Genomic DNA, 144,179 nt, shown 5'->3' on the forward strand with positions numbered 1-144,179 from the left:
ACAGAACTTGTCCTCAGAATTTATGCAATCTGACACATAAACTGTCCATCTAAAATAACATAGATCACCACAGTAATTTTCATCATTCATATGGAGTGTTTAGTGTGTGCATTAAGCTAAATATCAGACAAAGAGTAAAGTCTGATTCACTTCAGTACATCTTAGAAATAAGGCATAACTAAAACTTTACTAAAAATCTGTCATTATTCTAAAGCCTACTATTGAATGAGTTCATGCTTGAGTCCACCTCAACTGTTTTGTGCTAATTTTGTGCATCTTTTTAAATTCCATTTTACAGTGGCTTCTCAATGTAAGTGAGTCACGACTGCTTATCAGAATTTATGCTATTATCTGAATATTTCTCCAGTAATCATAGAGTGTGAAAAGTCACCAAGAAAATATTTTGCTTTTCTGATGCATATTACTTAATACCAGCAATGCACTTGGATCGTCCCTTCCACATTTTTACTCTAGACCTCAAAGGAGTACCTGATTTTATTTCTTTTTCTTTTTTCTTTTTCTTTTGATAAGTGAGGTTTATCAGCACTTAGTACATTCAGTAGATTTACTAACACCAGAACTTAACAGATGAGAAGCATTATTCTAGTTTTTGACTTAGTAATAAGATAGACAGAGTAAACTTAACTAAGCTCAATATCAGAATTTGCTTATGTCAATGGATTTCCACATAAATAATTACTTCTAACATGGGATCTCTAGTGTATTGAAGACTACTAGGTCAGCATCTAGCACATATATCCTCATAGGATTGAATAGTTACAAAAACAGACATATCACTATCAGAGTTTAGAAAGTCACATCAGTCAACAGTCAGTACTTAAGCAATTTTCAATTAAGCACAGAATACACAAAGAGAGTAATTTCTGTAAATACTGATCAGAAAGTCTAATGCATCGGAACAAAACTAAGCATATTTAGAGAAAGAACCTGAAACCATTCCAAGTTCATTTACCCATCTTGTAAAAGTAGCTTCACACAGTGGTTTTGTGAAGATATCTGCTAGTTGTTGATCTGTTGAAACAAAGTGCAATTCCACTGTACCTTCATCCACATGTTCCCTTACGAAGTGGTACCTGATGCTGATGTGCTTTGTCATCGAGTGTTGAACTGGATTACCTGTCATAGCAATAGCACTTTGATTATCACAGTAAATACGGATTTTAAAATATGTTAACCCATAATCCAGTAACTGATTCTTCATCCAAAGAATCTGTGCAGAACAACTTCCTGCAGCAATGTACTCTGCTTCTGCAGTTGATGTGGAAATTGACTTTTGTTTCTTGCTAAACCAAGAAACCAATCTTCCTCCAAGAAATTGGCAGCTTCCACTTGTGCTTTTCCTGTCAATTTTGCAACCTGCAAAATCTGCATCTGACTAACCTATTAGTTTAAAATCTGTTTCTCTGGGATACCACAATCCCAGATCAGCTGTTCCCTTAAGATACTTGAAAATTCTTTTCACAGCTGTTAAGTGAGGTTATCTTGGATCTGCTTGAAATCTTGCACAAAGACAGGTAGCATACATGATATCAGGTCTACTAGCAGTTAGATAGAGTAGTGAGCCAATCATACCTCTGTAATCAGTAATATCTACTGATTTAGCAATATCCTTGTCCAGTTTTGTTGCAGTGGCCATGGGAGTGGATGCACTTGATCAATCTTACATTCCAAATTTCTTCCGCAAATTTCTGGTGTACTTAGTTTGACAAATAAAAGTGCCTTCTTCATTCTGCTTGACTTGAAGGCCCAGAAAATAGCTAAGTTCCCCCATCATACTCATTTGATACCTTGACTGCATCAGTTTGGCAAACTTCTTGCAAAGTCTGTCATTTGTAGAACCAACGATGATATAATCAACATAAATCTGGACCAGAAGTAAGTCCTTTCCATGGTTGAGGTAGAACAGTGTTTTGTCTATAGTTCCTCTGTTAAATCCACTTTCCAGAAGAAACTGAGCTAAAGTCTCATACCATGCTCTTGGAGCTTGCTTAAGTCCATAAAGTGCTTTATCAAGCCTGTAGACATAATCTGGATATTTGGAATCTACAAAGCCTGGAGGTTGTTCAACATATACTTCTTCCTCCAATTCTCCATTGAGAAAAGCACTTTTCACATCCATTTGAAAGACAATAAACTTTTTGTGAGCAGCATAAGCCAAAAATATCCTTATGGCTTCCAATCTAGCAACTGGTGCAAATGTTTCATCATAATCGATTCCCTCCTATTGAGAATATCCTTTTGCAACCAGCCTTGCCTTATTCCTTATAATTATGCCATCAGTATCCGTTTTATTTCTGAATACCCATTTTGTACCAACAACAGATCTGTTCTTTGGTCTTAGCACTAGGGTCCAGACTTTGTTTCTTTCAAATTCATTTAACTCTTCCTGCATTGCTTGCACCCAATCAGCATCTTGAAGAGCTTCTTCCACTTTCTTTGGCTCAGTCTGAGAAAGAAAAGAATTGTAAAGACATTCACTTGAAGTAGCTGTTCTAGTTTTGACACCTGCATCAGGATTTCCAATTATCAAATCAGGTGTATGTGATTTAGTCCACTTCCTTGCAGATGGAAGGTTTTCTCTAGAACTGGATGCTCCCCCATGATCCATGCTATCTTCATTAAGATTTTCTGATGCTCCCCCTGAAACTATGCTCTCTGAGTTGGATTCTTCAGAATTTAGATTTTCTGAACTATCAGAACTTGGCTTATCAGAACTTGACGAATCAGAACTTGAAGAGCCAGATGTATGTTCTGATGCTTCTTGAGATGTGGTTAGATCTTGAGTATGCTCCCCCTGCATAGGTGCATCTTCCTTTGGCGTAGTCACCACAGTTTCAATAACATCAGAGTTTGATCCATCAGAGTTTGCAGTATCAAGATTTAGATTGTCAGGATTTTCAGTATCAGAATTTGAGTCTTCATTTTCAAATCTCAGTTGATCATGATCAATAAAATCTTCAAGTCCAGTAATCTTCTTATCATCAAAAGAGATATTGATAGATTACATGACCACTCTTGTTCTCAAGTTATAGACTCTGAAGGCTTTTGTGGAAAGTGGATATCCAACAAAGATCCCTTCATCAGCTTTTAGATCAAACTTGGATAGCTGTTCAGGATGAGTCTTAAGAACAAAACACTTGCATCCAAATACATGAAAATACTTCAGATTTGGCTTCTTTTTCTTCACCATCTCATATGGTGTCTTTCCTTGCTTGTTGATGAGTGTTGCATTCTGAGTAAAACAAGCAGTCTGCACAGCTTCAGCCCAGAAATAGGTTGGAAGCTTTTCTTCATCAAGCATTGTACGTGCAGCTTCAATGAGAGTTCTATTCTTCCTTTCAACAACTCCATTTTGATGTGGAGTTCCAGTAGCAGAAAATTCCTACTTGATTCCATGGATTTTGCAGAACTCTTCCATTATCAAATTCTTGAACTCAGTACCATTATCACTTCTTATTATCTTCAATGAGTCCTTGACCAATTTATCCAGTTGCTTGACATGATCAATCAAGATAGATGCAGTTTCACTTTTTGTGTGCAAGAAATACACCCATGTGTATCTGGTGAACTCATCCACTATGACCATATCATATTTCTTCTTTGCAATAGATATGACATTTACTGGACCAAATAGATCAACATGTAGTAGGTGATAAGGCTCAAGAATTGACGATTCAGTCTTGCTCTTGAATGAAGATTTTCTTTGTCTAGCCTTCTGACAAGAATTACAAAGGCCATCAGGAGCAAATACTGACTTTGGCAGTCCTCTCACAAGATCTTTTTTGACCAACTCATTTATATTGTTGAAATTTTAATGAGAGAGTTTCTTGTGCCAATTCCAGCTTTCTTCAATTGATGCTCTACTCATCAGACAGATTGCAGAACCATCAATATTTGTTGAAAGCTTGGCTTCATAAATGTTACCACGCCTGTATCCTTTCAGAACAACTTTGCCTGTAGATTTACTTACAACTTCACAGTGTTCTTCAAAGAAATCCACATGATAACCTCTATCACAGATTTGACTGACACTCAGCAGATTGTGTTTAAGTCCTGAGACCAGAGCTACTTCTTTAATGATGACATTCCCAAGATGGATATTTCCATATCCTAATGTTTTTCTAATGTTGCCATCTCCATAAGAAACACTTGGACCAGCCTTCTCCACAAAGTCTGATAGCAGGGCTTTATTTCCAGTCATATGTCCTGAACATCCACTGTCCAGAACTAGGATGCTTTTCCTGTTGCCCTGCAATCACAAAGACCACTAATGATTAGTTTTAAGGACCCAGACTTGCTTAGATCCTTTGGCCTTATTAAGTTTGTTAACATTTACAGCGGATTTAGCATCAGAGTTTATGTTAACATTTTTCTTATCAGAATTTACACTATCAGACTTTGAATCAGAACTTACACTAGAAGGAACAATGCTAACTTTCTTTAAAGAAGGTTTTATTTGATAATAATCATAGTACAGACTATGATATTTCTTACAAGTATAAATGGAATGCCAAAAACTACCACAATGAAAACAAGGATTTTGTGGCTTATATCTAACAGACTGACTCTTAACTCCTGACTTTGAAGGTAAGGAGTTTATGTTCTTATTTTTCCTGCAAAAAGAAGCCAGATGGTTAAAACTTCTATAGTTATGACACATTTTCCTAGGAGCTTCAGGAACAGGCTTATAATCATTGCTTTTATTCACACCTTCCTTTCCATTCCTATTTTTCCTAGGTGATTTTACCTTGTTTGCATTCTTAACATCTTTCAGCTTATGCTTAAGATGCTTCTTAGTTATTAAGCCTACGTTTACTTCAGTTGTCTTTTCCTGTTTTAGTTTGTCAGAAGTTAATTCCTTTTTAACTTCTGATTTCTCATTATTAGACTTTACAGCTACAAACTTAACAGGTTTTAACTTTGGCTTTTGTTTAACAACTACAGGCTTAATATCTACAGTTCCTTTATCATTCTTATCCTCTCCATAACCTAAGCCCTCTTTCCAGTTTTCACTACTTAACAAATTCTGAGTTGTTCTGCCAGAGTTAGTCCAAGTCCTGATAATCTCTCCTTCCTTTTCTAACTCAGCTTTTAGAGATTTATTCATTTTAAGCACTTCATCCCTAACATAGAAAGCATCATCTCTATCTTTCTGAGTTTGATGGAACATGACTAACTCTTTTTCTAAATAATCATTCCTCTTTTTGTAAGCAAGATTTTCAGAAGTTCATCTTTCACATGTTAAAGTTTGATCTCTATAACTAATGAACATGGTTTTAAGATATCTTCTCAACTCATTAATATCATCAGTATGAAAAGCATAAGTAGTTTGAGGTACCTTTAATTCAGCAGCTTCAGAACTGCTTTCAGCACTTGCCTTATCAGCATTTGCCATCAAGGCATAATTCTCTTCATTTTCAGAATCTGAGGTGTCTGTCCAGCTTTTCTTCTTTGTGACAAGAGCCTTGCCTTTGTCACTCTTCACTTTCTTGTAATCAGGAGATATGTGGCCTTTCTCACCACAGTTGTAGCATTTGACATTTGTATAATCTCCTTTGTCAGACTTTCCTCCTCTTCCCTCAGATTTTCTGAAATTCTTCTTATCAGAACTTGTGCCTTTCCTGGAAAACTTCTTTCCCTTCCTAAACTTCCTGTATGCAATCTTTGTGATCCCTTTCACCATAAGAGCACACAGCTTCATCATCTCTTCACCAGCATCCGTCTCAGGCAAGCTTTCAGATTCTGAGTCATCATCACTTTCAGAACTTGATGACTCAATATCAGACTTTGTGAAGAGAGCTTTACCCTTGTCTTTCCTTGAGGTAGCTGCCTTGGGGGATTCTTCTTCAGCCTTAAGAGTAATTGTCCTTGACTTTCCTCCTTTCCTCTTGCTTCTTTGTTCCATCTCAAGTTCACGAGTCTTGAGCATTCCATAAAATTCATCAAAAGTTGTTTCATCAAGATTATAGTTGTGTCTTATTGTTGTTGCCTTCACATCCCAGCATTCAGGAAGAGCTAACAGAAATTTAAGGTTTGAATCTTCAAGATCATACTCCTTATTAACCAGTGACAAATCATTCAAGAGTTTGATAAATCTATGATATAAATTGGTCAATGACTCATTAGCCTTTGAGTCAAAGTGTTCATACTCTTGAGTGAGTATTGTCTTCCTGTTCTTCTTGATCGTATCCGTTCCCTGACATCTTCTTTCCAAAGCATCCCATATCTCCTTTGCAGTCTTGCAGTTTATTACCCTGTTTGACATTACATTATCAACAGCACTATGCAGTAAGTGTCATACCTTAGCATCCTTAGCAATTGATGCGATATCTTCAGCAGTGTAATCACTCTTCTCCTTTGGTACAGACTTTGCTGCTTCATCTGCAACTGCAACAGCGAGCTTGGTTGGTTTGTGAGGCCCTTCCTTGATTCTATCAAGATATTCTGGATATGTAGCTTCCAGAAACATGGTCATCCTCACCTTCCATATGGCATATTCAGATGGTCTCAATATGGGAACTCTAATAGTCTCATATCGGCTTTGAATTTGTGTCTTTGGAGGTTCTTCAGCTTTGGTGGGCTTAGTTGGAGTTTCTGCTTCAGACATGATTGTGTTTGGATCTTAAATTATTTGTGTGTTAACAGATAGGCTCTGATACCACTTGTTAGGTCACACACACATTGTAGAGGGGGGTGAATACAGTGTATAGTACAATCAAATCGAACTTTAATAACTCAAGTAACAGAAAACAAACTTTATTGGAACAATAAACTCTGTTACAGTATGGAACTGTTCTCTCTCAGTGATAAACAAATATCACGAGAGCTGCTAGGGTTATAATAAATAATCTTCTCGATTGAGATAACACTTATAGTGTAAACCCTATGTCTGTGTTTATATACTACACAGTTACAAGATAATCGCTAATTGATATGGAATATAATTCTGCTTCCTAAAATATATCAATCAGATATCTTTTCTTCCAAGTATTCTATTCTTCATAGAATTCCTTCTTCATGCATATCTCTTCTTATGTTTGTCTCGATCTTCTTTCCTTTAACCAGCTGCCTTCCTTATCTGAACGTCCTTCAGTACTTAAGTTCTGATATCCATCTTCTGATGATTATCTCCTGATAATATAAGTACTGATATCCTTAAGTCCTGACCTCCAGTAAGTACTGATTTATCCTGTTTAATTAAGATCTAAAAACTAAACATAAATCACATTAGCCATTACATTATCAAATATATCTAACAGCAATATTTAGAAACTTATGTACTCACAATACTGCACAGTAATGCCACATCACAGATTTTAAAATATCATAATATTTATAAACGTTACAGTTGTAATTAATAGTCTTATTAAACTCTTATTGCATTTGAACTTAAATGTTTTTGACATCATCAAATCTATTAACTTGTACATTCTTGCATAATTACAAGTTGGGGGAGATTGTTGGATATATTTGATATGTCATGTCTAATATGTTTCATGTTTAGTTTTCAGATCTTAACTAATAGGAAATATGAGTATTTACTGGAATCAGGACTTACTGGAAGTCAGGACTTAAGGATATTAGGACTTAGATTATCTGAAGATAATATCAGAAGATGGATATCAGAACTTAAGTACTGGAGGACTAACAGTTAAGAAAAGAAGCTGATTCACAGGAAAGAAGATCGAGACTAATACAAGAAGAAGATATGCATGGAAAGAGTTAGAGGACTGGAAGAATTATATAAGATATCTGGTTGATATATTTTAGGAAATAGAATTATATTCCATATTAACTAGAAGTTATCTTGTAACTGTGTGTCTATATAAACACAGACACAGGTTTACTCTATAAGAGTTACGATCATCGAGAAAATCATATATTGTAACCTAGCAGCTCTCGTGATATTTGTTCATCACTGAGAGAGAACAGGTCCATTGTAACAGAGTTTATTATATCGAATACATCTATTTTCTGTTACTTGTGCTTTAAATCGATTTGATTGTATTCTACACTGTATTCAACCCCCTTTTACAGTGTTGTGTGACCTAACAGCTACAACACGTGTTAAAATTCATGCAAGTATACGTGTTCGCAAGTAATATAGAATTCTTTCATTTAGCAAAAAAAAAAAAAAAAAAAAAAAAATATAGAATTCTTTCTAGTTCATTCCCACAGAGACTGGTTTAGGTTAACTTTATGGCTTATGCACTTATGCAACAATGATACGGCTATAATTCAATGCTAAGATGAATAACAAGTTTGTTTTGATTATAACTAAGATATTACTTAACATGCAAGAAAATAAGAGATATTATATTAGACAAACATGGGATTTTAACTTCATTAAATACTTCATTCAAAGTCCTCGTGTTCTTAACCTTAGCATGCAATGGTGATGACACTAATCAAATAACACGAAACTACTAAACGCCAACTTTCATTGCACGAATAACATACTACCAACACATCCACAAAAGAGATAGAAGTTGAATAAACACCAAATATGTTGAGACCCTATATATCTATAGAATTTGACAACACAAAGATTTAATGCACAAGTTATCTATATTGATTACATAGGGCAAGTAAGATGGTTAAAATTACCTACGTATCATGCAATACAATTACATGAACCTATGCTAACATGGCAAGTTCTAAACCTCTAAATTCATTATCGCTTCATTAGAGATTAACACACTATCTTATATGTTCGTGATGCACATAAGACGAATAAGCACAACCAATACTAGGTTATCATATAATCACCACACACTAAGATATCAAAATAAGATTAACTATTAAAATCCATAAATAAATCTGCTAGAACCCCACGATAACGATTAGCCCATAATCGGACTCATCATCAACGTGGGTTCCGATGAAAACATGGTATAATAAACGTAGTCTTTATACTGAATAAACAAACCAAATACGTGAACAAGAGTATATGATCAACAAATAAGAAAACTAACATCCAAAAGTATAATTTAAAATTAAGAATCACAAAAATAAACTAGATACTCTTCGCCTTCGTTGAATTGTGCTATATGGTCTTCTTACGCCTTCTCCTTAAGTTGTGGTACGTCTTGTTATGAAAAACAATCTTTATTTATGTATATATAGCAGCCCATGCAGAGTAGAAGTCCAACGAATCAAAATTCCATGAGAAATAGGATTTTATTTCCCCGACCTAGCGCGGCTGCGCGCTTGACCAGCGCGGCGCGCTGCACTTTTGCTTTTCTGGTGCGGGCGCGCGCTACTACAGCACGGGCACGCCGTCTCTCTGGAGAAAATTCTGATTTATTGTTTTCTTGTTGGTTTGAGCTTGTCTTTTCACGAGCATTATTCCCGATACATTCCTAGCACCATATTAGCATCAAAACAATGCCAATTCAACTGAATTCCTGATAAATGCCTAAAATGCAAAACACTACAAAAACACGTTAAAAACACTAACAACTTAAGTTTAAAATACCAATTTAAAGATTTACGGAGTGTTATAAGATGAAATAAAAGCCACTCAACATACCCCCAAACTTGAATTGATGCTTGTCCTCAAGCATAAACAGACTTAAAGAACAAGAAATAAAAATGCATGAATGCAAACTATTGAATGCTATGATCCCCATAGAATAACTTAACCAAACGACAAGAAACATCTCAATAAATGAAGTTATTCGTATAAGTTCAATCAAACCTCACAAATCAATTTACAAATAAGAAGCGTGCGTGTGTGCAATTTGCTTAACAGATATACTAACGCTACTAGATCAATAATCATGACTCGCTATTCATCAGGGCAATCACAAGGTTATAAATAGAATAAACTCTAAAATCAAAATGACTTATAACACCTCAATTTTATTATTGGAGTTATACATGGATCCATGCTTTTATTGCCAGCACATATAACACAAATATGGTTATTTGACCGTGCAATGAGTGAGGTCCACAAAAGACTTCTACAATAGTACCCATGTAGTGGGCGTTAGGTTAGCGGATTCAAGACTATAAAAGCCTTAGGTCACTAGGCACAAAGTCCCCTAAGAACTTAATAACTCGAGTACCAAAGAGCCCACTCGTGATCAATTATACATAACACTTTTTTTTCTTTTTTTCTTTTTCTCTTTATTTTTTATTTTCTTCTTATTTTTTTCAATTTCAAAATGAGTGCGTTTCGCTCCATCTCATTCAACCCTAGACAAATCATATAAATATGAGCCGGCTACTAGCCATTTGACACCTAGCCACAACTAGCATTGAAATCCTATGTTTTTCTGCAATTTTTAAATATCCATGTTTTATCACTAAGAGAATATCATACATTCTAACTATAAACATGTGATTAAACCTCGACAAATAAACAAACCATGATCATGATCTAGCATGCAAGCAATCTATAAGACTTAGTGAAATTATCTTGATTCTAGCATGCAAATCAACTCAATAAGACTTAACATTCTTATATACGACATCACCACACTTGCATCAATATCACAAATCAATCGGTAAATTAACTAAGGGATCATGTTATTATACAAATGCATGAACTATATGCAACATACTATAACAAAAATAAAAAAAACTACATGACAAATATGCAACTATATGAACTAAACTATCATGAATATGTAAACTATATGGACTCACACAAACATATTCCTTAAACTATCACCCCCAAACTTAAAATTTTCACTGTCCTCGGTGAATGTAATAGTAAAAAATCAGGCATACCTATTTGGAATCAGGATCCTCACCCTCAACTAGTGGAGTGTCAGGAGTGTCTGGAGGCGGCACAGAGTCCTCACCGAATACTGGCCACTGGATATCAACTCCGGTAGCTCTGAATGCAGTCCCTAACGCCTGGGTGAGATCATATGCAAACCGACTATGGATGTCACGCATCACATCCATCCTCCTAGCAAAACGCCTATACTGCGCGATGCTCATACCAACTCCAACATCTGCTTCCTCCTGATGTTGCTGCTGTGACTGGGACGGACCCACTTCTTCACCCAACTTAGCTCTCCATGCCGCCTTACGGGCCTGCGAAGAGCCACCAGCATATGTCTGATCAGTGGGCCTTCTGCTCGGAAGATGAGCATATGAATAACCAAGCCCCTTAGGATCGGGCTTACCACCGTACCACTCCACCATACTCAACCACGTCGAAATATCGATAGCAGAACTAGGAAGCTGAAGCTGGTCATGTGTGGGCCAATGAACACCAACTGCCACACACAACTTCATCACGATGGACGCATAGGGTATATAACTCGTAATGCTCCCATGCAAAAATCTCAGAATCCCTTGATAAATAACCATACCAAGATCCACATAGTCTCCCTGAAGAATGCCCCATAATAAACGTGCACGCTCCACAGTAGCATCATGCACATGAGAAGATGGCATGATGTTTGCACAAATAAAAGAATTACATGCACACACAAACTTGTTCATACACGAGGCAGGGAAAGTAGCATACTCATTCGTGCCCCTCTTGAACTTCCAATGAGTCTCGTGCACACACAAAGTAGCAATAATCAAATCTAAGTTGAACTCCTCCAGAGTCTTCTCATTCCAGTTATCCTGATCGGGCCTCCTCGTGGGCTGATCAATCACCCTCCTTATCTCCTCAGCACTGTACTCCACCGTCAATCCCCTTACCATAAAAAAGCCATTCTTCTCTGCCTTAGCATTCGCGTAGAACTCTGAACCACACTCATGGGCACAGCAGCGGCTGCCTTGTAAAAAGCAACTCAACCCATCTCCAAGATCATCTATAACAACTTACCATCTCTCCCCGATGGCAGAAACCTCGCTCCTTAGCTATGGGCTTCGAGAGAAGCCTCGTATACTCAGCCTCCGCCACGGGAGTTGCAAACCTAGGCCTCACACCCCCAGCACTCGAAGAATCGGTGGTGCTTCTGCTAACTTGAGTTTTTTGTCTTTTGGGTGCCATTGAGATTGAATAAGAGAGAATAAGAGATAAGTGTTTGAGAGAGATTTGTGATTGAGAATTTGAGAAGTGATGGACAAGTTTATGTATAGGTGTGTGTATATATAGGAATTTGGGAGAGAATTAGTTATGGAACAGAAGTGGGAATTGATTATGGGAATAATGGAAGTAATGGGGATGATTGAAATTGATTTGGAGAGGGAAATATGGAAGTGGAGGAGGGAAATTCGGGTAGGAATTGAAATTGCCTTCAAATTCCCGTTTTCTGTTTTTTTTTCCAGACCAGGGACCCAACGCGGCCGCGTGCTACCTCAGCACGAGCGCACCGTGTTTCTGCCAATTCAGCGCGGCCGCCACGCCAGGCAGCGCGGGCGTGCAGTTTTTGTCTGTTGGATATATTTGAGTTATCATGTCTAATATGTATCATGTTTAGTTTTCAGATCTTAACTAACAGGAAATATCAGTTCTTACTGGAATCAGGACTTACTGGAAGTCAAGACTTAAGGATATCAGGACTTAAATTATCAAAAGATAATATCAGAAGATGGATATCAGAACTTAAGTACTGGAGGACTAACAGTTAAGGAAGGAAGCTGATTTACAGGAAAGAAGATCGAGACTAATACAAAAAGAAGATATGCATGGAAAGAATTAGAGGACTAGAAGAATTATATAAGATATCTGATTGATATATTTTAGGAGACAGAATTATATTCCATATCAATTAGAAGTTATCTTGTAACTGTGTGTCTATATAAACACAAACATAGGTTTACTCTATAAGAGTTACAATCATCGAGAAGATCATACATTGTAACCTAGCAGCTCTCGTGATATTTTTTCATCACTGAGAGAGAACAGTTCCATTGTAACAGAGTTTATTATATCAAATACATCTGTTTTCTGTTACTTGTGCTTTAAATCGATTTGATTGTATTCTACACTGTATTCGACCCCCTTCTAAACTGTTGTGTGACCTAACACTGTCAAATCAGCGCGCCTGCCCGGCCTTCACAGCGCGGGCACACCGTGCTACTATATTTGGCACTATATTTTTTTGATTTTTTTGTGTTTTTCTCCTTTCTTTCTGCTTCCTCTATCTACTAATGTAAAATAAACTTAGGTTGCCTCCCAAGAAGCGCTTGCTTTATGTCATTAGCTTGACATAGAAATGCGAGATCAAACGGACAACAAAACGACACTAACCACCTCGCAGTTTCCCGTGTCACCATAATAATGATTCAACCTCTGACCATTTACCTTAAATGCTTGGCTCAGATCATTCTAAAAAATCTCCACCGCTCCAGGAAGAAACACAGTTTTGACAACAAACGACCCTGACCACCTCGACTTCAACTTTCCAGGAAAAAGACAGAGATAAGAGTAAAAAAAGAACTTGTTGCCCTGGCCCAAATGATTTGAGCACTAGACCCCTATCATGCCACCTCCTGACTTTCTCCTTATACATTTTGTTGTTCTCATACGCTTGAAGTGGAAACTTGTCGAGTTCATTCAATTGAAGAATCCTCTTCTTACCAGCTGCATCCAAGTCAAGATTATTTCATCAAAGCCCAATATGCTTTATGCTCTAGTTTCACCGGAAAATGATACCCCTTACCATAAACCAACTGATACGGTGACATTCTTAGCGGAGTCTTGTACGCTGTTCGATATGCCCAAACAGCCTCATCAAGCTTCAAAGACCAATTTTTCCTTGATGGACACACTACTTTCTCTAAAATGCGCTTGATCTCTCTGTTAAATACCTCAACTTGACCATTCGTCTTAGGATGATAAGTTGTGGCAATGTGATGATTCACATTATACCTTTGCATCATAGCAGTGAACTTGCTATTGCAGAAATGCGACCCTCGTCACTGATTATGACTCTTGGAGTTCCAAATCTTGTGAATATCTGCTTGTAAAGAAAATTAAGCACTAACTTCGCATTGTTTGTTGGCAAAGCCTTGACTTCCACCCATTTCGAGACATAATCAACCGCCAACAAGATATATTGATTGTTACAAGACGAGACAAATGGCCCCATGAAGTCAATTCCCCAAACATCGAAGGCTTCAACTTCGAGAAGCACATTAAGAGGCATCTCATCCCTCTTGGACATATTACCCACACGTTGACATCGATCACATTTCAAAATAAACTGATGAGCATCTTTAAATAAAGTTGGCCAAAAGAAACTTGCTTGAAGAATACGAGCTGCTGTCTTTTCTCCACCATAGTGTCCTCCATAAGCCGTTGAGTGGCAATCTCGCAAGATCCCCCCCCCCCGTTTAGCTGTAAGAAATACATCTCCTGATGATTTGGTCAGCTCCTTGCTGAAAAAGAAACGGCTCATCCGACATGTACCACTTCACTTCATGCATAAACTTCTTTCTTTGAGCATAGGTCAAATCCGGAGGCATAACGTTAGTCGCAAGGTAGTTCACAATATCGTTGAACCACGGTTCTTCTGCTTACACTCCAAATAATTGCTCATCGGAAAAGATTCGTTAATCAATGACTTATCTTGTGAAGTTGCACTTGGATCCTCTAAACGCGAGAGATGATCGGTGACTTGACTTTCATTCCCTTTTCTGTCCTTGATCTCTAATTCAAACTCCAGAAGTAAAAGAACTGTTAGTCCCTAATAATACAACAAGAATTACAGAAGGGGGGGGTTGAATGTAATTCTAGGAACTTTTTGAGATTTAAAAATAATGTTCTAACTCAATATATATGTAAGTGTTTTGATTTGCAAAGTGCGGAATAAGAAGTTAGGTGAATCAAACACAAAGTAATAAAAACACAAGTCTTTAAAAAATTCTAGTGGATTAGAAAGTATCCACCAGATATATATATATATATATATCAATTTGAGAACTCTGTGAAGCTCAACTTGGCTCACACCTGCTTTACAAGTGAACAAACAAACTATAGAGAAATTCTTAACAGATACAACTTTTTCTATTTCTCTTCTAAAAGTGTTTGCTTAGTTATTTGTTCCACTAGCTACACTTGGTTTATGTATCACCTAGTTTACATGGTAATAAGACATGATAATAAAACAAAAACTATCAAGTCTAACTCCATGCTGCTTCATTACTATATTCCAGGATCTTTGAAAATCTTCATAACTTGCATGGAAATGGTAATGCTTCTTTGTTCTCAATTTCCTATTAAACAGACTGCCACATTCCTTTTGCAAACACCCAACGCATGTGACTGTGTTGTCACTGTCAACAGATATTTGAATTGATCATCCGTCGGGTACATGCTTGTCATCCATCCGGTAGCTTTGTTGATCATCTGTCGGTAGCTTTGTTGATCATCCGTCAGGTAGCTATTTGACACTTGACTCCATTTCATTTATGCAGAATTATAAGACATCTCATATTTACAATTAATCAACCCATTCTGCATATCTAATAATAGTCAAAATGACTCATATGCTACTACAGAATCTATACAAAGTTGTTTGCAGAAATGTGCTACAATACTTATTATTACATAAGCTACTTACTTGATGAATGTCAAATCATCATCCGTCGGGACTATATTAAATCATCCGTCAGGACTATATTTGATCATCCGTCGAGTGCTACAAAATTCACTAAGTTAAATTTACTAAGGTGTTTTGTTAATGTAATCATCAAGTTCACAATAAATTCCCAATAATCTCCCATAATTTATGCTTACTAGAATTGTAGCCATAAATTAAGAGAAACTTGATGATAATAAAACACCCTAAAAATACAGATGTAAAAGGTAGTAGATAAAACTGAAAAGTGCTGCATTATTTACTGAAAAATGGACAAGACAAAGTGTACAAAGATTTGCTCACAATCATTATCAAGGTGCTCCTCTAGTCTGAGCAGATAAATCTATTTTCCTTGATTGTCTGGAATTCTTCCCAAGCTTCCTGTTATTCTCATCTATCTGATTTTGGAGTTGTCTGTGGAATTCAAATTCATCAGCTTCTGAGAGATCTAACATTTCTTGCATTTCCAATAAAGTTTCATTGCTAGAATTACTCAGCTGGTCTTCTAATATGAAGAATCTTCTTACTCCTTTATCATCCATGAATTCCATCAGCCAATAGGCCCTTAGATGTACTCTACTCCCTGTGTAAGAAATAGTTAATATTTTTGGGAGTGCATCTTTAGCTCTAATACTCCTCAGTTCTTCAATCTTCTTTAGAACTAGTCTTCTTGCTGTCACATTGAATCCAAAGTACTTCTTGAAGGATGAATAGGCCTTTATCAGTACAGACTGACTTTCTTGAAGAATCCTGTGAAGTAGCCATGATCTCTTTTCCTCCTGATAGGGATAAATAAATCCTGATTGTATAATTAAATATTGCAAGGTGTAGGGCTGCTAGGCCCAATAAGAAGATGTATGACATTCAGACCAAGAAGGTCAACACATTGATCAGGCCTGATGGACCAGATCAGGCCTGATGGAACAAAGAAGGCCCAAAAGCCCTGATTATTTATTAATTTCATAATTAATAAATAAAGGAGGAAAACAACTATTAAGATAAGTCCTAGTGGGGATATAAATCCTTGTAGATTGGCCTCAACGGGACCTAAAAGGATAAGGAATCAGTTTCCTACTATCTAGGACTCCAAAGTCCATTCTAATTATGAGACTTGCCCACCAAGTCTCCTATACCAAGTCCAATTCAAGGACTCTCAACATTTATATAAGGGGTCTCGCCCCACAAATCAGAACTACATTTTTTTGGCTTGATTCTCTAATTTACAGAGATACGTAGGCATCTCGTAAAGACAGAATTAAGCTACGAAACACGAGAGCAGCCATTAAAGGCCTTGAGCTCCCAAATCTTAGTAATAAATACAGCAAATAATAACCTTAGTTTTTTATCCATAACATTTGGCGCCGTCTGTGGGACCGTGAACAACAACCGTGGCGAGAACACGGAGAACAACTAGCGCTCTGGAGGAGGGAACACCATTAGGGACAACTCAGGTGATTTCGTCAACCGTGGAGATTCCTCCCCACGCAACTTATGCATCTACTCAAGCGGAAACCCAGATAGGGGCAACTCAACCTCAGCCACAAGGGACGACTCCCCCGACTATTCAAGGTACGAATCCTCAAGTTCAACAAGTACATATACCTGTCAATTCTCGACCCGTCGGGTATGAATATTCAACTGTTGTTATTGCTAACCCCCCTTATGGGATGCCCCTTAACCCCGAGGTTGGAGGAAGTGGATATGCTGGGCGAAGTGAAGCACGAGGGCAATCGCCCCCTTATATACGAGGTTTGGCTCCTATCCCCGAGGATTGGGAATTTTCTGGTCCTTACACTGAGAGAGATTCCGAATCTTCGGATGATGAAGTGGCCCCAAGAAGGAGACGTCCAGGCAAGGAGCCGATGGCCGATGGAAGGCAACGCCCTCGAAGCACCCAAGGGGTGAATCCCCAGGAAGTGCAGGAAAGGATAAGGGCTCATGAGGCTGAGATCCAAAGGCTGAGGCGTGACTTGGAAGCTCACCTGGCCACCAGACCCCAGATACCTCCTAGGGGGAGAAATCCTCCTCCTGTCATAGACCTGGATGGTCCGGTACGAAGAAGGGCTGTCTTCCCAAAAACTGATCCAAGCAATCTCCTTCCCCTTGGAGATCCTGATGATCCAACTCCACGCTTCACAGAAGAAATAATGAATGCCCATATCTCAAGGAAATTCAAGATGCCCACTATCAAAGCCTATGATGGCACCGGAGACCCTGCTAACCATGTCAGGACATTCTCTAATGCACTGCTGCTGCAACCCGTGAATGACGCTATTAAGTGTCGGGCCTTCCCTCAAACCCTGCCGGGTATGGCTCAAAGATTGTACAGTCGCTTACCCCCAAACTCTATTGGATCGTTCAGAGAGTTAAGTCAGGCTTTTATTATGCAATTCATCAGCGGGAGAGTCTATGAGAAAAGTTCAGCATCTCTTATGAGTATTGTGCAGGGAGCTAAGGAATCCTTGAGAGATTACCTGAATCGTTTCACAAAAGAGGCTTTAAAAGTCCCGGACCTTGATGATAAGGTAGCCATGATAGCACTGCAACAAGGAACTAGGGACGAGTTTTTCAAGATGTCCTTGGCCAAACGTCCCCCTGAAAGCATGTTGCAGCTCCAAGAGAGGGCAGGGAAGTATATCAAGGTTGAAGAAAGTATGAGGAAGACCGTAATAAGTAATGAGCCCACTGGAGGCAAGAAGCGGAAAACTGATCTAGAATATATTGCAAAGGACAAATATCCTAGAACCGAACAAAACCCTGATTCAACCCCCAAAAAGGGAGGGCCTGGGCAAAAGTTCACTGAATACGCTAAGCTGAATGCTCCTAGAAGTCAAATTTTGATGGAGATTGAGAAAGATAGAGATATTCGCTGGCCTAAGCCCTTGAAGGCTGATCCCGCCAAGCCAGATAAGAGCATGTATTACAGGTTTCACAAGGATGTTGGCCATGACACCGATGAGTGTAGAAAGATGAAATTGAGTTTTTGATTCAAAAAGGAAGATTGAACATGTATACTGGAGATGGAGGGGACAAAAATAATAGTGGAAGGAGGAATTTTGAAGATCGTAGGAGGGACCAAGACGATCAGGGGCGGAATCCCCAACCTAGAGGGCCGGTTATAAATGCAATTTTTGGAGGACCATGACGCCCTCGAGGACCTGTGATAAACACGATCTTTGGAGGTCCGACTGCTGCTGGATTGTCCAAAAATTCAAGAAAGGCATATACTAGAGAGGTTATGCATATTGTTGGAGAAGCCCTAAAGAGGGGCAGGACAGAAGTAACATTGGCTTTTGATGATTCTGACCTAGAGGGAGTAAAGTTTCCTCATGACGACCCGTTGGTCATAACACCAATAATAGGAAATAGCCCGGTTAAGAGGGTTCTTGTGGATAATGGTGCTTTTGTGGATATATTGCTCCACGATGCCTTTCTAAGGATGGGGTATATCGATTCCCAGTTGACACCAACCGACATGCCGACATATGGATTTGCTGGAGTAGAATGTCCTGTGGAAGGAATAATCAAACTGCCAACCACCATTGGTACGGAACCAAGACAAGCAACGCATATGTTGGATTTCATGGTAGTAAAGGCTAGTTCAACTTATAATGATATCATGAGGAGAATAGGGATACATGCCTTTAAGGCAGTCCCCTCTTCCTACCATTCAGTTATGAAGTTTCCCACCCGAAAGGGATTGGAGAAGAGAAAGGAGATCAAAAAATGGCTAGAAGCTGTTATGTGGCCTCTTTGAGGGCAGATGGAGTCGGGGGGCAGGTTCTTCCTATTGAAGATATGGATGTCCGAGAAAATGACGAGAAGAGAGGAAAGCCAGCAGAAGACTTGGTTTCGGTTCCTTTAGACCCCGAGAATCCTGAGAGGATGACTTTCATTGGAGCCACACTAGAGGAGCCCCTTAGAGGGAAGTTGGTGAAATTTTTGCAAGAAAATAGTGATGTATTTGCATGGTCAGCAGCTGATATGCCAGGCATAGACCCAGAGTTGATTACTCACAAGCTAAACGTGGATCCAAGCCGGAAGACAGTGAAACAAAAGAAAAGAAATTTTGCCCCAGAAAGATAAGAGGCTATAAAACAGGAAGTAGAGAAACTCCTAGAGGCTGGTTTCATTGAGGAGATTCAATTTCCGGAGTGGTTAGCAAACCCTGTAATGGTAAAGAAGGCTAATGGAAAGTGGAGGATGTGTATAGACTTCACTGATCTGAATGATGCATGCCCTAAAGACTGTTTTCCATTACCAAGGATTGATACTTTGATTGATGCCACTGCTGGGCATGAGATGCTGAGTTTTATGGATGGATTTAGCGGATATAATCAGATTAAGATGCACAAGGATGACATTCCAAAGGTATCATTTATCACTGACTTTGGTGTTTATTGTTATCTCGTTATGGCGTTTGGTCTTAAGAATGCGGGAGCCACCTATCAAAGGTTGTTAATAAAAATTTTAAGGATCTTATTGGTAAGACTATGGAAGTCTATGTTGATGACATGTTAGTCAAGAGTCTAGTAAAGACTGATCATATAACCCATTTGAGGGAAGCTTTTGAGATCCTGAGGTACCACAAGATGATGTTGAATCCTATGAAGTGCGCTTTCGGAGTAGGATCTGGAAAATTCTTGGGATTAATGGTCTCAAAGAGAGGAATTGAGGCTAACCCCGATAAAATAAAGGCAATCCTAGATATGGAACCACCAAAAACTGTCAAGGATGTTCAGAAGCTCACAGGAAGGGTCGCTGCGCTAGGACGATTCATCTCCAAGTCAGGAGACAAGTGCTTGTCATTCTTCAAGTCACTAAAGAATATCAAAGACTTTGTATGGAATGAGGAAAGCCAGAAGGCATTCGAAGAGTTAAAGAAGTATATGGCTCAGGCCCCGTTGTTGGCCAAACCATCTTTGAATGAAGTTTTATTCTTATACTTGGCCGTTTTAGAGAGCGCCTTGAGCGCGGTGTTGGTTAAGGAGGAGCTAAAAGTCCAGAAACCCGTATATTATGTCAGCAAAATTCTGCATGGTGCTGAATTGAATTATTCAACTATTGAGAAATTTGATCTAGCCTTGGTAATGGCTTCGAGAAAACTGCACCCTTACTTTCAGGCTCATCAGATTGAGGTGCTAACGAATCAGCCACTGAGAAATATCATTCACAGTCCCAAGGCAAGTGGGAGATTGATTAAGTGGGCAGTAGAGTTGGGAGAGTTCGATCTCAAGTATAAGCCACGTACGGCCATAAAAGCCCAGGCACTAGCTGACTTCGTGGTGGAATGTACTATACCCAACCAAGAAGTCGGGGGGCAGGAAGATACCATACCTCAAGACAAGGGAGTCGATAATGGGGACAGAGAGAAGGATGATAAGGAGAAAGAATATTGGGTTCTCTATTTTGATGGAGCATCAAAAACAAATTCCAGTGGAGCAGGGTTGGTTTTGCAAAGCCCTGATGGATTCTTAATTGAGTATGCTATGAAGCTAGACTTCCCAACCACAAAAAATGAGGCAGAGTATGAAGCCCTGATTGCTGGCCTTGGTCTAGCTGGGATACTTAGAGTCAAAAACTTAAAGGTCCGTGGAGACTCGAAGCTGATCATATCCCAGTTAAAGGGAGAATTTGAGGCAAGGGATGATACGATGGCTAAGTATGTCCGCCTAGTAAGGGCTGTGATGACCCAATTTAATGAATGCCATGTTGAACACATTCCAAGGGAAGAAAATGCTAAGGCAGATGCGCTATCAAAGTTTGCTTCATCTGAGATAGAAGAAAGTTTGGGAAGTGTGTACTTCTGTATTTTGAAGACACGAAGCATAGATGTTAAGCTTGTGGCTCCCATAGACCTGGGGACGTCATGGATTGATCCTATCAAGGCTCACATTCAAACCGGCCGGTTGCCGAGTGATGCAACTGAAGCACGGAAGTTAACTGTTCGAGCACTAAGGTACTCTTTGATAGATGGGATTCTTTACAAAAGATCTTTCGTGGTTCCCTACTTGAGGTGTCTCAGGCCCGATGAGGCACGCTTGGCTCTTGAAGAAGTGCATGAAGGTATTTGTGGATAACACTTGGGGGGCAGGGCCTTGGCTCATAAGATAACTCGTCTAGGCTTTTATTGGCCAGAAATGATGGCTGATGCCAAAGAATATGTGAAGAAGTGTGACCGCTGTCAGAAGCATGCACCTGTTGTTAGACAACCTCCCAAGATGCTAACATCTATCAACTCGCCTATTCCCTTTGCTATGTGGGGGATGGATATTCTAGGGCCTTTCCCTATGGCCACGGCACAAGGGAAGTTCCTGATTGTAGCCATTGATTATTTTACTAAGTGGATTGAAGCCAAACCCTTGGCCAAAATCACAACTAAACAAGTTGCACAATTCCTGTGGGAAAACATTATGTGCCGATATGGAATTCCCCGTGTCCTAGTCACGGACAATGGAACACAGTTTAACAACGAGGAATTCAAGAAGTATTGAAGAAAATGAAATTGAGTTACGATTCACCTCTGTGGCTCACCCACAAGCCAATGGGCAAGCAGAAGTAGCAAATCGAATAATCCTGGATGGACTAAAGAGGATCGGGAAGTCAAGAAATAATTGGGTGGATGAGATACTTCCCATATTGTGGGCCTATAGGACTACTTGTAGAGTCACGACAGGAGCAACTCCCTTCATGTTGGCGTATGGGGCAGAAGCAGTAGTTCCAGTGGAGATATCACATTCCTCTCCAAGGATTCAGGCTTTTAATGCTGAGGAAAATGAGGAAGGACAAAGGTTGGCTTTAGACTTAATCGATGAAGTGTGAGATGAAGCACATGCAAAGATAGTAGAGTATCAGAAGAAGGCTTCATTCTACTACAATTTAAGGGTTAAAGAAAGGTTCTTTAAACAAGGTGACCTAGTCTTGAGGAAGATAGAAGCTTCTGGGGTAGGACAGAAAGGGAAACTTTCCCCGAATTGGGAAGGGCCGTACAAAGTCAAGAGCGTTCAAGGTAGAGGAACCTACAAGCTGGAGACTATGGATGGTTTTGAAGTCCCGAGAACCTGGCATGCACAAAACCTGAAGGTTTACAACATGTAAGATAGTCGAAGTACGATTCTCACTTGTCATTGTGACAAGTAGGTTTAAAAGCACCTTGAAGCTTTGTTTGCGTAGGATTTTTATTATTGATCAGGGTCGAACCCATATTATGTAAGGTTTTGGAAAACCAGACTTGAAATTGAAGAGTTCGAAATTATTTCAACCTATGGATGTTTGAGTTGTGATAATACTTGTGTGGCCCATTAGGCCGAGTTTGAATATTAAAGTATCGGAAAAATAAAGGAGAGAGATGCGAATAAGGAAAGTAGCATATAAAATAACCCCGGAGGGTAATAAGTTTTAATACAAACAAAAGTCCAGACATAAGTTAAGGATAAAATTACAGAATAATAAAAACTACTCCTCCATGCAGGAGCCTTCATTCTCTTGCTCCTTATCAGCGCCTTCAGCATCCTTCGCAGGAGAAGCGGGAGGAGAAGCAGTGTTAGGATCCAAGATGCGATCATCTGGCTGAGGGGAGTTGAAGAGGGCATCTATGCTGTCCTTCGACTCAGCCTGCTCGGGACTTATAAAGTCCTTAAGGTCGACTAAGCCCGGGTGCTTCTCAGTAACCGCCTTTACGGCCGCATCCCATCCCTGAGTAAACTGTAGGGAATAAAGACCCTCATCATAAATCTCCATGAGATTCTTAAACTTGTCAGAATCCATGTAGTCATCAATGAGCTTATCCTTATCGCTCCTAAGTTTCACCAACTCCGAATGAGCCTTAGCCAGCTCCTCTTTCTTCGTGTCCAGCTTCTTCTCCAGGACCTTGGCTCTCTCCTCCCATTTCTTCATCTCCTTCTCAAACCCATCTGAGTTACCCTTCCAGGACCTAGCCTGGTGGAGGGCCACCTGGAAGTAGGTATTACTCTGCAAAGAAATATGTATGAGTTAGCACAAGTTCATTGAAATACGAGAAAGTTGGGATTCAAAGAAAAAGAGAAAAAAGAAAGTTACCGCAGCTTGGGCTTGAGAACCCAGAAGCTCAATAGTCTCGATACCACTCCCCGTAACAATGTTAGTAAAGTCATGGGGAGTGATGGAATGGTACGACCAATCCTTAGCATGTTTGGTGGATCCAACCACCGTATCGCTCCTCCTGAAGCCCCAGTTAGGCCTGAAGGAATGTGCCTTAAGTGAAGGATCCACATCGTCCCCCAACTCGACCACCGGGACGTGGGGCTTAAGAAAAGAAGGACCGTCAGGTTTGCTCCTGGGGTCCTTGTTTAGCTTGGCCCTCTTCTGGCGGCCTGACTCCCCTTCCTTGGGCCTGTTGACATTATTGATGGCCTCACAAGCTGAAAAAGAAAGATAAAAAGAATATTAAATTGCAGGAGAGATAAAACGTTACAATTAAAGGGAAGGAAAAATGGTTATCCAGTTATAAATTTACCCTTATCACTGGCCTGAGAGAGACCGACTTTCTTCAAGGAAAACTCCTCTAAGAGGGTCCAGGTGTCTGTTTTCCCATCATCTGAAATTAAGGCTTGGTAGGCCACCTCCTCCTCATCAGATAATCTGATGCTACCTGGACTCCCATCTGACACTTTGCAAAAGAGCCTACGAAAGAGTGTGGCCCAATCACCCCCAGCCCAGGTCATCCTCACAAACTCGTCCCTCCATTTGGGGTTGTTCTCAACTATGGAATTACTATCAAAGATATGAGGGATTTTGGGCCGTTGACGAATTAAAACCCAACCTGGTTGACTCATGGCGCTATTATAGAATTGGAAAACTTTCCTAAAGACAGCTACGGAAAGAGGAAAGTTATTTCTAAGACAAAGGACCATAAAATGGATAATGTTCCTCCAAACGTTAGGAGGGAGTTGACAAGGGTTAATTTGTACATCGGCAAGCAAGCGAGGAATAAATTCATGGAATGGGAACGTAAGACCCGCGGTCAGGGCTCCTCGATAGATAAACAAAGTATCCCCCTCCCAATTACAAGTCCTATCCCCAGGGGGCGGCTGGAGTGATCCTAAGGTAGGGTGGAAGTCTGTACAGGGTGTTCATGGACTCTATCCTACCATCTAACTCATGAAAGGTGTTACCATGGTTATACGAATCTAACTCAGATAGAGAGGGATATTCATCACCTCTCGAGTTAATCATATCAAGTAGGGAAGTATACGGAGATTGAATTTGAATGTTTGTACCTCTCTTAGAGACATTCATCTTCTGCAAATGAGCCAAGTCACGATCCGCCATTGATATGCTTCGATTGAAGGCTTGAAACCCAGAAAAACCTGAGAAAGGTGGAGCTACAGTGGCTGAGGACGCCGGAAAGCACCTTCTCAAAGGTAGAACTCTAGAGAGATTTATGAGAGAAGATGAGAAATGTGAAGTGAAGTGAGGATTCTCACTTCATACTACACTTATATAGGAGAAAAGCTCGGAATACGAGGCATTTCTAGGCCCATTTAGCCAGGCCCAACCTAAAAGCCCATATACCAGAAATATCAGGAATAATCTAGAAGCTACTGTGGAAAATGAAGGGTCAAAAATCAACCAGAATTTTAAAATGGTTCGATCAGAGTCCTAATCGACAAAGAAAAAAATCCTAATCGATACTTCAATCGATCAAAAGGGAAAAAACCTATTAAGTTCGATCAGAGTCCTGATCGATGCCAAACAGGATCCTGATCGATACTTTATTCGAACAGAAGGAAAGAAATCCCCTAAGTTCGATCAGAGTCCTGATCGACCCCAAAAAAGATCCTGATCGATATCTCATTCGAGCAAGAAGGAAGAAAAAGACTAAGATCGATCAGAGTCCTGATCGACACAGAAGAGAATTCAGATCGATATTTCATTCGATCAGAACGGTAGAAAGCCACCTAGTTCGATCAGAGTCCTGATCGAAATCGATCAGGAATTCTGGTCGATTAAGCCCATGTTTCAGTCGACTAGAGTGTCACTTTGAAGGCTAGTTCGATCAGAGTCCTGATTGAAATCGATCAGGAATTTTGGTCGATTAAGCCCATGTTTCAGTTGACTAGAGTGTCACTTTGAAGGCCAGTTCGATCAGAATGCTGATCGAAATCGATCAGGAATCCTGATCGATTCCGCATAGATCCTGATCGAAGATCACGTTGACCAGAATGTTAGTTCCTGAGCTAGTTCGATCAGGATCCTGATCGAAATCGGTCAGGAATCCTGATCGATTTTTTATACATCCTGATCGATTTTAAGGCAGAAATTAGGGAACAATCCAGAAATTAAGGATAAATCCCAGAAATTAAGGATAAATCCCAGAAAATTAGGGAAAATCCAGAAATTAAGGATAAATCCCAGAAAATTAGGGAAAATCCAGAAATTAAGGATAAATCCCAGAAAATTAGGGAAAAATCCAGAAATTAAGGATAAATCCCAGAAATTAAGGGAAAAATCCATAAAATTAGGGAAAAATTCCTGGAAATTAAGATAATTCCTGAATTAAAGGAAAATTCATTGTAAATGTGTAGGTCGCTCCACACTTTACGCAAAAATGAAACCCTGTAAGGGAATCAATAGACTTAACTTCTGCGAAACCTAATCAATGTTTCCCAAAAGTTTTGGGGCAAATGATAGGGATAAATAAATCCTGATTGTATAATTAAATATTGCAAGGTGTAGGGCTGCTAGGCCAAATAAGAAGATGTATGACATTCAGACCAAGAAGGTCAACACATTGATCAGGCCTGATGGACCAGATCAGGCCTGATGGAACAAAGAAGGCCCAAAAGCCCTGATTATTTATTAATTTCGTAATTAATAAATAAAGGAGGAAAACAGCTATTAAGATAAGTCCTAGTGGGGATATAAATCCTTGTAGATTGGCCTCAAGGGGACCTAAAAGGATAAGGAATTAGTTTCCTACTATCTAGGACTCCAAAGTCCATTCTAATTATGAGACTTGCCCACCAAGTCTCCTATACCAAGTCCAATTCAAGGACTCTCAACATCTATATAAGGGGTCTCGCCCCACAAATCAGAACTACGTTTTTTTGGCTTGATTCTCTAATTCACAGAGATACGTAGGCATCTCGTAAAGGCAGGATTAAGCTACGAAACACGAGAGCAGCCATTAAAGGCCTTGAGCTCCCGAATCTTAGTAATAAATACAACAAATAATAACCTTAGTTTTTTATCCATAACACCTCCCTTATATTTGAATACCAGCCTTTCAGGTAGATTTCTGTAGGCATCAATACCTCTTACTTCTTCCAGTTCATCCATATAGAGGTTTAGATCATAAAATTCCTTAATATAATAGATATACAAAAGATCTCCCTTCTTGACTTTCGGTTGAACTTTGGCCAGTGTCTTTGATCTGAGAGTTACAGGCTTCACTTTCTTGATTACTCTTGTCTTTTTTTCTTTGGCTTCTTGAACAGAGGAATATTTAACTCAGGAATTGGTAGACTATCCTAGTCTATTGGCTCATCCTTTGGAATGATAGGTTCACCATGAAAGTTCTTGAATGGATCTATCTTGAATTCCTCATGTGCCACAGAGGGCATGGATATCTGAGATGTAGTAGTAGATTGTTTGGTAATGTAGTCTTCCAATTCCTCATCACTGAAATCCAATTTTCTCCTTAGCAATTCCTCCTTAGCAATCTTACACTCAATTCTTAATTTCTCAAATTCAATGAACTGATACTCTAGCACATTGTTCCTCTCACTTAAAAACAAATTGTTTTCTTTAATTTTAGTATTTTCTTTGGTGAGAGACTTAAGAGTAACACGCAAGTGATATAATTCTATGGACATATCATTAATTGCATAATTACACTCATCTTTAGTTAAATATGCTAGGTTAGTGGTGATTACCTGATTACTTGAAGAACTTGTTTCTGTCTCATCAGACTTGGCCATCAGAGCTAGGTTGACATAGCTTGTTTCTTCATCTTCGTGTAGTCCAATAGTTACCCAGTCATTTTCTTGTGTTATGAAAGCCCCTTTCCTTTTGCTTAAGCAACTCAAAGTACTTCTGTTTGTAATCAACAGGCTCAAACCTTTTCTTAGAATCTGACTTTCTGCATTCATTTGTAAAATAACCAGCTAAGCCACATTTGAAATATTTGAATTTCGATTTATCCACCATGTTTCTATTTGGCTTAGTGGCTCCAAAGTTCTTTTTGAACTTGATCTTGGAAAACCTTCTGGATAAGAATGCTAAGTGTTCATCAATATCAACCATGTCATTTTGACTCAATTGATCTTCATCTTCGGCTACCGACCCTTTGCCCTTGCTTTCGCAGACCTTTGATGTAGTTTCAACAGCTTCTACTTTTACTTCTTTCTCTTTCTCCAACTCAGCAAATAGTGCTATGGACCCTCCTTTCTTCCTTCCTTTCTCTATTCTCTCATCTTACTCTATTTCAAGCTCATAAGTCTTCAGAATGCCATATAGTCTCTCTAGGGCAAACTCCTTGTATTCTTGTGAATTTCTCAAAGAGACTGTCATTGGTTTCCATTCCTTTCGAAGAGATCTAAGGAACTTGAGGTTAGAGTCTTTAGTTTGATAGACTCTTCCATGCAGCTTCAGAGCATTTAGTAGCTTTAGAAATCTACTAAAGATATCAGTGAGAGACTCACTTTCTTCACAGTGGAAATGCTTATATTGTTGAATCAATAACTGCATCTTATTTTCTCTTACTTGTTCAGTACCATCACAGATTATTTAAATTGTGTCCAAAACCTCCTTGGCTTTTTTGTAATATCTGGGATATACCGTGTAATTATTTTACTAATAAATAATTATTATGTATGTTTAGTATTTATTCTGTGAATTATTTGTTAAGTGTTAAATGTGTTTGGATGTTTAAAAATAATATTAATTGAGTATTTTAATTTTTATATGTCCAAAATAAAATATAAATAATTTTCATATCTTCATATTTATTTTTATGTTGATTTATGATTTTATAGGAAATATATAGATTTTATAAAATCTTTTTCCGATTATTTAAAAACTATTTTATACAATCGGGAACCAACCGACGTCATTCGTTTTTACATTTTTATAACCCGAAACTCTTCCGAGAACTCCTTCCTAACCTAATTGCAATATTCCGAGCATTTTCTATGTTTCGACTTTTTCGATCCGGAGTACGATTTGTCCTGTGCGGGTCTCGGCGCAACATTTTCGATACATTATTCGTTTCGGTAAATCAATAAAACTCGTATTTTTGATAAACGAGATCTTTTTATTAAACTATCACAATTATCACCTCGTAATACGTGTAACCAGCCGCTGAGACCAAGACCGCAGTACAAATTGTACTGATTTGGATAATTATCCCGAAAACCGGTACCGTTTGGATCAGTTTTTATAAATAAATGTACCATTTTATATCCGGAATAATCCAACGGGATACTAATTTTCCGTAATTATAAATAGCATTTACCGTATTTTATTTCTTACTGAAAATCATTTGCAAACAGTAATTATATAGTTTTTACAGAGAAAATTCACATATTCATAAACCTTTCTGAAAATTAAACCAACAAATCGAGGTGTTAGTGATCTCTGTTTGGAAAGCTCGAGTAACCAAATCGAAGGTCTTGAGGAGTACTTTCAGAATCTGTGATCCATACACCTGCAGAAATCAAAGTTATTTTTCTATAATATTTTTTATTTTTGAATTATTATAATTAAAAATATGAATTTTTATTCGGATGATTGTTTGAATGATTTGATGATTGCATGTTGTAGAGCTTATTTTCCTGATGATTTTGATATATTATATGACTGATTTGGAGTTCAATAACATGTTCAAAATTGAGTTTGATTTTCGGATTTTGAAATTAGGGTTTATAACCGGTATGAATGTTCTTAATTGAAATTTAGGGCTTTTTGATCTAGGGGTTATTAGCTGTTGATATATAGTGGGTTGTGTTCCTTATGAAATTTGCAATCGATTGGTATATAGCTCGTTAACAGAGGATTCGTGAATCGAAGGGAGTTGTGATTTTAATTTCACGTCGAGTTCGCCGGAAACTGGCGAACTTCTCGGCCAAATTCCGGCCAACTCAGGGATGGGTTGTGTGATTTAATGACATGGTTAGATTCTTGGTGTGGTGTAGATCATATCTGGAGGTGGTGGTGACCTGACCATCCCTGAATCGTCTTCTCCGGCGAGAGAGGGCATTTTCCGGCGACACCCCTGTAAAATTACAGTTTGATACCTAAACTTTTGGGGACGACCCCACTGTAAAATTCCTATTTTAAAAATGTTTAAAAATCAAATTTTCTATTTATTTTAATTATAAAAAAGTCATTTTTAATTTCTTAAAATTCCAAAAATTATTATTTTAATTCCAAAATTTATTTTTAATTCAAAAATAAATCTGAATTAATTAGTTAATTAATTTTAGTTAATAATTAATTGATTAATTGGTCAATTAATTCAAAAATTAATTGATTAATTGATTTAATTAATTATTAATTGATTTTAATTAATTATTTAAATAGATTTAATTATTTAAAAATAATTTAAAAATTCCAAAAAATAGTTTCGAGCTTTAAAATATTATTTTAAATTGTTTTCAAGGCTCGATAATTATTATAAAATTGTTTTGGAGCCAGATTTGGCCAACCGAACCCTGTTTATTGTTTTAAAATTTATCCAACGATCCGTTTTAATTCTAAAAAATATTTTAAAAATCATTTTAAATACCCGAAAGCCTGTTTACAACCCGAGACTCTTTTATAAATAATATATCATTGATTGTTTGACGTGTTACATGTTATATGTGACTTGTTGATTGATTATCGGTTTATATGTTCGGTGTTTACTTGTTTATTGTGTAACTTTCAATCCGTTAATCGGATTTGGGTAAAATGAAGGGTAGGTAGAAGTGTGTATCGAATAGAATCGTATGAGTTGAATACGATAGATGCTTATGATATGTGAGCAGAAGAGGCAAGGCGTAGGAAAGGGAAATAGATAGTCGAGGAATAGACAGTTGTAATTGGAAGTTAGTGCAGTATAGCAAGCTAGTACCAGGCAAGTGTTCTGAACTTTCTTGAAATATATTATAGTTGCTTGATAGTCCTGTCTTATATTGCAAGTGCTTTGAAGCACTGAACCCTAAATCCTGATTCCAGTTATTGATCTTGAGCCGTAAACCTTATTCTTTCTAAACCATTGATTATTGTATACCCAAATATGAACCATAAATGTACGATACTACTCCACAAATACATACAAACTAAATACCAAACACTGAACCAGATTACTTACATATTCAAACCATTGTACCTTATGCTTTGAGAGACCAAATCCTTGAAACCTTGAAACGTTGATTCCTTTGTTATCCAATTCTTTCATTACTTAACAGCCAAGCTTTGAAATTGCCACATTGATCATTTGTAAAGATTGAAACCATTTTATTATCAAACATCCATTGCTATATATGATTTTGTTTATTACTTTACATTGTTTATTATGTTATCATGTTAGAATTGGATTGTTTTTATAAAATTGTGTACCAGATTCGTGGTCAGACCATATTAATGGTCAAGTTAGGCCAATGTGTGCCTTGAATCCAGTAGTTAGAGCAGTGTTGTGTGCTTTGCTCGGGGTTAGTGCGTGACTGATCAGCAGCCTAACCTTGATTTTTAAAATAAAAATATAATATCCAATTCTAAATCATAATTCATTGTTCACTTGATATCATAACCCTTTCCACTTGATGATCATTATTCTCAGTCTTGTCATTGAGACTTGCTGAGCTAGTTAGCTCCTTTGTGCGATGTTGTTTATGTTCTTTTCCAGTTAAAAAGGAACCAGTTGGTAGCGAGGATCCCCAATCCAGTGCGAGAGCTAGGGGTCCAAGTTGATCGAGTTAAGCTAGCAGGCATCTTTTGAGATAATTTAAGTTTGTAAAAGTTTGTAATAATGTTTAATACTCAGTTCTGAGTTGGAATAGTTGGGATTTGGACGTTTGTAATATAAAGTGTGTGTGTGGCTTGTGTACAGACTTTAACCTGTTGCGGTCCGTGGTAGTTGGTAAGTAGGGTCACTGCATATTATTATTATCTTTATTATTGTTATAAGCAGGTTATAAATAAGGTGTGTGTGTGTGGACCCCAAACTTCTAACCGGGGTTTGGAGGGCACCACAAGTTTGGTATCAGAGCTACAGGTTATAAGTCACTGACACAAGCCTAGGTTGACGGGAATGGGTAGAGGGTTAGGATTAGAAGTAAGGAATAGAAAAATAGAACGTCGAGAGGTTGAGTGCTACGACATAATAGGTATTAGTATGATTCACGTTGTGGTTCGAGATTCTTATATTGCGATATGATTTCAGATAGCAGCGATGGTCGACTCTTTCATCCCCGTATCAGCTGATCACTCAGAGCCCTCAGTTGGAGTACCATCTTCAGATCCATGTCCTGTTGTTCCACCCGCGTTGGCTATTCTACCTCCACCTATGTTGCAGCCCGTACCACTACAGGCTATTCCACCCCCAGGCATGAGGCCACCTATCAGAGGACCCCCACCAGCTAATTCAGATTCCACTGGACATTCAGTTGCGAGTGCCCCATTCCAGTCTACATTGAATCCAGTTCCTTATTACCGGTATGAGGCTCTTTTATTGGAGCGTGATTCCTTGTTGGCCCAGATCCGAGAGCTGCAGCATATCATCAGGACTACAGATGTTGATCATGGTATGAGGGAGCTTCGAGAGGAGATCCATGTGACATGCATGATTCTTGAGGCTAGGCTACATGGAGCTACACTACCTGGCCGAGGCCCTGATGCACTTATGGGATGGGCTACTGAGGTGATGGAGGACTTTGAGAGGCTGGGAGGACCAGAGTTTCCTTGGAGTTGAGTTAGAGATCCGGAGATAGAGATGATGATCAGAGCTGTTATGATTGTGTAGTATGTACAGTAGTGTGTAGTATGTATCAGTAGACTTTTGAGTTGTATTTATAGACTAGATATGTTGACTAGTGAGTAGGTTTGTTGTATCCCTTTTTGCTTTTACCTCCGAAGCGTCTTTACGCTTGTACTACCTAAAACTTTTGATCTATATATATCAGTACATTTTCCTTTCCAGCATTGTCATATACTTTACTGCACCTGTTTTTCTTTACCTTATTTATTTATTGCACTAGTTATATCCCTGTGATACCATGTACCCTGTTCCCTTAACTGTTTATATTCTATAAAGAAGCATGCAATTTACTTAGTTCAACTGTTACAACTGTTTTAAAAAAAAGAGATATTTCTGTTTTACAAAACTTTTCTTCTATGCAAAAGATTTAATTTAAAAGCTAAATAAGTTGTTTGATTCTTTACAGAAAAATGCCTCCCAGAAGAAATACCCGCACCAACACCCAGAATGAAGAAACCAACAACAACAACAAAAACAACCAAGATGACACAAACCAGAATGTAAACCCAGGACCCATAGACCCAGCAATAGCCCAGATTCTTCAAATCTTGGCCCAACAAATAGTTCACCTGGCTTAACAACAACAGAGACAGACCAATCCCTAGGTAACTTTCAAAACTTTTCAGGCAGTAAACCCACCAGAATTCAAAGGTTCCTTAGATCCGATTGAAGCAAATGTTTGGTTAAAGGAAATAGAGAAGCCGTTTACTTTAGTGAAAGTGAAGGAAGAATAGAAGGTTGAGTTTGTGAGTTATTATTTGAAGAATGAGGCCACCTATTGGTGGGAGACTGTGAAGACATTGGAAGGTACATATGTTATTACTTGGGAGAGGTTTAAGGAATGGTTTTTAGAAAAATATTTTCCCCAGTTTGTTCAGGACCAGATGGAGCTGAAGTTTTTAGAGTTAAAGCAAGGAAATATGTCGGTGGCGGATTATGAGAGTAAGTTTGAAGAGTTGTCAAGGTATGTGCCGTCATATATGGATACTGACAAGAAGAAGGCTAAAAGATTCGAGCAAGGTCTAAAGCCATGGATCAGAGGGAAGGTAGCCATTTTTGAATTGGATACCTATGCAGGAGTTGTATAGAAGGCCATGATTGCAGAGACAGAGAGTGAGATGTCACATAAGGAAAAAGAAAATAAGAAAAGGAAATTTGAAGGGAATGAAGGTCAGTCACAACCAGAGAAGTTTCCAAATTTTAAGAAGGGCAAGTTTCAGCCAGGGAGAAATTTTAATTTCAGGAGGCAAAATGCAGGCGACGGAGGCCAGGGCAACCATCCAGTCAATATGAATCAGCCGAATCAGTTAAGGTTAACTTTTCCAGATTGTCAGGTATATGGGAAGAAACATGGAGGAGTTTGTAATAAGTTGAATGTAGTTTATTTCAAGTGTAATCAGAAAGGGCACTATTCGAGGGAGTGCCGAAATCAGCCAGCGAGAGAGCCAGCAAATAAGGATCAGCCTATCCGGAATCCAGTAGTTAAGGTTCCAGCTATTGGATTTACATGCTTTAAATGTGGAAAGCCAGGACATATAGCCAGGGATTGCAAGACACCAGCCCCAGTCAGTAATGCGTTGAGAATTATGGGATCTACCCCAGTAGTAAATGAGACTACAAGGGCTAGAGTTTTTTATATGTCTATGAAGGATGCTATCCAGGATACTGATGTCGTGGCAGGTACGCTTAATATGAATTCTTTATATGCCAAAGTTTTAATAGATTCGGGAGCAACTCGATCGTTTGTCTCACAATTTTTTGTTAGTAAGTTAAATTGTCCAGTTGAGTATTTAAATGAAATAATGACTGTAGAATTGGCAAATCAAGAACGTGTATCTGTTAATCAAGTTTGTGGAAATTGTGAGATTGAGATTTCTGGTAGTAAGTTTTGTGTAGATTTGATACCATTTAAGTAAGGGGAATATGACGTTATCTTAGGAATGGATTGGTTATCTAAGCACGATGCCCGGATAGATTGTCGAAATAAGAAGGTAATGGTGAAGACACCAGACGAGAGGATAGTAACGTTCAAGGGCCAGAAGCAAGCAAAGAAGTTCTCAACGATGATTCAAGCCAAGAAGTTACTACGACAAGGATGCGGGCATTTCATTGCATATGTGATTGATAGAAGTCAGGAGCAATCAAAACTTGAAGATATTCCGGTAGTTAATGAATTTCCAGACATGTTTCTCGATGAGTTACCAGGACTTCCTCCAGATAGAAAAATTGAATTTGCAATCGACTTAGCACCTGGAACGGAACCAGTATCCAAGGCCCCGTACAGAATGGCGCCCGTTGAGATGAAGGAACTAGCAAAACAATTGCAAGAGTTGCTAGAGAAAGGAGTAATCAGACCAAGTGTATCCCCGTGGGGTGCACCAGTATTATTTGTCAAGATGAAGGATGGAAGCATGAGACTGTGCATCGACTTCAACAAGCTTAAAATCAAGAACAAGTATCCGTTACCTAGAGTTGATGATTTGTTTGACCAATTGAAAGGAGCCAAGTACTTCTCCAAGATTGATTTGAGATCAGGATATCATCAACTAAAGATTAAGCCAGATGATATACCACAGATAGCTTTCATAACAAGGTATGGACATTATGAATTTTTAGTGATGTCTTTTGGATTGACCAATGCCCCGGCAGCGTTTATGGACCTGATGAACAGAATTTTCAAGGAATACTTGGACAAGTTTGTTATTGTGTTTATAGACGATATTTTGATTTATTCAAAGATAGGAGAGGATCATGCAGAACATTTAAGAACAGTTTTAGAGATTTTAAGGAGAAACAAGTTATATGCTAAATTCTCGAAGTGTGAGTTTTGGCTACAAGATGTTCAGTTCTTAGGATACATATTCATTAATGAAGGGATCAAAGTGGACCCAGCAAAGATTGAGGCAATTACAAATTGGGAAAGACCTAGAACACCAACAGAAGTAAGAAGTTTCTTGGGATTAGCGGGATATTATCGTCGATTCGTTCAAAATTTCTCAAGGATTGCAACACCATTAACGAAGCTTACACGAAAGAATGAAAAGTTTATATGGAACGATAAATGTGAAGAAATTTTTCAGGAATTGAAGCTTGCAAAATTAATCACGGCAACTGTTTGGTCACTTCCAGATGATCAAGGACATTTCGTAATCTATAACGATGCTTCCCATAAAGGACTCGGAAGCGTTCTGATACAGCACGATAAGGTGATTGCGTATGCGTCAAGGCAACTGAAACCATACGAACAAAACTATGCTACTCATGATTTGGAACTAGCAGCCATAGTTTTTGCTTTGAAAATTTGGAAACATTATCTATATGGAGAAAATGCGAGATTTACACGAATCATAAAAGCTTGAAGTACATATTCACACAGAAGGAGCTTAATATGAGACAGAGGAGGTGGTTAGAGTTGATTAAGGACTACGACTGCACGATTAACTATCATCCCGGTAAATCAAACATTGTAGCGGACACGTTAAGTCGGAAAGAAAAGTTAAATGTGTACCCGAAGAGATATATAAGGAATTTCAGAAATTTGAATTGGAAATTAGAATTTGCAAGCCTGATGAAGCAAAAGTGTATAGTATGACTTTCCAGCCGGAGTTGTTAGAGAAGATAAAGAAGTGTCAAGAAGAAGTAATGGATCAGGACATAAATCGTTTGGTAGGTGAAAAATTGTGCACGCAAAAGGACGATTAAGGTATTCTTAGGTTTTCTTCTAGAATTTGGATTCCACCAGTAACCGAGTTGAAGAATGAAATTTTACAGGAAGCTCATAGTTCAAGGTATTCAATCCATCCAGGGAGTACCAAGATGTACAGAGATTTAAAGGAAAATTATTGGTGGCCAGATATGAAGAGGGAAATTACGGAATGGGTTAGCAGATGTTATACATGTCAGAGAGTTAAAGCAGAGCATCAGAGACCAAGTGGATTATTACAACCATTGGAGATTCCAGAGTGGAGGTGGGAGCATATTGCCATGGATTTCATAGTTGGATTACCAAGGACAAAAGATAATCATGATGCCATCTGGGTTATAGTGGATAGACTTACTAAGTCAGCTCATTTTCTGCCTATAAATGAAAGATTTTCACTCGTCAAGTTAGTCCATATGTACTTGAAAGAAATTGTAATTCGTCATGGAGTTCCTGTGTCTATCGTATCCGATCGAGATCCGAGATTTAATTCAAGATTTTGGAAGAGTTTTCAAGAATATTTGAGAATGAGACTGAATATGAGTATAGCTTACCATCCACAGACGGACGGCCAGAGTGAAAGAACGATCCAGACAATCGTAGACATGTTACGTGTTTGTGCTATTGATTTCAAAGGAAGTTGGGACGAGCATTTACCCCTGGTAGAATTTGCTTACAATAACAGTTATCACGCCAGTATTGGGATGCCACCCTATGAAGCCCTTTATGGATGCAAATGTAGATCTCCTATATATTGGGACGAAGTAGGAGAACATAAAATACTTGGACCTGAATTAGTACAGCAGACGAAGGAAGTTGTTGAAGTTATCCAGAAGAGATTGATAGCAGCACAAGACCATCAAAGGAAGTATGCAGATCAATCAAAGAAAAATATGGAATTCGAAGAAGGAAATTTGGTATTACTGAAAGTATCACCGTGGAAGGGATTGACGAGATTTGGAAACAAAGGAAAACTGAGCCCAAGATATGTTGGACCTTTTGAGATTTTAAAGCGCGTTGGAAAAGTAGCTTATGAGTTGGCGTTACCTCCGTACATGGAGCACATTCAGAATGTTTTTCACGTATCGATGCTTAAGAAGTATAATCCAGACTCCAGGCATGTAATAGAATATGAGCCAATAAAGCTTCAGGTAGATTTGTCATATGTAGAGAGTCCGATAGAGATTCTAGAGGAAAGAGAGAAAGTATTAAGAAATAAAGTGGTAAAGTTAGTAAGAGTATTGTGGAGAAACCCAAAGGTTGAAGAGTCAACCTGGGAGTTAGAAAGTGATATGAAAGAAAAGTACCCTCATTTGTTTTCTTAGGAGATTCTGAGGACAGAATCCTTTTAAGGGGGAAGGATGTAATATATGTGATATACCGTGTAATTATTTTGCTAATAAATAATTATTATGTGTGTTTAGTATTTATTCTGTGAATTATTTGTTAAGTGTTAAATGTGTTTGGATGTTTAAAAATAATATAAATTGAGTATTTAATTTTTATATGTCCAAAATAAAATATAAATAATTGTCATATCTTCCTATTTATTTTTATGTTGATTTATGATTTTATAGGAAATATATGGATTTTATAAAATCTTTTTCCGAGTATTTAAAAACTATTTTATACAATCGGGAACCAACCGACGTCATCCGTTTTTACGTTTTTATAAACCGAAAATATTCCGAGAACTCCTTCCTAACCCAATTAAAATATTCCGAGCATTTTTCATGTTTCGACTTTTCGATCCGGAATACGGTTTGTCCTGTGCTGGTCCCGGCGCAATATTTTCGATACATTATTTATTTCCGTAAATCAATAAAACTCGTATTGATTTATAAATGTGGTCTTTTTATTAAACTATCACAATTATCACCTCGTAATACGTGTAACCAGGCGCTGAGACCAAGACTGTAGTACAAATTGTACTGATTTGGATAATTATCCCGAAAACTGGTACCGTTTGGATCAGTTTTTATAAATAAACGTACCATTTTATATCCAAAATGATCTAACGGGATACTAATTTTCCGTAATTATAAATAGCCTTTACCGTATTTTATTTCGTACCGAAAATCATTTGCAAACAGTAATTATATAGTTTTTACAGAGAAAATTCATATATTCATAAACCTTTCTGAAAATTAAACCAGCAAATCGAGGTGTTAGTGATCTCTCTTTGGAAAACCCGAGTAACCAAATCGAAGGTCTTGAGGAGTACTTTCAGAATCTGTGATCCATACACCTGCAGAAATCAAGGTTATTTTTCTATAATTTTTATTATTTTCGAATTATTTTAATTAAAAATATGAATTTTTGTTCGGATGATTGTTTGAATGATTTGATGATTGCAAGTTATAGAGCTTGTTTTCCTGATGATTTTGATATATATATGACTGATTTGGAGTTCAATAACATGTTCAAAATTGAGTTTAATTTTCGGATTTTGAAATTAGGGTTTATAACCGTAATGAATGTTCTTAATTGAAATTTAGGGCTTTTTGATCTAGGGGTTATTAGCTGTTGATATATAGTGGGTTGTGTTCCTTATGAAATTTGCAATCGATTGGTATATAGCTCGTTAACAGAGGATTCGTGAATCGAAGGGAGTTGTGATTTTAAGTTCACGTCGAGTTCGCCGGAAACCGGCGAACTTCTCGGCCAAATTCCGGCCAACTCAGGGATGGGTTGTATGATTTGATGACATGGTTAGATTCTTGGTGTGGTGTAGATCATATCTGGAGGTGGTGGTGGCCTGAGTATCCCTGAATCGTCTTCTCCGGCGAGACAGGGAATTTTCGAGCGACCTCCTATAAAATTACAGTTTGATACCTAAACTTTTGGGGACGATGCAGTTTGGTCCCTGAAGTTTCCAGATTTTGCAAAAATAGGATTTCTGTTTTAAAAATGTTTAAAAATCAAATTTTCTATTTATTTTAATTAAAAATATTCATTTTTAATTTCTGAAAATTCCAAAAATTATTATTTTAATTCCAAAATTTATTTTTAATTCAAAAATAAATCTGAATTAATTAGTTAATTAATTTTAGTTAATAATTAATTCATTAATTGGTCAATTAATTCGAAAATTAATTGATTAATTGATTTAATTAATTATTAATTGATTTTAATTAATTATTTAATTAGATTTAATTATTTAAAAATGATTTAAAAATTCTGAAAAATAGTTTCGAGCTTTAATGGCCTAAGGAGAAAGGCATTGTGATCAAAGAGAAGACAATTTCTGAGCCATCAAAGCCCAAAACAAGATCACAATCTGAGATTGATCTTAAATGGAAAGGAAAGGAAAAGGTTGATGAGCCTACAAAGTTTCAAAAAAGGAAAATACCTTCAGTTGTGATAGATCCTGTTATCCAACTACAATTCATGATGATGATACTATGACTGAAGAAGATGTTTAAACTCTAAAAAGAAAGAAGATTTCTGAAGAATTAAAGACAACCTCTGACAAAGCTCAAGTTGTTCAGAGTGAAGAACAACAAGCCAAAACAAAAGCAGCAAGTTATGATAAAGTCAAGAAGTTAACCTCTGACAATGCTCAAGTTGATTTATACAAAATGGAAGTAGCTGATAAAAAGAAACTTCTGTGGAAAAATGTCAAACCATCAGATCGAAAGAAAAGCCAATTGTTGTCTGATTTAATGTCTATTGGGTTAAATGCTAGAGAACTAAGAGACAAGGCTGGAATAGGTTCTGATGAAGCTAAAATCAAAACAGGACTTGAAGTTGCTACAAGAGATCCATTTTTACTAACTGATAAACCTCTTGAAGAAGATACTCAGAAACACCTTAACAAGGTTATCTCTGTTCAAGTGGTGCTGGATGCTCATGATAAGCACAATATCAAAGATAATCTGATTCTATTCTTGAAGATGGAAGGACATATCAGATGTCAGAATCAGATGTACTTAACAAAACTCTGAAAGAACTTCAATTATTTCATTACCTTTTAGAGGTAAAGTCTAATATTACCAAGAGATGGTCAAACTTCATATTGAAGACCTCAGAGATAAAGCAAGAATTTCTGGTTCAAGATTTACAGAATTCATTCCTAATATTGTTGAAGATGATGGAAGTGAAATTCCAATGAAGAAGAATTCTGCTAAGCTTGAGGTAATACTGAAAGAGAAATGTCTATGCTATAATGAAGACTCTTCTCATCCTAGGTTAATAAGACTGGAAAATGGTTTAGAAAGAAACCATATCTCTGCAATAAGGACCGCAATCTATCAGATTGGGAGTCAGATTGAAGAGATGAAGTAAGTCAAGACTACACTCTCTCAGGTCCTGAGGATTAAAGAAGAAAAGCTAATATCACACTTTGTTAAGAATCATTATGGATTCAGATTGACTCAGTGAGATTGGTAAAAGCTACAAGGACTATAAGTTGTAGTTAGATACTCAGTTAAATTCTCTATGCATTTGAACTTAAAATTTTTTGACATCATCAAATCTATTAACTTGTATATTTTGCATAATTTACAAGTTGGGGGAGATTGTTAGATATATTTGAGATGTCATGTCTAATATATTTCATGTTTAGTTTTCAGATCTTAATTAATAGGAAATATCAGGACTTACTGGAATCAGTACTTACTGGAAGTCGGAACATAAGATCAAGACTTAAGGTCATATCAGAACTTAAGTACGGGAGGACTTATAGTTAAGGAAGGAAGCTGATTAACAGTAGAAGATCGAGACTAAAACAAAAAAAGATATACATGGAAAGAATTAGAAGACTGGAAGACTTGTATAAGATATCTGATTGATATATTTTAGGAGACAGAATTATATTTCATATCAATTACAAGTTATCTTGTAACTGTGTAGTATATAAACACAGACATAGGTTTACACTATATGTGTTATCATTATCGAGATACATTATTCATTGTAACCTAGCAGCTCTTAGTGATATTTGTTCATCACTGAGAGAGAACAGTTCCATTATAACAGAGTTTATTATATTGAATATATCTGTTTACTGTGATTTGTGTTCAAGATCGATTTGATTGTAATAACATTGTATTCAACCCCCTTCTACAGTGTTGTGTAACCTAACAAAACAACAGCGATATCCCGCAGTCATACCGTAAATATAGGTACTACCCGTATCCCGCAGCCATACGATACCTATAGGGCGCCAGAAAAGGCATATATTCACCTTAAAAGATATTACAGCTGGACCGATATCTCGATCACCTACGCTGTAACATGGTTTCCATCCCAATCTTAAAACCTTTTTATTGAAAAGGAGCCGACTCAATCGACATCCTAAATAATTTTATTCCCCCATTCACTTGGGCAGGAATACTCGCAACAAAATCATCTTTCTCAAAATCCAAAACGTTTATAAATCCAGTAATTTGATAAGTAAAACATTGAACTATTCTGAACATAGAATAGCAGAGGGTACTTGCATGATAAGCATTTTAATTGAGCGATATGTAAAACATTTATCAATTCTGAACTGAGAATAGGGAAAGCAATATTTGCATAATAGGATTCAAAATATATATCACTTGAATAATAAGTGATGATAAAAAATACTTGCCTTTGGGTTTTTAGCAGTTAGTCACACTCACAAAAACACAATCCTTTATTCTGTCATCTCATGGCATCACTGTCTTTCCTTTCGACAATTCACTGATGTGTTGCTCCTGCGATTACTAGAAGCCAGATATCCGATACCATTCCATTTTACTCTTTATCCAACATCTGGTGTTGATCTTCTTGAAAGACTCGCATCTATAATTAGAAAATAACCTTTTAATCGTCTAAACGATAATTACTCGACGAACTACGCGTCAAAATCCTATCGTCTACCAATACGATAGCCCACACATAATTACAACAGATAACACAAGAATCTTGACTCATGTACGCACATAATTTATATAACACGTAAGCACATAATCCATGTATCACATAATTCATATCACATATGACTCGGTTCTCCAAAAGATTCGATTGGGTACTCTTAAAACTGATATCGGTCAAAAATATGATTTATCGATCAATAATCGACTCAGAATGACTCGTAAAACAAGCGACCTTTCGAAACAAAAGAATTTGGGTCTTGAAAGTATTTTTAATGAAAGCGAAATATTTTTCTGAGTCTATACACGTTTGTTTCGTATTAAACGGACGAACAGTTTATTTATTATAGATAAAATAAGAATAAATCAATTAATAATATTGTTAATTTATTTTTAAATACCAAAATATAAATTTGAAAAGCTCAAAATAATTTTTAAATCAATATTTAGGAAAAATCAGAATTAAAAATGAATTTTCCATAATTTTTGGAATTAAAATAAAACTAATACAAATTATCAAAATAAACTGATTAATTATCAAAATAATTAATTAATTTAAATGAATAAAATATTCAGATTTTTGAAAATAATAAAAGAAAATAATTTTCAGAATTTAAAATAATTAAGTATGTTAGGTCACACAACACTGTAGAAGGGGGTTGAATACATTGTTATTACAATCAAATCGATCTTGAACACAAGTAACAGTAAACATATATATTCAATATTGTAACGCCCTCCAGACTCGGGGTATAAGTCTGGGGGTTACTAGCTAATCACCAAACCTGTACAATCTGATTAACACATAAGAAAAAAATGATTATAAACCCCTTTAACACTAACCAGGATCTTTTTAGGTTGAAGTATGAAAACAAGAACCACTAACTACTTTATTACAAACCAAATTCAAAATCTTATAAACTCTCTTTATTACAAACCATTGTCTAACCAGTTTTAAACTAAGTTAATCTTTTATTCAAACACACACACTGTCTATCTACACTCTACCTGTTCGGCCAACTCAAAACTTTCTTCCCGGATTGGGATCAACACCTTGGGTATGAGAGGATCCCGAGGCTTGACCCGCTTCTTTACCACTCGAGTCCTGATGGGTTTCATATTCCTTCTTAACTGAAAACAATAAGGTGAATAACAACAAAAAGGGTGAGCCAAAAATTGCTCAACAAGTCCGTAAAATATAAACAGTGTTAGTGCAGTTTAAGTGAATCGATAATCTGGGCATATCTGCAAAGATATAACCCCACGAGAATAGAAAGAAGGCCATTACTGGCGAGTACAAATGACTAAACTGGACACAAGTTCGCATCTATACCTTGCTGATCAGCCAGGATACAGTGCATATCTATATCCCACTATATAGATCCAATCGGGCACCTAGGAACTACGGCCCATCTCAAGGATCCGGTTATGTCCCGGTCCTTAGGATTAAGTAAACTTAATCTCCAAAGTATCACTATCCAGTCAATGGAATAGCAACCAGAACAATCGGTATGCTTTGATATATTCTACTTACCAGAGTATATCAATATTTGTGAATAACAATTGGTATATGAACAAAATCAAGAATTGAAATGAAATATGAACAAGAGAATCAAAAGAGTGCAATCGTGATAAGAATCTGAAAAAATATCACTATTCTGAAAGTAGAATAGGGGAAAAAACTTTCCTTCTGCGCGACTCACTGCAAATATGTCACCTTCGTCTATCACCGACTCAACCTGCCTTGCTGGCTTAGCTTAAGTTAGAAAAATAGACTGGTTTAGTCATTTCGTACTTCAATTGCGTCTTGAATCAACTTCACATTGTTCTTATTACCTACCAATGCGCTTATGACTGACTCGTATATTATATATTAACAAATAGGACTCGACTAACCACATAATACACATAAGCACATAGGCACATAATCATTTTTATAGTTCAAATAGTTTTTAGAATCAAAATTGACTCGCTGATCGCTCAACTGATCATTATCTGACTCGTTTTCTATTTCTCGGAATTTTTCGGATTCGTCTCGGCACGTGATTCGACTGATAATCAAACAAATAACAAAGTTAACTAATTTCTAGAAGAAATTAGGTCTTAATATTATTTTTAATGAAAAGAATTCATTTTTCTGAGTCAAAGGGCTTTCGTTTCACTCAAATCGGACTAACGGTTTAATTACTACGAATTAAACAAGATTTAATTTAATTAATAATCAATTATAAATAATTGATTATAATTAAATAATCCTTAATTATATTTTTAAATAATTATTTAATAATTATTATATTTTAAAATAATTAATCCTTATTAATTATGATTAATTACAATTTATTATAATTATTCACAACTTATTATCAATTATTCGATCGGATCGATTATTTACAAATAAATAATCGGTACAACTAACTATTAAGTTATTCATCGAATAAATAATTATTATTCGAACCATAATCTAACTCAATGATCAACTACTCGTATACATACGAGCTACTCGCATTCCTCGTATAATTATCGAATTATTATTATTATTATTACAACTTATACGATTAATCAATTATCTGTATTTAATTATTCGATATGAATATTCATTACGATAATCTTCGAATAAATAACTATCGCTCGAATAGTAATTCTACTTATTGCATCACTACTCGTATAGGTACGAGTTACTCGTATTATTTAACTAATTATCAAATCTTTAATCATAATATTTGATTAATTTTAATCCTTAATTATTAATTATTAAATAATAAGTAAATAAATTAATTATTAAATAAATAATTAAATAATTAATGATTTTCGAATTTCTAAATAAATAAAATAATTCAGAAATTATTAATAATATTTTTCAGAATTTAAAACAAATTTTTTTAATTAATTTTCAGAATTAATAAAACTGATTTTAATTTTAATAAAATATAAATAATTAATTAATAAGTCAGAAACATAAACAGGGAATTGATTTCTGGGTTTAGAGGACCAAACCCGGGTCGAAACCGGGTCGACCACGGGTCGCAAAGAACAGCCGTCGTGGCTGCCCAGAAACCGGCAAAACTTCGACGCCGGCGGCCGGTTCCGGCGAAGTAACGACGAGACAAACGACGTGATTCCAAGCTCGTTTTTCAGCGATTGAACTTCAAGTACTCACAGCCTTGGACCTCCCTCCTCCCTGTCGAACACAACCGGAGAACAACGAACGGCGGCAGCGACGCCGCGTTTCCGGCGACCTCAAAACGGTGTCCGAAAATCACGAAATTAACACGATTTGACTGCAAAAACCATGATCGATACTCTTCCATTTACAGAATCAACAAACAATCATTCAAACTAAAAACCCGAATTCAAAAACGGGTTGAAAACTCAAAAACACAAATCACAATCCCGGGAATAAAAAAATCAATTAAAAATACGTATAATCTACACAACCTGGGCAATCTATTCATATAACTCTCAGCAACCAAAACACAACGATTCGTAAATACCCAAATTAGTTCAAGAACCCTAAAAATCGAATTCAAATTCGAAGCTATAAAACATGAAATTGATTACACGAATAGAGAGTAGAGATCAAGAGGATCGTTTTGGTTACTCACATAATTGATTTGGATAACAGCATCGCCTTCGAATCAAGGATTTAATTCTACAGTTGTTCTTCACCAACAAACCCTAATTCTTGATTTTCTGAATTTTTAAAAATAATTAACTAATTAATTAATAATAAAACAACTATTTATAGTACTGAAAATAATACCCCTAAATAAAATTAAGGGGCTAATTACACATCTAATAAAAATATTTGGCCCCAATTTTTATAATTTTTGAGTATCAAAATTTAAAATATTTTATATATGCAATATATATGCCAAAATTTTCCAAAAATTGTGAATAATACAAAAATATACAGAAATGGTATAAATAAAAGTCCTATAATTTTATAAAAATAAAAATGTAATTTTTGTGGGGTTTTTAACACCGAATGGGGCCCGGAAAAGTCATTTTTCGCAAAACGAGAAAATTTATAAAATGCCTACATATTCTGAATAATGCGATGGTAAAAGCCGTTTGATGAAAAATAAGCCCCATTATTTTATTTGAAATACCTGCTTTAAAATCATAGTTCGGGTCGTAAAACGTTTGAAATGAAAGCTATGAATGCAAAATAAAATATCTGAAAATATCTTAAAAATACGGAAACGACACAAAATGCACGTAACACATAGCAATTAGGGGTTGACAATTAATTCCACATAAATGACACATTAACACACATATTTATTATAAATTTGATATAATACAGACGTAAATTTTCCAGACATTACAAATATAATAAATTCTGTTACAATGGAACTGTTCTCTCTCAATGATGAACAAATATCACTAAGAACTGCTAGATTACAATGTATAATCTTCTCGATAATGATTACACATATAGTGTAAACCTATGTCTGTGTTTATATACTACACAGTTACAAGATAACTTCTAACTTATATGGAATATAACTCTGTCTCCTAAAATATATCAATCAGATATCTTATACAAGTCTTCCAGTCTTCTAACTCTTTCCATGCATATCTTCTTTTGTTTTAGTCTCGATCTTCTACTTTAAATCAGCTTCCTTCCTTAACTGTAAGTCCTCCCGTACTTAAGTTCTGACATGACCTTAAGTCCTAATATTATGTTCCGACTTCCAGTAACTGATTCCAGTAAATCCTGATATTTCCTGTTTATTAAGATCTGAAAATAAACAGGAAACATATTAGACATGACATCTCAAATATATCTAACAATCTCCCCCAACTTGTAAATTATGCAAAATATACAAGTTAATAGATTTGATGATGTCAAAAACATTAAAGTTCAAATGCATAAAGAATTTAACTGAATAACTAACTACAACTTATAGTCCTTGTAGCTTTTACCAATCTCACTGAGTGAATCTGAATCCATAATGATTCTTAACAAAATGTGATATCAGCTTTTCTTCTTTAATCCTCAGGACCTGAGAGAGTGTAGTCTTGACTTGCTTCATCTCTTCATTCTGACTCCCAATCTGATAGATTGCAGTCATTATTGCAGAGATATGGTTTCTTTCTAAAATATTGTCTAGTCTTATTACCCTATAATGAGAAGAATCTTCATTATAGCATAGATATTTCTCTTTCAATATTACCTCAAGTTTAACAGAATCCTTCTTTATAGGAATTTCACTTCCATTATCTTCAATAATACATGGAATGAATTCTATAAATCTTGAACCAGAAATTCTTGTTTTATCTCTGATGGTCTTCAATATGAAGTTTTACCATCTTCTGGTAATATTAGACTTTACCTCAAAAAGGTAATGAAAGAATTGAAGTTCTTTCAGAGTGTTGTTCAGTACATTTGATTCTGACATCTGATATGTCCTTCCATCTTCAAGAAATAGAATCAGATTTTATTTGATGTTGTGCTTATCATGAGCATCCAGTATCACTTGAACAGATAAAACCTTGTTAAGATGTTTCTGAGTAACTTCTTCCAGCGGTTTGACAGTTAGTAAAAATGGATCTCTTGTAACAACTTCAAGTCCTGTTTTGATTTTAGCTTTATCAGAACCTAGTCCAGCTGTAATATCCGGGATATATCGTGTAATTATTTTTGCTAATAAATAATTATTATATGTGTTCCGTATCTATTCTGTGAATTATTTGTTAAGTGTTAAATGTGTTTGGATGTTTAAAAATATTATTAACTGAGTATTTTAATTTTTATATGTCCAAAATAAAATATAAATAATTGTCATATCTTCCTAATTATTTTTATGCTGATTTATGAATTTATAGGGATCATATGAATTTTATAAAATCTTTTTCCGGGTATTAAAAATCTATTTTATAAAAACGGGAACCAACCGACGTCATCCGTTGTTACGTTTTTAGAACCCGAAACTCTTCCGAGAACTCCTTCCTGATCTAATTGTAATATTCCGAGCATTTTTCATGTTTTGATTTTTTCGATCCTGCGTACGGTTTGTCCTGCGCGGGTCCCGGCACAACATTTTCGATACAATATTCGTTTCGGTAAATCAATAAAACTCGTATTTTCGGTAAACAAGAGCTTTTTATTAAACTATCATAACTATCACCTCATAGTACGTGTAACCAGGCGCTGAGACCAAGACCGCAGTACAAATTGTACTAATTTGGATAATTATCCCGAAAACCGATACCGTTTGGATCAGTTTTTACAAATAAATGTACCGTTTTATATCCGGAATGATCCAACGGGTTACTAATTTTCCGTAATTATAAATAGCCTTTTACCGTATTTTATTTCGTATCAAAATCATTTGCAGTCAGCTAAATATATAATTTTTCAGAGAAAAACCTTATATTCATATAATCTTCTGAAAATCAAACCACAAATCGAAGGTGTTATTGATCTCTGTTTTCAAAGCTTGAGTAACCAAAACGAAGGATTTGAGGAGTACTATCAGATTCTGAGCTTCGTTTTACTGCAGAAATCAAGGTTATTTTTCTATATTTTTATTTAATTTCGAATTATTTTTATTAAAAATATGAATTTCTGTTCGGATGATTGTTTGTATGATTTGATGATTGTATGTTGTAGAGCTTGTTTTCCTGATGATTTTCATATGTCATACGTCTGATTTGGAGTTCAATAACATGTTCAAAATTGAGTTTAATTTTCGAATTTTGAAATTAGGGTTTATAACCCGTATGAATGTTTTCAATTGAAATTTGGGGCTTTTTAATTTAAGGGTTATTAGCTGTTGATTTATAGTGGGTTGTGTACCTTATGAAATTGGAAATCGATTGGTATATAGCTCGTTAATGGAGGATTAGTGAATTGAAGGGAGTTGTATTTTGAAGATTTACGATGTTCGCCGAAAACCGGCAATGTTCTTGGCCAATTTCCGGCTAAGTCTGGGGTTATTGATGTGTTTTGATTGCATGTATAGATTCCTGGTGATATGTAGTTTAATTCTGGAGCTTGTGGTGGTGTGACTATACCCGGATCGCCTTCTCCGGCGAGACAGGTTATTTTCCGGCGAAGTTCGATGGTGAACTTTGCAAAATTGCATTTCAGTCCTTGAGGTTTTGAAAACGAAACAATTAGGTCCTTGAGGTTTCCAGAACTTGCAAATTTTGGATTCCTGTTTTAAAAATATTCAAAAATCATATTCCCTATTTATTTTTATTATAAAATTCGATTTTAATTTCTGAAAATTCCAAAAATTATTATTTTAATTCCAAAAATTATTTTTAATTCAAAAATAAATCTAAATTAGTTAGTTAATTAATTTCAGTTAATTTTTAATTGATTAATTGGTCAATTAATTCGAAAATTAATTGATTTAATTAATTATTAATTGATTTTAATTAATTATTTAATTAGATTTAATTATTTAAAAATGATATAAAAATTCTGAAAAATAGTTTCGAGCTTTAAAATATTATTTTAAATTGTTTTCAAGGCTCGATAATTATTATAAAATTGTTTTGAAGCAAGAATTGGCCAGCCGAACCCTGTTTATTACTCCAAAATTGATCCAACGATCTGTTTTAATTCCGAAAAATGTTTTAAAAATCATTTTAAACATCAGAAAGCCTGTTTATGACCCGAGACTTTGTTATAAACGTTATATCATTGATTATGTGACGTGTTATGTGCTATATGTGACTTGTTGGTTAACTGTTGGTCTATATATTCGATGTTTACTTGTTTATTGCGTAACTTTCAATCCGTTAATCGGATTTGGGTGAAACGAAGGGTAGATAGAAGTATAATAAGCTAGTACCAGGAAAGTGTTCTGAACTTTCTCGAGATGTTGTATTGATTGATAGTCCTGTTTTATATTGCAAGTGCTTTGAAGCACTGAACCCTAAACCCTGATTCCGGTTATTGATCTTGAGCCGTAAACCTGGTTCTTTCTAGACCATTGATTGTTGCCATATTGATCCATATGCAGATTGAAACCATTTTCATTATAGAACGTCCAATGTTGTTAATGATTCTGTTTATTACTTATTACTGTTTATTCTGTTATTATGTTAGAATTGGATTGCTTTTATAAAATTGTGGACCAGATTCGTGGTCAGACCATATAATGGTCAAGTTAGGCCAATGTGTGCCTTGGATCCAGTAGTTAGAGCAGTGCTGTGTGCTTTGCTCGGGGTTAGTGCGTGACTGATCAGCAGCCTAACCTTGGTTTTTAAAATGAAAATATAATATCCAATTCTAAATTATAATCTATTGTTCACTTGATACCATAACCATTTTCACATGATGATCATTATTCTTAATTTTGTCATTGTGACTTGCTGAGCTAGTTAGCACATTTGTGCGATGTTGTTTATGTTCTTTTCCAGTTAAAAAGGAACCGGTTGGTATCGAGGATCCCCAGTCCAGCGCGAGAGCTAGGGGTTCAGGTTGATCGAGTTGAGCTAGTAGGCTTCTTTTGGAATAATCTAAGTTTGTAAAAGTTTGTAATAATGTTTAATACTCAGTTCAGAGTTGGGATTCAAATGTTTGTAATATAAGTAAGTATGTTTGGCTTGTGTGCATACTTTAACCTGTTGCGGTCCATGGTAGTTGGTAAGTAGGGTCACTGCATATTATTATTATTATCTTTATTATTGTTATATGCAGGTTATAAATAGTGTTTGTGTGTGTATGGACCCCAAACTTCTGACCCGGATTTGGAGGGCGCTACACCAGCCCTGTCTCTTGATTCCCTAGCATTTAACCCAATAGATATGAAATCAGACAACAATTGGCTTTTCTTTGGATCTGATGGTTTCACATTTTTCTACAAAAGTTTCTTTTTATCAGATACTTCCATTTTGTCTAAATTAACTTGAGCACTGTCAGAGGTTGACTTCTTGACTTTATCAGAATTTGCTGTTTTTGCTTTTGCTTGCTGTTCTTCACTCTTAACAACTTGAGCTTTGTCAGAGGTTGTCTTTGATTCTTCAGAAATCTTCTTTCTTTTCAGAGTTGGAACATCTTCTTCAGTCAGAGCATCATCATCATGAATTGTAGTTTGATGGACAGGATCTATCACAACTGAAGGTATTTTCCTCTTTTGAAACTTTATAGGTTCACCAACCTTTTCCTTTCCTTTCCATTTAGGATCAATCTCAGATTGTGATCTTGTTTTGGCCTTTGATGCCTCAGAAATTTTCTTCTCTTTGATCACAATTCCTTTCTCCTTAGGCCTTGGAGGTTTCTTTGCAACAGAAGCTTTTGACTTTAAATTTGTCTTTTCAGCTTTAAATCTAGCTTCTTCCTCCTTGAGATTATCTAAATCCATTCCTAGATTATGTTTCAGAAACAACCTTCTAGCAATTTCTTCATCAAGTGTCTGAATCTTGGGATCCTTGTAATAAACAGTAGTCTACTTTCCCTTGAGCTTCAGAGTTTGCATGAACTTTTGAGAATCTTGACTTCCACCTTGTATCAGAACATTAGGCTTTGTCAGACTTTGCTCATCAGAACTTGATTTAAGATTTTGAATATCAGTACTTGCTATCAGATTTTCAGTTTGAGCAGCTTCAGAACTTGTCTTCTTTTGAATAGAAGATCTACTTACATCATAATTTAGTTTCACTTTGCTGCTTTGTTTACTCTGAGCTTGACCTCTACCCTGACTAGGGTTTCCCTGGTCATCAGTTTCATCATCTGTCTTCTTTAGTATTTGATCATCTGAGCATTTGGACTTAACTATCTTCTCCCCCTTTTTGGCATCATCTGATAGTAGGAGTGAGAGAAGAAGTTCTACTGAAGTTTGAATTTCATTCAATTGAGCTTGTTGAGAAGCTTGATTTGCCAGAGCCTCAGTAATTTGGGCAGTTGCTTCTCTTGGGTTTTCTTAATTGCTTCCACCTTTTCAGAAATAGGTCTGATAAACCTCTTTTTGTCAAGCTTGGTCTCCATTTCTAGCTTATCAGCTTTTTCTAGAAGTTTGTCAACCTTTTCTTGAGTTAAACAGTGTAGACCTTGAAGATGCTTGGTAGAGAGAGCAGTGATCTTGAGCTGTTTCTTGAAATCAGAATTTGACAATAACTCATCAGCTTTTGACACATGCTCTGTCAGAATGTTAGAGATTGGAATGAAATCAGAATCATTCCACTTCTTTGTCCACTCAACTCCCCTGTGAGTATTCTTCCAAGGTATAGGGGCATCCTACTCAATAAACTTCTTTACCAGTGCTTCCTTTCCAAGAATGAGAGCTGGAGTCTCAACAGAAACACTATCTTCAGAACTTGAAGAAGATTCATTATGTTCTGACAGAACAACAGTGTGAGAGGCAACTGGAGATTCTGCAATAACCCCATCTACTGTAGGAATTTCAGCATGCTTTAAAGAAATAGGTGGAGTTGGTATCTCAACATTTAAGATTGGAGATTGAATTGGAGATTGTTGAGCTTCTGTAGGTGCTTCCAAATAAAGAACAGTTGGAATGTGCATCCTAGTGATATCAATTTCAGGATTTAATCCTGAATCTTCAACTGTAATATCTTCATGATGAGGAGAGACTGGAGGTGTAACCACTGTATCAGGAATAGTGTCTTGGTCTTTAGCTGGAGGCGGGAGAGATTCAATTATAATTGGCTCGTGTGAGATCAGAGATTCCTGATTTTCTTTTTCCATAAAGTGTAGTTGGCCTTGTCAAAGGGAGGAATCTTGATACTACTGATTTTCGGTGTATTCATTTTTCCAAGATCTAATCTGTTTACTTTCATATTTTGCTCTGATACCACTTGTTAGATATGAATACAACAAGGGGGTGAATGTGTTTTGGCTTAAATGTTTACTTTTTGATCGACTTTGGGTTTAGCAGTTGGTTGTTATTAATGATTTTGTAGAATAGATGTTAAACATAAATAACAATGTAAATATGTAAAACAAAGATCTTCAAAACTCACTTAATTTTAAATTAAAAATCAAGCAGTGTTTTGCTACAAAATCTCTAAGTTCTTGGTTAAAACTTAGCTTCTTTCTTGAGAGAGAATACCATTTCTAATCTATTCAGTCCTATCATAATAGTTAACTTTGGTTCACACAGTGAACAATAAGAAGTGCTAATTGCTTTTCTAACCTCTCACTAATCACTTCTATTTAAGGGAAAAGTGAGATTGACATATCTAGATTAGCATATCTTCATCCACTGTGTATTGGTTGATCCTCCTTTGTCAGTTAATCTTCACCATTAATCTTGCACATCTCTCAAGCTTCTTTTTGTAGACTTGTCAATCCAGCTGTGTGAATTGTTTGTTGATTTGCAACCTTGGATATTGAACTATTTTGCAATTCTGTACTTAGAGAAATTTCTTCACTTCGAGATCTCCAATTAAGCTGTAGAGAACTCGACATCTCGATAGGCATGTTGGCTTGTCGATATCTCTGAAACTTTATTGTTGACTTGACTTATCAACAACTCTGAGTTCTCTAGTGAATTTTGGTTTATCGATAACTCAGAGTTCTCTAATGGACTTTGGCTTCTTGATAACTCAGAGTTCTCTAATGAATGTATACTTGTCGATATCTCTGAGTTCTCCAATGGGTATCTAACTTATTGATATCTCCAATAGCATTTCCTGAGTTCTCGATAGACAATTCCTGAGTTCTCGATAGGTCTTTCTGAGTTCTCGAATGACTTCTCTATAACACTAATTCTGTGACTTGTAGAGATCTTGACTTAGAATGTTTTTCACCAAACAGAATTATTCAACTCCAAGCTTCTTCATAATTCTTCTGAGGCATGACATTCTTGATCTTCTTCCAGATAGAATTCTTAGGCTTGACACTGTTTAGGAAAAAATGCTCCAGTCTACTCCATTTACATTTTACAGACATTAAGTGTTACAAGTATAAATTACAGATTAAGGTTACAATATAACTAATCTTAGGGTTGTCAATATGACTTAGTCTTGTTATGATACATTTGCATGGCTTACATAACAATCTCCCCCAAATTGTGAGAAGATTGCTTATCACAAATTCATGCCTGTTAACAAGACTAAACCCAGGTTAAAGAATGAAAATAAAACAATACAAAAGCCGATACAACACTTGTACATTGAACATTTGACAGTTTACAATAATTAAGTAAAGACCGAGTTTCTGATCCTTTCTCAATTATGTTCTTAATCTGTACAAGTATTTCTAATTCTTCTAGGATGGGGGTGTCAGTTAGAGCCTCTATTAGTTTCAGCAAATCTGGCTTAGGATAACTAGCTAACATCCCTATCCTGTATCTTGACAAAGAGGCAGCTTTTACATTTAGAAATCTTCCATCCTTTGATATTCTGCTCTTGCCTGCTGCCTTCAACTCTTCTGATCTTCTAATATACTCATCAATGTCATGCTCATACTTTCTCCTCTTTTCAGCTAGCAAATCTCTATGCTCATCTCTCATCTCCTCTCTGTTAACCACAAACACTGCCAATACTGTTCTCCATGCCTTAGTGGCTGAATTTTTACCATTCATCAAGCTTAGCACCCTTTTCTGTTCAAAAATTGAGAGAGAATTCATTAGTCTATTTCCAAGTGTTCAAAGGACCCATCACTGTAGTAGATTCTAACTTCTTTGATGTTAACAACCCAAACTCTGACCATTCTTTCAGCTAGCTGTTGGAAGTAGTCTTCATCTGAATCAACAACATTTAGAGGTTGGAAATTATCTTGACATATCTGTTCCAGATGGCCTTTTCACCAAATCCATGATCATTGAGAAATTCAGCTATCAGTTGTCTTCTTCTTTGTCTTCTTTGTCTTCTGAATCTTCTCTTGACCTTGGCTTCTTTTGGACCTATTCCAACTGTTTTGAAGTGTGTTTTATGGGGTGGCTTGAATGAAGGTACAGTTTTGAGTCTTTTCAGAGAAGTATGGTTGTGAGTGATTTGAGTTTTGATGAGAGAGTTTGCAGTGAGCTTGTAGAAATATTTAGACTTAGAGGTTTTAGGTTGAGCAACTTTTGATGAGGTTGAATGTGAAGGTTTAGCAATTGGTATTTGGATATTTAGGATTTGGAGGGGTTGTGAGGTATCATTCTTTTTTCTTTGTCTCCTTCCACCCCTCCTTTGAGTCTCAGATCCACTTTTCTTCTCCTTCTCTTTCTCACTATGACTTTTTCCACCAATTGCCTTGCTAGATTGACTTGAGTTTGAGCCAGAAAGGTTTTGACCATCTTTCTTCCGCTCATCATCACCCAAGTCATTTTTGTTGATTTGAGTTTTAGGCAAATTGGCTTCAGGGTTATCAATGTATCTCCTCAGAATCTTGATCATAGCTTCATCTTCACTAGTCTTCAATTTCTTACTTTTCAGCCCAGACTCAAGCACCATTATCAGTCTTCTGTTGGCCATGACACAATTTTTAGGTACATGGAAATGTTTCATTTGCTTGGTTGTAGAGCAAATATAGTGCACCCCTTTGCTTGGATGTAGGTAGGCTTCTGGGAATGCAGCTTCATGAGCCTTCTTCAACTCTGCTAGTAGCATTTTCTCTTTATTGGTGATTATCCTGACCTTGTTAATCAAAATATCCATCTCAGATGCTCTTCTAGAAATTAGATAATTGATATTGACTTGCATACATCTGTCTATACCAGAATCATTAAGATTGATCACTATCCTTTTCTCCAAAAACTGGTCCTTGACTGGGATCTGCAACACCTTGATGTAATTGATAGTCTTTTCCAAGGTCTTTTTGTAAGTGAAGAAGTTGTTGTTGAGAGAGTTCCGTAGTCCAGTGAGCAAATTGTCAAACTCTTGTGTCATTCCTGGACCTTGGGCAGCCATAAGGAGCCTCTCTTGTTCTAGACCTTGTACTTGACTTTTGAGTTTTGATTGTGCTAGCCTTGCATCTATCTCCCCCTTAATCTTGGTGACAGGCATGAGTGGGGGAGTAGGAGTCTCAGGTCTTACAGCTTCAGGCAATGCTGGCAGTGGTATTGTAATAACCCCAAAATTTTTGAACTTTTTGTAACCCTTATGAATAGTGTTTTTGCTGATTATGCTGAATAAAAAAACTTTTCATGCCACACTATGTAGGAGTTCTTCTATTGTTATTCTGAGATCTTATTAGTACTCTATATGGTATATAAGTGTATGTAAAGATCGTTAGAATCCAAATTCGAACACTTTGATTTTTCCCGAAAATCCACCAGATACCGAAAGAATTGAGTATAAGGTAACAGGATAAAAAGGATTTGAATTCAAGGATTATAAGAGAGGATCATAAAAGGAATATAATGTATTGAGAAAGGTTAAGGAAACCCAAGTAATAAGATCCCGGGTATGATCCCTCAAACGATAAACGAGAACGAAAGTTAAGCGAACCGTATAACAGATCAACGATCATTAGCCAAGTAATTAGGAGCTAATCAAAGAGGTTAGTGATGATGATGTCATCAAACCAACAAGAAGAGGACAAGTATGGGAAGATGACATAAGAATGATGACCTAAGCATGACCAAAGGGAAGGAAGTGTTGGTTGATTATAAACCACACAAAATTCACCATGGTTAAAAGGTAATTAATTAAAACAAAAGGCAAAAACAACCAACAAAACAAATCACAAACACAAAAACACAAAGTTGACTTCCCATTTCAAGCAAGAAGCTCTCGGCCCTTTTATTTGTTCAAGGAAAGAAAAACCCAAATCCAAGTTCCAAGCTTTGTTAATTAGTGAGGTAATTATCTAAGGTTCCTTGTACATAGATATAAATGTCCTATAAGTTTAAGCTTCAAATTCCTTCACAATCTCTTCCTAAAATTCATGGAAGAAGAGGGTAAATAGTGTTTTTCAAGAACTTGAAATTTTGATCTTGTGTTTTTGTTTAGAAAAAGCTTTAGTAAGGATTTTCCAAGGTTGTTTCAAGCTCATTAGTTACTCCTACTCACAAGGAAGGTATAATCTCTTAACCTAGCTTTGTTATTGAATGTTAAGAGCTTGTTATGAGTAGTATAGTTCATGATAGGCTTGATTATTGTGTATTTAGAGATTGATTGGTTTTGTGATGTTTTGGAGTTGTAAATCTTGATGATTAGTTAATGAACTTAAGTAAGCTCTTAGTTCATGATTGAGAAGTAGTATAAATTGGAAATATTGAGTTGTTGGGGCTGTTGTAGTAGTGTATGGATGACGTTTGGTTGTATCAATGATTGTGGGTTGATTGTGGATTGATTTGGAGTTGTACAAATTGGGTAATCGCGTAAACATAGCCGTCGTAATGTCCGATTTACCCTAGACTGCTTTTGTTTTTAACATCAGGACCCGTGAACTCACTGTTAGGTTTTGACCATTGCCATGATTAGATAGTTCATGTTACGACCTTCGTTTTGATATGTGGTTCGTTTGAATCCGATGTACGGTTTAGGAGAAACGGCCATTTTAAGTAACGGCGTTTCGCGAACGAACCATTACCCCTCGCCTTACTTTGAAACATTGGTTAAGGACCTTAAATGACTAATTGGAGTATGAAACATTTATCTAAAGTGTATTAGGCAGTTGGTAAGGTACTCGCGAAAGAATCGCCTTAAAATTCTTAATGGTTAATTTATTAAAAATGGTGGAGCCGAGGGTACTCGAGCTACTTAAGAGAATCATTAAGCGCAAAGCGAGCGTTAGAGTATAATTGGTTAAAGTATAGATTCATAAGCGACTTTGGTTTAATTTCAACTTATATGTGGTTTATAGGTTACCAGACTCATCCCAGGACTTTTACCACCCCCAGTCGCTAAGGCAAGTTTTCTACCCGTTATACTGTTGTTGTGATGTAAATATATGTATATGCATTATACATATGTATAATGCATGTACAAATGTATACATCACAACAACAGTATAACAGATAGAAAACTTGCCTGAGCGACTAGGGGTTACGAATGGCTGGGGACGAGTCTGGTAACCTATAAACAACAAGTAAGTTGGAATTAAACCAAAGTCACTTGTAAATCTATACTCTAACCAACTCAGACTCTAACGCTCGTTTTGCGCTTACTGATTCTCTTAAGTCACTCGAGTACCCTCGGCTCCACCATTTTTAATAATTTAACCATTACGAGTTTTAAAGCGATTCTTTCGCGAGTGTCTTACCAACTATCTAACACACTTAACATAATTGTTTCATACTTCAATTAGTCCTTTAAGGTCTTTAACCTATGTTTCGAAGTAAGGCGAGGGGTAATGATTCGTTCGCGAAACGTCGTTACTTAAAACGGCCGTTTCTCCTAAACCGTACATCGGAATCAAACAAACCACATATCAAAACGAAGTTCGTAACATGAACTATCTAAACATGGCAATGGTCAAAACCTAGCAGGGAGTTCTCGGGTCCTAATGTTATGAACAAAAGCAGTCTAAAGTAAATCGGACATTACGACGGCTATGTTTACGCGATTTCCCAATTTTATACCATTCCAATTCAACCACCAATCAATCCCAATTCATTCATACAATCAACATTCATCCAAAACACACTACAATAGTCCCAACACCTCAAGTTCTTCCAATTTATGTTATTCTCATCATGAACTTAAACTATACTTAATTCCTTTAACAAATCAACAAGATTCAACATTCATACCACTACCACTCCAACCCAAACTCTAAACAAACAAGCTTCATACTTCACATATACTATATTACTCATAACCATTCCTAAATACTCAAAACTAAAGCTAGGGTTTGGATTTTATACCTTCTTGAAGCTTCTTAATCAATGAAAGATCCTTGGAATGCCCATGAAAGCCTTGATTTATGCTTAAGCTGCCTTGAACTTTCATAAAAATCAAGAAAACCAAAGTTATTTCTTGAAGGTTACTATTCACCATCTTCTTCCTTAATTTATTGGAAGAGATTGTGAAGGAATTAGAAGTTTAAACTTATAGGATATCCATATCTATGTACAAGGAACCTTAGATAATTACCTTGTGATTTAACAATGCTTGGAACTTGATTTTTGATTTTTCTTCCTTTGAAAAAGAAGAAAAGCCGAGAGCAAGATGATGAGAATGAAATGATTTTGTGTTTTTTGATTTGTTTGGCTTAGCTTGGTTGTTTTTTGTTTTGTTTTTGGTTAATTACCTTAATAACCTTATATTTGTGTGGTTATAAACCAACCACACCTCCTTCTTCCCTATGTCATGCTTGCATCACCTTATTGTGTCATAATCTCTTACTTGCCCTCTTCTAATTGGTTGGATGACCTCATCATCCCTAACCTCCTTGATTAAGCTCCTAATTGTTTGCCTAATGACCGCTGATCTGTTATACGGTTCGCTTAACTTTCGTTTTCGTTTATCGTTTGAGGGATCATACCCGGGATCTTATTACTTGGGTTTCCTTAACCTTTCTCAATACATTATAATCCTTTTATGATCCTCTCTTATAATCCTTTAATTTAAATCCTTTTTATCATGTTACCTTATACTCAATTCTTTCCGTTTCTAGTGGATTTTCGGGAAAAATCAAAGTGTTCGGAATTGGATTCTGACGATCTTTACATACACTTATATACCATATAGAGTACTAATAAAATCTCAGAATATCAATAACAGAACCCCTACATAGTGTGGCATGAAAAGTTTTCTTATTCAGCATAATCTGCAAAATCACTATTCATAAGGGTTTCAAAATTTTCCAAAAATTGGGGTTATTACAGTTTCCCCTCCTTAAAAGGATTCCGTCCCGGAATCAGATAGAAAATGAATAGGGATACTCTCTTAGCATTGCACTTTCTAGCTCTCGAGTAAATTTTCCCACATTGTGGTCCTACCACCAAACTCTGCCTAGTTTGATAACCCTTCTCCTAAGCACTTGTTCCTTTTCACTCTATAACCCTTCCTGGTTGCTCCATATAGGTTACGTCGGGTTGCATGTCTATGCGCTCATATGCCCCTATTAATCTGGCATCCGAATTACACTTCCTTAACATTGATACGTGGAACATGTTATGAACTTGCTATAGGTTCGGGGTAGGGCTAGCTCGTATGCTAACTTCCCAATATGTTTTAGTATATCCAAGGGTCCGACAAATTGTGGACTTAGCTTCCCTTTCTTTCCGAATCTCATCAATCCTTTCCAAGGGTTTCCAAGGGAATACCTTTAAAAACACTAGGTCCCCTACTTCCTATTATTTGTCCTTTCGTGTCAAATCAACATACTTCTTATGTCCATCTTGGGCTACTACCATCCGTCCTCTGATTAGATCTATTATATCCTTGGTCCTTTGGACTACTGCGGGTCCGAGCATCTTGCGCTCTATAACTTCATCCTAATATAAGAGAGATCGACATTGTCTTCCCTCAAGGATCTCATAAGGCGACATCTCGATAATGACATATGATCTATTGTCGTAAGAAAACTCAATCTGTGTTAAGTGATCATTCCAATTTCTTTCAAGTCTATTGCACAGACTCTCATTATAGCTTTTAGCATTAGAGCTTTTGCTTCTCAATACCCATTCTTTTCCAGTTCGTAATCGCTACTACCTTCCGTTCCTAATATTATACTGGTTATACTTTTGCTCGTTAGTGTTCTATAACCTTTTAATAACCACTTCAACCTTAGTATCACGAATGTGTTTCCATTCCGAATACTACCACAACTTTACTACTCCTTTTTTAGCTATTTCTATTTTTGAAAGCTTGATCCATCATATAGAAGTAAAAGAATTCATTGAGAGATCACTATGATCATGAACACTTGTTACATTGCATAGTTAGCACAGAAGGTGGCCAGCCTTTAGTACTTGACAAGCAATTAAACAATAGCTGGTATCCTACTCGGCTTCTATCACACAGATAGATAGTCATTCGGCAATACCTCCCCTTCTGGAAGGGTTGTTCTTCTCAGTTTATATGAAATGAAAAGAAGAGAAAAGAACGAATTGAAGAGAATTGTAAATATAAAAAAAATATACTGCCACAAATTATCTGGCTTGGAACCTACCTCTGAACTATAGAGGTTTGTCATAGGAGAACAAAACATATATGTATTTATATCAACATCAAGTATTATAGCATCGTATTTCACATGCCTAAATATTTTTGCTATTCCGTCCATCATTCTATGGACCCATGCTCTTCCTCGAGCTTATACACAATCCCCTTTGAAACTCCCTCGATATCGAAAATCGAATCTGGGATCTCATTCGAGACATCATCGTTACTAGAATTCTATGCTTGCACCGCAACCTTCCTCATATAGTAATACGACTCTCTTTTCATAAGAAGGAATAAATATTCAATAGGTAGATACTCTACTTAATTAGTCTATCAATGATAACTTATACATTACCACGACCCGATTAGTAGTACTCAATCTCAACATCCATTCCAATACAACTCTCACGGTTGTAATCAGCTCATTACTCGCAGAATCATTGCTGCATTACTATGGTCCACCACTGACCTACTGTCGTCATTCACTTTCCATAAAATCTTAATATCTAACCATACGGAGTCCATACATGTCGTATCAAATCCTTCTAAGGAGGTAACATAATCACCATTCATGATTCATGAAGAACACTCCTGATCCTGCCATACATACATGACATGAAGCAGATAAAATTGCAGAAGAGTTTCAATCAAAGCAACGATAGCAGGTTAATACCATTCTTAATCATATGCCTTCGATAGAAGACTTAACTCAAAGGTTCGTTTAGTCCTTTTGAAACATGGTCCAGGCTCATTCTCAAGATAGTACCTTCTAAGATAGATAGCCCGCTCATGGCGATTACACGAATTAAACCTTTACCAACTACTATTACGGTTGGGTATTGCACAGTCATCAGAAGGAATGTCAATCTTCCAAACCATAATACAACCTTCAGCTTTAACCATCATCACTGTATTCCTTTGTCACAAGCGCCTATAATTATCCTCTTACCTTTAAAGTGTCGGCCACCTCTTTGGCCCTTCCTGATAGTAAAAATTTCCTTACAGTCAATGTCATTTTAACCACCTCCAAATAAATTTTCTACCTCATTTCAATCACAGCTTATGTGAAGATGTTTTCCTTAAAATCTGATGAGTAAAAAAAAAATAACCATTTTTCCATAAGTTATTGCCTTAGTCTTTAGAGGTTAATCACTGTCACGACTGACTCTCAATCATACTTAGAACATCTTTAATCTTAGGTCCTAATTTCCTGGAACAAATTCGACCTTTACTGGTTCGATCCATACTTTCTCGTGGTTTAACGCGTGCCCACCTGGCATTATCATAATTACGCCATATTTCCTTCATCAAAATTTCTATTCTTGAGAACTTTGAATATTACCTTTATCCTTGTAAAACCTCTTAAGGTTATCCTTAAATCCTTCATCAGGTACACCCTAGGCACAGGGCATATCAAGATACCATTTATTAATACCAGAATCATTGTCTATATACTTTTGAAAAATTTCTCCACTGATCCTTAAAGGTTGTTATTACCTTAATCCTTTCCAATTTATATTGTCAAAACTCATACTATCCCTATTAAAGGTGAAATGCCAACCTTTATGCAATCCCCTATGATTCATTTTAAGTTACCGATGTTCTATCCTTAATTCCACCTTTAAAAAGGTACATGCATCCTTCCATGGATAAATCAAGTCATATATCCTTGATAGATTATCTTATTCAATCATTCCCACCTCGATAGTCTATACCAATTTCAAAATAGCATCCTTATTTGAACTGAGGTCAACCCATATGGCCTTCAAAAGATAACAATGTTTACCCGCTTTTCTTTCCTAATTTGGTAATGACAACAAGGATGTTCTGGAAGATATTGGTTGTGTTCAACGGGAACTTCTTCTTAATAATTCCTTATTTACTTTTGTTGTTTATTTCAACAGTCCTCTCAATGTTGGGATATCTTTTATACCTGGCGTCTCCCTTTCTGGGTATCAAGCCACCAGTCTTACACTTCATATTCTTGAAGGTCACTTCCTTCATCCAATTTTCCTAATTTCTTACTTCCTTGTCTCCTCAGTCTATCCGCGTCTCATTATTTATCCTTCGAACTATCTCAAGGTTTCCTCGAATCCTCCCAACTTACAGGGGATAAAATATATGTATCTCTTATACCTTCAATCATGGTGAATCACCCTCATCCTGACGATCACATACTTTTCTATTTCTATTACTATGAGTTCTTAGGGTTTCCTCATACCCAACTCCCTTATCATTATTTCATGAACCAACCCAACATAAGCATCAATTTCAAACATCCCGTCATTCTGGATTCGTGTCCTCAGAACAAATCTTGATAACCTTTATAACTTAGATTCATAATTCATCATACTCGTCTGCCTTTGTTCTGGCTCTAAAGCTTTTACACTATTTCCATAACCTTGGGAAGTACTTTCCCGAAAATAACTTACTGAACTTAAATCAGTTTATCATAACCTCTGGCTTCGTGCCTTCCTTGGCCTTTTACCAGTGGGTGGTCTCTCTCTTAGGAGGGTAAGTGACAAAAACACTCTTTTGTGATTTGTCAATCATTTAGAATCTCAAATGATTCCTGCATTTCCTTTAGCCAGGCTCTTGCCTCGACTGGGTCAGCTTGTTCCTTGGAACTCTGAGAGCTTAGCGACTTAAAGGTCCTGAAAGAATTTCACACCACATTGTTTCCTCAAGGTGGTGGTTAGGGGTAAAAGTATAAGTTTTGTTTTAGGCAGGTCCATAGATTGCCCAATAGGAGTACCATTCCGGTTCTTCCTATCTTGCTCGACTTCTGTTTTCTCAGTCTAAATATTTCTTCCTACTCCCCATAATTGGGGTCATCTTTTTAATTTAAAATCTTCATTTTCCACTTCATTATATTCTGGGTTCCTTATATCTTAATTGCGACCTCCCTGATTATCACATTCAAGGTTTGCCCCTAATCTTATTCCTTGTGGGGGCATATTACTTGGAAAAATTTTGAGAATCTCTGGATATTTGTCTTACTTACTTTGCTTAAGTCTTTCCCTCGTTCAGTCCTTGCACGATTGCAAATTATGAATTCTCAAGTTCTATAAACTTCATGGCACCCTCTTAAGTGTTAATAGTGCAATTAACAATATGAACTTATCACCACGAACTGATCTGAACTAAAATTAATGAATATATACATAACCATTGGTTCGAGGGTACAACAACTGAACATATTAAAGAGAATTACATCATGTGATCTGATCGCTTCTATCCCAAAAGTACTACCATAGTTAATCATCTAGTCATTAAAACTAATCATTCATAACTTAGGCTAATCCTCCAAAAGCGGTGCTACATGAAACCCTTGTCTGATTGCTCTGGCTCTGCACACTACCATGGATCACGAAATGCGAGCACGCACGACATCCCTAACCTGCTCCATCACAGAGGTGATGAGGTCTAAGATAGTTGCAAGTAGAGTTGGATCAATCTGACCCTCAAGATGGCCTCTAGCTGTAACACGGGTGGTAGCCTCAATCCTTTCCATGCTATGAGCTAATCCTGCCGGAAGTACCCCGCCCTCAATCCTTGGTGCAGTAAGTCGATCCAACAGATCACTCCTAACATTACGAGCCTCGGACAGGCCACCCAAAGTCATGTGATAATTGGTGATAAGAGAAGCCTGAGTGGTAGCATCTAGCAGTCCATGGGGTGCAGGTGGCGCAGACCCAGAAGATCCAAACGGATAACCAAGCACGGTATCAGGTGACAATGGTGCAGGAGATAAATGTGGCATTTCCTCAGTAGGTGCTGGGCTCTGTACCGGGGATGGAACAGGAATTGGTGGAACCTCATGGATGTCTACAGGAACCTCTGGAAGAGGGTCTGATACTGGTATAATTGGTGTCATGGAAGGCCCCACTCCTTCTGCCCTCATTAACCTTTATGCCCTTGGTAACTCTTCATCCTCTAGTGCCACCCTCGCGGCCATTCTTGCTCGGGTAGTCGCCCTGACTACAGTCATCAATTCCTCAGCGGTCCTATCCTCCCTGAGATCCTCCTCAGCCACAATCCTTTCCGGAATAACATCCTCAACCGCAACATTCTCAACATGAATCTCATCCGGTCCCTCATTAGGGTACTCTATCGGATTCACAATTTGATCTCCAACTTGTAATAAAACATCCTCATGCTGATGCTCCTGAACCTCAGGGTTCGGTGCCCCGCTGCCCTATACGAGAATGAACTATGTTACTATCACGATATTTATAAGGGTTCCCGTAAGGGTTTTAACTGTCAGTACTACGTTAGGTAGTCCGACTATGAACTTGGCAAGAGTTCTTATTATCTTAGTGAACTTATTATCTTAACGTCACATCATCTCTGAGGTTTATAACGCTTAGCTCTGATACCACTTCTGTAACACCCCCAAATCCGGGGTCGGGGATCCGGGTTGTCACGAGTTCCATTTCCCTTAATAACACCCAATCTTAATAAATAATCAACTACTCTGTATTGTGACCCCACAATAAACACACACCACAAGTTATAGTCTCAGAGATGAATATCCAAAAATAATCACAAGTCGTTTTATTCCATAATTATATGCCAATACACCTTAAACGGGTTTCTGAATAAATTTACATTTCTTTGCCATTATTACAATTGATAAAGATACATAAGTCTGGTACATCAAAAGTTGAAAGCCTAGCCTATTGGTAGTTCCTACCTCAGCTACAGCGACATCAACGCCTATAGGAAACTGCGGGACGTTTCCTAATCGCTTGCGAATCGGGAGCTTGGTCATGTTCATCTTTTCTATCTGTTGTTGTGTGATGAAAGAAGAAAGCAAGGGTGAGTAACAATCCCACCGAAATAATATGTATAATGATTAACAATATATGAGCCTTCTCATAGTACTCATGAAAGTATTGGTCAAAAGAAATGAACCAAGTTTGATGCGATGAAGTCGCAAAATATTCAGTATGCATACATATATACTTTTCAAAATCTTGGAAGTCCTCTTCCATGCATAATATACACAGAGTTCCAGTTTATAACTGTATAAAAATAAATATCGTTGCAAGGTGATCTCATATATCTAACCTTGTCTCAACGTTTTTCTGAAAGTCTTTGATATGCATAAGATAATCATTTACTAGATATAAGTTTAAAAGATGAAGTTACAAGATACTCCAATATACTTATATCTTTTCCGAATATTACTTGAACTACCACCGTTCAAGTTATAATTAGTTTCAAAAGTCCATCACACTTATGAGACTACAAAATAAGACTTGAATAGATTCAATCTTTGAAATATTTTGAAGGAAATGAAGTTATGATATACTTCATTAAGTTCTGATATATATATATATATATATTCACATATACATCTTCTTCATACATTTCCTAAAAACCTCTGTCATGTAAGGTATGAACAGAGTTTGTAACATCCAATGAATTTTTGGAAAGGAAAAAGAATTGTGGCATAAACCCGATATCTTGCTGATCAGGCAAAGATACCAATAAGTAACTTTTCTACTAGTAGATGGACGAATTCCCCACCGGTCATCACCCTGGCCGCAATAGGACCTTATGTTGGACTACCACTCAGCCACTTATGCATTTGATGGACTCCCACTGAGCCACTTACACTCTCATGGACGCCCACTGAGCCCATGTTGCTTATGCCGACTCGATAGATGGACTTACTTCCCGAATGTTGGGTAAGTAATCAATTCATTTACCAAAACTGCAACCTTGTTGCGAATATAAAATACACCATAGAGCCGGATCCCTCAGGTTTTGAGCGAGTATTTAAATCCCCTTTAAAAGGAAGATCTTAAATATAAAAAAAATGAGTTTTGTGATCCGCTCTAACTTTTAAAAATCATTTTGAAGACTCGAAAACACTTTAAAGAGTGTTTGGAGTAATGCTGATTTAATAAAATAAATCAGTCCCAATATATTTAGAAAATATCTGAATATTATTATTTAAATAATATTCCCATAAAGAATAATTTTTATAAAAATAATTGAAGTAGATGTTGTAAAACTTATACTTGAAATGACTCTTAAATAACCAAAAATATACTTATACGAAAGTAATATCTTTATTTGAATAATCAAAAGTAAGTTTGATTATCGACACATTATTCTTTAATAAAATAAAGAATATTATTAAATAATAAGCGGAGTCATAATACCTCGAATGAATATTATAAATAATATTCATTAAATAAAATAAAGGAGTCATACTTCCTCAAATGAATATCCAATTAAGAATCATTAAATAATATAAACTGAGTCATAAGCCCTCGAATGAATATTCGAAATAATATTCAATTAATACAATAAAAGGAGTCATAAGTCCTCGGATAAATATTCAAAATAATATTCATATAAATAAAAGAAAGTTAAAGTTATCGAATAAACCTTATTCGATTAATAGTTTTGAAAACTATAACCATATATATAAAATATATATATTATACTCGGGAACATCGACTCCCAGTTAAGAAATATGTTCACCTTTTGATCCCCTATACTAAGGGTAAACTCAAATACCGCTTATCTCTAGCATAGGTATTATGCAACTAAACCAACAGATATATATTTCAAGAATATGAAACAGGCATGCATATATACCATATCACATGCTACAATATATCGCAAGAATTTGCTAAATAACCATTATGCATCTATCACAAGATAATGCATGCACAAATGTATACATCACAACAACAGTATAACGGATAGAAAACTTGCCTGAGCGACTAGGGGTTACGAATGGCTGGGGACGAGTCTGGTAACCTAGAAACAACAAGTAAGTTGGAATTAAACCAAAGTCACTTGTAAATCTATACTCTAACCAACTCAGACTCTAACGCTCGTTTTGCGCTTACTGATTCTCTTAAGTCACTCGAGTACCCTAAGCTCCATCATTTTTAATAATTTAACCATTACGAGTTTTAAACCGATTCTTTCGCGAGTGTCTTACCAACTGTCTAACACACTTAACATAATTGTTTCATACTTCAATTAGTCCTTTAAGGTCTTTAACCTATGTTTCGAAGTAAGGCGAGGGGTAATGATTCGTTCGCGAAACGTCGTTACTTAAAACAGCCGTTTCTCCTAAACCGTACATCGGAATCAAACGAACCACATATCAAAACGAAGTTCGTAACATGAACTATCTAAACATGGCAATGGTCAAAACCTAGCAGGGAGTTCTCGGGTCCTAATGTTATGAACAAAAGCAGTCTAAAGTAAATCGGACATTACGACGGCTATGTTTACGCAATTTCCCAATTTTATACCATTCCAATTCAACCACCAATCAATCCCAATTCATTCATACAATCAACATTCATCAAAAACACACTACAATAGTCCCAACACCTCAAGTTCTTCCAATTTATGTTATTCTCATCATGAACTTAAACTATACTTAATTCCTTTAACAAATCAACAAGATTCAACATTCATACCACTACCACTCCAACCCAAACTCTAAACAAACAAGCTTCATACTTCACATATACTATATTACTCATAACCATACCTAAATACTCAAAACTAAAGCTAGGGTTTGGAGTTTATACCTTCTTGAAGCTTCTTAATCAATGAAAGATCCTTGGAATGCCCATGGAAGCCTTGATCTATGCTTAAGCTACCTTGAACTTTCATAAAAATCAAGAAAACCAAAGTTATTTCTTGAAGGTTACTATTCACCATCTTCTTCCTTAATTTATTGGAAGAGATTGTGAAGGAATTAGAAGTTTAAACTTATAGGATATCCATATCTATGTACAAGGAACCTTAGATAATTACCTTGTGATTTAACAATGCTTGGAACTTGATTTTTGATTTTTCGTCCTTTGAAAGAAGAAAAGCCGAGAGCAAGATGATGAGAATGGAATGATTTTGTGTTTTTTGCTTTGTTTGGCTTAGCTTGGTTGTTTTTTGTTTTGTTTTTGGTTAATTAACTTAATAACCTTATATTTGTGTGGTTATAAACCAACCACACCTCCTCCTTCCCTATGTCATTCTTGCATCACCTTATTGTGTCATCATCTCTTACTTGCCCTCTTCTCATTGGTTGGATGACCTCATCATCCCTAACCTCCTTGATTAACCTCCTAATTGTTTGCCTAATGACCGCTGATCTGTTATACGGTTCGCTTAACTTTCGTTTTCGTTTATCGTTTGAGGGATCATACCCGGGATCTTATTACTTGGGTTTCCTTAACCTTTCTCAATACATTATAATCCTTTTATGATCCTCTCTTATAATCCTTTAATTTAAATCCTTTTTATCCTGTTACCTTATACTCAATTCTTTCCGTATCTAGTGGATTTCCGGGAAAAATCAAAGTGTTCGGAATTGGATTCTGACGATCTTTACATACACTTATATACCATATAGAGTACTAATAAAATCTCAGAATATCAATAACAAAACCCCTACACAGTGTGGCATGAAAAGTTTTCTTATTCAGCATAATCTGCAAAATCACTATTCATAAGGGTTTCAAAATTTTCCAAAAATTGGGGTTATTACACAGCGGCTCCGAATTCACCACCTCTCGACCCTGCCCATAGGCAGTCTTTGTTAGCTCACGACTATGTTCAGGATGTACTGAGGACCCGAGTGGCTGTTGTTGAGGCCCGGCTGGATGAGGTCAGGAGGGAGTTGGATGCGGAGAGGACGGGTAGGCGTGCCCGAGCTTATGAGACTAGGGATAATATACCCCGATCCTTGAGGAGGGAGCTGACGGGGATAGAGCTCACGGCCCGTGCGAGACTTCGATCGCTCCAGGGGGACAGGCATGGTAGGATCTCCAGGCGGCAGGCCGACTACATCTTCCTTCGTGCAATGGAAAGAGTATGGGAGCTGACCCGCTCCGGTGTGTGATTCAGGACCTGTGATGGGATAGTCTAGTCGTCTAGTTAGTTGAGGCCATAGTAAGAGCCAATTTTCCAGGATAGTTGACTTGTATATAGCATCCCTTTCTCTGACTAGACAGATAGACTCTTTTGTATCACTTTTGGGCAGATGGCTGTAGCACTGTTGTACTTTTGACCAGATCAAACTATGTATTTCTCGCATTATGTATATATTTGTTTCCTTTCAGTTCAGTTCCTTAGTGACGAGATCACTGTTTTTATCATTATTATTACTGCACTTCTTTTAGAACTGTCATAATATAATAGAATTGCGAGATACATTCTCCCCATTATAGAACTGTGCAAGGCACAATTTTGTGTATGATTGTGACCTAACGTTGAATTTTTCCCAAATTTTTTTTTAATCAGTATCATGCCGCCAAGAAAGATTGGAACTAAGGCGAACCCTGGATTTGAGGACTAGGGAAGCCATAACCAGGACGGTAGGAACCAAGAACACAGTGAAGAGGAAGATGGGGATTATGTTGAACAGGATGACTCCCTGTATGAAGAGGAGGAGGAAATATATGATGTTGAAGGATTTGAGATAGAGGCTGAAGAAGGAGAAACTGAGGTTGAGCAACCAGTACCAAACCCAGGCATGGATCTCATGGGACAGTTTATGCAACTACTAAGGCAGAACTTGGAACGTCAACCCAACCCACCCCCTCAAGGGAATAACAATACTGTGGCAAACTCTTTTAGGGCTTTCAAGTCCCTTAAGCCCCCCGAGTTCCACGGATCAGCCGACCCAGTTGAGGCAAGGGCATGGCTAAAGGAAATGGAGAAATCCTTTGAGATTCTGAGTACCGATGAAGCACAGAAGACTGTATTTGCTACCTACCTTCTGAAAGGAGAGGCCAACTACTGGTGGGAGGCTAAGAAAAACATGAAGACAGATGCTATTATAACCTGGGAGAGGTTCAGTCAGTTGTTTTTAAGAAAGTATTTCCCCAGGTTTATGGAGAAACATATGGAGCTCTAGTTCTTGGAGCTAAAGCAAAATAACTTATCTATAGCACAGTACGAAGCAAAATTTACCGAGTTATCAAGGTTTGTGTCGGAGTTTGTGAGCACCGAGGAAAAGAAAGCTAGGAGGTTTCAGCAGGGACTGAAACCGTGGATTCAGAATAGGGTGGCAATCCTTGAGCATACTGATTATGCCACTCTGGTGCAAAAGGCAACAATTGTAGAAGTCAGAAGTGAACAGATGCAGAAGGAAAGAGATAAGAAAGGAATAAAGAGGAAAAGTATGAGCATGGGTGGAGGTTTCGCAGGAGGGAGCCTCCCAACTAGAGTTAAAAGAGGAGCGGTGTCCCTACCGGGAAAGTACACTAGGTTTAAGCGGCCAATGAGTGTGAATGTGAGCCAGAGCGGCCAGAAGTTAAGAATGCCCTATTCCAACCAGTCTCGACCCCCATTACCAGCCTATAACACTTGTGGAAGGATGCATACTGGGGAATGTAAAGGAAAGCCAGTAACCTGCTTTAAGTGCGGTCGAGAGGGTCACTATTCAACTAAGTGCCCTTCATCAACCCCTGCTGTCATTCCAACCACCACTTGTCATCAGTGCGGACGCCCGGGTCATTGGAAGAGGGAATGCCCAATGAACAAACCAACAGCTTCAGGAGCAAACAGAGCTGCTTCCAATAAGCCACCTACTACGAGGACTTTCAACATGACAGTCCAAGATGCTATGAAAGATTCAGATGTGATAGCAGGTACCCTTTCTCTAAATTCAGTCAGTGCAAACGTTTTATTTGATTCGGGAGCAACTAAATCTTTTATATCAAAGGACTTTGCACGTAAATTAAGACTTAAGACTGAACCCTTGATAGAGCCCTTATAAGTAGAAATAACCAATCATAAAATTATTCCTGTTAACCAGATTCACCCCGCCTGTGAGTTAGGCATAGGGGAACAATCTTTTAGTGTTGATCTGATTCCTTTTAAATTAGGGGAGTTTGATGTAATTTTGGGAATGGACTGGCTATCTAGCAATGATGCTCAGATAGACTGTAAAGGTAAGAAAGTTAAGTTGAATATCCCAGGAAAGAAAGAAGTCATATTTAGAGGAAAAAGGCAGACGCAGAAATTTTTGACCATGGCCCAGGCTAAAAGGATGCTACGAAAAGGAAATGAGGCTTACCTAGCCTATGTGGTGGACACGCAGAAGGAGGTGCCCAACTTACAAGATATTCCGGTAGTCAACGAATTTGAAGATGTATTCCCACAAGACCTTCTGGGATTACCACCCGATAGAGTGATTGAATTTGCTATTGAGTTGGCCCCAGGGACGACGCCAGTTTCAAAGGCACCTTACCGGTTAGCCCCATTAGAAATGAAGGAATTAGCTACCCAATTGCAGGAACTTTTGGATAAGGGTATGATAAGACCCAATGTGTCTCCATGGGGAGCATCAATGTTATTTGTTAAGAAAAAAGATGGGAGCATGAGGCTGTGCATCGACTACCGAGTGTTGAACAAGCTAACCATAAAGAACAGGTACCCATTACCTAGAATAGATGATTTGTTCGACCAGGTAAAGGATGCTGTTTATTTTTTCAAGATTGACCTGAGAACTGGATATCACCAACTAAAGATTAAACCCGAAGATATTCCCAAGACCGCGTTCCGTACCAGGTATGGGCACTATGACTTCTTGGTAATGTCCTTTGGATTAACCAACACCCCAGCGGCTTTCATGGATTTAATGAACAGAGTATTTAAGAAGTACTTGGACAAGTGTGTGATAGTTTTTATCGATGATATTTTAATCTACTCAAGGACTGAGGCAGAACATGTAGAGCATTTGAGGATAGCTCTATGAATACTCAGAGAGGAATAGTTATTTGCCAAATTCTCGAAGTGTGAATTCTGGCGGAATGAAGTACAGTTTTTAGGACATGTGATCAATAAAAAAGGAGTATTGGTCGACCCCTCCAAGATAGAGGCGGTCTCAAATTGGGAAAGGCCAACCACACCCACAAAGGTAAGGAGTTTCATAGGATTGGCCGGCTACTATCGTAGATTTGTACAGGATTTTGCGAAGATCGCAGCTCCTTTGACACGACTTACTCGTAAGACATAGAAGTTTGAATGGACGGAAAAATGCGAGAATAGTTTTCAAGAATTAAAGAAAAGGTTGGTAACGGCCCCGGTGTTGGCATTGCCAGAAGGAAAAGGAGATTTGTGATATATAGTGACGCATCGCACAAAGGATTAGGGTATGTGCTTATGCAGCACAGTAAGGTGATTGCGTATACGTCGAGACAACTGAAGGAATACGAGATTAGATATCCTACTCATGACCTTGAGCTCGCGGCAATAGTTTTTGCCTTAAAGATTTGGAGGCACTACTTGTATGGAGAGAAGTGCGAGATTTTCATAGACCATAAGAGCCTCAAGTACATATTTACGCAGAAAGAGCTCAACATGCGCCAGAGGAGATGGTTAGAACTAATCAAGGACTATGATTGTGAGATTCTCTATCATCCAGGGAAAGCCAATATGGTGGCTGACGCCCTTAGTAGGAAGGAAAGACTCAAAATGATAATGACTTCGGAGGAATTGATAAGGGATTTCGAGAGAATGGAAATAGAAGTAAAGGTAACCGGAGCAGGAACTGAAAAGCTGTTTGAGATCTCGATGCAGCCAGAGTTATTGGAAAAGATTAGATTGTGCCAAGAGAAAGTAATGAATGAAGGCAGAGAGTCAATGACTTGAGAAGAGATCCATACTGAGAGAGATGATAAAGGGATAATGAGGTACTCCAACCAAATTTGGGTTCCGAATGTTCAGGAGCTTAAAGACGAGATTTTGGATGAAAGCCATAGTTCAAGGTATTCCATTCACCCGAGAAGCACCAAGATGTATAGGGATTTGAAGGAGTATTACTGGTGGCCCAACATGAAGAGGGACGTAGAAAAATGGGTAAGTAAATGTTTGACTTGCCAAAGAGTAAAGGCAGAGCACCAGAGACCCAGTGGACTTTTACAACCCCTGGAGATTCTCGAATGGAAATGGGAACATATAGCCATGTATTTTGTTGTCGGCTTACCAAGGACGAAAGCCAACCATGATGCCATATGGGTGATTATAGACCGACTGACAGAGTCAGCTCATTTCATTTCTATCAATGAGAGATACACTGTCGATAGACTGGTGGACATTTACCTTAAGGAAATAGTGACGCGACATGGAGTCCCAGCGTCCATTGTCTCAGACCGAGACCCCAGGTTCAACTCTAAATTTTGGAGGAGCTTTCAAGAATGTGCGGGGACCAAGTTAAATATGAGTACCGCTTACCATCCCCAAACGGATGGGCAGAGTGAAAGGACCATCCAGACACTAGAAGATATGTTGAGAGTCTGTGCAATAGACTTTAAAGGAAGTTGGGATGATCACTTGCCATTGATCGAGTTTTCTTATAACAATAGCTTTCATGCTAGCATCGGAATGCCACCTTGTGAGGCCTTGTACGGAAGAAGGTGTCGATCTCCCTTATACTGGGATGAAGTAGGAGAGCGGAAGATGCTCGGACCAGAAGTGGTCCAAAGGACCAAAGACATAGTGGATCTCATCAGAGGACGGCTGGTAGCAGCCCAAGATAGACAGAAGAAATATTCAGACCTAGCCTGAAAGGACAAGGAGTATGAAGTAGGGGACTCAGTATTGCTAAAAGTATCCCCTTGGAAGGGATTAATGAGGTTCGGAAGGAAAGGGAAACTAAGCACAAGATACATTGGACCTTTTGAGATACTAAGACGGATTGGGAAGTTAGCTTACGAGCTAGCCTTACCCCCGAACCAACAACAAGTTCATAATGTGTTCCATGTGTCAATGCTAAGGAAGTATCATCGGGATGCCAGACACATAGTGGAGTACGAGCAGGTGGATATGCAACCAGATCTGACTTACGTGGAGAAACCAGTAAAGATTATGGATAAGAAGGAGCAGGTGCTTCGGAACAAAGTGATCAAGCTAGTCAGAGTGCTATGGCAGAATCATAATGTGGAAGAATCAACTTGGGAACTAGAGAGCGCAATGCTAGAAAAGTACCCCCATTTGTTTTCTATTTGATTCCGGGACGGAATCCTTTTAAGGAGGGGAGACTGTAATAACCCCAAAATTTTTGAACTTTTTGTAACCCTTATGAATAGTGTTTTGCTGATTATGCTGAATAAGAAAACTTTTCATGCCACACTATGTAGGGGTTCTTCTATTGTTATTATGAGATCTTATTAGTACTCTATATGGTATATAAGCGTATGTAAAGATCGTCACAATCCAAATTCGAACACTTTTATTTTTCCCGAAAATCCATCAAATACCAAAAGAATTGAGAATAAGGTAACAAGATAAAAAGGATTTGAATTCAAGGATTATAAGAGAGGATCATAAAAGGAATATAATGTATTGAGAAAGGTTAAGGAAACCCAAGTAATAAGATCCCGGGTATGATCCCTCAAACGATAAACGAGAATGAAAGTTAAGCGAACCGTATAACAGATCAGCGATCATTAGCCAAGTAATTAGGAGCTAATCAAAGAGGTTAGTGATGATGATGTCATCAAACCAACAAGAAGAGGACAAGTGTGGGAAGATGACATAAGAATGATGACCTAAGCATGACCAAAGGGAAGGAAGTGTTGGTTGATTATAAACCACACAAAATTTACCATGGTTAAAAGGTAATTAATTAAAACAAAAGGCAAAAACAACCAACAAAACAAATCACAAACACAAAAACACAAAGTTGACTTCCCATTTCAAGCAAGAAGCTCTCGGCCCTTTCATTTTTTCAAGGAAAGAAAAACCCAAATCAAAGTTCCAAGCTTTGTTAATTAGTGAGGTAATTATCTAAGGTTCCTTGTACATAGATGTAGATGTCCTATAAGTTTAAGCTTCAAATTCCTTCACAATCTCGTCCTAAAATTCATGGAAGAAGAGGGTGAATAGTGTTTTTCAAGAACTTGAAATTTTGATCTTGTGTTTTTGTTTAGATAAAGCTTTAGTAAGGATTTTCCAAGGTTATTTCAAGCTCATTAGTTACTCCTACTCATAAGGAAGGTATAATCTCTTAACCTAGCTTTGTTATTGAATGTTAAGAGCTTATTATGAGTAGTATAGTTCATGATAGGCTTGATTATTGTGTATTTAGAGATTGATTAGTTTTGTGATGTTTTGGAGTTGTAAATCTTGATGATTAGTTAATGAACTTAAGTAAGCTCTTAGTTCATGATTGAGAAGTAGTATAAATTGGAAATATTGAGTTGTTGGGGCTGTTGTAGTAGTGTATGGATGATGTTTGGTTGTATCAATGATTGTGGGTTGATTGTAGATTGATTTGGAGTTGTACAAATTGGGTAATTGCGTAAACATAGCCGTCGTAATGTCCGATTTACCCTAGACTGCTTTTGTTCTTAACATCAGGACCCGTGAACTCACTGTTAGGTTTTGACCATTGCCATGATTAGATAGTTCATGTTACGTTCTTCATTTTGATATGTGGTTCGTTTGAATCTGATGTACGGTTTAGGAGAAACGACCATTTTAAGTAACGGCATTTTGCGAACAAACCATTACCCCTCGCCTTACTTTGAAACATTGGTTAAGGACCTTAAATGACTAATTGGAGTATGAAACATTTATCTAAAGTGTATTAGGCAGTTGGTAAGGTACTCGCGAAAGAATTGCCTTAAAATTCTTAATGGTTAATTTATTAAAAATGGTGGAGCCGAGGGTACTCGAGTGACTTAAGAGAATCATTAAGCGCAAAGCGAGCGTTAGAGTCTAATTGGTTAAAGTATAGATTCGTAAGCGACTTTGGTTTAATTCCAACTTATATGTGGTTTATAAAACCGGGAGTCGATGTTCCCGAGTATTATATATATATATTGATATAGTTTTCAAAACTATTAATCGAATAAGTTTTATTCAATAATTTTATTAATTTAATGAATATTATTTTGGATATTCATTCGAGGACTTATGACTCTGTTTATTCTATTTAATGAATATTATTTTGAATATTCATTCAAGGACTTATGACTCCGCTTATTTTATTAAATAATATTCTTTATTTTATTAAAAATTAATGTTTCGATAATCAAACTTATTTTCGATTATTCAAATAAAGATAGTACTTTCGTATAAGTATATCTTTGGTTATTTAATATTCATTTCAAGTATTAGTTTTAAAACTTCTACTTCAATTATTTTTATAAAGATTATCCTTTATGGGAATATTATTTAATAATAATATTCAGATATTTTCTAATATATCGGGACTGATTTATTTCATTAAATCAGTATTACTCCAACATTCTTAAAAATGTTTTCGAGTCTTCAAAATGATTTTTAAAAGTTAGAGCGGATCCCAAAACTCATTTTTATATTTAAGATCATCCTTTCGAAGGGGATTTAAATACTCGCTCAAAACCTAAGGGATCTGACTCAGTGGTGTATTTTACATTCGCAACGAGGTTGCTGTTTTGAGAAAACATCTTGATTACTTGCCCATCATTCGGGAAGTAAGTTCATCTATTTGAGTCGGCATAAGCAACATGGGCTCAGTGGGCGTCCATGAAAGTGTAAGTGGCTCAGTCGGAGTCCATCAAATGCGTAAGTGGCTGAGTGGCAGTCCAGCATAAGGTCCTATTACGGTCAGGGTGATGACCAGTGGGGAATTCGTCCATCTACTATTAGAAAAGGTTACTTATTGGTATCTTTGCCTGATCAGCAAGATATTGGGTTTATGCCAAAATTCTTTTCCTTTCCAAAATTCATTGGATGTTACAAACTCTGTTCATACTTTATATAACAGAGGTTTCCAGGAAATGTATAAGAGATATATATGTGGATATATATATCGGGACTAAATAAAGTATCTCGTAACTTCATTTCATTCAATAATATTTCAAAGATTGAATCTATTCAAGTCTTAACTTGTGGTCTCATCTATGGGATGACCTTTTGAAACCTATAATACTTTGAACAGTGGTAGTTCAAGTAGTTTTATAAAATGGTATAAGTATAGTGAAGTAATTGGTAACTTCATCTTCCTTTAAGCTTATATCCAGTAAGTAATTACCTTACACTTGATAAAGGTTTCCAGTAAGTTATCCATTTAGATACTTGCATTATTGTTTATACTATATATTATCTTGCGAGCTGTAATGCTCACTCTTGCTTCATTCCTTCATCACACAACAACAGTTAGGAAAGATGGTCAGACTCAAGCAGACCCAGCGTAAGCGCGTAGGAAGCGTCCCGCGTCTTCCCGTTGATGTTGTAGCTGCTATAGATGCAGAGGTAGATCTATTGGTAGATCAGGCATTCTACTTTTGGGAACCAATTATGTATAATTATAACTTGTGGCATATAATGGAAATTAACTGTAAACTTATCAAGTAATCATTTTGGGTTGTAATAACTTTTAAATTATGGATTCAAGGACTTGTACTTATTTTAATTTCATCTCTGAGACTATAACGGGTTGTGGTGTGTGTTAGTGTGGGGTCACAGCATGAGGTCATTTATTATTAATTAAGTTAAGTGATATTGTGGAAAGAAAGACCGTGACGACCCGGATCCCCGACCCCGGATCTGGGGGTGTTACAGGTATGTTGAGTTTTTCCATAATGGCTCCTAAAGCAACTGTATTCTACATTTGTAAATACTTATGGGACTCCACTAGGGCCTGAATATCATGTCGTTGACTCTCAACCAATGTGGTTAGAGCTCTGACTTGTGAAGATAAATCTGAGTTGGAAGCTTGAAGTGAAGAAATTTGATCTTGAAGTTCTTTTATTTGAGGAGTAGAGGTAGTGGAGACTGTTGTAGCTGAGAAGGACCCAAAGTATTCATCAACAGCTTTTCTGACACCCTCCATGAGAAGAAATGAAGGCTTATACCTAGCAGTATGCATTTGATTTAGCTTGACCCTGGTATCATTTGAATTTGTGATATGAGCTTGAACTTGTTCACACAGGGCCTTGAAAGAACTCTTCATATTTGACACTTCCTTCTCCATGAAGGCCAGATTCATCCTTGATATTTGCTCAGTGAAAGACTGGAATTTATTCTTGATGTCCTTTTGAGAAGGCACAATGTCATCCATCTTTTCCTTGATCAGCTTCCTGATTTTATCTTCATGTCCAATCAATTTTATTTCAAGGGCCTTTTCAAAGAGATGGAAAGCCTTGAGTTGAGCTTTGTGCACATCCATGATGGCATCATAGACTTCAGGAGGAGTGAGAGATTTAGCATTGCTTCCCATGATAGTTATGTACTCCCTCCTGAATCTATCCAAAACTTCATCCATTTCTGCCACATGGTCATCAAACAACCAGGCATCTACATTGCCATCCTCTTCAGCCTCATCTACTATCTTCTCCTTCTATTGTTCAACCTCTTCATTGAAGCATAGAAATATAGATTGATAGTCCTGGTTCCCCATGTCTGAAGTGAGCAATTGCTGAGAGAGATTGGCCAAGCCTGAGATTTGATCTACCAACATGTCATCAACTGTAGAAGGCTGAGCTTCTATATCTTGTAGCCATTGAGCCATGACATGTGGTTGGCTGGATTGAGATGTGGATGGCTATTGAGAAATGTCCATATTACCACCTGTGACTGAAGTCACAGTTTGACTCACAGATAAATATGTGGTTTTGACAGTTTGTTGTTCACCACATGTAGTGGGAACCTCCATTGGAATTGGAGAGGATTTGACTGGGTTATTGTCATGTACACCAGCCTCAAACCTTTGTGCACCTTGCAGAGCACTGTCACATAAATGTGATGAACTTGCCTCTCCCATAACAGGGTCATTGACAATTGTACTCCTAGCTTCAACTGCCAAGGCAATTTCAGCTAGGGTTTTGAGGGGAGTTGTTCCTTCTAGAGGAACCTCTAATTGAATTGGACAGGATTTAGATAACTCTCCCTCAAGAGTACTACCTTCAAACCTATTCATCTGTGAAGATGATTGTGCACATGAAGGTGCAAGAGTGACCATGGGGTCTTCAGTAAAAACTGATGAAACCTCCATATTTTTGATGGTGTTATCAAGGTCTACCCCAGCTAGTAGCCTCTCACCATCAAGATGTTGGTTCTAGGTGGTGATCACAGTTTCATGAACCATGTCACTTGAGTGTTGGTGCACTTGAGAATCAGATTCAAGTGCTCTATATGATGAAGAAATTTGAAAGATTAGAGAAGTTTGCTCAGTTGTGAGTGTTGGCAGCTCCCCCTGAATGGATGAGGAAGCTTCAAATGATGTGCCCTCAATGTGTGTGCCATCCTTATTTCTTCTACCATACACTCTAGGTGCAGGTTGTGCTGACTCAGTACAAAATACATTGGGGTGAATGCTCTTTTCAATAGATACACCCTGTTGAGAGGATGCATTGTGGCGTCCTCCAAACCTGGTCAAAAGTTTGGGGTCCACAACGCATACACAATATATAACTCTATAAAAGAGATATTATTTATAATGACCCTGCTTCACAAAACCACGGATCGCAACAGGTTAAAGTATGAAAACAAGCCACAACCTTAACTTTTATTACAACGTACCAAATTTCCCTTTAATTTAACTTACTACTGATAATAAAAGTATTCTTACAATTTGACTATCTCTCTACCCCATGAAGATTCTGCTAGCTCAATCCAACTCAACTGGAACCTTAGCCCGCACTTTGGACTGAGGAACTTCACTATCATCCATATCCTTTTCAACTGTAACATATATAAAAAAAATTCACAAGAGTGAGCTAACTAGCTCAGCAAGTCATGATAACGATAACTGAGGTTAAAAATGATCAAATGAGATGATTCAAAGGAATCAAGTTTCTTTTTAACTAATTATTAGAATTGGATATTCATTTTAAGTTTTAAAACCAAGGTTAGGCTGCTGATCAGTCACGCACCAACCCCAAGCAAGCACACAACACTGCTCTAATTACGGGATCCAAGGCACACATTGGCCTAACTTGACTATTCGTATGGTCTGACCACAAATCTGGTCCATATATATAAAAACTATCCAATCCTAAAGCAGTTCAATATGATAACAATATGATTCAATAAAACAAGATCATAATCAATGATGGTTAAACATTTGCATAAAAATGTAAGGAAACTCATGGATATCTCAAGGGTATATCAGGGTATGTATAAGAAACGGTTTTCAGTTTGTACAAGGGTCAGGTATTAGACCAGTAATGATTTTTCAGGATATAGTTCTTTGATGTTATTAAGAATGATTGGAGTATAAAAGTTTCTGTGTTTTCAAATCATTCTCTTTCAGTGTTTGGTGTTTGGTAGTTGTACCTTTGGGGTGTAGTATCAGATTTGTATGGTTTGGTGTCTGAGGATCGACAAAGGATAGTTTACAAATAGTAAGGCTTATGGCTCAAGATCAAGAAAATCTGGGTTCAAAGTTAAATAGTTTAAAGTACTTGCATTATAAAACAGAAGTTATTTTGAATAATAACGACATGTTATGAAACAGTTCAAAAATATTGGCAATATATCTTGAAGAAAAGTTCAGAAGTACTTGCCCTACAAGGCTTTACAATTATAACTGATTAATTCTGAGCCAACTCTGTCGCTCAGGCTTTAACGTCCAATCACTAGATCCCATTGGATTCGACTTTGATACTCAAGTTTTTCTGTTGAAACTCTATTGAGCTCGTTGACTAACTACTAGGTCATCTCTAGTCCATCGTCCACTTTCAGGTTCCCGATTATAACCTACAGGGTCGAAATACCCTACGTTAGACGTTTAGGTATGCTTGACATATCCTCGATATTAATTCTTACCCATCGATATTCAAATCCGACTCGTAATTATGAATATTATAATAACATACGTAACAAATAAAGTTCATAATCTCGAACATCGGTTCGGTGTTCGTTTTTAGAATATATATATACCCTTTATTTTACGAAATCAGGGTTATCGATTTGGCAAAATACTTCATTACATCATACAACCATGTTTCGTATATAAATATACACATATACATATAGTCACTCGACTTCCCGATAATCATTGGATACGTTCCCGTATTTACATAATTCAATTTCCCGGAAATCGGGCAGCGTCTCCTTTGCTTATCAGACTACCCATCGACACATCATCGACGTCAAATCAATGACAACAAGATCCAAACCAACTACAGTCCAGTTTTTACAATTCCACAACCATTCCCATACGAAACTAATTATACGACTCATTTTATTTATTTTATAAAAATTAGGACTCAGAATAAATTCATCACAGTCCACCGTCGGCTCGCCGAGGCTCATCGCCGACGGCAACAAAAACTCGTGGGTACCCGTATATAAATGCCAGTCACGATTTTCACCGATTAATATAAATTATTTCCTCATGAATAAATTTATTTCACGAATTGTAATCAATAATTTTCTGCAGAATAATTAAAAAATTCAAATCACGATTTAACCGAATCAAGGCAACGGGAAAATCACGATACACACGCGCATATACGCAGCGAACCTACGCCACCACACCTCACCGGAATCCAGGAGGCAGCAGCATAGCAAGAACATAACAATCGCACCCCTTTGACTGATTACATGCATATACATACACGTATATGTATATAATAATCACAGGAACCAAATAGCTGAACCATGAAACAGAACAACGGCCAGAAAAAGAAGAAAAACCAGTAGGTGCTTACCAAAAACGAGGAACAGCGGTCACCGGAAAACAAGAAAAGGAAAGAGAGAAACGGGGGAGGGAGGAAAAGAGAAGGGAGCGGGAGAGATTTGAGAGAGAGACGAAATAGAGAGAGAGGAGAGATCGAGGGATTTGAGATTAGAGAGAATAAAGAGATGTTAATGTTTCTCCCCCAAAAAAACAAGCTGAATCATCTCGTGCTAAGCTGTGCACAAGCCACGTGTCCGCTTTTCCGACTAGAAACCCAATATTATATCGTCTTTAATCTCTTAACGGAACAACTTGCGATGAAAATTAACCCAAATGATCCCAAAATAATGTTAAAATTTTATAAATATCCCGAAACTAAATAAATAAACTTTTCATAATTTTTAACGCATTTTTGAAACATAACTCGTACCCGCATTCAACAATTAACGATCCGAGCTGCACTTAAAACAGATTTATAAAATTACGAAAATAGTCTTAAAATATTACAAATATCCCGAAGTTTACCAAAACATAAATTTCGTAATTTTAAAATAATTTTTGAAACACATTTTATACCCGCTTTTATCAATTAAATGAATCGACGCGTGTTTGAAATTTAATCCCGAAAATTCTCAAAATAATTTTAAAATTCTTAGAATATTCCAAAATTAGATAAATATGGATTTCAAAATTTTTGAAGAATTCTGGAATTAAATACATATTTTACAAATAAATTCAATCAGAAAATCAAACAGGATTAAATAATTGAGGAAATATTGATTTCTAAATTTTATAAAACCCTAAAAATAATTATTGTAATTATAAAATCATAAAAACAATTTTAGAGACATTCCAAGTATTTACGCAAATAAATTTGCACCAAATCCATTTTTGAAAATGAAAACAATTCCATACGACTCCATAGTTAATCACACAAACACCCCGGTATATTATAAATCACACATCGATAATCAAACAACACATAGCGATCAAAACCAATACACATATTTTATTTATCTAATAATTTCCATAATTACATAATTAAATAATTCAAAAAAATACACGAGTCGTTATATGCATCTAGTAACTGTTTACTCCCCATTTGTTCAACTGTGCCCTTTTGGGAGGACATAGAGGTGTTTTGATTGGTCAACTCAGGTATCTTACTCTTCTTTGGTCTCTTGACCAAGGGTGACTCTGGTTCAGTTTGAACTGTTTCACTCTCATTTACAACAGCAAGGGTTGGTTCCTTTCTCTTCTTTTTACTCACTTCAGTCTTTTGAGAGACTAAAGTGGTTGTTTTGCTAACATCTAGTGGTTTAGAAGAAGGGGCTGCAGCTTTGGAAGGTCCCTGTTGGTGTGCCTGTGTTTGTACTTCCACAGGCTCAGGAACCATAGGTGAACTAGCAAATTGAGGAGCCCTCATGTCTGGCATATGATAAGGATAAGTCATGAATCTCTCCAACATAAATGGAGTGATTTTAAGACTTACACTCACCTTATTCTTTCACGTAAGTGAGCCAAATATTATTTTGGACACTTGCTTATAATTTCCAATTCTACTACTATCAATACCAGCTAACAAATGTATATCATTTACTTTATGAGCTAAAGTACACATAATAAACCTTGGCAAAAAGATTTCTTTACCTCTATTCTTCAAAGGCATAGTAAGCCTGGTAGCCAGCTCCTCCAGAATTAGAGCCCCAACATTCAGATGCCTGTTGTGAGCTATTGAGAACACCAACTTCTGCACCACACTTGAGATGTTGTCAAAGCCAGTTTTTCTGCAGGTGAAAGCCCTCACTACAGAATCAAACACAAAGGACCATTCCTTCCTAATATTTGTCCTGTTCAGGCTTGCCAAGTTGATTGAGCCACTGTAGTTGATGAAGTCCATGAATTCACTCAGCTCATTTGCAGTTGGCATCTCTCCATAGTTCTCAGTTGGCAATCCTAGGGCTGTATTCACATCAGCAGCTGAAAACTCAATTTCTTGGCCTCCAATTGTGCAGGTGACCACCATAGAAGTGACATTCTCTAGAACAACTGTCCTAGTTATAGCTGATGTCCAAAATTCATGAAGAACGTCCAAATACAGCACAGGACTTGCAGTTAAAGCACCTGCAATATAGGATTCAGAAAGAAACTTCACAAACCCCTTGAAACTAGCAGGGGCTTGGTTAGCATCAAGAAAAGCAATAAAGTTGGTTCCCTTCTCTGGAATGATAGCTCTAACAATGTTTTGTGCCATTTTAGTGTTTAGAAGTAGTGGGTAAGAAAAACTTTTGAGAAAGGAGCAAAAATGAGAGAGAAATCGCCTTTTTGTCTGAAAGCTAGGTCCTTTGAGATCTCGAAAAAGTGTAAGTACAGTGTATGTATCGAGAAGTCTGGGTATTTATAGAAAAAGTAAAATACTTATCGAGAAGTCAAATAAATGTTTGATATTAAACTTATCGAGAAGTAATTTTGAATTTGAAAAAGGTACCTTCAATGAGTCATTTTATTAATTCTTTTCGTGAACTAAGAAATGATTTATCGAGAACTCTGATAAATGCCCAGTTTGTCCGAAAATGGACTAAAAAAGATTCTAATTTATTTGAATTGATTCAAATTGAAATCAGAATAAATTTTACAAAAGTATTTGTCTAAAATAATTAATTGAATTAAATTATTTTAGTTCTGAGTTATTGATAAGTCTCAAAATATCCTTGTCAAGAACTCTGTAAATTAACACTATTAGACAACTCTACATGGTCTTATCGATAAGTCATAATAGAGCTTATCGAGAAGTCATTCGAGAAGTCTGTAAATAGACTTATTGAGGACTCACTCAAGAACTCTAAAATGACTTGTCGATAAGTCATTTTGACTTATCGAGAACTCAGTTCTCTATACCTTTGAGTACTGTTATTCTGCCTTGTGTTAATTTTACACATTTATGATATAAATTAACAACTACGCAGTTTACTTAGAATTTGAAATATTCTAACTTAATTTTTTTAAAAAAAAATAAATATACAGAGATTCTGAAATATTTATAATTCATATTTCAGTTAATTTCCAATTAAATCAAACTAGGTTGATTTATTAGAAATTAATCTGTTGCAACACATTAGCTGAGTTCTTGCCTTAGGATGAAGAATTGAGCATTCCAATTTCATTCACAAGTCTAGTGAAGGTTACTTCATCCAAAGGTTTAGTAAAAATGTCAGCTAATTGTTTCTCTGTTGGAACAAAAATGAGCTCAATGGTACCATTTGCATCATGTTCCCTGATAAAATGGTACCTAACATCAATGTGCTTTGTTCTAGAATGATTAACTGGATTAGCTACTATAGATATGGCACTAGTATTGTCACACATAATAGGAATTTTGTGTAATACTAGACCATCGTCCATTAGCTGATTTCTAATCCAAAGCACATGAGCACAACAACTTCCAGCAGCTATATATTCAGCCTCAGCTGTGAAAGTTGACACAGATTGTTGTTTCTTACTATACCAGGATACAAGTCTTTGACCAAGAAATTGACAGCTTCCACTAGTACTTTTCCTATCAACCCTGCATCCAGCAAAATCTGCATCTGTGTATCCAACAGCTTCAAAACCAGTTCCCTTAGGATACCAAAATCCCAAGTTTGGAGTTCCCTTTAAGTATCTAAAAATCCTTTTCACAGTCATCAAATGTGATTCCTTTGGATTGGCTTGAAATCTAGCACATAAACAAGTAGCAAACATGATGTTTGGTCTACTAGCAGTCAAATAAAGCAATGATCCAATCATCCCTCTATAGCTTGAAATATCCACACTCTTGCATTTCTTGTCTTCATCCAACTTGGTTGTAGTAGACATTGGTGTAGATGCAAGTGAGCTATCCATCATACCAAATTTCTTCAATAAGTCATTCACATATTTGGTTTGGCTGATGAAAATACCATCACTTCTTTGACTAACTTGAAGGCCAAGGAAGTAACTCAATTCTCCCATCATGCTCATTTCATACTCACTCTACATTAGCCTAGAGAATCTTTAACAAAGCTTTTCATTTGTAGATCCAAAGATGATATCATCCACATAAATTTGAACTAGGATCATATCTTCACCATGCTTCTTGTAGAAGAGAGTCTTATCAATAGTACCTCTGCTAAAACCATGTTTGAGTAGAAATTCTGACAGTGTGTCATACCAGGCTCTAGGTGCCTGTTTTAATCCATATAGAGCCTTGAGTAATTTGTAAACAAAGTTAGGAAATTCTGGATCTTCAAAGCCAGGTGGTTGTTGCACATAAACTTCTTCTTCTAGTTCACCATTAAGAAAAGCACTCTTGACATCCATTTGATACACCTTGAAATTTGAGTGTGCAGCAAATTCCAGAAAAATTCTTATTGCTTCTAGTCTTGCAATAGGAGCAAAAGTCTCATTATAGTCAATTCCCTCTTCTTGTGAGTAGCCTTTAGCAACCAGCCTTGCTTTGTTTCTAGTAACAATTCCATTTTCATCCATTTTGTTCCTGTACACCCACTTAGTTCCAATTATCCTTCTGTTCTTTGGTGCAGGAACTAATTTCCAAACTTTGTTTCTTTCAAACTGATTCAGCTCCTCCTGCATAGCACATATCCAATCAGAATCCAATAGGGCTTCTTCAGTTTTCTTGGGCTCTACTTGAGATAGAAAACATGCATGTAGGCATTCATTAGCAGTTGCACTTCTAGTTCTCACACCAGCAGAGGGATCACCAATAATAGCTTCTACTATATGACTCATATCCCACTTTCTAGTGTGTATCTGTTGACTAGTGCCTTCATCATTTTCTTCAGTATTACCATGACTGTCATTTCCATTCTCTCCTTCTCCCCCTGAGTTTGTGCCATCAAATTCAGGTGTCTGAAGAGAGCTTTCATTCCCATGATTTTGTTCTGAGGTCTCTTCATTTGTCATTTATTGTGCCACAACTTCATCTTCCTCATCAGAATCACTATCAATGGATAGATTCTCAAATGCAAGGGCTTCAACATCATTTACATCAAGGCATTCCAAGCCTGGACACTTGTCATCATCAAAAGTCACATCTGTGCTTTCCATAATTTTCTTTTGATCAATCACATAAACTTTATAGGCTGTTCTTTCTAATTAAAATCCTAGAAAAATTGCTTCAAAAACTTTAGAGTCAAATTTTCCCACATATTCAGAGTTGTCTTTTAGAATATAACACTTGCTTCTAAACACATGTAGATGCTTCACTGTAGGCTTCCTGTTAGACATGATTGAGTAAGTTGATTTGCCATGAGCTTTGTTGATGAGTTATCTGTTTTGAGTGTAGCATGCAGTATTAACAGCCTCTTCCCAAAAACTAGTTGGCCACTAAGCATCTTCTAGCAAGGTTCTAGAAGCTTCAACCAATGTTCTATTTTTCCTCTCAACTACTCCATTCTGTTGAGGTGTTCTAGCTGCTGAAAATTCTTGAACAATGCCTTTGCTTTTGCAGAATTCACTTAATGTTGAGTTTCTGAATTCTGTTCCATTATCACTCCTCAATCTTTTCACACTAACTTTTCCTTCATCTTGCTTCTCAATTTTCTTGATGTGCTCAATTATAATGTTTGGAGTTTCATCTTTAGAGTACATGAACTCAACCCAAGTGTATCTTGAAAAATCATCAACCATGACAAGGGCATATTTGTTCCTTGAAATAGATAAGACATTTACTGGCCCAAACAAGTCCATGTGAATAAGTTGCAGAGGTACACTTATAGAATTGACAGATTTTAACTTGTGACTTGATCTTTTCATTTTTCCTTTCTGACAAGCTTCACAAACTTCCAGTTGAGCAAATTCCAGACTGGGCATGTCTCTCACAAGCTCCTTCTTGACTAAGGTGTTGATTGCTTTGAAATTTAAGTGAGATAGCTTCTTATGCCACAATTTTCTTTGCTCTTCTGATGCTTTGGTGTAGAAATAACACACTCCATCCTTATTTATTGAGTCTAAGTCTGCAACAAACAAGTTTCCCTTTCTTACTCCTTTAAGAGCAATTTCACCAGTCTTTTTACTAATAAAATCACAATCTTCTTTGTTGAAAACAACTTGAAAACCTCTGTCTGCAAATTGACTAACACTTAGAAGATTTACTTCTAATCCAGCAACTAGTGCTACATCTTCAATGACAACATTTCCAGAAACAATCTTGCCATATCCCATTATGAATCCTTTGTTGTTGTCTCCAAAGGTCACCAAAGGGCCAGCCATCTCCTCAAATTGTGATAACAGGGCCTTATCACCTGTCACATGCCTGGAACATCCACTATCAATGATCCATATGACCTTCTTTCCTTTGCCCTGCACACAATGAGAATTAAGTGTGTTTAGCTACCCAAGCTGTGTTGGGCACTTTCTTCTTATTAACTGATTTTGCAGAAGTAGAATGAGAATTTTCAGATAAAATGGAATTTATAGACTGCTGAGCATTTTCCCTTTCAGATATACAACCAACTTTTGATTCTATGAGATTAATTCTCAATTTATGACAACTCTTCATCACTTTCATGTTGCAGGGAATGCAGTCAAACTTGTCACAGAATAAATAGGGATCATTAACCTTAGCTTCATTGTACTTGTAGACTCCTTCAGGTGGATTGCTAACAATCTTTTTACAAAGGTGAGTTAGGTGATTCATTGATCCACAATTCTCACACCTCTTTCTAGGAGCATCTGCAACATGAGCAAAATTATTGCTTTTGTTTATCCCAATCTTTCCATTTCTATTCTTCTTTTTCTTTTTGACCTCTTCAGCTTTAATCTCCTTCACAGGCTCCTTAGTTTCTTGATTGGCTTTTAGTGTTTCAATAGAGATGGAAGACTGAGTTGTCTCATCATAATTCTTTTCCTTGTCCTCATCAGCTATCTCCTGTTTGATGATCAACTCTTCTTCACTGAAGTTCACCTCACATGCCTTGAACAAAGGTGATTCAACTTTCTTCAAAATAATTGGACCATTCTCAGTTTCAGTTGATTTTCCTTTGTCACTGACAGACTTCTTTTTGTTGTTCAAACCCTCATAATCAAGACCAATGGCAATGTTTGCACATGGCTTGTTCTTTTCATGATATTGGCCAATCAACTCAGAAGCATTTTTGAAGGATTTTAGCTTCACTTCATTCTTCTCCAGCCTTTCTCTCAATACTTCTTCAATTTCACTTGCACACTTTAATTTGTTCTTAAGTATGCATTTTCTTGCTTAGCAGCAGCAAGCTCAACCAGCAACAATTCAGTCTCTTGTTTTTCACTCTCAAGTTTTTCATTGATCTTTTTCAATCTGCTAACTTCCTTATTTGCAGCAACTATGCTTGTATGAATGTGGAACATTTCTGTGCTCATCTTTTCAACAGTTTCCTTATATTGACTCACATTTAAATCAATTATGGTAAGAGTTATTACCTGTGATTTAGATGATGAAGAATCTCCTTGCTCCAAGGCCATGAGTGCATAGTTTCCAACTTTTTCATCTTCATCATTATCTGAATCATCCCAGATTTTGCCCTCAGCAATATAAGCTTTCCCTTGTTGCTTCTTTAGAAGAGCATCATACTTTGCTTCCAATTCAAGATAGTCTTTGTCTTTCTTTGCCTTCTTGGGTTTCCTACATTCTGCAGCAAAATGGCCCAACTCATCACAGTTAAAGCACCTTATGTTTGATCTATCAACAGATCCAGTTTTGTAGCAAGTTTTGCTATCAGGAGTGTACTTCCCTTTTCCTTTCCAACTGCTGTCTTTGTTGAAGGACTGTCCTTTGCTCTTGAAAAATCTTGGTTTCTTCACTCTAATGTTAGAGAATTTTCTAGCCAAGTAAGCCATTGATTTGTCTAGCTCATCAAGCTCATCAAGAGTGTAGAACTCATCTTCTTCATCCAATTCCAGTATGAGTTGCTCTTTAGTGTCATTGACTCTTTTCTCACTTGTAGAAATTACTGGAGTTTGGGATCTTTGCTCATCATTAGAGGTATGGCCATCATTCACAACCAGTGTACTTGAGCCATCTATTACATATCCTTGACCAGCCCTTAATGATTTCTTTTGAATCATTTCAAGTTCATAAGTTTTCAGAACCCCATAGAGCACTTCCAGTGTGATTCTACTCAAATCCCTTCCTTCTCTGATTGTAGAGATCTTTTATTCCAAATGATCAGGGAGAGTAAGCAAGAACTTCAAATTCACTTCTTCAACATCATAAAATTTATCATGAAGCTGCAAGTCATTTATCAGCTTATTAAATCTTTCAAACACATCAGTAATACCTTCCTTTGATTTAGCCATAAAACCCTCATGAGAAATCAATATCCTTCTTTGATTTGACCTAACCTCCTCAGTTCCTTCATAGAGTATCTCAATCTTTTCCCAGATCTGTTTAATAGTGTCAAAACAATGTTATTATACATTACATTGTCAAGTGACTCAATTAGTATCAGTTGCAAAGCACTGTCTAGGGAAACTTTCTCTCTTTCAGTTTCAGTATACTCAGAGGCATCCTTGGGAGCACAATGAGCTGGAATAACCATGTCTCCATCTTTGGTTTCCTCAACTTTAACCATAGGAGTGAAGGGCCCATTCTTGAGGATCTGAATGTAAAGCTGATTTGCCATTCTTATAAACAACAACATTTTCTTTTTCCATAAAGTGTAGTTGGCCTTGTCAAAGGGAGGAATCTTGATACTACTGATTTTCGGTGTATTCATTTTTCCAAGATCTAATCTGTTTACTTTCAGATTTTGCTCTGATACCACTTGTTAGATATGAATACAACAAGGGGGGGTGAATGTGTTTTGGCTTAAATGTTTACTTTTTGATCGACTTTGGGTTTAGCAGTTGGTTGTTATCAATGATTTTGTAGAATAGATGTTAAACATAAATAACAATGCAAATATGTAAAACAAAGATCTTCAAAACTCACTTAACTTTATATTAAAAATCAAGCAGTGTTTTGCTACAAAATCTCTAAGTTCTTGGTTTAGAACTTAGCTTCTTTCTTGAGAGAGAATACCATTTCTAATCTATTCAGTCCTATCTTAAACAAAGGACCTCAGTTAATTTTATATGATAGTTAACTTTGGTTTACACAGTGAACAATAAGAAGTGCTAATTGCTTTTCTAACCTATCACTAATCACTTCTATTTAAGGGAAAAGTGAGATTTCCATATCTAGATTTGCATTTCTTCATCCACTGTGTATTGGTTGGTCCTCCTTTGTCAGTTAATCTTCACCATTAATCTTGTACATCTATCACGCTGCTTTTTGTAGACTTGTTAATCCAGCTGTGTGAATTGTTTATTAATTTGCAACCTTGGATATTGAACTGTTCTGTAATTCTGTACTTAGAGAAATTTCTTCACTTCGAGATCTCCAATTAATCTGTAGAGAACTCGACATCTCGATAGGCATGTTAGCTTGTCGATTGTTAGTCCCTTAACAATATGACAAGAATTACAGAAGGGGGGGTTGAATGGAATTCTTGAAATTTTTTCTTGAAATAAAATATTCTAACTCAGATATAAATATAAGTGTATTAATTAGCACAATGCGAAATGAAAACTTAAGTGAATCAAAACACAAGTAATTAAAAACAAGAGTCTTTACAACAATTTCTCTTCTAAGACTACAGAGAAATGCTAAGAATCCTGCTTACAAATGTTTCTTTGCTTTCTTGCTTAGATCAATAATGTCTTAGTTGTTACTTCTTGGTTTATATATCACCAAGATTACAAAGTAATAAGACAAGATAATAAAATAAAAACTATCTAATCTATTACAATGCTACTTCATTACTCTATTCCAGCATCTTTGAATATCTTTATAATAGCATTGAAATGGCAATGCTTCTTTGTTCCCGAAAACCCAGTTGAATAGGCTACCACATTCCATTTGCATCCACTCAATGCATGTGACTGTGTTGTCACTATCAACAGATATTTGAATTCTTTATCCGTCGGGTTCATGATCATCCGTCGAGTCATTGATTATCCGTCGGGTTGTCTATTTGATCATCCGTCGACTTCATTGTGGGTTATCCGTCGGGTAGAAAACTTGCACTTGACTTCATTTCATTTATGCAGAATTACAAGACATCATCTATGTACAATTAATCAACCTATTCTGCATATCTAGTTAAAGTCAACATGACTTTGAATACTACTTACAGAACCTATACAATGCTGAATGCAGAAATGTGCTGCAGACTTATTGTTACATAAGCTACTCACTCGATGGATAATAAGTCATCATCCGTCGGTGTAATATCCGGGATATATCATGTAATTATTTTTTTGTTAATAAATAATTACTATATGTGTTCAGTATCCATTCTGTGAATTAATTCTTAAGTGTTAAATGTGTTTGGATGTTTAAAAATATTATTAATTAAGTATTTTAATTTTTATGTGTCCAAAATAAAATATAGATAATTATCATATCTTCCTAATTATTTTTATGTTGATTTATGGATTTATAAGGATCATATGAAATTTATAAAATCTTTTTCCGAGTATTTAAAATCTATTTTATAAAAACAGGAACCAACCGACGTCATCCGTTGTTACGCTTTTGGAACCCGAAACTCTTCCGAGAACTCCTTCCTAACCTAATTGTAATATTCCGAGCATATTCCATGTTTCGACTTTCTCGATCCGGCGTACGGTTTGTCCTGCGCGGGTCCCGGCGCAACATTTTCGATATAATATTTGTTTCGGTAAATCAATAAAACTCGTATTTTCGATAAACGGGAACTTTTTATTAAACTATCCTAATTATCACCTCGTAGTACGTGTAACCAGGCGCTGAGACCAAGGTGGCAGTACAAATTATACTGATTTGGATAACTGTCCCGAAAACCGATGCCGGTTGGATCAGTTTTTGTAAATAAACGTACCATTTTATATTCGGAATGATCCAACGGGATACTAATTTTCCGTAATTATAAATAGCCTTTTCCCGTATTTTATTTCATATCAAAATCATTTGCAGACAGATAATTATATAATTTTCCAGAGAAAAACCCTATATTCATATAATCTTCCAAGAATCAAACAACAAAACGAAGGTGTTATTGATCTCTGTTTTCAAAGCTCGAGTACTCAATCCAAAGGTCTTGAGGTATTCTATCAAATTCTGTGTTCCAAATCACTGCAGAAATCAAGGTTTATTTTCTGAAAATTTAATTATTTTTAAATTATTTTTATTAAAAATATGAATTTTTTTTCGGATGACTGTTTGTATGATTTGATGATTGCATGTTGTACAGCTTGTTTTCCTGATGATTTTCATATGTCATACGTCTGATTTGGAGTTCAATAACATGTTCAAAATTGAGTTTGATTTTCGAATTTTAAAATAGGGTTTATAACCCGTATTTTCAAAAGAAATTTGGGGCTTTTTGATTCAAGGGTTATTAGCTGTTAATTAATAGTGGATTAGGTTCCTTATGAAATTTGCAATCGATTGGTATATAGCTCATTAACAGAGGATGCTTGAATCGAAGGGAGTTGTGTTTTGAAAATTTCCGAAGTTCGCCGGAAACCGGCGATGTTCTTGGCCAATTTCCAGCCAAGTCTGGGGTTATTGATATGTTTTGATTGCATGAATCGATTCCTGGTTGTCTGTAGATGTGATCTGGAGCTTGTGGTGGGGTGAGGATGCCGGGAACGTGTTCTCCGGCCACCCCCGAAGTTTTAACGGCGACCCCTGTAAAATTATAGTTTAGTACCTGAATTATTGGGGAAGAAACAGTTAGGTCCCTGAACTTTTCAGAATTTGCAAAAATTGGATTCCTGTTTTAAAATTATTCAAAAATCATATTTCCTATTTATTTTATTATAAAAATTCGATTTTAATTTCTGAAAATTCCAAAAATTCTTATTTTAATTCCAAAAATTATTTTTAATTTAAAAATAAATCTGAATTAATTAGTTAATTAATTTCAGTTAATTTTCAATCGATTAATTGATAAATTAATTCGAAAACTAATTGATTAATTGATTTAATTAATTATTAGATGATTTTAATTAATTATTTAATTAGATTTAATTATTTAAAAATGATTTAAAAATTCCGAAAAATAGTTTCAAGCTTTAAAATATTATTTTAAATTGTTTTCAAGGCTCGATAATTATTATGAAATTGTTTTGAAGCCAGAATTGGCCAACCGAACCCTGTTTATTATTCTAAAATTGATCCAACGACCCGTTTTAATTCCCAAAAATGTTTTAAAAATCATTTTAAATACCAGAAAGCTTGTTTATGACCCAAGATTTATTTATAAATAATATATTATTGATTATGTGACGTGCTATGTGTTATATGTGACTTGTTGGTGGACTGACGGTCGGTGTATTCGATATTTACCTGTTTATTGCGTAACTTTCAATCCGTTAATCGGATTTGGGTGAAACGAAGGGTAGATAGAAGTATGTGTCCAATAGAATCGTATGAGTTAAATATTGATAGATGCTTATGATATGTGAGAAGAAGAGGCAAGACGTAGGAAAGGGAAACAGATAGTCAAGGAGTAAGACGGTGGTGATTGAGAGCAAGTGTAGTGTAGTAAGCTAGTACCAGGCAAGTGTTCTGAACTTTCTCGAGATATTGTCGTGATTGATATTCTTGTTTTATATTGCAAGTGCTTTGAAGCACTGAACCCTAAACCTTGATTCCAGTTATTGATCTTGAGCCGTAAACCTGATTCTTTTTACACCATCAATTGTTGTATACCCAAATATGAACCTCAAATATACGATACTACTCCACAAATACATACAAACTAAATATCAAACGCTGAAACAGATTGCTTACACAATCAAACCCTTGTATCTTATGCTTTGAAAGACCAAATCCTTGGAACCCTGAAATGTTGATTCCTTTGTTATCTAATTCTTTCATTACCTAACAGCCATGCTTTGGAAATGCCATATGGATCTTTATAGAGTTTGAAACCATTTTCATTATTGAACGTCCAATGTTGTTAATGATCCTGTTTATTGTTTATTACTGCTTATTTTGTTATTATGGTAGAATTGGATTGTTTTTATAAAATTGTGGACCAGATTCGTGGTCAGACCATATAATGGTCAAGTTAGGCCAATGTGTGCCTTGGATCCAATAGTTAGAGCAATGCTGTGTGCTTTGCTCGAGGTTAGTGTGTGACTGATCAGCAGCCTAACCTTGGTTTTTAACATGAAAATATAATATCCAATTCTAAATCATAATCCATTGTTCCCTTGATATCATAACCATATTTACCTGATGATCATTATTCTCAGTTTTATCATTGTGACTTGCTGAGCTAGTTAGCTCATTTGTGCGATATTGTTTATGTTCTTTTCCAGTTAAGAAGGAACCGGTTGGTACCGAGGATCCCCAGTCCAGCGCGAGAGCTAGGGGTTCAGGTTGATCGAGCTAAGCTAGTAGGCTTCTTTTGGGATAATTTGAGTTTGTAAAAGTTTGTAATAATGTTTAATACTCAGTTCTGAGTTTGGAATAGTTGGGATTTGAACGTTTGTAATATAAGTAGGTGTGTTTGGCTTGTGTGCATACTTTAACCTGTTGCGGTCCGTGGTAGTTGGTAAGTAGGGTCACTGTATATTATTATTATCTTTATCATTGTTATAAGCAGGTTATTAATAAGGTGTGTGTGTGGACCCCCAACTTCTGACTCGGGTTTGGAGGGCGCCACAGGTTTGGTATCAGAGCTACATGTTATAAGTCACTGACACAAGCCTAGATTGACGGGAATGGGTTGAGGGTTAGGATTAGAAGTAAGGAATAGAAAGATAGAATGTCGAGAGGTTGGGTGCTTTGGTATAACAGGTATTAGTGTAATTCGCGTCGTGGTTCGAGATTCTTATATTGCGTTATGATTTCAGATAACAGCGATGGCCGACTCTTTTATTCCCGTATCAGCTGATCACTAAGAGCCTTTAGTTGGAGTACCGTCTTCGGATCCACGTCCTGTTGTTCCACCAATGTTGGCTATACTACCTCCACCTGTGTTGCAGCCCATACCACTGCAGGCTATTCCACCCTTACGCATGAGGCCACTTGTCAGAGGACCCCCACCTGCTGATTTAGGCTTAACTAGTCACTCGGTTACAGGAGTACCTTTCTAGTTCTCTTCCTATCCTGTCCCATATCATCATTTTGAGGCTTTCCTTATGGAGCAGCGATTCCTATATGGTCAGATTCAGGAGTTACTACATATTATGCGTACCAGAGAGGTTGGGAGTGGTGAGAGGTGACTCAGAGAGAGGCTCCAGGCATTTTATAGAGCAGCTGCAGTGAGGATTGCTGAGGCTACACATGAGGACATCACCCCTGATTTCCTAGTGGAGTGGGCTAAGTGGGTTCTAGAGGAGCTTGAGGAGATTGGAGGTCTAGACTTGCCATGAGTTAGAGATCCAGAGATGCTGAGCAGTATTGTGATGGGTGTATAGTATGTACAGTAGTGTGTAGTGTGTATCAGTAGACTTTTGAGTTGTATTTATAGACTAGCTATGCTAACTAGTGAGTAGGTTGTTGTACCCTTTTGCTTTTACTTCCGAAGCGTCTTTACGCTTGTACTACCTAAAACTTTTGGATCTATATATATCAGCACCTTTCCTTTCTAGTATTGTCATTCATTTAATTGCACCTATTTTACTTTACCTTATTTATTGCACAAGTTATACCCCTGTGATACCATGTACCCTGTTTTTCATAACTGTTTATATTCTGTAAAGAAGCATGCAATTTACTTAGTTATAACTGTTTCCAAAAAGGATATTTCTATTTTACAAAACTTTTCTTTTCTACAAAGAATTTGGTTTAAAAGCTAAATAAGTTGTTTGATTCTTTACAGAAAAATGCCTCCTAGAAGAAATACCCGCACCAACACCCAGAATGAAGAAACCAACAACAACAATAACAACCAAGATGATACAAACCAGAATGTGAACCCAGGACCCATAGACCCAGCAATAGCCCAGATTCTTCAAATCTTGGAATAATAAACAGTTCACCTGGCACAACAACAACAAAGACAGACCAATCCCCAGGTAACTTTTAAAACTTTTTAGGCAATAAACCCACCAGAATTCAAGGGTTCTTTAGAGCCGATTGAAGCAAATGTTTGGTTAAAGGAAATAGAGAAGGCATTTGCCTTAGTGAAAGTAAAGGAAGAACAGAAGGTTGAGTTTGCAAGTTACGATCTGAAAAATGAGGCCACCTATTGGTGGGAGATGGTGAAGACATTGGAAGGTACATATGTTATTACTTGGGAGAGGTTTAAGGAATTGTTTTTAGAAAAGTATTTTCCTCAGTTTGTCCAAGATCAGATGGAGCTGAAGTTTTTAGAATTAAAGCAAGGGAATATGTCAGTGGTAGATTATGAGAGTAAGTTTGAAGAATTGTCAAGGTATGTGTCGTCGTATGTGGATACTGACAGGAAGAAAGCTAAAAGATTCCAGCAAGGTCTGAAACCATGGATCAGAGGGAAGGTAGCCATTTTTGAATTGGATACCTATGCAGGAGTGGTACAGAAGGCTATGATCGCAGTGACAAAGAGTGAGATGTTCCAGAAGGAAAAGGAAAGCAAGAAAAGGAAATTTGAAGGGAATGAAGGTCAGTCACAACCAGGGAAGTTTCCAAATTTTAAGAAGGGCAAGTTTCAGCCAGGGAGAAATTTTAATTTTAGAAGACAAAATGCAAGTGACGGAAGCCAGGGCAACCGTCCAGTTAATGCGAATCAGCCAAATCAGTTGAGATTAACTTTTCCAGATTATCAAGTATGTGGAAAGAAGTATGGGGGAGTTTGTAATAAGTTGAATGTAGTTTGTTTCAAGTGCAATCAGAAAGGGCACTATTCAAGGGAGTGCCGAAATCAGCCAGCAAGAGAGCCAGCAAATAAGGATCAGCCTATCCGAAATCCAGCAGTGAAGGTTCCAGCCATTGGATTTACGTGCTTTAAATATGGGAAACCAGGACATATAGCTAGGGATTGCAAGACACCAGCCCCAGTCAGTAATGCATTGAGGATTATGGGATCTACCCCAGCAGTGAATGAGACTCCAAGGGCTAGAGTTTTTGACATGTCTGTGAAGGATGCTATCCAGGATACGGATGTCGTGGCAGGTACACTTAATGTGAATTCTTTATGTGCCAAAGTTTTAATAGACTCGGGAGCAACTCGATCGTTTGTTTCCCAAGATTTTGTTAGTAAGTTAAATTTTCCAATTGAGTATTTAAATGAAATAATGACTGTGGAATTGGCAAATCAAGAACGAATATCTGTTAATCAAGTTTGTGGGATTTGTGAGATTGAGATTTCTGGTAGTAAATTTTGTGTAGATTTGATACCATTGAAGTTAGGAGAATTTGACGTTATTTTAGGAATGGATTGGTTATCTAAGCATGATGCCCAGATAGATTGTCAAAATAAGAAGGTAATGGTGAAAATGCCAGATGAAAGAATAGCAACGTTCAAGGGTCAGAAATAAGTAAAGAAGTTCTTAACGATGATTCAAGCCAAGAAGTTATTACGACAAGGATGCGAGCATTTCGTAGCATATGTGATTCACAGAAGTCAGGAGCCAGCAAAACTTGAAGATATTCCAGTAGTGAATGAATTTCCAGACGTGTTTCCCGACGAGTTACCAGGACTTCCTCGAGATAGAGAAATTGAGTTTGCAATCGACTTAGCACCTGGAACAGAACCAGTATCCAAGGCCCCGTATAGGATGGTGCCTGTTGAGATGAAAGAGCTAGCGAAGCAATTGCAAGAGCTGTTAGAGAAAGGAGTAATCAGACCCAGTGTATCCCCGTGGGGAGCCCCGGTATTATTTGTGAAAAAGAAAGATGGAAGCATGAGACTGTGTATCGACTATAGGGAGCTCAAGAAGCTTACAATCAAGAACAAGTATCCGTTACCCAGAATTGACGATTTGTTTGATCAACTAAAGGGAGCCAAGTACTTTTCCAAGATTGATTTATGATCGGGATATCATCAACTGAAGATCAAGCCAGAAGATATACCAAAGACAGCTTTCAGAACAAGGTATGGACATTACGAATTTCTAGTGATGTCTTTTGGATTAACCAATGCCCCGACAACGTTTATGGACCTGATGAATAGAATTTTCAAGGAGTATCTGGACAAGTTCGTTATTGTGTTTATAGATGATATTTTAATTTATTCAACAACGGAAGAGGATCATGCGGAACATTTGAGAACAGCTTTGTAGATTTTAAGGAAAAATAAATTATATGCTAAATTCTCGAAGTGTGAGTTTTGGTTAGAGGAGGTTCAGTTTTTAGGACACATAGTCAGTAATGAAGGGATCAAAGTGGACCCAGCAAAGATCGAGGCAATTACAAATTGGGAAAAACCGAGAACACCCACCGAGGTAAGAAGTTTCTTGGGATTAGCCGGATATTATCGTCGATTCGTTCAAAAATTTTGAAGGATTGCAACATCATTGACAAAGCTTACACGGAAGAATGAAAATTTTATATGGAACGACAAGTGTGAAGAAAGTTTTCAGAAATTGAAGCAACGATTAATCACAACACCTGTTTTGTCACTTCCAGACGATCAAGGGAATTTCGTGATTTATAGCGATACTTCTCACAAAGGACTAGGATGTGTTCTAATGCAGCATGATAAGGTGATTGCGTATGCGTCAAGGCAATTGAAACCACACGAACAGAAGTATCCTACTCATGATTTGGAGCTAGCAGCCATAGTTTTCGCTTTGAAGATTTGGAGACATTATCTGTATGGAAAAAGTGCGAGATTTTCACGGATCACAAAAGCTTAAAGTACATATTCACACAAAAGGAACTTAATATGAGGAAAAGGAGATGGTTAGAATTGATCAAGGATTACGAATGCTTGATTAATTATCATCCCGGTAAAGCGAACGTTGTAGCAGACACGTTAAGTCGGAAGGAAAAGTTAAATGTGTTATCAGTACCTGAAGAGATATATAAGGAATTTCAGAAACTGGAATTGGAGATTAAAGTTTGTAGGCCTAATGAAGCAAAAGTGTACAGTATGACTTTTCAGCCAGAGTTGCTAGAGAAAATAAAGAAGTGTTAGGAAGATGTAATGGATCAAGATATAAATCATTTGGTAGGTGAGGAATTGTGCACGCAGAAGGATGATCAGGGTATTCTTAGGTTTTCTTCAAGAATTTGGATTCCACCGGTGACGGAGCTGAAGAATGAAATTTTACAGGAAGCTCATAATTGAAAGTATTCAATCCATCCGGGAAGTACCAAGATGTACAGAGATTTAAAAGAAAATTATTGGTGGCCAGATATGAAGAGAGAAATTGAGGAATGGGTTAGCAGATGTTATACATGTCAGATAGTTAAAGCCGAACATCAAAGACCAAGTGGATTGCTACAGCCATTAGAGATTCCAGAGTGGAAGTGGGAACATATTGCCATAGATTTCATAGTTGGATTACCAAGGACAAGGGCTAATCATGATGCCATTTGGGTTATAGTGGATAGACTTACCAAGTCAGCTTATTTTCTGCCTATAAATGAAAGATTTTCGCTCGACAAGTTGGTCCATATGTACCTGGAGGAAATTGTAGTTCGTCATGAAGTTCCTGTGTCTATCGTATCTGATCGAGACCCAAGGTTTAATTCAAGATTTTGGAAAAGTTTTCAAGAATGTTTGGGAACGAGATTGAATATAAGTACGGCTTATCACCCCAGACGGACGGCCAAAGTTAAAGAACGATCCAGACAATTGAGGACATGTTGCGTGTTTGTGCTATTGATTTTAAAGGAAGTTGGGACGAGCATTTACCTCTGGTAGAGTTTGCTTATAACAACAGTTATCATGCCAGTATTGGGATGCCACCCTATGAAGCCCTTTATGGATGCAAATGCAGATCTCTAGTGCATTGGGATGAAGTAGGAGAACGCCAAATACTTGGACCTAAATTGGTGCAGCAGACAAAGGAAGTTGTTGAAGTAATCTAGAAAAGATTGACAGCAGCACAAGACCGTCAAAGGAAATATGTAGACCAGTCAAGGAAAAACATGGAATTTGAAGAAGGAAACTTGGTATTACTGAAAGTATTACCGTGGAAAGGACTAACGAGGTTTGGAAAGAAAGGAAAGCTGAGTCCAAGATATGTCGGACCTTTTGAGATTTTAAAGCGCGTTGGCAAAGTAGCTTACGAGTTGGCGTTACCTCTGCACATGGAGCACATTCACAATGTTTTTCATGTATCAATGCTTAAGAAATATAATCCAGACTCTAGGCATGCAATAGAATATGAGCCAATAGAGCTTCAGGCAGATTTGTCATATGTAGAGAGTCCGATAGAGACTTAGAGAAAAGAGAGAAGGTATTGAGAAATAAAGTGGTAAAGCTAGTAAGAGTATTATGGAGAAACCCAAAGGTTGAAGAGTCAACCTGGGAGTTAGAAAGTGATATGAGAGAAAAGTACCCTCATTTGTTTCCTTAGGAGATTCTGAGGACAGAATCCTTTTAAGGGGGAAAGATGTAATATCCGGGATATATCGTGTAATTATTTTTTTGTTAATAAATAATTACTATATGTGTTCAGTATCCATTCTGTGAATTAATTGTTAAGTGTTAAATGTATTTGGATGTTTAAAAATATTATTAATTAAGTATTTTAATTTATATATGTCCAAAATAAAATATAGATAATTGTCATATCTTCTTAATTATTTTTATGTTGATTTATGGATTTTTAAGGATCATATGAAATTTATAAAATCTTTTTCCGAGTATTTAAAATCTATTTTATAAAAACGTGAACCAACCAACGTCATCCGTTGTTACGCTTTTGGAACCCGAAACTCTTCCGAGAACTCCTTCCTAACCTAATTATAATATTCCGAGCATATTCCATGTTTCGACTTTCTCGATCTGGCGTACAGTTTGTGCTGCGCGGGTCCCGGCGTAACATTTTTGATACCATATTCATTTCGGTAAATCAATAAAACTCGTATTTTCGATAAACGGGAACTTTTTATTAAACTATCCCAATTATCACCTCGTAGTACGTGTAACCAGGCGCTGAGACCAAGGTCGCAGTACAAATTGTACTGATTTGGATAATTATCCCGAAAACCGATACCGGTTGGATCAGTTTTTATAAATAAACGTACCATTTTATATCCGGAATGATCCAACGGGATACTAATTTTCCGTAATTATAAATAGCCTTTTCCCGTATTTTATTTCATATCAAAATCATTTGCAGAAAGATAATTATATAATTTTCCAGAGAAAAACCCTATATTCATATAATCTTCCAAGAATCAAACAGCAAAACGAAGGTGTTATTGATCTCTGTTTTCAAAGCTCGAGTACTCAATCCAAAGGTCTTGAGGTGTTCTATCAGATTCTGTGTTCCAAATCACTGCAGAAATCAAGGTTTATTTTCTGAAAATTTAATTATTTTCGAATTATTTTTATTAAAAATATGAATTTTTGTTCGGATGATTGTTTGTATGATTTGATGATTGCATGTTGTACAGCTTGTTTTCCTGATGATTTTCATATGTCATACGTCTGATTTGGAGTTCAATAACATGTTCAAAATTGAGTTTGATTGTCGAATTTTAAAATTAGGGTTTATAACCCGAATGAATGTTTTCAATTGAAATTTGGGCCTTTTTGATTTAAGGGTTATTAGCTGTTAAATTATAGTGGATTAGTTTCCTTATGAAATTTGCATTCGATTGGTATATAGCTCGTTAACAGAGGATGCTTGATACGAAGGGAGTTGTGTTTTGAAAATTTCTGAAGTTCGCCAGAAACCGGAGATGTTCATGGCCAATTTCCGGCCAAGTCTGAGGTTATTGATATGTTTTGATTGCATGAATCGATTCCTGGTTGTCTGTAGATGTGATCTGGAGCTTGTGGTGGGGTGAGGATGCCGGGAACGTGTTCTCCAGCCACCCCCGAAGTTTTTCCGGCAACCCTTGTAAATTATAGTTTAGTACCTGAATTATTGGGGAAGAAACAGTTAGGTCCCTGAACTTTCCAGAATTTGCAAAAATAGGATTCCTGATTTAAAATTATTCAAAAATCATATTTCCTATTTATTTTATTATAAAAATTCAATTTTAATTTCTGAAAATTCAAAAAATTATTATTTTAATTCCAAAAATTATTTTTAATTCAAAAATAAATCTGAATTAATTAGTTAATTAATTTCAGTTAATTTTTAATCGATTAATTGATCAATTAATTCAAAAATTAATTGATTAATTGATTTAATTAATTATTAATTGATTTTAATTAATTATTTAATTAGATTTAATTATTTAAAAATGATTTAAAAATTCCGAAAAATAGTTTTGAGCTTTAAAATATTATTTTAAATTGTTTTCAAGGCTCGATAATTATTATGAAATTGTTTTGAAGCCAGAATTGGTCAACCGAACCCTGTTTATTATTCTAAAATTGATCCAACGACCCGTTTTAATTCCCAAAAATGTTTTAAAAATCATTTTAAATACCAGAAAGCTTGTTTATGACCCAAGATTTATTTATAAATAATATATTATTGATTATGTGACGTGCTATGTGTTATATGTGACTTGTTGGTGGACTGACGGTCGGTGTATTCGATATTTACCTGTTTATTGCGTAACTTTCAATCCGTTAATCGGATTTGGGTGAAACGAAGGGTAGATAGAAGTATGTGTCCAATAGAATCGTATGAGTTAAATATTGATAGATGCTTATGATATGTGAGCAGAAGAGGCAAGGCGTTGGAAAGGGAAACAAATAGTCAAGGAGTAAGACGGTGGTGATTGAGAGCAAGTGCAGTATAGTAAGCTAGTACCAGGCAAGTGTTCTGAACTTTCTCGAGATATTGTCGTGATTGATATTCTTGTTTTATATTGCAAGTGCTTTGAAGCACTGAACCCTAAACCTTGATTCCAGTTATTGATCTTGAGCCGTAAACATGATTTTTTTTAGACCATTAATTGTTGTATACCCAAATATGAACCTCAAATATACGATACTACTCCACAAATATATACAAACTAAATATCAAACGCTGAACCAGATTGCTTACACAATCAAACCCTTGTATCTTATGCTTTGAAAGACCAAATCCTTGGAACCCTGAAATGTTGATTCCTTTGTTATCCAATTCTTTCATTAACTAACATCCAAGCTTTGGAAATGCCATATGGATCTTTATACAGATTGAAACCATTTTCATTATTGAACGTCCAATGTTGTTAATGATCCTGTTTATTGTTTATTACTGCTTATTCTGTTATTATGGTAGAATTGGATTGTTTTTATAAAATTGTGGACCAGATTCGTGGTCAGACCATATAATGGTCAAGTTAGGCCAATGTGTGCCTTGGATCCAATAGTTAGAGCAGTGATTTGTGCTTTGCTCGGGGTTAGTGCGTGACTGATCAGCAGCCTAACCTTGGTTTTAACATGAAAATATAATATCCAATTCTAAATCATAATCCATTGTTCCCTTGATATTATAACCATATTTACCTGATGATCATTATTCTCAGTTTTGTCATTGTGACTTGTTGAGCTAGTTAGCTCATTTGTGCGATATTGTTTATATTCTTTTCCAGTTAAGAAGGAACCGGTTGGTACCGAGGATCCCCAGTCCAGCGCGAGAGCTAGGGGTTCAGGTTGATCAAGCTAAGCTAGTAAGCTTCTTTTGGGATAATTTGAGTTTGTAAAAGTTTGTAATAATGTTTAATACTCAGTTCTGAGTTTGGAATAGTTGGGATTTGAACGTTTGTAATATAAGTAGGTGTGTTTGGCTTGTGTGCATACTTTAACCTGTTGCGGTCCGTGGTAGTTGGTAAGTAGGGTCACTGCATATTATTATTATTATCTTTATCATTGTTATAAGCAGGTTATTAATAAGGTGTGTGTGTGGACCCCAAACTTCTGACCCGGGTTTGGAGGGCGCCACAGTCGGGACTATAATGAGTCATCCGTGGGGACTATAAATCTTATCCGTCGAGTGACATATTATTTCACTAAGTAAAATCTACTAAGGTGTTTTGTTCATGAAATCATCAAGTACACAACATATACACAACAATCTCCCCCAATTTATGTCTACTGGAATTGTAGCCATAAATTAAGAGATATTTGATGATAACAAAACACCCTAAAAATATGACTTTAAGAGAAAGTAGATATTACTGAAAAGTGCTGCAATTAACAAAAAAATACAAAGTTTTGCTCACAGTCATTTTTCAAGATGCTCCTCTAGCCTGAGCAGATTTGTCTAGTTTCTTGAAGGTCAGGATCTCTTTCCAAGCTTTTTGTTGTTTTCCTCAATCTGATTTTGGAGCTGCCTATGGAATTCCAGTTCATCAGATTCTGAGAGGTTTAGCTTTCCTTGCATTTCCAAAAGAGTCTCATTGCTAGAGATGCTCAATTGGTCTTCTAATCTGAAGAATCTGCTCACACCTTTGTCATCTATGAACTCCATCAGCCAGTAGGGCCTTAGATGCACTCTTCTCCCTGTGTAAGGGATAATTAGAGTCTTTGGGAGTGCATCTTTAGCTCTAACACTCCTTAGTTCTTCAATCTTCTTCAATACCAATCTTCTTGCAGTAATGTTGAACCCAAAGTTCTTCTTGAAGGATGAATAGACTTTAATCAGTACAACTTGGCTTTCTTGAAGGACCCTGTGAAGAGGCCACTGAGTCTCCTTTCCTCCTTTGTACTTGAACACTAAACTTTCAAGTAGGTTTCTGTATGCATCAATTCCTCTCACTTTATCTAGTTCATCCAGATAGAGGTTTAGATCAGAAAATTCTTTGATGTCACAGAGGTACAGATAATCTCCCTTACTAACTTTAGATTGAGCTTTGACTTGTGACTTGGATTTGAGAGGTGACAGCTTCACTTTCTTGACTGCTCTAGACTTTGTTCTTTTTGGCTTGCTAAGGATTGGTAGATTGAAGTCAGGAATTGGTATGGTCTCCCATTCTATTGGCTCATCCTTGGGCACAATAGGTTCACCATGAATATTCCTGTAGGGATCCACCACCCTGATATTTTCAAATACCACAGAGGGCTTTGATGCTTGAGTTGTAGATGATGTGGATTCCTTAGGAAATTGATCTTCCAATTCCTTGTCAACAACATCTAGTTTCCTTTTAGTTCTTTTAGCCAATTCCTTCTTTCTTGGAGATTTCTTCTGCTGTTCAACTTGCTTCTTTGATTTAATAGCTTCAGATGGTTGAGAAGGAATTTGTTGTGATGAATTTACAGCATGTAGCTTGGCCAAGATAGCAATCTTCTCTTTCTTTTGTTTAGTCTTTTTAGCATCCAGAGCAGCTTGCTTCTTTTCCTGCTTCAATCTAGCCTTTTCTTCTCTCTTTGCTTGAGCAAATTGAGGATGTCCAGCCACCACACAAATTTCTTTCCCATTTTTTAAAATCTTGGCAATTCTCCTTTTAGAAGCTGAATCAGCAAGATCTTTGTATAAAGTAATTGACCTTGACAGAAGCTTCTTCTCATCAGGCTTAGGTGTCTCATACACAGTGTCCAAAGGGTTTTTCAATGATGATTTTGAGTAGTTTACCCTTGGTTTCAGAATTGTTTCAGCCTTTGGAGATTTGATGCAGGAAGGTTGTCCTCTTTCCAGATAATTCATGCTCATCTCATTCACACTGATTTGCTTGACTTGAGAGTGATGGATGGCTGACTTAACTGGCTCCTTTAGAAGTTCAAACTTCTTCTGTATTTCCTCATCAATCTTCTCCCAGTTGACTAAACTAAACTTTTCCTTATCATCTGCTCTTAAGTTGACTGCTGCTGCATTGATCAAATCTATACTATCTGTAACTGATGGCTTTGAGATAGTAATTGAAGGTACAATTACTTTACTGATTTGAATCTGAAGCCTCTCCCCCTCACTTGATCATTTCTCCCCCTTTTTGTTATCATCAATTTGAGTAGAGGAGGGATTTTAAGTAGCCACCGGTTTTTGAAGTAGATCAGTCTGTTGGGCTTGATGGAGATGAATGGCAGTTAAAGATGCTTCCATGGCTGACATTCTTGTGTCCAAGGCATCTATCTTGGTTGACAGATCAGAATTTTTCCTTAATTACCTCTTGATGTCAAACATTGTAGCTTCTGGAAGTTTAGAGTCTATCCTGTCTGAAATAGCCTTTTTCATCTCCTCAATATCATTCTTCATAGTATTCACATCTCTAGCATGCTGGAAGCCCTGGATTTGATGAAGTTGCAGGGAGGCTAGATGTGCCTGAAGGAGCTTCTTGGTGCTGACATTGGTAGTGGTTTGAAGAGCAGAATTTGTCTGATTGATTAACTGGATTAGGGTTGTCTTGAAGTAATGCTCATCACAGTGCTTTGAGAATGCCCATGATGGCATACCTGACCTTGAACTTGAGCCTACTTATCCCCCTAAGTCCATTGCTTCATCTTTACTATTCCCACTCCCATCTCCAAAGAAATCAGCTGAACCACCAGTCTCATAGTCTACATCACCAGCTGTAGAAGGCAAAGCTGTCATGGCATCCTTAGCTCTCATTATAGACTGTGTGGTATGCACCAAATTCAGCATCCTTTCTACATTGTCATTGCCCTGTTCAGCTAGAAGTTGATAAGCTGGAATAGGGTGAGTAAATGCCTCAGCATCAAGGGAAGTAGAATCTATAACAGCTTTAAGATGCTGAGATAGTCCTTCCCTGTCTGCATCTTGGACATTCATTAACTCACTAGCAATGACATCCATCCTTATTGCTCCAGTACATGCATTTCTCTCATGTTCTCTCTTTTGTTGCATCAGGGTCTCACCCTGGCTCCCCACCCTCACACCCTCACCTTCACCTACTAAGGTGGGACTCCTCTCACTCTTTTTTGCCAATCCTGATGAAATGGATTGCAGATTTTTACTCATTTCCTCTCCTTTTTCCTGGGAGCAACCTAGACTCTCACTCAAAACACTCTTCTCTCTCAATCCTAAGAGTGACTGTACAACCACTAAATCTTCTGCACTTGAAATATTTGAAGTTTAAAGTTGTGCAGAGATACTCGACAGATGAGTGATATCCATCGAGTGAGTGGTTTTTCTATCCGACGGATAACTGCTGTTAGGCTTATCCTTCGGGATACAATCACTACTCGATGGATGAGCAATATCCGTCGATAGAGTAGAAATGAATGAGCTGGGAATAGAAACTATTGTTGACTCTGTGCTGATTGAAGATATTTTAGGCACAGATGACACAACAGTTCCTGAAAGAATTGGCAAGTGAGCCAACAAATCATCTAAAAGATGATGCTCACTTGCACTGGATTTTGGCTTCCCCAAGAGAGTTAAAGGAGGGGAATCAGGAATTGATGTGTTTATCATATCCACATTCAGAGAATTTATTGGTGAGTTTGGTGTTTGAGGTGCTTTTATAACTAGAGATTTTGGCTGTGACTTCATTTTATTGGAGCCACATCAAACTGAATTTGTGAAGGTGCAGTGACTGTGTCTTTAGAACCAGTTTGCACAGTGTGTGTACCCTGTGCATCCCCAAAGGTTTTTGATTTCTTCTTTCTGGTATAAGTTTGGGGTGAGCTTGTGTCCCTAACCCTCTTGGCCTGTGCTCTTGGTTGAGAGCTTTGTTCAATAGCTACATCCTTTTGGGAGGATGCAGCTATAAATGAGCTTTTGTCCTTTTTAAGCACTGCAGTTTGTTGGGAAACTGCAGTGTGGCTAGGCTGGAATTCACTCAACTCTCCAACCTTATTCTTGGGTTTTCTTTTATGTTCACCCCTTCCCTCACCTAACTTACCCTCCTTCACACTCCCCTCTTTGGCTTTAGTAAATTTTTCAACTGGCATCTTTTGGGAGATACCAAAGGGGGCTTTCTTTGATTTGGATTTTGAAATAATTGAAGGTTTGGCAGCTTTGGTAGGCATCTGTTTGGTCATTGACACAGTTGCCATAGCTATACTTGAACTCAAAGAAATTGTGGAGGTTGGAATAGTTATAGGGATAGGTGAACTTACCTCACTTACCTGAGGTGCTTGCATTACAGGAAAATAGAACATTGGCACATCCTTGTGATGATTGGCCCTGTTCAAATCTGCAATGAGCCTTCTCTCTTGAACCCAACAATCGAGTTTATTGTTAGGGTTCTCAAGCACAATCTCTTCACAGAGGTGGTTAGCTAATAACATAAGAAATCTAGCATAATACACATTCTTACCTCTTTTATTTACCTCTCCTAATTTAAAACCCAACTCAAACAAGACAAGGTCACTGAAATCGTAGAATTTATCTGTAACTAGCATGTAGAGCATGTTAAGCATGGAAATATTCACTGAATCAAAATTACTGATCTTTCCTGAGAAAACCTTTGTAACTACATCACACAAGAAACTCCACTCTTTCCTAAGACCCATTCTCCTAATATGACTTAGTTTAGAAGTAGGAAGTGCATAGTGCATGGAATTAAGCATATTGATGATATCAGTGTCAGTGTATGGTGAAGTCACATTGTTATCAGGAATATTGAAACATGCTTTTATCACATCACTATTGATACAGAATTCTTTACCTTTAATGGTTAGAGTGATGGTCTTATCTGTAGAGTTGTAGGTAGTAGTGGTCCACATCTCTTCAACAACTTCACAGAAGATTGTAGGTGATTTCAGCATGGCATAGTTGAGCTTGCAACTCTTCACAAAGTCCATCATCTTGTGATAGTCTCCAGATTGCTGAATACCCTTGTTCACTAGTGCGGTGAAATTGTTCTTCTCATAAATGAACCCAGTTTGAGACATAATCTTTACCACATGAGCCATTGTTAGAGAATAAAAACTTGAAGAGACAGAGAGTAAGTGCTTTGAGAGAGAATGAAATTAGAGCAGTTGAATTGAGAATGATAAAAGAAAAGCAATTGCAATGAAATAAGCTTTTATACTAACTCAAAAATAACTGATAAAAATAATAAAGTAAAATAAAGTAACCAATAGAAATTGCCTAAAATAGCCGTTTAAAAATAAACTGTAAAAATTCCACCCATTATCCGTCGTGTTATGCTTACAAACTGTAAGTATACTCGATGGATAATGTTCAGTGAATTAACGGCGGAGATTAAGATAATTCGACGGATGAGGATAAACTGTTATCCGTTGAGACATAAAATATTCCAGAAACATAATTGATTTTTGTTATCAAATAATATATCGACGGATGATCAAACTCGATGGATAACGATCATCCGTCGAGATGTAAATTTTGACTTAGCCAAAATTTCATCCAAGACTGAAAAATCAATTAAATTTCTGGATGCATTACAACTTGCAAGTTAACTCAGATAAATTTAAGAGTAATTAAGCATACCTAACTCACTTACCAACCGTGAAAAGGTGGATTCATCCAGTGGCTTAGTAAAGATATCTGCAAGTTGCTTCTCACTTGGAACAAAATGTAGTTCCACAGTACCATTCATTACATGTTCCCTTATGAAATGGTATTCGATATCTATGTGCTTTGTCCTTGAATGTTGTACTGGATTTTCTGTGATGGCAATTACACTTGTGTTATCACAGAAAATAGGAATCCTTTCAACTTGCAAACCATAGTCTAGCAATTGAGTTTTCATCCATAATATATGTGCACAGCAACTACCAACAGTAATATATTCAGCTTCAGCTGTAGAAGTAAAAACTGAATTTTGCTTTTTACTAAACCAGGACACAAGCTTGTTTCCTAGAAATTGATAGGTTCCTGTTGTACTTTTTCTATCAATTCTACAACCTGCATAATCTGCATCTGAATAACCAGTTAGATCAAAACCAGAATTTCTAGGGTACCAAATGCCAAGATTTGGTGTTCCCTTGAGATATCTAAAAATTCTCTTAATAGCTATTAAGTGAGATTCTCTAGGATTAGCCTGAAATCTAGCACATAAACATGTAGCAAACATTATATCTGGCCTACTAGCTGTTAAGTACAGAAGCGAGCTAACCATGCCCCTATAACCTGAAATATCCACAGACTTTTTAGTAGTATTTAATTCAAGCTTAGTTGCAGTGGCCATGGGAGTTTTTACAGATGTGCAATCCATTAGATCAAACTATTTTAAAAGATCAAAAATATATTTAGTTTGACTAATTAATATTCCATCACTAACTTGCTTAACTTGTAAGCCAAGAAAGTAAGTTAGTTCTCCCATCATACTCATTTCATACTTACTTTGCATCAGTTTTGCAAACTTTTTGCAAAGTTTCTCATCTGTAGAGCCAAAAATAATATCATCTACATAAATTTGAACAAGTATACTAGAGCCATTAACATTTCTGAAAAATAAAGTTTTATCTACAATACCTCTTGTGAAGTGATTTTCTAAATGGAACTTTGATAAAGTGTCATACCAGGCTCTAGGTGCTTGCTTCAATCCATAAAGTTCTTTCAAAAGATAATAGACATGTTCTGGAAAATTTGGATCTTCAAAACCAGGAGGTTAACTGACATAGACTTCTTCCTCCAAATCTCCATTCAGAAAGGCACTTTTGACATCCATCTGATAGACCTTGAAATTGGCATGGGCTGCATAGGCTAATAAGATTCGGATGGCTTCAAATCTTGCAACAAGAGCAAATGTTTCATCAAAATCTATTCCTTCTTGCTGACAATATCCCTTAGCAACCAATCTAGCTTTGTTCCTGACTACTATGCCATTTTCATCCATCTTATTTCTGAATACCCACTTAGTATCTATTGGATTCTTTCCTTTAGGCTTGGGAACCAGCTTCCATACATTATTCCTTTCAAATTGGTTTAGCTCCTCCTACATAGCTAAAATCCAATCAGGATCCAACAAAGCTTCTTCTACCTTCTTTGGTTCTTCCTTGGAAAGAAAGCTGCTGTATAGACATTCTTCCTGAGTTGCTCTTCTTGTTTGAACTCTAGAAGAAACATCACCAATGATAAGCTCAAAGGGGTGATCTTTTGTCCATTTCCTTTGTTGAGGTAGATTAGCTCTAGATGAAGAAACCTCATTGTTATCTTGATGTGTGATTGAGTTTTGATTGTTAGAAACTCCTCCTGAGTTTATGGATCTTTGATTTGAGAAAAGGGAACTTTCTATAAGTGATCTATCTTGACTTCCTGCTCCTTTTGATAACCCGACGGATGGTGAATTTTGAGTACCGACGGATGAAGCTGGTTGTCTTTCGACGGATAATACAGATTGCCTTCCGATGGATGAAGCATTGTGCAACTCGACAGATGTTGAGTTTTGTGCTTCATTGGTAGTAGATTTATCTGCACTATCTTTAGACACTGTTTCTTGATCACTTTCATCATCACTGTCATCACTAACCATCTCCACATTGTTGAATTTGAGGCTCTCATGGTAATTTCCATCTTTCAGTCCTTCAATCCTTTTATCATCAAACACAACATGTATTGATTCCACAACAATGTTGGTTGTTAGATTGTAGACTCTATATGCTTTACCAACAGCATATCCAACAAAAATTCCTTCATCTGCTTTAGCATCAAACTTTCCATTTTGATCAGTTTGATTTCTCAGAATATAGCACTTGCAGCCAAAGATATGAAGAAAATTTAGAGTTGGCTTCTTGTTCTTGAATAATTGATAGGGAGTCATGCATCTTGCTTGATTAACCAGAGAAATATTCTGAGTATAGCATGCAGTATTTACAGCTTCAGCCCAGAAATATGTTGGCAGTTTAGATTCTTCAAGCATTGTCCTTGCAGCTTCAATAAGTGATCTGTTCTTCCTTTCCACTACTCTATTCTGTTGTGGATTCCTTGCTGCTGAAAACTCATGCAGAATCCCATTTTCCTCACAAAATGCTCTCATGATAGAATTCTTGAACTCAGTTCCATTGTCACTCCTGATTCTTCTAACCTTAAAATCGGGATGATTATTGACTTGCCTTATGTGATTGATGATGATTTCATTAGCCTCATCCTTAGACTTTAGAAAGTATGTCCAAGAGAACTTTGAGAAATCATCTACAATTACTAAGCAAAATTTTTTCCTTGAGATAGACAACACATTGACTGGTCCAAACAAATCCATGTGAAGCAGTTGCAAAGGCTCTTCAATTGTTGAATCAAGTTTCTTTCTGAATGATGCTTTAATATGCTTCCCTTTTTGGCAGGCATCACACAGTCCATCCTTAGAAAACTCCACTAGAGGAATGCCTCTAACCAGTTCTTTCTTTACTAGCTCATTCATGGTCTTGAAGTTTAAATGGGATAGCTTCTTGTGCCATAGCCAACTTTCATCCTGACTTGCTTTACTGAGAAGACAAGTTACGGATTCTGCATTAGATGAGTTGAAATCAGCAAGATACACATTTCCTTTTCTCACACCAGTGAGAACCACTTTGTTGTTTCTTTTATTAGTCACAACACAAGCTTCCGAATTAAAGGTTACTGAGTTGCCTTTATCACAAAGCTGTCTAATACTCAACAAGTTGTGTTTGAGACCATCCACTAAGGCAACCTCCTCAATGATGACATTGTCCTTTGAAATCAAGCCATATCCCACAGTATAACCTTTGTTATCATATCCAAAGGTAATACTTGGTGTGGTGCCCTCCAAACCCGGGTCAGAAGTTTGGGGTCCACACACACACCTTATTTATAACCTGCTTATAACAATAATAAAGATAATAATAATATGCAGTGACCCTACTTACCAACTACCATGGATCGCAACAGGTTAAAGTATGCACACAAGCCAAACACATCTACTTATATTACAAACCGTTCAAATCCCAACTATTCAAACTCAGAACTGAGTATTAAACATTATTACAAACTTTTATAAACTTAAATTATCCCAAAAGAAGCCTACTAGCTCAACTTGATCAACCTTTACCCCTAGCTCTCGCGCTGGACTGGGGATCCTCGCTACCAACTGGTTCCTTTTTAACTGGAAAAGAATATAAACAACATCGCACAAATGAGCTAACTAGCTCAGCAAGTCACAATGACAAAACTGAGAATAATGATCATCAGGTGAACATGGTTATGATATCAAGTGAACAATGGATTATGATTTAGAATTGGATATTATAGTTTTATTTTAAGAAAAACCAAGGTTAGGCTGCTGATCAGTCACGCACTAACCTCGAGAAAAGCACACAACACTACTCTAACTACTGGATCCAAGGCACACATTGGCCTAACTTGACCATTTTATGGTCTGACCACGAATCTGGTCCACAATTTTATAAAAATAATCCAATTCTAGCATAATAACAGAATAAACAATAATAAACAATAAACAGAATCATTAACAACATTGAGTATTCAATAATGAAAGGGTTTCAATCTTCATAAGGATCAATAAGGTAATTTCAAAGCTTGGATGCTGGGTAAGGAAAGAATTGGATAACAAAGGAAATGACATTTCAGAGTTTCAAGGATTTGGTCTTTCCAAAGCATAAGATACAATGGTTTGAGCATGTAGGTAATTCGATTCAGTGTATGGTATTTAGTTTGTTTGTATTTGTGGAGTAGTATCGTATATTTGTGGTTCATATCTGGGTATACAACAATCAATGGTCTAGAAAGAATCAGGTTTATGGCTCAAGATCAATAGATGGATTCATGGTTAGGGTTCAGTGCTTCCAAGCACTTGTAATATAAAACAGGACTATCAATCACTATAATATCTCGAGAAAGTTCAGAACACTTGTCTGGTACTAGCTTACTACACTGCACTTGCTCTCAATCACCACTGTCTTACTCATTGACTATATGTTTCCTTTTCCTACGCCTTGCCTCTTAAGCTCATATATCATAAGCATCTATCAATATTTAACTCATACGATTCTATTCGACATATACTTCTATCTACCCTTCATTTCACCCAAATCCGATTAACGGATTGAAAGATACGCAATAAACAAGTAAATATCAAATATACAGACCGACAGTTAACCAACAAGTCACATATAACATATAGCACGTCACATAATCAATAATATATCATATATAAATAAATCTCGGGTCATAAATAAGCTTTCTGTTATTTAAAATGCTTTTTAAAACATTTTTCGGAATTAAAATGGGTCGTTAGATCAATTTTGGAATAATAAACAGGGTTCGGTGGTCAATTCTGGCTTCAAAACAATTTCATAAAAATTATCGAGCCTTGAAAATAATTTAAAATAATATTTTAAAGCTCGAAACTATTTTTCGGAAATTTTAAATCATTTTTAAATAATTTAATCTAATTAAATAATTAATTAAAATCAATTAATAATTAATTAAATCAATTAATCAATTAATTTTTGAATTAATTGACTAATTAATCAATTAAAAATTAACTAAAATTAATTAACTAATTAATTCATATTTATTTTTGAATTAAATATAATTTTTGGAATTAAAATAATAATTTTTGGAATTTTCAGAAATTAAAATCGAATTTTTATAATTAATATAAATAGGAAATATGATTTTTGAATATTTTTAAAATAGGAATCCTATTTTTGCAAATTTTGGAAAGTTCAGGGACCTAACTGTTTCTTTCGCAATAATTCAGGTACTAAACTGTAGGACGCCGGAAAAACTTCGGGGATGGCCGGAGAATACATTCTCGACATCCTCACCCCACCACAAGCTCCAGATATGATATCCAGGCAACCATGAATTGATTCATGCAATCAAAACATAACAATCATCCATGTTCTGGCCGGAAAATGGCCAAGAACATCGCCGGTTTCCGGCGAATATCGGGAATTTTCAAAACACAACTCCCTTCGATTCAGACATCCTCTGTTAACGAGCTATATACCAATCGATTGCAAATTTTATAAGGAACATAATCCACTATAAATCAATAGCTAATAACCCCTAAATCAAAAACCCCCAAATTTCAATGGAAAACATTCATACGGGTTATAAACCCTAATTTCAAAATTCGAAAATCAAACTCAATTTTGAACATGTTATTGAACTCCAAATTAGACGTATGACATATGAAAATCATGAGGAAAACAAGCTCTACAACATGCAAGCATCAAATCATACAAACAATCATCCGAACAAAAATTCATATTTTTAATAAAATTAATTCGAAAATAAATAATTTTTCAGAAAATAAACCTTGATTTCTGCAGTGATTTAGAACATAGAATCTGATAGAACACCTCAAGACCGTTGGATTGAGTACTCGAGATTTTCAAACGGACTCCGGTAACACCTCCGATTGTTGGTTTGATTCTTAGAAAGGTTTATGAATATATGAATTTTCTCTGGAAATTTATATAATTACTGACTGCAAATGATTTTTGATACGAAATAAAATATGGTAAAGGCTATTTATAATTACGGAAAATTAATATCCCGTTGGATCATTCCGGATATAAAATGGTACATTTATTTATAAAAACTGATCCAAACGGTATCGATTTTCGGGATAATTATCCAAATCTATACAATTTGTACTGCGGTCTTGGTCTCAGCGCCTAGTTACACGTACTACGAGGTGATAATTGGGACAATTTAATAAAAAGCTCCCGTTTATCAAAAATACGAAATTATTGATTTACCGAAACCAATATTATATCGAAAATGTTGCGCCGGGACCCGCGCATGACAAACCGTACGCCGGATCGAAAAAGTTGAAACATGGAATATGCTCGGAATATTACAATTAGGTTAGGAAGGAGTTCTTGGAAGAGTTTCGGGTTCCAAAAACGTAACAACGGATGACGTCGATTGGTTCCCGGTTTATAAAATAGACTTTAAATACTCGGAAAAAGATTTTATAAATTTCATATGATCCTTATAAATCCATAAATCAACATAAAAATAATTAGGAAGATATGACAATTATCTATATTTTATTTTGGACATACAAAAATTAAAATACTCAATTAATAATATTTTTAAACATCCACACACATTTAACAATTAACAATTAATTCATATAATAGATACTGAACACATATATTAATTATTTATTTAGCAAAAATAATTACACGATATATCCCGGATATTATATCCTTCCCCCCTTAAAAGGATTCTGTCCTCAGAATCTCCTAAGAAAACAAATGAGGGTACTAATCTCTTATCACTTTCCAACTCCCAGGTTGACTCTTCAACCTTTGGGTTTCTCCATAACACTCTTACTAACTTTACCACTTTATTCCTCAATACATTCTCTCTTTCCTCTAGAATCTCAATTGGACTCTCTACATATGACAAAGCGGCCTGAAGCTCTATTGGCTCATATTCTATTACATGCCTGGAGTCTGGATTATACTTCTTAAGCATAGATACGTGAACTCAAAAGGTCCGACATATCTTGGGCTCAGCTTCCTTTTCTTTCCAAACCTCGCTAGTCCTTTCCACAGTGATACTTTCAATAATACCAAGCTTCCTTCTTCAAATTCCTTGTCTTTCCTTTACTAGTCTGCATATTTCCTTTGACGGTCTTGTGCTGCTGTCAATCTCTTCTGGATAATTTCAACAACTTCCTTTGTCTGCTGTACCAATTCAGGTCCAAGTATCTTACGTTCTCCTACTTCGTCCCAATACACTGGAGATCTACATTTACGTCCATAAAGGGCTTTATAACTGGCATCCCAATACTGGCATGATAACTGTTGTTATAAGGAAACTCTACGAGAGGTAAATACTCGTCCCAACTTCCTTTAAAATCAATAGCACAAACACGTAATATGTCCTCGATTGTCTGAATCGTTCTTTCACTTTGGCCGTCCGTCTGGGGGTGATAAGCCGTACTCATATTCAGTCTTGTTCCCAAAGATTCTTGAAAACTTTTCCAAAATCTTGAATTAAATCTTGGATCTCGATCAGATACGATAGACACAGGAACTCCATGACGAACTACAATTTCCTTCAGGTACATATGGACCAACTTGTCGAGTGAAAATCTTTCATTTATAGGCAGAAAATGAGCTGACTTGGTAAGTCTATCCACTATAACCCAAATGGCATCATGATTAGCCCTTGTCCTTGGTAATCCAACTATGAAATCCATGGAAATATGTTCCCACTTCCATTCTGGAATTTCCAATGGCTGTAGCAATCCACTTGGTCTTTGATGTTCGGCTTTAACTCTCTGACATGTATACATCTGCTAACCCATTCCACAATTTCCCTCTTCATATCTGGCCACCAATAACTTTCCTTTAAATCTCTGTACATTTTTGTACTCCTTGGATGGATGGAATATCTTGAATTATGTGCTTCTTGTAAAATTTCATTCTTCAGCTCCGTTACTGGTGGAATCCAAATTCTAGAAGAAAACCTCATAATACCTTGCTCATCCTTTTGCGTGCATAATTCTTCACCTACCAAACGATTTATATCTTGATCCATTACATCTTCCTGACACTTCTTTATTTTCTCTAGCAACTACGGCTGAAAAGTCATACTATACACTCTTGCTTCATTAGGCCTGCAAACTTTAATCTCCAATTCCAGTTTCTAAAATTCCTTATATATCTCTTCAGGTACTGATAACACATTTAACTTTTCCTTCCGACTTAACGTGTCTGCTACAACGTTCGCTTTACCGGGATGATAATTAATCGAGCAGTCGTAATCCTTGATCAATTCTAACAATCTCCTTTGCCTCATATTAAGTTCCTTTTGTGTGAATATATATTTCAAACTTTTGTGATCTGTGTAAATCTCGCATTTTTCTCCATACATATAATGTCTCCAAATTTTCAAAGTGAAAACTATGGCTGCTAGCTCCAAATCATGAGTAGGGTATTTCTGTTCATGTGGTTTCAATTGCCTTAACGCATACGCAATCACCTTATCGTGCTGCATTAGAACACATCATAGTCCTTTCTGAGAAGCATCGCTATAAATTATGAAATTCCCTTGATCGTCTGGAAGTGACAAAACAGGTGTCGTGATTAATCTTCGCTTTAATTCCTCAAAACTTTCTTCGCATTTGTCGTTCCATATAAACTTTTCATTCTTTCGTGTAAGCTTTGTCAATGGTGTTGCAATCCTTGAAAAATTTTGAACGAATCGACGATAATATCCGGCTAATCCCAAGAAACTTCTTACCTCGGTGGGTGTTCTCGGTCTTTCCCAATTTGTAATTGCCTCGATCTTTGATGGGTCCACTTTGATCCCTTCGTTACTAACTATGTGTCCTAAGAACTGAACCTCCTGTAACCAAAACTCACACTTCGAGAATTTAACATATAATTTCTTTTTCCTCAAAATCTCCAAAGCTGTTCTCAAATGTTCCGCATGATCCTCTTCTATTCTTGAATAAATTAAAATATCGTCTATAAACACGATAACGAACTTGTCCAAATATTCCTTAAAAATTCTATTCATCAGGTCCATAAATACTGTCGGGGCATTGGTCAATCCAAAAGACATCACTAGAAATTCGTAATGTCCATACCTTGTTCTGAAAGCTGTCTTTGGTATATCTTCTAGCTTGATCTTCAGTTGATGATATCCCGATCTTAAGTCAATTTTGGAGAAAAACTTGGCTCCCTTTAATTGGTCAAATAAATCGTCAATTCTGGGTAACGGATACTTGTTCTTGATTGTAAGCTTGTTGAGCTCCCTATAGTCGATACACAGTCTTATGCTTCCATCTTTCTTCTTGACAAATAATACCGGGGCTCCCCACGGGGATACACTGGGTCTGATTACTCCTTTCTCTATCAGCTCTTGCAATTGCTTCGCTAGCTCCTTCATCTCAACGGGCGCCATTCTATACGGGGCCTTGGATACCGGTTCTGTTCCAGGTGCTAAGTCGATTGCAAACTCAATTTCTCTGTCTGGAGGAAGTCCTGGTAACTCGTCAGGAAACATGTCTGGAAATTCATTCACTACTGAAATATCTTCAAGTTTCGCTGGCTCCTGACTCCTATCAATCACATATGCCATGAAATGATCGCATCCTTGTCGTAATAACTTCTTGGCTTGAATCATCGTTAAGAACTTCTTTACTTATTTCTGACCTTTGAATGTTACCATTTTTTCGTCTGGCATTTTCACCATTACCTTCTTATTTCGACAATCTATTTGGGCATCGTGCTTAGATAACCAATCCATTCCTAAGATAACGTCAAATTCTCCTAACTTAAATGGTATCAAATCTACACAAAACTTACTACCAGAAATCTCAATCTCACAATTCCCACAAACTTGATTAACAGATATTCGTTCTTGATTTGCCAATTCCACAGTCATTATTTCATTTAAATACTCAACTGGACAATTTAACTTACTAACAAAATCTTGTGAAACAAACGATCGAGTTGCTCCCGAATCTATTAACACTTTGGCACATAAAGAATTCACATTAAGCGTACCTGCCATGATATTCGTATCCAAGATAGCATCCTTCACAGACATGTCAAAAACTATAGCCCTTGGAGTCTCATTTACTGCTGGGGTAGATCCCATAATCCTCAATGCATTACTGACTGGGGATGGTATCTTGCAATACCTGGCTATATGTCCGGGCTTTCCATATTTAAAGCACGTAAATCCAATGGCTGGAACCTTCACTGCTGGATTCCGGATAGGCTGATCCTTACTTGCTGGTTCTTTTGCTGGCTGATTTTGGCACTCCCTCTAATAGTGCCCCTTTCTGGTTACATTTGAAACATACCACATTCAACTTATTACAAACTCATCCATGCTTCTTTCCACATACTTGACAATCTGGAAAAGTTAGTCTCAACTGATTCGGCTGATTCGCATTAACTGGACGGTTGCCCTGGCCCCCGTCGCTTGCATTCTGTCTCTTGAAATTAAAATTTCTTCCTGGCTGAAATTTTCCCTTCTTAAAATTTGGAACTTCCCTGGTTGTGACTGACCCTCATTCTTTTCAAATCTCCTTTTCTTGCTTTCCTTCTCCTTCTGTAACATCTCACTCTATGCCTCCGCGATCATAGCCTTCTGTACCACTCCTGCATAGGTATCCAATTCAAAAATGGCTACCTTCCCTCTGATCCATGGTTTCAAACCTTGTTGGAATCTCTTAGCTTTCTTCCTGTCAGTATCCACATACGACGGCACATACCTTGACAATTCCTCAAACTTACTCTCATAATCTATCACCGACATGTTTCCTTGCTTTAGTTCTAAAAACTTCAACTCCATCTGATCCTGGACAAACTGAGGGAAATACTTTTCTAAAAACAATTCCTTAAATCTCTCCCAAGTAATAACATATGTACCTTCCAATGTCTTTACCATCTCCCACCAATGGTGGCCTTATTCTTCAGATAGTAACTTGCAAACTCAACCTTCTGCTCCTCTTTCACTTTTACTAAGGCAAATGCCTTCTCAATTTCCTTTAACCAAACATTTGCTTCAATCGGCTCTAAGGAACTCTTGAATTCTGGTGGGTTTACTGCCTGAAAAGTTTTGAAAGTTACCCGGGGATTGGTCAGTCTTTGTTGTTGTTGTGCCAGGTGAATTGTTTGTTGGGCCAAGATTTAAAGAATCTGGGCTATTGCTGGGTCTATGGGTCCTAGGTTCACATTCTGGTTTGTATCATCTTGGTTGTTATTGTTGTTGTTGGTTTCTTCATTCTGGGTGTTGGTGCGGGTATTTCTTCTAGGAGGCATTTTATTGTAAAGAATCAAACAACTTATTTAGCTTTTAAACCAAATTCTTTGCAGAAAAGAAAAGTTTGTAAAACATAATTTTTTTTTGAAAGCAGTATAAATAAGTAAATTGCATGCTTCTTTACAGAATATAAACAGTTATGGAAAACAGGGTACATGGTATCACAAGGGTATAACTGGTGCAATAAATAAGGTAAAGTAAAACAGGTGCAGTAAAATGAATAACAATACTGGAAAGGAAAGGTGCTGATATATATAAATCAAAAGTTTTAGGTAGTACAAGCGTAAAGACGCTTTAGAAGTAAAAGCAAAAGGGTACAACAACTTACTCACTAGTCAGTATAGCTAGTCTATAAATACAACCCAAAAGTCTACTGATACACACTACACACTACTGTACATACTACACAACCAAAACAACACTGTTCAATATCTTTATCTCTGAATCTCTGACTCATGGCAAATCTGGACCTCCAATTTCCTCAAGTTCCTCTAGCACCCACTTAGCCCACTCCACTAGAAAATCAGGGGTGATGTCCTCATGTGTAGCCTCAGCAATCCTCAGCTGCTCTATGAAATGCCTAAAGCCTCTCTCTGAGTCGCCTCTCACCACACCTAACCTCTCTGGTATGCATAATATGCAATAATTCCTGAATCTGACCCTGTAGAAATCACTGCTCCATAAGGCAAGCCTCAAACTGATGATATGGGACATGATAGGAAGAGAACTGGAAAGGTACTCCTATAACTGAATGACCAGTAAAGCCTGAATCAGCAGGTGGGGGTCCTCTGATAGGTGGCCTCATGCCTGGGGGTGGAATAGCCTGCAATGGTATGGGCTACAACACAGGTGGAGGTAGTATAGCCAACACTGGTGGAACAACAGGACGTGGATCCGAAGACGGTCCTCCAACTGAAGGCTCTGAGTGATCAGCTGATACGGGGATAAAAGAGTCGACCATCGCTACTATCTGAAATCATATCGCAATATAAGAATCTCGAACCATAACGCGAATTACACTAATACCTGTTATACCGAAGCACTCAACCTCTCGATATTCTATCTTTCTATTCCTTACTTCTAATTCTAACCCTCTACCCATTCCCGTCAATCCTAGGCTTGTGTCAGTGACTTATAACCTGTAGCTCTGATACCAAACCTGTGGCGCCCTCCAAACCCGGGTCAGAAGTTTGGGATCCACACACACACCTTATTTATAACCTGCTTATAACAATAATAAAGATAATAATAATATGCAGTGACCCTACTTACCAACTACCATGGATCGCAACAGGTTAAAGTATGCACATAAGCCAAACACATCTACTTATATTACAAACCGTTCAAATCCCAACTATTCAAACTCAGAACTGAGTATTAAACATTATTAAAAACTTTTACAAACTTAAATTATCCTAAAAGAAGCCTATTAGTTCAACTTGATCAACCTATACCCCTAGCTCTCGCGCTGGACTGGGGATCCTCGCTACCAACTGGTTCCTTTTTAACTGGAAAAGAATATAAACAACATCGCACAAATGAGCTAATTAGCTCAGCAAGTCACAATGACAAAACTGAGAATAATGATCATCAGGTGAACATGGTTATGATATCAAGTGAATAATGGATTATGATTTAGAATTGGATATTATAGTTTCATTTTAAGAAAAACCAAGATTAGGCTGCTGATCAGTCACGCACTAACCTCGAGAAAAGCACACAGCACTGCTCTAACTACTGGATCCAAGGCACACATTGGCCTAACTTGACCGTTTTATGGTCTGACCACGAATCTGGTCCACAATTTTATAAAAACAATCTAATTCTAGCATAATAACAGAATAAACAATAATAAACAATAAACAGAATCATTAACAACATTGAGTGTTCAATAATGAAAGGGTTTCAATCTTCGTAAGGATCAATAAGGTAATTTTAAAGCTTGGATACTGGGTAAGGAAAGAATTGGATAACAAAAGAAATGACATTTCAGAGTTTCAAGGATTTGGTCTTTCGAAAGCATAAGATACAATGGTTTGAGTATTGAGGTAATTCGATTCAGTGTATGGTATTTAGTTTGTATGTATTTGTGGAGTAGTATCGTATATTTGTGGTTCATATCTGGGTATACAACAATCAATGGTCTAGAAAGAATCAGGTTTACGGCTCAAGATCAATAGCTAGATTCATGGTCAGGGTTCAGTTCTTCAAAGCACTTGTAATATAAAACAGGACTATCAATCACTGTAATATCTCGAGAAAGTTCAGAACACATTCCTAGTACTAGCTTACTACACTGCACTTGCTCTCAATCACCACTTTCTTACTCATTGACTATCTATTTCCTTTTCCTACGCCTTGCCTCTTCTGCTCATATATCATAAGCATCTATCAATATTTAACTCATACGATTCTATTCGACACATACTTTTATCTACCCTTTGTTTCACCCAAATCTGATTAACGGATTGAAAGATATGCAATAAACAAGTAAATATCGAATATACAGACCGACAGTTAACCAACAAGTCTTATATAACACATAGCACGTCACATAATCAATAATATATCATTTATAAATAAATCTCGGGTCATAAATAAGCTTTCTGGTATTTAAAATGCTTTTTAAAACATTTTTCAGAATTAAAATGAGTCGTTAGATTAATTTTGGAGTAATAAACAGGGTTCGGTTGGTCAATTTTGGCTTCAAAACAATTTTATAATAATATTTTAAAGCTCGAAACTATTTTTCGGAATTTTTAAATCATTTTTAAATAATTAAATCTAATTAAATAATTAATTAATAATTAATTAATAATTAATTAAAATTAATTAATAATTAATTAAATCAATTAATCAATTAATTTTCGAATTAAAAATTAAATAAAATTAATTAACTAATTAATTCAGATTTGTTTTTGAATTAAATATAATTTTTGGAATTAAAATAATAATTTTTGGAATTTTCAGAAATTAAAATTGAATTTTTGTAATTATAATAAATAGGAAATATGATTTTTGAATATTTTTAAAACAGGAATCCTATTTTTTCAAATTCTGGAAAGTTCAGGGACCTAACTGTTTCTTTCCCAATAATTCAGGTACTAAACTGTAATTTTACAGGGGTCGCCGGAAAAACTTCGGGGATGGCCGGAGAATACATTCCCGGCATCCTCACCCCACCACAAGATCCAGATATGATCTTCAGGCAACCAGGAATTGATTCATGCAATCAAAACATAACAATCATCCCTGTTCTGGCCGTAAAATGACCAAGAACATCGCCGGTTTCCGGCGAATATCGGGAATTTTCAAAACACAACTCCCTTCAATTCAGACATCCTCTGTTAACGAGCTATATACGAATCGATTGCAAATTTCATAAGGAATATAATCCAGTATAAATCAACAGCTAATAACCCCTAAATAAAAAACCCCCAAATTTCAATTGAAAACATTCATACGGGTTATAAACCCTAATTTCCAAATTCGAAAATCAAACTCAATTTTGAACATGTTATTGAACTCCAAATTAGACGTATGACATATGAAAATCATCAAAAAAACAAGATCTACAACATGCAAGCATCAAATCATACAAACAATCATCTTAACAAAAATTCATATTTTTAATAAAATTAATTCGAAAATAAATAATTTTTCAGAAAATAAACCTTGATTTCTGCAGTGATTTGGAACACATAATCTGATAGAACACCTCAAGACCTTTGATTGAGTACTCGAGATTTTCAAACGGACTCCGGTAACACCTCCGATTGTTGGTTTGATTCTCAGAAAGGTTTAAGAATATATGAATTTTCTCTGGAAATTTATATAATTACTGACAGCAAATGATTTTTGATACGAAATAAAATACGGTAAAGGCTATTTATAATTACGGAAAATTAGTATCCCGTTAGATCATTCCGGAGATAAAATGGTACGTTTATTTATAAAAAACTGATCCAAACGGTATCAGTTTTCGGGATAATTATTTAAACCAGTACAATTTGTACTGCGGTCTTGGTCTCAGCGCCTGGTTACACGTACTACGAGGTGATAATTGGGATAGTTTAAAAAAAGCTCCCGTTTATCGAAAATACGAGTTTTATTGATTTACCGAAATGAATATTATATCGAAAATGTTGCGCCGGGACCCGCGCAGGACAAACCGTACGCCGGATCGAAAAAGTCGAAACATGGAATATGCTCGGAATATTACAATTAGGTTAGGAAGGAGTTCTCGGAAGAGTTTCGGGTTCCAAAAACATAATAACGGATGACGTCGATTGGTTCCCGTTTTTATAAAATAGACTTTAAATACTCGCAAAAAGATTTTATAAATTTCATATGATCCTTATAAATCCATAAATCAACATAAAAATAATTAGGAAGATATGACAATTATCTATATTTTGTTTTGGACATATAAAAATTAAAATACTCAATTAATAATATTTTTAAACATCCAAACACATTTAACACTTGACAATTAATTCACAGAATAGATACTGAACATATATATTAATTATTTATTTAGAAAAAATAATTACACGATATATCCCGGATATTACACTTGGGCCAACTCTCTCCTTAAACTCTGTGAGCAGGGTAGAATCACCAGTCATGTGTCTTGAACAACCAATATCCGAGTACCAAAGATTCTTTTTGTTTCCCTACACACATCAAAATCAAATCAAGTTGATTTTGGTACCCAAGTTTCCTTGGGTCCTTCCTTGTTAGCTTTCTTTTTTTGTTTCTTAGGCTTCATCTCAATTGACTTAGGGATATCAGATTCATCCTTGGTCATTTGAGTTTGGCCTTTGAAACCATTTATTACAACAAAATTATCATGCATATTATTATTAACAGGGAATGGCATGCTATTAGTAAACATGTTATTCCAGTATGGCATGCTAAATGGCATTTGTGGCATACTAAATACAGCATAATAAGGATTAGGTGCAAATGACATGTTAGCAAACTGAGCATTCATATTTTGTGCAGACATAACATTCATAGGCATGGGAGGCATGACATTCATGTTAGGAAATTGAGGTTGCACAGACATGAAAGTAGGCATGGCAGATTTGCAATTAACAGACAAATGATTTACACTATCATACTTGACACAGATTTTTCTAGGAGCATATTTATCAGGTGTGTAGTTATTGTGTTTATTAATCCCTACTTTACCATTCCTATTATTTTTCTTTTTAGTCTCTGTTTTTACCTCAATCTTTTCAAGTCTGTCACATAACTGTTTGACAGTCATATGACCAACATTAGCCTTTTTCCCTTTCTTAACCTGACTCGATTCTCCTGAAATAAAGTTCTTGGAAACAGACCAATACTTCTCATTCAGCTTAACAAGTTTGACTTTACTGATAGGCTTGCTTACAGCCGACATATGAGGATTTTCATCATTCGATGGATAACACTTTTTGTTATCCGATGGATGATCCTCATCATCCATCGAGTCTACATCTGTAAGCACTCCATCTAGCAATTTTGGTTCTAGTTTCTCTTTATTCTTTTTCCAGGCTGCATCACAGAAAGACTCAATTCCTTGAACTTTGGTGATTTGAGCATGGACATCCCTGGATGTTTTCCATGCTTTAATCACCTCTTGTTCACGCTCGAGCTGCTTCTTTAAAATTTCCTCTTTCTTCAATGACTCAGTTAATTCCTCCTTGGCAATTTTACACTCAATTCTTAATTTTTCAAAATCAATGAACTGAGACTCAAGCATATTATTTCTCTCACTCAAAAATAAATTGTTTTCTTTGATTTTAGCATTTTCTTTAGTAAGAGACTTAAGAGTAACACGCAAATGATATAGCTCTGTAGACATGTCATTTATGGCATCATTACACTCAGCTTTAGATAAATGTGCAAGGTTTGTAGTAATTACGTGATTACTTGAAGAACTTGTTTCTGTCTCATTAGACTTGGCTATTAGGGCTAGATTGACATAGCTGACATCTTCATCTTCATCCAGACCATCTGATGCCCAGTCATTTTCTTGTGTTATGAAAGCCCTTTCCTTTTGTTTGAGCAGCTCAAAGTATTTTTGCTTATAATCCACTGGCTCAAACTTTTTCTTATTGGAATCTGACTTCCTACACTCACTAGCAAAATGCCCTGCAAAGCCATATTTGAAACATTTGAATTTTGATTTATCCACCATGTTTCTATTTGGCTTGGCTGCTCCAAAGTTCTTTTTGAACTTGAGCTTGGCAAATCTCTTGGAAAGAAATGCTAGGTGTTCATCAATGTCTTCCATGTCATCTTGGCTCAAAAAATCTTCATTTTCTACTGCAAGCCCCTTGCCCTTGTTCTCACAGACCCTTGAAGTTGATTCAACAGCTTCCATCTTCACTTCCTTCTCCTTTTCCAACTAGAAACTAGTGCAATGAATCCTCCTTTCTTCTTTCCTCTCTCCATCCTTTCATCCTGCTCTATTTCAAGCTCATAGGTTTTCAGGATGCCATACAGTCTCTTCAAAGTAAACTCCTTATAATCTTGTGAGTTTCTTAATGAGACTGTCATTGGTTTCCATTACTTTATAAGAGATCTAAGGAATTTCAGATTGGAGTCTTTTGTCTGATAGACCCTTCCATGCAACTTTAGAGCATTTAGTAGTTTTTGAAACCTACTAAAAATGTCACTGAGAGACTCACTTTCTTCATTATGAAAATGCTCATATTGCTGAACCAAGAGCTGCATCTTGTTTTCTCTGACTTGCTCAGTGCCATCACAGATTATCTGTATTGTATCCTAAACATCCTTGGCAGTTTTGCAGTTGATAATGTTGTCAAACATATCTCCATCAACTCCATTGAACAGGATGGTCATGGCCTTTTTATCCTTCCTGACTTGTTCAATGTCAGGATCAGACCATTCATGCCTTGGCTTGGGGACTGGTGGCTCGTTTCCTGTTGCTGCTCTCATTGGAACATTGGGGCCTCTTTCTATGCAGTCAACATAGGCCTCATCTTGAGAAAGCAAATGATGATGCATCTTTACCTTCCAATGATGGTAATTATCTTTATCCAGAAAAGGGATCTTGACTCCAACATCCTTCTTGTTCATCTTGCTGTATTGTTTTGATCTTTAAACTCTTTGTAAGTTAAGAGCTTGCTCTGATACCAATTGTTAGTCCCTTAACAATATGACAAGAATTACAGAGGGGGGGTTGAATGGAATTCTTGAAACTTTTTCTTGAAATAAAATGTTATAACTCAGATATAACTATAAGTGTATTGATTAGCACAATGCGGAATGAAAACTTAAGTGAATCAAAATACAAGTAATTAAATACAAGAGTCTTTAAAAACTTTCTGGTGGATTTGAATGATTCCACCATAGATATATATTATATATCGAGAGAACCCTGTGTGCAGAAATGCTCACAGCTGCTTACAACAATTGAACTTCTAAGACTACAGAGAAATGCTAAGAATCCTACTTACAAATGTTTCTCTGCTTTCTTGCTTAGATCGATAGTGTCTTAGTTGTTACTTCTTAGTTTATATATCACCAAGATTACAAAGTAATAAGATAAGATAATAAAACAAAAATTATCTAATCTATTACAATGTTACTTCATTACTCTATTCCAGCATCTTTGAATATCTTCATAATAACATGGAAATGACAATGCTTCTTTGTTCTCGAAAACCCAGTTGAATAGGCTACCACATTCCATTTGCATCCACTCAACGCATGTGACTGTGTTGTTACTGTCAACAGATATTTGAATTCTTTATCCATCGGGTTCATGATCATCCGTCGAGTTATTGATCATCCGTCGGGTTGTCTATTTGATCATCCATCGACTTCATTGTGAGTTATCCGCCGGGTAGCAAACTGGCACTTGACTTCATTTCATTTATACAGAATTACAAGACATCATCTATGTACAATTAATCAACCTATTATGCATATCTAGTTAAAGTCAACATGACTTTGAATACTACTTACAGAATCTATACAATGGTGAATGCAGAAATGTGCTACAGACTTATTGTTACATAAGCTACTCACTCGATGGATAATAAGTCATCATCCGTCGAGACTATAATGAGTCATCCGTCGGGACTATAAATCTTATCCGTCGAGTGCTACATTATTTCACTAAGTAAAATCTACTAAGGTGTTTTGTTCATGAAATCATCAAGTACACAACATATACACCACATCGATATCTCTGAAACTTCATTGTTGACTTGACTTATCGACAACTCTGAGTTCTATAGTGAATTTTGGTGTATCGATGACTTAGAGTTCTCTAATGGACTTTGGCTTATCGATAACTCAGAGTTCTCTAATGAATGTATACTTGTCGATATCTCTGAGTTCTCGAATGGGTATCTGACTTATCGATATCTCCAATAGCATTTCCTGAGTTCTCGATAGACAATTCTTGAGTTCTCGATAGGTCTTTCTGAGTTCTCGAATGACTTCTCTATAACACTAATTCTGTGAATTGTAGAGATCTTGACTTAGATTGTTTTTCACCATACAGAATTATTCAACTCCAAGCTTCTTCATAATTCTTCTGAGGCATGACCTTCTTGATCTTCTTCCAGATAGAATTCTTAGGCTTGATACTATTTAGGGAAAAATGCTCCAGTCTGCTCCATTTACATTTTACAGACATTAAGTGTTACAAGTATAAATTACAGATTAAGGTTACAATACAACTAATCTTAGGGTTGTCAATATGACTTAGTCTTGTTATGATACAGGCGTGTCTTGCACAACAACTTGTTTGACAGGTTTGGGAATTTGGAGGGGTCTCAACATAGCCTTCTTTTTATCAGTAGATAATAAGTCATTAAAAGCTCATTTAGCTAGTCTAAATGGTGAAATGGACTCACTAGCTAATTGGGGCTTATCAGAACAACAAAAACTATAAATAAGCTGACAGAATCTAGCAAAGTAAACTGTATTCCTATCTTCTGTCATTATATCCCCAATTAAGCCTAAAATAGCACTTGCATAATCAAAATCAGTTTGATTAATGAGAGTATACCCGATTTGTTGACTGAGAATTGGGATTGCATCAAAATTAGAATATTTGTTTGCAAAAGCCTTTGTGATGCAATCAAAGAAGAAACTCCATTCCCTTCTTATGTTGGATCTCTTCAATTGACCCAGCTTTTCCAATGTCTTTTCATACCCCAGACTGTCCATTAGCTGTTGAAGAACTGGCTCCTCAACAGTTGTATAGGTGCAGTTCTTAGGCAACTGCAGTGCTTGGCGTGCTGTAGCCACAGTCACTACATGCATGCTCATCATCCCCTATTGAAAAGATGATACTTGAGGACCCATGAGCACCACCATCATCATATATGCCACTTCTCCAAAACTCCAGCACTTGAGTTCCAGAGATTATTTCAGGTTGGGTCAAAGCATACCCAATATCGGAGTAAGCAAGGAAGTCCTGAATAAAGTGAAGTTCCGATGGAGCTTCATCCTTTGTAAGAATGGCCAAGTAATTGTTAGGGACAAACTTCGCTCCATTGAAAATTATGTCTTTTGGTGCCATCTCTGTAAGAGATTAAATGAGAAAGAGAGTGTTTGTAAGGTGTTTGATAAAAGTCCTATAAGAAAACGCTTCAGAGAATATTAGAGAGAGAATAAGAGAGATTAAGAATAGAAAAGTAAGTAAAAGATTAGAAAATCTTTTAACTCCCATATGTATACTCTCTCCACTCAACGGTTATATTTTTGAAGCATGGTAGACAATTTACACCTGGCAACGTGTGAACAGTCAGCAAAAAGTTAAAGCAGGAGTTAATGGGCACAAGAAATAAGCAATAATTATCGTGCACATGTAGTTTTTCAGGACAAACACGTTTACCACTAACCCAATAATTATGATAGTTTTTAACTCATCGAAATATATTCTGATTAAATATGACTGTTTCAGTATTTACCACAAATAAGTCAAGTAAAGAATAATGTCACGTAAGCATTAGAGATTCTATCAGGATTTAATATCAAAACTTTAACTTATATCAGATTTTAACTGTCATCAGAATATGGCTTATCAACTCAAAAAGTGAATATCTTTTTATGTGATTCTTCGTACAAATACTGACTTGATTCTTCAGAGTTTAATTATCAGATTTTCATCAGAAGCTTAATAAACTAACCGTTACGAATTTTAAGACGACTCTTTTGTGAATACTCTACCAACTGCCTAACCCACCTTACATAATTGTTTCATAATCCAATTAGTCTTTTAAGGGCCTTAAACAAGGTCTCAAAGTAAAGTGAGGGGTAAAGGTCTGTTCGCGAAACGCAGTTACTTAAAACGATCGTTTCTCCTAAACCGTACATCGGAAACAAGTGATCCACATATCAAAATGAAACTTACGACATGCTCTAGCTAAACATGGCAATGTTATAGATTGGTTGTTGAGTTTTCTATCCTGAATACTAAGAACAAGCATTTAAATAAAAAACGGGCATTATGACGGCTATGTTTACGCGATTACCAATGTTTAAACTACTCCAATTAACTACCAACCAACTCATAACCTTAAATACAACAAAAATTCACCTAAACCATACCACATCAGTCCATAACCTCCAAGTTTTTAAACTCAAACAACCATAATCAGGACCTATGAACTATAATCAAGCTTCAATTACCAAACACTTCCAAATCAAACCGAACTACTAATAATCACAATACATGCTTCTCATTTCACAAAATGAACCATTAAACTTACTAAAAAATAAAGTAAAGGCTAGGGTTTGAAGTTTATACCTTCCTTGGTAGGTGTTAAGTTTTTAGGAAGCCTTAGGGAGCCTTAATCAAACCTCCTACAAGCTTGATCTTTCCAAAGAAATCAAGAACACAAAGTTAGGTTTTGAAGTTTCTAAAAGTCCGATTAAAATAACTGTAAAAATGAGGGTCTTATTTTGCTTATTTGGACGAGACTTATGAACAAGAGTTGTAGGCCATCTCAATACCTGTCCAACGAGCTATAGAACACAATATTTGAGTGAGTATTGAAGGAGATATGGCAGTTTGAAGTGGTGGTATTGTTTTGGCCGAGAGCTTTTGTTCTTGGAAGCAAAAGTCAACTTCTAATTTTTGTGTTTTATGATATTTGCTTGGTTGCTTCTCCTTTTTGTCTTGGCAAATGTTTTAGCTTTTTACCATGGTAAATTTTACATGGCCCAAAATCAACCAACAAAATAAACCCCTTATCATGCTTATGTCATCCTGCTTGTGTCATCTATTTGCCACATGTCTTTGTCTTATGGTTTGATGATGTCATAATACATTGGATTCTTGTACAAGCTTATCTCTTGGTTGCGTATTTGTTTTATGGTTCGCGTAACTTTCATTCTCGTTCGTCGTTTGAGGGATCATATCTGGGATCTTATTACTTGGGTTCCCATAAACCTTTCTCAATATTTTATATTCCTTTTATGATCCTCTCTTATAACCCTTGAATTTAAATCCTTTTAATCATGTTACCTTATACTCAAATCTTTCGATATTTGGTGGATTTTCGGGAAAAATCAAAGTGTTCGAATTTTGATTCTGACGATGTTTACATACACTCATTTACTTTATGGAATACTAATAGGATCTTAGAATCTCCATAACAGTACTCCTATATAGCGTGGTCTGATAATTTTCCTTAATCAACATCATCAGCAAAAAGTTACTATTCATCAGTGTTTCAAAAATTCCAAAAATTGGGGTTATTATACATCAAGTCAAGCAAAATGAAGAAGGTACCTTTATCTGTCAATTCAAGTATACCAGAAATTTATTTAAGAAATTTGGAATGCAAGATAGTTCAACAGCATCCACTCGCATGGCCACTGCAACCAAGTTAGATAAAGATATTGGTTCATCAGTAGATATTACTAACTACAGAGGTATGATTGACTCTTTACTCTATTTAACTGCAAGTAGACTTGATATCATGTATGCTACCTGTCTTTGTGCAAGATTTCAGACTGATCCAAGAGAACCTCATCTAATAGTTGTGAAAAGAATTTTCAAGTACCTTAAGGGTACAGCTGATCTAGGATTATGGTATCCTAGAGAATCAGATTTTAAGTTAATAGGTTACTCAGATGCAGATTTTGCAGGATGCAAAATAGACAGGAACAGCACAAGTGGAAGCTGCCAATTTCTTGGAGGCAGATTAGTTTCTTGGTTTTGCAAGAAACAGAAATCAATTTCCACATCAACTGCAGAAGCAGAATATATTGCTGCAGGAAGCTTTTGTGCATAGATTCTTTGGATGAAGAATCAGTTACTGAATTATGGGTTAAAATTTTCTAAAATCCCTATTTACTGTGATAATCAAAGTGCTATTGCTATGACAGGCAATCCAGTTCAACACTCAATGACAAAGCACATCAACATTATGTACCATTTTATAAGGGAACATGTGATGGAAGGTACAGTGGAATTGCATTTTGTTCCAACAAATCAAAAACTAGCAGATATCTTCACAAAACCACTATGTGAAGCTACTTTTATAAGATTGGTAAATGAACTTGGAATGGTTTCAGGTTCTTTCTCTAAATCTGCTTAGTTTTTGTTCTCATGCATCAGACTTTATGATCAGTGTTTACAGATTGTCTTATCTTCATGTAATCTGTGCTTAAATTTAATTACATTAAATACTAATTGTTATCTGATGTGGATCTTAATACTCTGATAGTGATTTGAATGTTCTGTGACTATTCAATCCAATGAGGATACTGTGCTAGATGTTGACCTAATAGTCTTTAACATACTAGAAATCCCATGTTTGAATTAGTTGTTTATGTGGAAACTCATTAATACAAGAAAATTCTGATTTTGAGCTTAGTCAAATTTACTTTGTGTATCTTAATACTAAGTCACAAACTAGATTCTTGCTTCTTATCTGTCAAATTTTGATGTTAGTAAAACTTAAGGATGAACCACATGCTTGATAAACCTCACTTATCAAAAGAAAAGTAAAGAAAAGAAAAATAAAAGGCAGGTGTTAGAATATGGATGTCTCTAGAATACTCTAGAACAACCTCTTGACTTTCCAAAGTCATAACTCTTGACTTTTGGCTTTTCAAGTTCATGTATTTGGCCTTTGGATTTCTCTACCTATGTTAATGTATTTGGCCTTTGGATTTCTCTACCTATGTTCTAGTGAGCCTATAAATAGGACTCAAGTCTCATCTTGTATGATACACATTTGAATGAATACAATATTCTCTTCTTAATCTCTCTCTTTCTCACATATCTATTATATAGTTATCATAATATATTTCTAACACGTTATCAGCACGATCAAGTTTCTCTGCCAGTTGGGTCTTCCGGTTCTTGAAGTGTGCAAGTTCTTTTGAATATTACAGCTTCATATTTTATCACAGTGCTCTCTCGTTTTTCATCTTGACTTCTGCTTATACCAATGGTATGTTTGCATTATAGCACATGTATCTATCAATCATTGTTTGTATATTGTTATATGCATACAGTTAATTAATTCCGCTTGCATATTTTGCACTTGAAGTCTCATTATTTGTTTCTGAATTAAAGTATATAGCAGTTCTTTTTACAAAGATATTGTGACTTTGTAATGTTACTTTGCGATTCTTGTCATCTGGTTTAATTGATTAGCCAAACAAGTATTCAATATTTAGAGCTCTGGTGCTTATAATTTAACAAATACGCTTCTTAACAAAGATGTGTCTTAGTTTAAGTTTGAGATAATATTATTTGGTTGTGTAGTCATATCAAGTTTGTATTAGTTACAAATTTCTTAAATTTGTTTTTTAGCTTTCTCTTAATACGGGATGAGATTATTTATTTTTCTTTCCTTTTCATTTTTGACAATGACTTTTTTTTTGTGTGTGACTTTCCTGGACATACATTGCTCTAGAGTGCCTAAATTTTATTATATTCTTATGTGAATAACATGTGAATTGTGTTATATTTGCTTTATATTAATTGAATTTGCTTTGCATAAGATGAGATCTTATTATTACTTTATTATTATTTTTTTACTCATATAATGTTAACATAATTTTATAGTTTTCAAATATGTCAAATTTCACCAAACTTGAATTTGAGGCTCTTGATATCACCAGAAAGAATTATTTATCATGGATTTTAGATATTGAAATTCATTTAGCTGCACAAGGCCTTGGGGACACCATCAAAGATGGAAATCAAGAATCTGAATTAAACCGCGCAAAGGCTATGATTTTTCTTCGCCGCCATCTCGACGAAGGGCTTAAAAGTGAATACCTTACAGTGAAAAATCCACTTGAATTGTGGAAAAATTTAAAAGATAGGTATGATCATCAAAAGACTGTGATTCTTCCAAAAGCTCGTTATGATTGGATGCATTTGAGGCTGCAAGATTTCAAAACCGTCAGTGAATATAACTCCGCACATTTTAAAATAAGTTCTCAATTAAAACTGTGCGGAGAGAATATTACTGATGCGGATATGTTGGAAAAAACTTACTCAACCTTTCATGCCTCAAATGTACTCCTCCAGCAACAATATCGTGAAAAAGGTTTTATAAAATATTCAGATTTGATTTCTTGTCTTCTTGTTGCTGAACAAAATAAGAAGCTTTTGATGAAGAATCATGAGTCTCGCCCCACAGGATCTCGCCCATTCCCTGAAGCGAATGTGGTAATATACAATTATGGGCTTGGACGAGGTGTAGGGCGTGGATGAGGTGGTAATCGTGGACGTGGATGTAGTTTTGCTCATGGACAAGGAACCCGTGGTCGTGGATCTCAAATCCAAAATTACCCTATTTTTAAGCATGATAAATCTAATCCCAACCAGAAGTTGGAGAAAAACATTGGTAAAAGAAAGGGGATTGTTGAAAATCAATGTTGCAGATATGGAATGAAAGGCCATTGGTCACGTACCTGTCGTACGCCAAAACACCTAGCTGATCTTTATCAAGCATCCTTGAAGGACAAAGGCAAGAATGTTGAAGTAAATTTAGTTTTCAACGATAATGAACATGCAGACAATCTCCTAACAATGACTTATTTGGATACCGCTGATTTTTATGAGACTCCTGATGGCATCACTACCCTAGATGATAAATAAAATGCTTGATGTACTTATTTGCTTTATTTTACATTCGCATGTATATGATTGTATCTCTTTATGATTATCCTTACTAATTATATATTTATCTGTTATTGAACCAATATGGAAATTTTACATTCTCGCATTGGGTATATAACAAAAGAGGAAGATATTTGTCTTGTAGATAGCGCAACGACCCACACTATACTTAAAAATGAAAAATATGTCACCTCTTTAAATAAATATGAAGGCAATGTAGGCACAATTTCCGGGAGTATAAAATTGATCGAAGGCTCCGGAAGAGCTACTATATTACTATCCGAAGGAACAAAATTTATTATAAATGATGCGTTGTTCTCCCCAAAGTCACAAAGAAATTTATTAAGTTTCAAAGATATTCGCAGAAATGGATATCACGTTGAAACAGTGAATAAAGGGGATATAGAATTTCTTTATATTACAAGTATCACTTCGGGTAGCAAATGTGTTATAGAAGAATTGCCAGCCTTTTCTTCCGGATTATACTATACCAATATTCGAAATATTGAGGTAAATGCCACAGTAAACCAGAAGTTTACTGACAAAAATAATTTTGTTATATGGCATGATCGGCTAGGGCATCCTGGATCAATTATGATGTGAAAAATTATTGATAATTCACACGGGCATCCATTGAAAAACCAGAAGATTTTTCAATCTAATGAATTCTCTTGTGCTGCTTGTTCTCAAGGAAAATTGATTATCAGACCCTCCTTAGCAAAAATTGGAACAGAATCTCCTAAATTTTTAGAAAGAATACAGGGTGATATATGTGGGCCCATTCACCCATCATGTGGACCATTTAAATATTTCATAGTATTAATCGATGCATCAATAAGGTGGTCACATGGGTGCTTATTGTCATCTCGTAACCTGGCATTTGCGAGACTACTTGCGCAAATAATCCGATTAAGGGCACAATTTCTGGATTATAATATTGGAACAATTCGATTGGATAATGCCGGAGAATTCACATCAAAAGCTTTTAATGAGTTTTGTGCATCAATTGGGATACGTGTTGAACATCCTGTAGCTCATGTTCATACACAAAATGGTCTTGCAGAATCATTTATTAAAAGACTCTAATTGATTGCTAGACCATTAATTATGAAAACAAACCTCCCAGTTACAGTCTGGGGATATGCCATTTTACATACAGCAGCACTTATACGCTTCAGACCTACAAGCTATCACAAATTCTCTCCCTTGCAATTGGCCTCCGGAAGAGAGCCTAATATTTACCATCTTAGAACATTTAGGTGTGCTGTATATGTCCCAATTGCCCCACCACAATGCACAAAGATGGGTCCTCAAAGAAAATTGGGAATATATGTTGGATATGAATCTCCCTCAATAATCAAATATCTTGAACCAATGACATGTGATTTATTTACTGCAAGATTTGCAGACTGTCATTTTGATGAAAATGTTTTCCCAAAATTAGGGGGAGAGATTAAAATTTTCCCTAAATCAGGGGGAGAAAATAAGCAGCTGGAGAAAGAAATTACATGGAATGCACCAACATTGAACATTTTGTATCCTCGTACAAACCAATGTGAACTAGAAGTTCAAAGACTAATCCATTTACAAGGCATAGCAAATCAATTGCCTGATGCATTCAATGATATCAATAGAGTGACTAAGTCACACATACCAGCTGCAAATGCTCCTGCAAAAATTGAAGTCCCTGAAGGACAAATTATCAAGGCAAATGAGTCAAGACCTCGCATGAAGCGAGGTAGACCAATCGGTTCCAAAGATAAAAATCCTCGGAAAAGAAAAGGAGCAAAATATGATGATGCCCAAATAGATGAAATAAAATCTCAAGGAGAGACCCCAGAAGAGACCCTTGACATGAATAACCAAACCCCAGAAGAGGACCAGGTACCTGAAAATGTTGAAATAGAAGAGATCTCTATAAATTATGTTGTCACGGGAAATAAATGGAACCGAAATAACATCATCATCGATGAAAATTTTGCATATAATGTAGCGCTTGATATAATGATGGAAGACGAGGATCTTGAACCAAAATCTATCGAAGAATGTCGACGTAGGGACGATTGGCCAAAATGGAAAGAAGCAATTGAAAAGGAATTGAGCTCACTTAACAAGCATGAAGTTTTTGGACCTGTAGTCCGAACCCTTGAAGGGACTAAACCCGTTGGTTATAAATGGGTATTTGTGCGAAAAAGAAACGATAAAAATAAAATTGTGAGATATAAAGCACATTTAGTTGCTCAAGGATTTTCACAAAGACCGGGCATAGATTATGAGGAAACATATTCTACTGTAATGGATGCTACAACTTTTCGTTATCTTATTAGCCTGACAGTTATTGAAAAATTAGAATTGCGATTAATGGATGTTGTGACAGCATACTTATATGGTTCCCTTGAGAAAGATATTTATATGAGGATTCCTGAAGGATTTCGAATGCCGGAAGCATCTAAATTATACTCTCGTGATCTTTATTCTATTAAGTTACAAAGATCCATATATGGATTAAATCAATTTGGTCGAATGTGGTATAAGAGGTTAAGCGAATATTTACTAAGGGAAAATTACAAGAATGACCCTATTTGTCCATGTATTTTTATAAAGAAAACAAAATCTTCATTTTCTATAGTGGATGTGTATGTTGATGATTTGAATATCATCGGAACTCCTGAAGAGCTCCAGAAAACAGTTGATTACTTAAAAGCAGAATTTAAAATGAAAGATCTTGGGAGAACAAATCTTTGCCTTAGATTACAAATTGAACATCTTCCAAATGGAATTTTTGTGCATCAATCATCATACACAGAAAAGATCTTAAAACGGTTTTACATGGACAAATCATATCCATTTAACTCTCCAATGGTTGTTCGATCACTTGATAAGAAAAAGGACGTGTTCCGACCAAAGGAGGAAAATGAAGAGATACTCGGTCCTGAAGTACCCTATCTCAGTGCTATAGGCGCGCTTATGTATCTTGCTAATAATACACGACCCGATATAACATTTTCCGAGAATCTATTAGCAAGACACAGTAACGCCCCAACTCGGAGGCATTGGTATGGTGTTAAACATATTTTTCGGTACCTTCGAGGCACAACTGATATGGGTTTATTTTATTCTAATAAATCCAAAGCAGTGCTAACAGGTTATGCAGATGCAGGATATTTATCTGATCCAGATAAAGCTCGATCACAGACATGTTATTTGTTCACTTATGGGGATATAGCCATCTCATGGCGATCTGTAAAATAATCTCTATGTTGCTACCTCTTCTAAACATGCAGAGATTCTTGCAATCCGTGAAGCTAGTCGAGAATGTGTCTGGTTGAGATCAATATGTCAGCACATTCGGGAGTCATGTGGCATGCATCATGACATGACACCAACAGTAATGTTCGAAGATAATGCAGCATGCATCGAGCAGCTAAAGAAAGGTTATATCAAAGGTGATAATACTAAACATATCTCGCCCAAGTTTTTCTTCACACATGACCTTCAAGAAAATGGAGAAATTGAAGTCCAATAGATCTCAAGAGACAACCTTGCAGATCTATTCACGAAGTCGCTACCCCCCATCAGTTTTTGAAAGCTTGGTACATAATATTGGCATGCGTCGACTTAAGAACTTGAAATAAACTTTTCAAAATCGATGTACTCTTTTTCCTTTACTAGGATTTTTTTCCCAATGGGTTTTTTCCTAGAAAGGTTTTAGCGAGGCACGATTATTGAAAATTGGACATCCAAGGGGGATTGTTAGAATATGGATGTCTCTAGAATACTCTAGAACAACCTCTTGACTTTCCAAAGTCATAACTCTTGACTTTTAGCTTTTCAAGTTCATGTATTTGGCCTTTGGATTTCTCTACCTATGTTCATGTATTTGGCCTTTGGATTTCTCTACCTATTTTCTAGTGAGCCTATAAATAGGACTCAAGTCTCATCTTGTAAGATATACATTTGAATGAATACAATATTCTCTTCTTAATCTCTCTCTTTCTCACATATCTATTATATAGTTATCATAATATATTTCTAACAGCAGGTACTCCTTTGAGATCTAGAGTAAAAATGTGGAAGGGAAGACCCAAGTGCATTGCTAGTATTAAGTAATATGCATTAGAAAAGAAAATAATTTTTTCTTGGTGACTTTTCACATTCTCTGATTACTGGAGAAATACTCTGATAATAACATAAATTCTGATAAGCAGTTGTGACTCACTTAAACTGAGAAGCCATTGTAAAAAGGAATTTCAAAAGATGCATAAAATGAGCACAAATAGTGAGGTGGACTCTTGTATAAATTTGTTCTATAATAGACTTCATGATTGCTGACAGATTTTAAGCACTTTTCTTAGTTATTCCTTATTTCTAAGATGTACTGAAGTTTATCAGACTTTTTTTTATCTGATATTCTGCTAAATGCACACACTCTCACTCCATATGAATGATGAAAATTATTGTGGTAATTAAGTTGTTTTTGACAAACAGTTAAGTGTCATTTGCATATATTCTGAGGATGTTCTGATGGAAGTTCTGATGATTAAACTCTGAAGAATTAAGTCAGCATTTGTATGAAGAAACACAGAAAAAAATATTCACTTTTTGAGTTAATAAGCCATATTCTGATGACTGTTAACATCTGATAATAGTCAAGTTCTGATATTAAATCCTGATAGAAACTCTGATGCTTACGTGGCATTATTCTTTACTTGACTTACTTGTGGTAAATACTGAAACGGTCATATTTAATCAGAATATAATTAGGTGAGATAAAAATAGTCATAATCATTTGGGTTAGTGGTAAACATGTTTGTCCTGAAAACTACATGTGCACGGTAATTATTGCTTATTTCTCGTGCCCATTAACTCCTGCTTTAACTTTTTACTGACTGTTCACACGTTGCCAGGTGTAAATTGTCTGCCATGCTTCATAAATATAACTGTTAAGTGGAGAGAGTATATATATGGGAGTTAAAAGATTTTCTAATCTTTTACCTACTTTTCTATTCTTAATCTCTCTTATTCTCTCTTTCTCTCTAATATACTCTGAAGCTTTTTCTTACAGGACTTTTATCAAACACCTTGCAAACACTCTCTTTCTCACTTAATCTCTTACAGAGATGGCACCAAAAGACTTGATTTTCAATGGAGCTAAGTTTGTTCCTAACAACTACTCGTCTATTCTTAGCAAGGATGAAGCTCCATCAGAACTTCACTTTATTCAGGACTTCCTTGCTAATTCTGATATTGGGTATGCTTTGACCCAACCTGAAGCAATCTCTGGAACTCAATTGCTGGAGTTTTGGAGAAGTGGCGTATATGATGATGGTGGTGCTCATAGGTCCTCAAGTATCATCTTTTCAACAGGGGAGGATGAGCATGTAGTGTATGTGGCTACAGTACACCAAGCACTGCAGTTGCCTGAGAACTGCACTTATACAACTGTTGAGGAGCCAGTTCTTCAACAGCTAATGGCCAGTCTGGGGTATGAAAAGAAATTGGCAAAGCTGGGTCAATTGAAGATATCCAACATAAGGAGGGAATGGAGTTTCTTCTTTGACTGCATCACAAAGGATTTTGCAAACAAATGTTCTAATTTTAATGCAATCCCATTTCCCAGTCAACGAATCGGGTATGCTCTCATTAATCAAACTGATTTTGATTATGCAAGTGCTATTTTAGGCTTTATTGGGGATAGGATGACAGAAGATAGAAATACTATTTACTTTGCTAGATTCTGTCAACTTATTTATAGGTTTTGTTGTGCTGATAAGCCCCAATTAGCTAGTGAATTAATTCCACCATTTAGACTAGCTAAAAGAGCTTTTAATGACTTGTTATCTACTGATAATAAGAAGGCTGTGTTGAGGCCCCTCCAAATTCCCATATCTGTCAAATAAGCCTTAATAAACTATGATCCAGTTACATACACTGCATTATATCCTGATGTCCAACCATCTGAACCTCAACCTTCAACACCTACCACCACTACACAAGCACCTCAAACTTCTCAACCACAACCAAAATCTACCATCAGGACATCTTTCAAACCATCAACTCAATCATCCCAACCTGAATCATCAGCACATACTATCAGACCTTCACCTTCTAGGCCAAAAAGGACAAAGTATGTTCCTCAGCCTCCACAAAAAAGATGAAAAATGATTCTCAGGGATGAATCAGATAGTGAAGAGGAAGCAAAGGTTCATGCTTCAGAACCTATGACACTTGAAGCTGAGAATATTACTTCATAGAAAGAAACTGCAGCTCAAAGTTTTGAAACTTTGAAGAGGAAATCTGTAAGTTCTGATGCTGCAACAACAACTCCTTCATTGGCAAGGAGTTTGAAGAAAATGAGGCCAAAGAGGTATAATACTAAGCCTCCATCTGAGGATACTGCAGAAGCTGAGGAAGGGGATCAAGAATCTCTGATCTCAAAAGAGCCAATTATAATTGAATCTCTGCCACCTCCAGCTAAAGACCACGACACTGTTCCTGAAACAGTGGTTACACATCCAGTCTTTCCTCTTCATGGAGATATTACAGTTGAAGATTCAGGCTTTAGTCCTAAAATTGACATTCATAGGCTGCACATTCCTTCTATTCTGTATTTGGAAGCTCCTACAGAAGCTCAGCTATCTCCAATTCAATCTTCAATCTTAAATGTTGAGATGCCAACTCCACCTGTTTCTCCAAAGCATGCTGAAATTCCTACAAGAGATGAGGTTATTCCTGAATCTCCAGTTGCCTCACACACTGTTGTTCTGTCAG

At 36.5% G+C, this 144,179-nt stretch overlaps 1 protein-coding gene across 1 annotated transcript; it reads left to right on the forward strand.

The window, feature by feature from the left end:
• The first annotated feature begins 136,352 nt into the window (after positions 1-136,352).
• Positions 136,353-137,000, forward strand: LOC141715145 (uncharacterized). Its single transcript, XM_074518626.1, has one exon. It carries the CDS (start codon positions 136,353-136,355, stop codon positions 136,998-137,000), a length of 648 nt encoding a protein of 215 aa, XP_074374727.1.
• Positions 137,001-144,179: the final 7,179 nt, after the last annotated feature.

This window comes from Apium graveolens, chromosome 3 (genome assembly GCF_009905375.1).
Source record: "Apium graveolens cultivar Ventura chromosome 3, ASM990537v1, whole genome shotgun sequence".
Taxonomy (NCBI): Eukaryota; Viridiplantae; Streptophyta; class Magnoliopsida; order Apiales; family Apiaceae; genus Apium; species Apium graveolens.

Excerpts from the sequence above, each read along its gene's own strand:
- LOC141715145 (XM_074518626.1), top strand. The coding sequence starts at position 136,353 with ATGTCAAATTTCACCAAACTTGAATTTGAGGCTCTTGATATCACCAGA.